The sequence below is a fragment of the Manis javanica genome, chromosome 3 (genome assembly GCF_040802235.1).
Source record: "Manis javanica isolate MJ-LG chromosome 3, MJ_LKY, whole genome shotgun sequence".
Classification (NCBI taxonomy): Eukaryota; Metazoa; Chordata; class Mammalia; order Pholidota; family Manidae; genus Manis; species Manis javanica.
In genome coordinates, this window is record NC_133158.1 from 30153907 (window position 1) to 30298085 (window position 144179).

At 40.4% G+C, this 144179-nt stretch overlaps 2 protein-coding genes across 25 annotated transcripts in view; one reads left to right on the forward strand and one right to left on the reverse strand.

Annotated features, from left to right (window-relative positions):
* Positions 1–522: 522 nt before the first annotated feature.
* SETD5 (SET domain containing 5) lies at positions 523–75542 on the forward strand. Of its 23 annotated transcripts, XM_073230969.1 has the most exons (29): positions 526–845; positions 17264–17385; positions 26299–26710; positions 27865–27924; positions 30705–30891; positions 31677–31901; positions 35141–35333; positions 35614–35719; positions 36049–36257; positions 36594–36652; positions 37167–37345; positions 38284–38322; positions 41671–41913; positions 42467–42615; positions 43005–43122; positions 43824–43933; positions 44777–45026; positions 45400–45486; positions 46176–46433; positions 47120–47440; positions 47847–48089; positions 55489–55618; positions 62882–63126; positions 66123–66179; positions 68086–68556; positions 70831–71129; positions 71846–71979; positions 72460–72548; positions 72913–75541. In XM_073230969.1, exons 7-29 carry the CDS (start codon positions 35242–35244, stop codon positions 73504–73506), a joined length of 4482 nt encoding a protein of 1493 aa, XP_073087070.1. In that variant the 5' UTR covers positions 526–845; positions 17264–17385; positions 26299–26710; positions 27865–27924; positions 30705–30891; positions 31677–31901; positions 35141–35241; the 3' UTR covers positions 73507–75541. The 23 variants fall into 23 exon arrangements, with proteins under 23 accessions (XP_073087072.1, XP_017499519.3, XP_073087073.1 ...); XM_073230982.1 differs by lacking the exon at positions 35141–35333; XM_073230983.1 differs by lacking the exon at positions 35141–35333 and having other exon boundaries at positions 36106–36257.
* A 21406-nt stretch (positions 75543–96948) lies between these two features.
* LHFPL4 (LHFPL tetraspan subfamily member 4) overlaps positions 96949–144179 on the reverse strand; it is an 86559-nt gene continuing 39328 nt past the window's right edge. Inside the window, exons 1-4 of one of the 2 annotated variants that reach the window (XM_037000250.2) lie at positions 128210–128370; positions 126847–127335; positions 103585–103821; positions 96949–100517 (exon numbers count right to left, since the gene is read on the reverse strand). In XM_037000250.2, coding sequence (XP_036856145.1) covers positions 100417–100517; positions 103585–103821; positions 126847–127252 — 744 coding nt within the window. In that variant the 5' untranslated portion in view covers positions 127253–127335; positions 128210–128370 and the 3' untranslated portion in view covers positions 96949–100416. Of the gene's footprint in view, positions 100518–103584; positions 103822–126846; positions 127336–128209; positions 128371–144179 lie in introns of those variants that run through there. The other variant, XM_037000251.2, reaches the window with a different exon arrangement.

Here is a 144179-nt window from a genome sequence, read left to right on the forward strand (position 1 = left end):
GCCTATCAGTGATGAGAGGCGAGCCGGAAGCGATCGTCCCTCTGCAGGAGTAATGGCTCTGTCCAGATTCGAGTCTTTTCCGCTTTCTCCCTCCTCCGTTTGTCGCAGGGCGGGCTATATGCCCGCTTGCCTCTAACCACCTCTCCTCTCTCCCCTCTCCAGCGTAACAAACGTTATATTCCCGACTCCCCGCGGGAGAAGACGACCCCCGGCTACCGGTCAGACGAACGTAACCACCCACCCCCAATCCACCGGGCCTCCCCCCTCCCACAGCTCCGTTCCCCTACCTAGCCGAGGCTCTCTGAGGAGCTGGAGCCCCAGAGTACAGTCTCTTCTCCAAGCGGCCCCGGCGGCTTCCTCTGATTGGCGGCGAGCTGGCCAATGGATGCGGGGTGGTGGGCGGAGAGACCAATGGCGCGGCGGGAGGAGGCGTGTCCCGGGTGCCCCTGGCGCCGGCGCTGGGAATCCCCGTGCGGTCAGTGGCGTTTCCGCTCGGGCAGCGGGCTGAGTGAGCTGCCGCTGCCGCCGCCGCCGCCGCCGCCGCCGCCGCCGCCGCCGGGGGAGGGGCGGCCGCCGCCCGCCTGCGCTGAGAGACTCACGCAGCCCCAGTCCCGCCAGTCCGCCAACACTGTAGTGCCGGCCCCCGCCCTCCTTCCCTGGCCCTTCCCCCTCCCCGCCTTTGGCTCGCTCCGCCTTTCTGTCCCCCACCCCCACCCCACGGGCACGGGCCATTCCCGGCCAGGAAACGCCGTGGCGCCGCGTTGGGCCTAACTCGAGTCCTGCTGCCTCCCGGGAGTGCCGTGCGCCGCAGCCCGGGCCCAGGCCCCGGCAGCGCCTGGGACAAGGTAAGGGTCCGACAGAAAAGAGAGACCTACGCTCACGATCGGGCCCCGCGGGAGGAAAGGGTCACCTCCTCCGTCTCCCCGAGCTTGCTCTTTGGACGTGGGCCTGGCCCTTCCCAGGCTCTTAACAGGAGGATGCTGCCCCTTCCCATCCCCTTCGTCAACCCCCGCACACCATTGCACCCCTCTTTCCCAGGGAGAGAGGCTCCTTCCGTAATCTGATCGACCCCACTACCCTTTTCATGTCTTTCCTGGGTCAGGACGCTTCCCCTCCCCCACGCCTCTTCACCCCTTTTCCTGGGAACTACCTACTCCACGTTTACCTTTTAGTTGAAGATAGGCCTCTCGCCCTTCCTCTTAAAATACACAGGCATACTTTTTTCACCCCTATCCCTCACCCCACCCGTTCGCGCGGCCTTGTGACAACTCTGATCGCTCTGGGGGCCTCAATCTCCCCACCATGATGTTGGACGCCTTCCCTGTCGTCCTCGGGTCCCCATCTCAGATGATTGCGTCCTTTCCCACACTGAAGACCTTCCCTTCGCCACCCCCACCTCGCATTCCTGGGCTTTCAGTGGCGTATGCCCCAGTGTCTCAGAGATGGCCCCATTGAATTTGTAGGGTTCGAGCTTGGAGTTGAGCCAGATTGTGTCGTTTTCCCTGTTTTTGGGCGTGGAGACGAATCGTTAGAGAACGTCTTTAAAGGCAGGAAAATTTACCCTTTACGAATTCCCTTTCCCTCTGCGTGGAAGCTAGGGATGCGACGTGAATGGCGGTGAGAAAAAGACCTCGTTTTTAAGTAGGTGAATCGCGTGAGAGCGAAAGTTGAACTGTTGGGAAAACCCCTTCTGTGCTAATTTATTCTGTGGAGCTCCTTTGCCTGTCTCACTTCTGAAGAATAACTGGTCTTTCCCTCGGAGACTGATGCTGCAGCCAGCTCTGCTGGTCTGGGTCAGGGGTGCGTGTATGACCTGCATTTTCTGCTTTCTCATGTTACTTGTGCAATGTGTTCACCAGTAACTCATTTCTTGTCCAGAGCTCTGTGTTCCATTGGGCTTTGTTTTTACTTTAGTTCATTTTTCCAGTTTTCGTCCTCCTCATAGTGACGAAAGAATCCCCAGGTTCTTTACTAATTTCCTTCATCATTTGACAAACAAGTTGCTTTTAAATGACATATTTGTGACCAAGGTCATATTTCCTTTTTTTATTGAGCAGATGTTACATAGCTGTACTTTCGATTGGGGAGGATCCAACTGAGCTGAGTATTACGAGCTTTTCAGGAGGATGTGTGTGTACCCCCATTTGGGAAAATTTCTTAATGGTTAATTTTATGTCATTAATGTTTCTAGGTAACGCTGAGAGAAGTTATAAATGATAATTTTAGATGTGTGGAATCTGAGCTAGGACTAAAGCAGAGAATATTCATATAATCTTAGGTTTCTGGACCCCTTGAAGGACACGGGAAATTTTTTTTCACTGGATTTCTTCCAGTTTTCTCAGGAGAATCGTTTTTTTCTATAGCTAAAAATTCTGGCCTGTTACGGGTTTAGAGACTTCATGGTTTACCCAGCTGTCATTATGTGTAGAAAAATTAATTATGTCCTTTGATAGGACATTGCACAAAGCTGTCGCTAGCTATAAATTTAAATTTGACTGTAAAGAGAGTGTTTGGAAAATTAGCCTTTTAAAGACTAAAGCTTAATCTTCACTCTTAAATTGCTGGCTTAATTAAGATAGATGTTTGGAATTTATCTGGTAAATGTTCATTTTTCTAACAAAGGCCTTAGTTTAAAACTAAAAAGGTGATTTTAGGATTGTTTCCAAAAGCATAATTCTAACCTTTCTGGCATGGAGCTCTGGTCCAAAAAAAAAAAAGTGTGTGTAAGGAGTGGGGGTGGGGTAAGAAGGTTGTTCCTTTGGGTTGGATCTCAGGGTTGAGTATACAAGGCAGCAGCAGCTGCTGGCTCTGGAGCTCTGGTTGCTACGTGAGAAGCTTGAGTAGTGCTGGCTGCTGTCTCCAGGGAAGGACAGCAGTGCAGCGTCCATTAATGCTGTGGGCTGCAGGGAGCTGTACTCAGGCTATGGCTGCTTCAGGACTAAGGAGAAACCTTGCTTTCTTGGGAATTTTTGTTGCTGAGCTGGTTGGCATTTTATTAGTGGGGAGATGATACTTAGCAATTTATAACCTTCTACCCACTTATGGATATCAGCTTCTGGAAACTGGATTAGACTTTTTTCTTTTTTGTATTGTTTTTGTTTTTGTTTCTGTTTTTTAGCAGATTTTTGGTTTTTATCTAGAGATTGCTGCTCATATAGGACTGAAAGTGCCATCAGAGTTAAATTTTCAATCTAATTAAGACCAAACTAATAAAAATGTAAGGATCTTCCTGAAACTAGAATGTGAAAAATACCAGTTCTTTTTTCTGGATGTTTTCCTGCCCCTCTTTAATCGTTGAATCAATTTTGATATTTTGTTGTTTGTGTCTCCTTAGTTGTTAGACCATATTTAACCTTACTGAATAGATGTTTTACTGTTTTACTAAACATTTTACTAAATTTGGAATTTTAAACTCTAAAAAGAACTGCCCTTTGAAATGACTTCTAAATATAAATCTCAGAAGTCTTCTCTTAATTTGTTTCAGTCTTTCCCCAGATTAGATTATTTCTTTGTAATTTGACCTACAAAATTGATGCATTATATATGTGTTGGGTATCATATTCCAAGATCACAAGGATGTGTGTTTGGCTCTGATCCATCTGAAACACAGGGCAGACCAGAAGGAATATTCAGGAATCAGGTAAGTCTCTAGTGTTCAGGATACTTGAGAAGACAGCCTCCGAGCCCCTAGTGTGGTCCCCCCTCCCTCACAGCTCCTGCACAGTAGGAAGATCTCTGATTAAGCAGAACAGTTTGTTGAGTTTGAAGCACTTGGAGAAACCCCCACCCAAATATACACCATCAATTATACAATACATAACAGATGTCCATGTGTTGTTCACTCCCCCCCACCCCCTGCAAGACTCTTGCATCTTTTTTTTTTCCCCTCAGAAGTTTGATATGTTCAGTTTTGTATGAATGTATATTAAAATGCCACAATCATCTATAATGTGTAGTATGACTGGCATTTGTGGCAGGGAACCAAAAAGAATGGAAACTAGTTTTGTCATTCACAAATGTGGTTTGCATTGTCTCTCAGTGATACAAACAGATTCATGAAACAGAACCTTTAATGGATATAGTTTAAGTGGTTCTAATTCTTATTACTAGTGCACAGACAAATGACATGTCAGATAATATGTTTTCACCCATACTAGCTGTTGAGCATTGTAGATATACATGTCTTTTAGTTTAACTGATAATACGAAAGTTACCTTAAAAATAATTGCTTTTTCTCTTGTATTTCCTGTTGTTTGGAATCCATTGTGATATTGATGTGATCATTTTCTGAAAGTTAATGGAGGCCCTTTTCATAGGGTATATTTGACCAGTGTGCTTGAAATTTTTTATTCTTCTGATACCGTTTTGTGTCCAGGAACTTAAATAATTTCTGAACTTACTCTGGCCTTTCAGGAGACTGCCTATTTCGTTTTTTGCCTTTGGACAGGAAGCTAATGTAATACAAAAGGCAGTTTACCTTATCTTCCAATTGAAATAACTTCCTGAAACATTAGGCCATAGTTGTGACAGTCCATGATTATTGGATACATCTTATCAATGAGAAATTGGATGATGAATAGAATGAAAATTTTTCTTAACTACTAATGGTGATTTGTCAGTTTAATTTGAAACTAAAAGGTCTAGTAGTGGTGAATTTTAGTTATAAAAATTATTTCAGGTATTGAAAACTAAAACTACTTTGATAGGGATATTTTGTTTAAGAAAACTTATTTTGACTCTGAAAAATGTGAGACAATGTATATTTAGTAGTACAACTGGCGGTTATATTTAATTTGATTGAAAACATCCTTTTAGAGGCACTCCTTAGAAAGTTAAGTGGTGTGAGTGTAATGTTCCAATCTGAGACAGTGACTGGTTACCATTCCCTGCTGCCCCAAATTCCAAAATGAATGGTGAAATGGCATTTTTAACCATTTCCTTGCTGCTCTGATTTCTTTTGTGGTAGAGATTCAGGGAAATTCACATAAAAGGTAGAGAGAATGTCATTTACTTCAGTTGTACATATTTTGTTAAATCAGTTTTGAGTCTTAAAAAAATTTTCCTGTTGTATACCTAATTCTGAATTAAGTAAAAGATACCCAGTAACTTGATGGGAGTAACCCATCACTTCAAGAGTTCTCATTCTGACAAAATGTATCAAACTTTTGACACTTTATGAAGGGAACTCTGAAATATAAGAAAGGAACAATGAAGCTAAATCCAGTCTACTTTTATAAGAGGCCTCACTGATCAAAGAATTTGTAGTCCCATCCTGCCTCATTCAGTTTTTCCATCATACTGATTTTGTTTGCTGAATACCTCAGGCAGAGACATAAGAGTCACATCTATCTTTGATATTAAGACAGAGAGAAGGAATTTTTTGCTTATTGGAATATCAGTATTTTTAAAACACTAAGATGATTGGCCAGTTTGGCTTGACATAGATGGCTGTTGATTCGGTCTGACTGCTTTCTCTCACTTGCTGCTCTCATGTCTTCTTTGTAGTATGAGAACTCTTAGACTTTTGATGGCGAATTGAAGTAGTAAGAATCATATTCTTATCCTTGTTAGTTATATATGTACACCCAAAGCTGAAAACACTCCTTGGCCTATGTTATGAATGACAAAAAAAAGCAGTGGATATATTTGTTTCTATCTGGAGAAATCATGTTTTTGATGTGCTACCTAATTGAGGAAAAATGCCAAATTCCTTGCTACTCTGAAAAATAGATGGAACCGTGGGAGGAGCCTGAGACCTCTGCAGCAGCCTTTGGTCTGAGTAGAAAAGGAAGATTTTTGTTTCAAATTGCCAGCTGCTTATGTCAGACTGACTCCCTTATTATGCCTCTAGTTGGCCTGTCAATATGGCCAAACAGCTAGATAAGAGCGGGGCAGGACAAAGGGCTCTTTGCACAGCAGGGAGGCAACGTTGGTGGGGGAGGGGCAGGAGGTAGGAAAGGCTGGAGGAGGAGGGTCTTTTCCCTGAGAGATTATTCAGTTTGGCATGCAATTAAAGAAATCATTTGTAGTTCCCACTCAAGCATTCAGTTAGTGCCAACCATATATACTGTTCATCCCAAATTTAGTACATCTTTGAATATCTGGTAAGGATGCATCACCTCCTGCTCCAAAGAAAAAGAAAAATCTAAAGCTTTGTATAGGTTGAAAGAAAATAAATCCCATGCCTTCCACCCTCCTAAATATAACTCACTCCCTGAGTAAACCAGTTCTAGAGCATGTGACAGTGGAATTCTCATTAAGAAATGGAAAAGAGTAGTCTATCTGAATAAAACTTTTAGATTTCAGTACTCGTATTGTCTTTGGGATTAGACCAGAATGGGTAGAATAATTTGTTTCCCTTTGTGAAATAGTTCCAGATTGTTAGCTCCAATTTTATTTATATCAGTAACAAGGAGAGCACACTTGAGCATTTATGTGTTGTGTTGTCATATAAAATTTTAACTGAAGAAGGGCTACTTATTTCAGTTTCATCCCTACTTCCTGGAGAACCTGATATTCCTAGGAAATTACTCCTCCCCCCACCTCTTAGGTTAGGCTGAACCTTAACTTGAGATATTTGTGATTCGCACCTAGCTGAGAGTGATGTGGTTGCATCTGGCTTATTGGAATTAATATGAATCATAGAGTTGGTAGAGATCTGTAGGTTATCTGGCCCTTGGGCAAAATCATGATGAAATATTTCAAAGTTTGGGCCCTTGTGGAAGTTTTCATTAAAATGTTAAAGGGATCAGTGTCCTAACTTCTTTTTAGTTACTTTCAAAATAAATGCCAGACAATACATGTGTCACCTATTTTTTAAGAAATATATTAAAGAATTGCATTCACAGACAAATTAGCAATTATTTGGATTGCAAAGAGTCCTCCTTTATAAAGGAGCATATGCTGAGGTTCTTTTAAATGCTTAATATATTCTAAGAATATGATTTTTAGAAATAATTGCTTTGAACTCATTTTTTTCCAAGATTACATCTGTTGCTTGAATGAGATACCACCTGTATTGCACCATTATTAAACTAGCCTTAAAGTTTTCCTTTCCGTCCAAACTGCAGGAGCCAGTGAAGGGAACTAGAATGATAGTTTTTGCTCATGGATTCACAGCTTGTTAGCAAAGAAGAGATGTTTAAATTAATAGAGTAACTAAAAAGATACCTTTAATGTACATTGTAGTATTAGGCAAACTTGACCAAGTTTTGTCATTTCCCTCTGTAAAAAAAAGATAAATGTGTTACATATTTTTTTATGTGTAACAGTCTTGGCAATAAAGATATAATAGTTTGACCTAAAAAGGGAAATTGAGAGGCAGAGTCTTCTTGCCATTAGTTAGAAGGTTTTTTTATCAGTAAAATAGCAACATTAACTTGAAATGTAGTGGGCTATACTTTATATTACTAGAGAAATTTAGGGTAGTCTTTTCTCCTCTTTATAATTCTTCACGTGGATTACTTCCATAGATTTGTCCGACTAAAGTAGGAACCAGGTAGTCCAAACCCTGGACTCCATTCCAGTTTTCTCTACACATACTAAGATGCACGTTGCTACCTGTAAGGCAGACATCCTTTTTGCACACATGTTGACACACACACTTCACTTACCAGATAATTAGAAATCTCTTCATCGTGGCTTCTCCTGCTCCTATTAGCTGCATCTTGCCACAGGCCCTAAAAAAATTTTCTGACAGAGATGGTGGGGTAAGGGGGACACATTTTGATCCCTCCCAAAGGTTTCAATAACTGCTTTGGCTCCCCAAACAGCTGATCTCATTTTCAGTAAGATCCAGCCAGCAGTAGGCTAGAGAGGAGGTGAAACATGGCACTGTACCTCTTGGCTGTACAGCTGTTCCACCTTATTTTCTGCTATTATTATCCCACAACGCCTCTCCCCAGCAAAAAAAAAAAAAAAAAAAAAAACTAGGACAAAGGGGGAAAACTGCATGTGCTAATGGTTAGGTTGTTTGTTTATATGTACTTACATACAAAGGTAATTTGTCTTATCAGAAGTCAGTAGTTAAAGACATTTTATAACTGAAGAATCTTTCATTTTTCTTTCTTGACAAACCATTTCAGATTCTTAGCCTTCATAGGGGAAAAAAAAGTTTTTAAGCATATTTAATTTTCACTGGCTGTTCACACAATCATTATTTTCACCAGATGCTACCATGAGTGTTACTAGCTTGAAAAAAGGGAGAATCTCTTCTTCAATAGGTAATATTTGCAGTTTGTATTGGGAATTACTAATCTGTGTAACTCAGCTTTATGACTAAAATAACCTTTAAAAATTAGACTTTCTATATGTTTACCTCTTTATCTTAGTGGAAATTAATTTTTCAAATATAAATTTTTTATTCTTCAGCGTTCTTCAAGCTGCATGTTTTCATGCCTTCTTTTTCCCACAGCACCACACACACACCCTGCCAAGAAATTTTATTTTTGCTGCCTTTATTATTGTCTTCTGGTGCTGAGATTTTTCTCTTCCCCATTCCTGAAATGTGAAGACTCAAATAAAACCTAGTAATCTAACAAGGTGTGTGCACTGCCAAGTATATGTATACTAAGAGGATTATTGCATAATTCTTAGAAATTATGATCTGGTTAGGATGTTCCAGTATCATGTTAGCATATTTAATAATTTTGACACGTTAATTTGTTTCACTGGATGTCCAGATGGATGTCACTGTTTTGTGTTTGCACCCATTGTTTGTCATTCTGTATGAGGGTGGTATTTTCCTTTTTTCTCCCTCTCCATGGTTTTTTATTCCTGCCCTGTTACGATCTTTGGTCTGTGTTGAAAAATTCTATTTCCTTCTACCAACCTCTGTGCATGCCACGACAAATACAGTTTGTACTCACAGCTCTGTGAAGGAGAATGATCTGTAGTTAATAATCAACTGTTTGGGCATTCTTGGTATCTAAGGAAGGTTTATGAGGAAGAACCTGGAAGGACCTGTTAGCAATTAGACTACCTCTGCATTTATGTTAAGTTCTGCTTTATTAACGTTAGATGGTTGAGAGTTGACTTGTTTTAAACAAGAAACCAGGCAGAAAGGGAAGAATCAGTTGTAAATAGTTACTTTAAAAATAAATGTTTACTATAATAACATTTGGGATAGAATCTAAAGAGCACTTAAAAAATTTATTTCTAAATACAGAAGAGTTTAACCTGCTAAAATAAAGAGGAAGCCTTTTGAGGCAGTATTATTGATTGCAGGCTGAATGTAGCATTAGATTGTTTCATGAATACATAAATTTTTGTTTACTCAGTATCTATGGTACAAGCCACCATAGCCATGCAAGTTAAATATCTTTTATGTTCACAGCCTGAAAATATTAGGTAGGATGACTTTAAAAAAAATAAGTAACAGGTTTGAAGAAAATACAGAAGCAAGTCCAACTTTTGAAGTCCCTTTTTAATTGTTTTTGTAATTGTTAGAGAAATTTAGTTATTTGGCAGTTAGAATTTTAATGTCCTAACTTAATAATAGAAAGTTAAGAGTAGGTTGACATGTCACTGCACATTTTAGGGTGAAACTAAAATTGTGCCAAACTGTTAAGTATTTTCATATTTAGACTACTCTTATTGAAAAGAGTACCCAATATTTTAAAACCTATGAAAAGGCATAAACTTTTATAGATTCAATAGATAGTCACCTTATTGGTGGTACATTATATAAGCAATACTAAAACCAATTATTTACTAAAAATCAAAAATATGAAAGTTATGCTAACATCATATATATGGAGCTCTGAAGTTACTGTATAGCTATACCACTTGGAACAAGTAGATAATAATAATGTTAACCCCAAGGCTTTTTACTTTGGAGCATGGTCTGGTTAGATGTTTTTACCTCACTCTTCCTTAACCCCTAGGCCTTTAAGATTTAAAATATTACTAGGAATAAGGTATCCATTCATAAATTGAGTAGGAGTTGGACTAGGCCATGTGTGGAGGCCCATGGGAAGACATGGATTTTTAGAGAAGCAAGGCTCTAAGTATAACTATCCTCTCCTAGTTTATCATGAATGGTTGGTGTGACGAGGAATGGCTGGAAGTTTGCATAGTACACTGAGCAATAAGAGAAGTAGATAAATTCCGCTCTATGAAATAACTATGTCAGGTAAGAGAGATGAAAGTTTTTTTTGTGTGTGTAGAATACATTTGTTTTTCTGAACTCTAATATTAGTGTTTCTATGGAAAACAGTTACCCAAAGGATTGAGTTGAGTATCTTTTATAAAAATTATTTTTAAAAATAATTTTTTATGGCCAGAGTGACCACGTTTTAGTTCCCCTGAGACAGTCCTGGTTTATGCCTACTGCATAATTAGTCATAGTACCCCTTTCACTCTCGAAAATACTCCAATTTGGACCATAAATTATATATTTGCCCTAATTATAGAGGGCTGGAATTTCTCATTACTATATAGCAACCTGGTTCTTTTATACAGCTCCTTGGATTGACCTCTCGACTAGGATTTATCTGCTGGCCCCTCTGAACACCTACCTCCACATGAGCTGGGCTTACAGTGCCTTTTTCCTTTCCTTCCAGTTGGTGGTGAGGGAAGTGAAAGATACAGATTTGATTGTCAATTTTTATTAGGAAAAATTTCAAATACAATAGAGGAAGTAGAAAATGGGCTCTGCTTGGATTCTATTTAAACCATTCCATTTGATCAGTGTGTTGATAAGTTTGAGACTTTATAAGTTATAGGTTCTCTTTTTTCCCATTAGGTAAAGTTCTCTCTGAATTTTGGAGGTTACATCTCCATGGTGTTATTTAACATACTCTGCTATTACATGACCCCCCACACACCCATATTTCATGTAAACTAGTGATTAGATGAATTGCAAGAATATTTTATGAGTACTGTGCACTTCCATTAAGAGTTACATAATATTTACCTGTCTATGTGATGTTAGGTAGTGGTTGATATTCATTGCCTAGATCAGCCATTCTTAAACTTTACTCTTAAAAATTGAAGGCTCTTAAAAAAAAAGAGCTTTAGTTTGTGTGGGTTATATTAAGATTTACCGGATTAGAAATTAAAACAAAATTTGTGGATTTTCTGTAAATAGATGACAAATAAAAGAATTATTTATTAACTAATTTAAAAATAACAGTAGCAACCTGCTAATATAATGTGGTTTTTATGAAGACAACTATATTTCCAGTTTTTTAAAAACAGTGTCATTGTTTCACATGTTTGCAGATCTCTTATATCTGACTTAATGGAAGACAACTTTTCTCATAGCTGCTTCTGTATTTAATTGTTGTGATAAATTGTTTTGGTTGAGGACTGTGAAGGGTATCTGGCCCCATAAGATACACAGTTGAAAGGGAAAAGACCTCACATACCCCCTGGAAGAATTTCAGGAACTTCAGAAGTTCTCAAACTACACTCTGAGAACAACAGGTCTATATCCACTATGTCCTGTATGGTTATGAAGTGATGATATTTTATCACTACATTTATTTTCTATAATACACCCCTCATTTATTATTTGGTCACCCTAAGATACAGTTTGAATACAAAAGACAAGATGAGTGCTTGGTTTTTCTCCTTACCAGTTTTCAAAATAATAGGTTGGTAACCTAGCAACCTCCAAAAGTGATCAATAAAAAGGTATTATTGTGTACTGATGATTTTAAAACATGTCTGATGTGTCCCTTTCAGTTATTATTTTTTACATTCAAATTGTTGCCCATTTGACTTTTGGCTACTAAGTACTTTTCCTCATTCTCAATAATTTTCTGGTTTTTTTTTTTTTTTAATTGATTCCTTGCTTTCTAGTATGGCAAGATGTTCCAGGATCATTATCATTTCCCGCCCCAAGCCTGGAATTAATTCATTTCTGCAAAGCACTGATTTCTTGTGGTTAGAAATGGTTCTTACAGACCATGGTTTGAGTGCTAGGAGTGTTCATTGCTCTTGGGTTAGTCTCTAGACCTTTTCAGTGGATACAACTAAAAAATGGTTTCTTTTCTACCCTTTCTTTCATTTCTTTTTTTAAATATCAGTCATTGGTATCTGATAACTTACGTTTCAAATTCAGTATTACATGACATTTACATAAATTTGATCTTCTTTTCCCCACGCCCAGAATCCCTTTTTCCACTAACACTGATGTAATTATACTCTTTGCATTGACCCACAGTATACACGTAACAGTTTTAAAATGGCAGAACAATATGATTACTGGAAAGTGAGTTTGTTTTTGCCCTTAGAATCTATCCTGCTAAGGACATAGAGTCAAATAGCAATGTTTTAAAATCATTGAAACAGTTCTTTATGGGGGCATGCCACCAGCATGAAACACAGTAAGGTTAATTTGTTTCACTTTTAGACTTTTCCGAGATGACTTTTTCTTTTATAATTACATAAAATATGAATACTAAGTGAAATTTACAAGTTTTCATATAGTCAGAGAAACCTAGCTTCTATGTCCCTATATGTCTTCTGTCCCTGTACGTAAGACTTGGCAGATTCTTCATGAATATTTAAAGTGGTGCTTTGTCATAATATTTCTATCTAAACACAAGAAACATTTAAGTCAATTTACTAAAACTATCTGCTTACAGATTTTTCAGTAAGTAATAAGTATTTTAGGTCATGGAAAAAGGACATGAACTTTTCTGTTCTTCTAGAAATCAGAATTTCTTGCCTTAATATAAACAGTCAAGACAAGAACCTTCCTATCTCTGGTAAAAATATCCTCAAGGTTCATCCATGTTGTCAAAATGGCAAGCTTTCCTCTTCGTTTTTTTAATGGCTGAGTAATACTCCATTGTAGGTAAATAGATACCACATTTTCTTAATCCATTCTTCCTTCCACAGACATTGCTTCTATACCTTGGCTGTTAGGATGCTGCAACAGACATGGGAGTATAGATATCTCTAGTGATTTCATTTTCTTTAGATATATACCCAGAAGTAGGATTACTAAACCATTTGGTAGTTCTGTTTTTAATATCTTGAGGAACTTCCATAATGACTGTACTAGTTTATATTCCCACCAACAGTGTAGAAGGGGTCCCTTTATTCCATATCTTCACCAACATTTGCTGTCTCTTGTACCTTTTGCAATAACCATCCTAACAGACATAAGGTGATATGTCATTGTGGTTTTGGTTTGCATTTCCCTCATGATTAGTGATGTTGAGCACCCTTTCAAGGACCTGTTGGCTATTTTTATGTCTTTGGGAAAATGTTTGGTCAGGTTCCTTTACCCATTTTTAGTATTGTCTTTTTGTTTGTTTGCTATAGAGTTGCCTGAGTTCCTTATATTTTTTGTGTGTGTTAACCCCTTATTGAGTATGTGGTTTACACGTATTTTCTCCTGTTCTATAGGCTGCCTTCTCATTTTATTGATTATTTCCTTTATTGTGCAAAAGCTCTTCAGTTTGATGGAATCCCACGTGTTTATGTTCGCTTTTGTTGCCTTTGCTTTTTGTGTTAAATCCAAGAAATAGTCACCAAGATTGTCAAGGAGCTTAATTGCGTATGTTTTGTTCTCAGAGTTTTATGGTTTCACATCTTGCATTCAAGTCTTCAATCCATTTTGAGTTGATTTTTGTATATGGTGTAAGATAGTCCAGTTTCATTCTTTGCATGTGGCTATTTACCATTTATTGAAGAGACTGTTCTTTCTTAGCACTCTTGTTGAAAATTGACTGTATATGCATGGATTTATTTCTTGGCTCTCTAGTCCATTTCATTGATCTGTGTGCTTGTTTTTATGACAGTACCATACTGTTTTGACTGCTATAGCTTTGTGATACTGTTGGAAATCAGAAAATGTGATGCTCCAGCTTTGTTGTTATTTCTCAAGATTGCCTTGGCTATTCAGGATTTTTTGTGGTTGCATACAAGGAATTCTAGGATTTTTTTTTCTATTTCTGAAAAATGCCGTTGGGAATTTGATAGGGAGTACATTGACTCTGTAGATCACTTGGAGTAGAATGCACATTTTAACAATATTCTCCCAGTCCATGAGCATAGAGTATTTTTCCATTCATTTGTGTCTTCAGTGTCTTTCATTAATGTTTTATAGTTTTCAGTATACTTCCTTGGTTGAATTATTCATAAATTTGTTTTCTGGATTTTTTTGTTGTTGTTGGATGCTATGGTAAATGGGATTGTTTTTTCTCAATTTCTTTTCCAATAGTCTGATGTTAGTGTAAAAAGTACAGCTGACTTTTATATGTTCAGTTTTCCTGAACTTTGGCTGAATTTTACTCTAACAGTTTTTTGGTGGAATCTGTAGTTTTCTAGGTATAATACTATGTCATAAGCAAACAATTTTCCTTCTTTCTGATTTGGATGCCTTTTCTTTTTCTTACCTAGTTGCTCTGGTTAGGACTTAGAGTATATTTTTTAATAAGAATGGTCAGAGTTGTCCTCTTTGTCTTGTTACTGATCTTAAAAGCTTTCAGCTTTCCACCATTGACTTTATTACTTGTGGGTTTGTCATATATAGCCTTCATTATCTTGAGATACACTCCATCTATACCTACTTTGTTAAGAGTTTTTATCATGAAAGGATATTGAATCTTGTCATGCTTTTTCTGCATCTGTTGAGGTGTTCCTGTCATTTTCCTTTATTTTGTTAATGTGGTATAACATTTACTGAATTTTGTAGTTGAACCATCCCTGCATCCCAGAAATAAGTCCCACTCAATCAAGGTGTATGCTGCTTTTAATGCACTGTTGAATTCAGTATGTTAACATTTTGTTAGGATTTTTGCATCTATATTCATCATGAATTTTGGCCTGTAGCCCTTCCTTGTATTGTTCTTGTCTGGCTTTAGTATCAGGATAATGCCAGTCTTATGAAAGGAGCTTGGGAGTGTTCCTTCCTCCTCAATTTTTTTGAAAGTTTTTTTTTTTTTAAACATTTAAGTATTAGAGCGTGACTTAGGAGCACTAAAATGAATTCAGATTGACTGACAGTATTTTAGGTATAGAAATGGGAGTTCTAAGATTAGGAGGCCAAAACAGTGGGCTGAAGTTATCTTTCCCCTTTCCCTCAAAGCAAAACAGAACTAAGATTCACACATTTTGTTTTTTAAAAGAATCTGTCTTTTAGAGATGCATGCTGAAATGTTTATGGATGCATGCTGAAATATGGTGGATATGTTGGTGGTGTTTGCTTTCGAATGGAGGAGAGGTAATAGATGAAACAAGATTGACTATGAGCTCGTAATTGTTGAAATAATGAGTAAATGAAGTTCGTAATAAAGATTTACTTTTATACATGTTTGAAATTTTTCACAATACAAAATTTTAAAGTTTAAAATAAAAGTATAGACTTAACTGCTGTGGATCTTATTAAAGCCAGCTCACAAACATGTGTTTCCATCTCTCTGCGTTGATGCTACTTGCCCTTTGAGCCCACTTCCTCTTGTGACTATCACATGATGTTTTCAATAAGTGGAAAAATGGGGTGGCTACATAGGTATGTAATGAATTTATATTAAAAGGAAGTTTTAGTTTTTTAAAAAAGTCTATATAGACTCTGGAAAGCATTCCTGACAGGAGGATTGAGGAAGCAAATGGGTAAATTAACAGTATGTTCATTATACAATATACTTCATTTTATGAGATGGTTGAATTTCTGAAAAGGTATCTTATAAATATTGGATCAGTGCCAAACATGATTGCTCTAAGAAATTTAATAAGATATTTGACTAAGGTTATTCTGTGACTATTGGCAAATCTTATGTGTTAGTAGACTTGGCAAGTTACTAAAAAGATAAAAACTGTAGATTCCTCTGCTCCACTTCATATTATTGCATTGGAAGCAGGGAAGTGGTTTCTGTTTGCCTTATGACCTCTTGTTTACTTCTCTGATATTGTAACCCTACGTATAAAAAGTGAGTGTCTGCAATATGCCAGTTATCTTGATAGGTTTCCTTATGAATGTTATCTCACCTGATTCTCAAAATAGTTCTATGGGGTAGTTTACAAATGAACAAACTGAAATCAGAGTGAACACAGAACTAGTAATAAGGTAAGTCCATATGAGTGAGTCCAGCATCTTTTCATTATGCCGTATCACCTGTCTTTTTTAAGGAGCCATTCACTTCCACCAATATAATTTGCCCTTTCCTTCCCTCCTGACTTTGGGTATTGCAACCCATTTGTAGTTTTGACCTTTTTTTCTTCAGGAGTCTTTTGCCTGAAATTGGATAGGGCTTTTGGATCTGGGATAGAGAAAGGAAATGGATGGTTTTTTATTGGGCACTGTCCCGTACTACAGCAATTGTAACTCCGGCTTCCTTGGTTAAAAAAAAAAGTAGTAGGCCTCTCCGATCACCCATACCTTACCATTCAGTCAGTGATGGCTTCCATTATCCCACTGTGGTTGCACCTCAGGAAAGTTTAGGGTATAGAACAGAGGTTGTGAATCCCTAGAATTTTTATCTGAATTTTCGTCTCTGTGTTTTGCTGAGGAAAGGTTCATAGTCTTTATTGGATTCTCGTGGAAATGTATGATCACGCTTCAGAAAGGTTAAGAACTACAGGTACCCTAGGATTTGGTTCCTAAGAGAGCAAGATAGTAGACTGAGTTGATTCTTCTTCAGCCTGAAAAGGTAGCCCACCTGTGACTTACTGGGCCAACCAGCAAACCACTGCAGAGCCCATCTATGAATGTATATGTTTTCTTGTGAAGAAATGATCTGTGAATTCAGTTTTTATTTTTGAATATCCAAATAATTTTGCTACTGGAGATTGAAACCTACCTAGTTTTACTTTCATGAGCTTGGCCTAGATGCACAATGAAGCTGTGCTTGGTAAACTCAGTGATTTTTTTTTCCAAAGAAAAATACATTTTAAAAAGGAAATGAAAAAAGGGATGTATTAAGAACAGGTCTGGAAGTCAGATGTCTTCTTAAAGGAATTTATATTTTGATAGAATAAGGAATGGTGACAAAAGCTCCCAAACATTTGTCTTTAAAACTTACTTCGGCTTATAGCCAAATATTAACAGGCTGCATTTCATAGTAGTAGACTGATAGGTACTCTCAAGGAAGAGATTAGGCAAATACTGTCTCCTTTGAGTAGTTCACCAAAGCAAGATTGGTAGGAATTCGTGTAAGTATGTATGCTCAAATAATAGCTAAGAAATACTAAGTTTTAAATCTGCTAGAAAAATGGTAACAAGTTAATTAAAGCCAGGATCAGTTTTTGTATTGATACTACAGCAGATGGACTGCCTAATGGGTTTCCTTCTTGCTTTCTTATACAGATGGAGGAAGAGTTGGGATTTAAAACATGAAACGCAGTATTGAATCTTAGTGGATTCTTAAGAAATCCTAAATCCATTGAAGAGCCATCGGTCGGTCGTGTGATTTTTGCTTGTAGCACTCGGTGAGCGTGAGGGCGTCATTGCTTTAATGGGGCTCCTTGGTGGTTAGCCCCAGGGGGTGGGGGGGTTACCTTTTTAGGCAGGGATCTTTTCTCCTTTTTTGTCACCCTTAGTAAGTAACTGGTATATTTACCAGGGAATAAATTGTTTAGCCTTCTCATGGCTAAGTAAATAATGGTCCTTAAGGACATAAAATGAAAGGGTCTTGTGTGGAAATGTTGTCAATTCTCCATAATTATTAGTCTTGGACAGTGGTATTTTGTGGGCCAGAAGCCCCAGTTGCAAAGGATCTAATAATGGGTTACCAAATTCATAGGTTTTTGGGGTTTTTTTACTATATTTTCCTAATAACAAATAAAATTTTTGTACCTTTTTGAGGCTACAAGTCCGAGAGCAAGGTGTCAGTAGGCTTGGTTTCTTCTGAGGCCTCCCTCCTTGGTTTGCAGATGGCTCTTGCTACTCTTCACATGTATATCCCAGGCACATCCATGGTGTCTCTGTGTGTCCAAATTGCCTCTTACAAGAACACTGGTTATAATTGGGTAACAGCCTCTTCTTTTTTAAATTGAGGTATAATTTATATATAACATTATTTAGTTTCAGGTGTACAGCATAATGATTTGATGTTTGCTTACACTGCAAAATGATCACTACAATAAGTTGTGAAAATCGGCACTTTACATAGACAAAAAAAATTTTTTTCCTGTGATGAGAACTTCTAAGATCTACTCTCTTAGCAACTTTCTTTTTTTATTAAGGTATCACTGATATACACTCTTATATTAAGGTTTCACATGAAAAACAATGTGGTTACTACATTCACCCATATTATCAAGTCCCCCCTATACCCCATTGAAGTCACTGTCTGTCAGTGTAATAAGATGCCACAGAGTCAGTACTTGTCTTCTCTGTGCTACAGTGTCTTCACCGTGACCCCCCCATACCATGTGTGCCAATCATAATACCTCTCAATCCCCTTCTCCCTCCCTCCCTCCCCACCCACCCGTCTCCATCTCTCCCCTTTGGTAACCACTAGTCCCTTCTTGGAGTCTGTGAGTCTGTTGCTGTTTTGTTCCTTCAGTTTTGCTTCGTTGTTAATACTCCACAAATGAGAGAAATCATTTGGTACTTGTCTTTCTCCACCCAGCTTATTTCACTGAACATAATACCCTCTGGCTCCATCCATGTTGTTGCAAATGGTAGGATTTGTTTTCTTCTTATGGCTGAATAGTATTCCATTGTGTATATGTATCACATCTTTATCCATTCAGCTACTGATGGACACTTAGGTTGCTTCCACATCTTGGCTATTATAAATAGTGCTGTGATAAACATAGGGGTACATATGTCTTTTTGAATCTGAGATCTTGTTTCCTTTGGGTAAATTCCTAGGAGTGGAATTCCTGGGTCAAATGGTATTTCAATTTTTAGTTTTTTGAGGGACCTCCGTATTGCTTTCCACAATGGTTGAACTAGTTAACATTCCCACCAGCAGTGTAGGAGGGTTCCCCTTTCTCCGCATCCTTACCAGCATTTGTTGTTCCTTGTCTTTTCCATATTGGCCATCCAACTGGTGCAAGGTGATATCTCATTATGGTTTTAATTTGCATTTCCCTGATAATTAGCAAGGAGGAGCATCTTTTCATGTGCCGGTTGGCCATTTGAATTTCTTTTTTGGAGAAGTGTCTGTTCATATCCTCCTCCCATTTTTTAATTGGGTTATTTGTCTTAGCAACTTTCAAATATGCAGTATAGTATTATTACCTTCAGTCAGTGATGTACATTTCATCCCCATCACTTATAACTGGAAGTTTCTACCTTTTGACCCCTTTCACCCACTTTCTCCCAACCCCCACAATTTTTGCACTTCTAAAATGTATCCTCTTGCCCAAAAATTGAAATTCACTACTCTAAAGTTATTAGTAGTGGTCAACTAGAGATTTGTCAAAATCTGGGGTGTAAGACTTAGAAAAATAATAATGTGTCTTGGTTTTTATATTGGTTACCAAGTACTAGAAAAGGGAATAGATGCAGTATTCAAAAACCGAAGTGCTCAGCATTTAGAAGTACTTTACCCAGGAAAAAATAAGTTTGTAAATAGAAGATGCTTTAACAAAAAGGGAAAATAGCACATAAATCCTAAGATACGTTGTATTTCACTCCATATTTGGTGCTAGAATTCTGGACTTTGCTTAGGGTCAAACTCTAATATGACAGGAAAATTGACAGAGATGAATAAAGGAGACAATAAAATGACTGGGAAAATTTAGCATGATATGTCATCATGATTATATTTTGCTTAAGAGTTAGAGCAGTTTGCTGATTATATTCATTATCTAAAAAGTACTGTTTTGTCAGTGTCCTGGGGCTAATTTATTTTAAGTATTAATGAATGAATGAGAGTTTTGGCTCAAATAGAGCTAAGATGTTTACCGAAATTGGATCAAAGATGAGCATCTGTGTAAAGGTTTTAAAATAATTTTTCATATTATATCCAGGGAAAATTTTTATGATCCATAATGTTTTTCTGATGTTTTGCATGATGGGAACTCTTGAAATTCCTGGGTCTCAAACAAACCACTTGCTAATTGGTCTGGAGATGTTCATCCTCTTGGGCTTGTAGGGAAATAATGCACTTATCATTCCAAAGATTTCATTTTACTCAGTTACCTACTGTATGAGTAAATACAGGCTAATTTTTTCTTAGGCAAAACAATGTATATCAGTGTTCCTTTGAGTTGATCTTTGTCTTCCATAACTGTTACTTTTTAAATTACAAAATATTCTGAGTTTAATTTTATTGTTAATTGTTATCAATACAGCTTATGATGAGTAGTTTGGTAATTGAATGTGTAGTGGTGTATGTTTTGCCTTGGACCTGTTTTCCACTAACTGGACCTTAAGATGTGTGTGTTTTATGCTTCAGATAAGAGTCATCCATACACATCCCAAATGTTTTCATTCTGAGAACTGCTCTCTAAAATAAGAACAGCTAGTCGTTACCTCAGTATGAGCCATTGTTTGTGAGATTATCTTTATTAAGTCTTTATCTTAAATACACACATTAATAGAATGCCACACCTACTTTGGGGTTTTTCTGTTGCTTTTTCTCCCATTTTTATTTATTGGCATATAACATATATAGGAATGCTATGTTATAGCTGTGAGTCACGTGTATATTTGCAGTTAGCTTTGCTATAAGGAGAAATATGCATTCCCAAGAACACAAGTGTTATTATCAACAAGCTCATTTTTAAAAAGTTGTTTACAGCAATTTTTTTTCTTAAGAAAAAATGATGAGGATGTATTTAATAGCCACAATTATAAGACCTAAACATTACTCAGCAAATCTATCAGTTGACAGATTACATTAAGCTCTATGTCTATCTTACCTTTACCAAAGAGCAGTGGCCTTTCTTTCCCTATTACCATCATCAGTCATTATAAGCAGACTCCTCTCTCCACTTAGCAGGTGTGATATATACAGCTGATATTTCTGATATTTGCTGTATATTAATCCTGTGGAAGAGGAAAAGTTCAGAGAAAATAAGATTGGTCATGAGTTGTTGATTGTTGGTTAAAGCTGGGTAAGGTCCATGAGTTGCTTACAAGATTTTCTGTGGTTTTGTATGTGTTTGGAATTTTTCATAAGGTTTTTTAAAAGATGCAAAACATAGCATATCAAACAGGATAAATAGTGTGAACAAAATTTTGAAGAAGAAACAGATTAATAGCTAGTTAACAAAGAAGATCTTATTTCACTCAGGCAAAGGTATTTGAATAAGCATTGGGGAGCCGTGATAGATTCCTACTAGTGGAAGGAATGGTAATGATCAAAGTTATGCTCTAGAAGGTTTTAACATCATTGAAGATTGAAGAGTAGATTGGAAGCTTGAGAACCCAGAAGTAGAGAGACCAGTTGATTGCTATAGTGCAACCTTGAAATCATAAGCAGGTGAGGGGTGTTGGTAAATGGATAGATGAGAGTCTGTGGAATATTTCAAAGGAGAAAAAATAGCTCTGCATCCAGGCTGTCAGCCAGGTGAAAAAGTACAGTGCCAGCACAGTGAAAAGTAGAGGTGTTTTGCCTCATATGTCCAGAGCTTAGATTTGGACCATGTGGGGTATCTTGTGTTATAAGACAATATACCAAATGAATTTGTAGCTACAGTACAAATAGAGTCTATATTTTGGATCTATCTTCTAGTAAATCAGTATTGACAACCTTCTTATAGTTTCAAACTTCCTTCTCTTTCTAAGAGTAGCTAAAAATGAAGGCATTATATTTTATATACCAGGGCAGAACTGCTAGAACAACATTTTGATAACCTGTTTGAAACCAAATAGCTCAAATCTTCTAGATTACTTGAATTTTTCAGCCAGAGCCCTACAGATACCAGCCAGATTACAGATGGCTAGCATACTTTGTTTTTCATTACTGAAAGGGGAAATTCAGAGCATGATGCATTCTATTAAAAGAATTAAAAGTTATCTCATGGGACAACTATAAGAAAATACTTTGGTTCTGAAAGAGTCCTTTATCTAGGTTTTATTTTGAAAATCCTAGCCCAAATTTAGTGAAATTAGATCTCCTACCTCATGTATGAGAATTTTAGAGGATAGTATATTGCATCCAATCAGTGTTAAAAATAAGTCACAAATGGTTGAGAGTTACAGTTAACTTTCATTTTAGGGTTTTCTTTTAGAATGTAGAGAGTCTTAAGTAAAATAAGAATTGAAATTATTTTAAACCTTTTGAGAAAATGTAGCCTTTCCACTGTGTTTTTGAGAGTGTAAAATGGTTTTTAGCTTTCTGGATGGTGGTTTAGAATCACTAATAAATATGCCCATGCCATTCTAGCAGTTTCATTTCTAGGAATGTGTCCTAAAGAAATGCTTGTGCACGTATATAAAAAAAAAAAGACATAGGTACACAACTGTTCAGTGCAGCATTGCATATATTATGGAAAATTAGCAGCAATCTAAACATCCTCCTGCAGAGGACTGACTTAAATTATAGTAGATCTATGATAGAATACTATGCTATCATTTAAAAGGAAGAAGAGGAATGTGATTTGTACATATTCATACAGAAAGATGTCCAAAACTCATTGCTAATGAACAAAACAGATTACAGAACAGTATAATTATCACCTTTGTCTTTGGAGTATCTTTGGGAAGTGAAATTGTGTGAGAATTTCACTTCTTTTTATCCTTTTGAAGTGTTTGCATATTTTTATGAGCATTTATTGTTTTCATAAGAAGTTAAAAATAAAGGTACGGCTGTTGGTCAGGGAGGGCAACCCTGTTGTGCATATGAGAATTATTAAGTTTTAAATCCCTTTATTGCCATATACTTAGCTCTCTTCTGCCAAATAATTGCAGCACAAGTATGGTCAGGTTCTGTTCTGTCTTTGGAGGGTTCTTGCTCCCCATTGCCCTTCACTTTAATAGAACTTGCTGAGACCAGTTGATAAACAGTTTAAGAGATTTATAAAACAATCTTTCTTAAAAGACTCCTCTGTGTCTCTGGTAAACTATGGAGTGGTTTAGTGGTTTTTTCTTTGAAGGGAGGATGTTGATTTCTCTTCGGAATAACTCATTAACTGTAGAGACACACTTAAAAAAATTTTTTTTTTCCTCCATGGCTCTGAAAATGTGGCACTTGGCACACAGGCAAACCTAAAGAGTTTCCAAATTGCCTACCTTCTACTTTAGATAAGAGAAACACCTTAAAGTAGCACTAAATATAGTTTTTATGCATAGTACTTACTCAAATCATACTTACTGAATGAATGGGGAAAAATTGGCATATCTAGATCCCAAGAGAGCCAGGAATTTTAATCTGAACTTGTTTGTCTGACATAGCACCAGTAGAAATTGGTGCTTAACAATAATAATAAATTTGTTTTAACTTAGATGTTGCTATCTAAAGTAAGTAGTAGTTACTTTAATAAATAAAAGCTATACATTAAAATCTTGATTTTCCTTCTGAACTCTACCACTGTGTGTATGATTTCTTAGGGTAGCTCTTTCTTCCTCTGTCAAGTAATACCTTAGACTGTAAACTTAAAACTCCTTAATTTTTTATCAACTGGAGAAATATTGCCTAAACTTCTGAAAGTACAGTGTATTAATGCCTCATAACTGTGCATGATCCATTTCTTCTGGAGTAGGGAAATGTTCCCATTTCAGGATTTGAAAATGAAAAAGGTCTGGAGCAGAGCAAACAAACCAAGAGGCCTGAGAGGCTCTTTTCCCGTGTAGTGTGTTATGATGGCTCTAAGGCACGCTCTGAAACTCCAAACACAGTAAGCCAGAACCTTCAGACAGTGTTGAGAATGTAGCTCTTTATATATAAGAGGAAAATCAAACTTCTTCCAGGCTATCATCATCTGAATTTAATACTTATGAGCCCAAAATTTCTCAATTCTTGTTAAGGATAGAAAGAGCCTCAGCATCCTTGCATAGGTAAAATACCTGTTTCGTTGTTTCCTTTTCTTAAGTGTCAATTTAAGATTGTAATTTAGTTTTTTTAATATCAGCATGTACTCTTACCTGCCTCCACTCCCCCTCCAAGTACAACTACATATGTCTTGTCCTCTATCATATTGCTATTATTGAAATCTTTCATAGGGAAAGGAATTCTTAATATGGACTAAAATAGGATTTTTTTTAAATTGGGCTTTAATTACCTCCTTTTCTAGTGAATTTAGAGCTTTTATAGACACTGGTTTATTGTGCCAAGCCCAACAGCCCCTAGAGGGAGTATAAATTAAGGCAAAGGAACCAAGGAATAAACAAGTGTTGCTGGAGAAGAGGTGGGAGAAAAGGAAAACTTTATCTTAGCTCTAAATTTCTAAGTCATGATATTTCTTTAGTCTCTCTTAATTGTTTACCCCAGTATTTCTCTTCTCCTCTCTTTTCAGCCTTAAACTTTTCCTATATTAACTTACTTCAGGTTGTAAGCCTAACTTACAACTTACACTGTCCCAATTACATGAACTTTTCACTCAATTTCTGAGCACTTTCTCTTTTGAGTTCATCTCTTATTTTCCAGTAATTCTCATTTCTTCTAATGCTTACCACTTATCTACATTTTTTTCTTCATGTTTCCCACATACCCTCTTCTCACATTGTCTACTGTAGCATAATTGAAATACATACTGTTGGAGAAGGGTGAAAATAATTCTTAGCCACATTTAGGTTATTCATAGCAGCTCCTCTTCTCACATATATTTAAAGGTTCTATAGAGCTGTTTAAACTCATTTGCTGCACCCTTATGCACCTATGAGTCAGCAAAACAAGTACGATTCTTTCTATTGTACAGATGAGGAAACAGACTTAAAGACATTGCATTATCCAGTGCCAGGATTCATAGGAATTTGGAGCAGGAAGTAAAGATTTTACATGGAGGAATTTAAGGTTTATCTATAAAAAGTGGTATTTTTCTGAGACCACCAAACTAATTAAGTTGTAGGCTAGACCTCAAATTTCCTAACTCCTCATAATACAGTACTTTTTCCTAGCACTGTTTTTCAGTTGAGTTGGAGATGTAAGATAAGCATATGATGGCAACGGCCTCATCAGTCCTCAAACAAGTTGGTCATGTAGATAAAATAAATATCATGTAGATGTATTTGCATTTTGAACGGTTTAAAAATTAAGTTGAGGGTACTCATACAAAAAATCCTTATAATATTTATCATCTCCCCTTTTTACTGTTTTGTAAAGTCATTAAAAAGAGGTTCAGAAATTGAATGTTAAAATTAATGACTTTTTTTTAACTCTTACTGAAATGTTGCTGATTTTTTTCTCCTTAACTGAGCTAAATTTATTCATTTATTAAAACTATTAAAGATTTTTTTTTTGTTTCAGAGCTATTCTGTATTTCTGTTAATTTTCATTATTTAATAGTTTAAATAGAGGGATGGTAGACACTGGGCTGAATATATTGATTTCATTGTATATCTTAGATGCCTTCTTTTTAGTGAATCCCAGTTTAAGGGTTATGCTCTCTAAAGGAAGAAATTTGGTTAATTGTGGCTCTGGCTAGTTGGAACTTAGAGAACTGAGGTTTGTTGTATGCAGGCTCTTTTATTTAGTAAGTGACTGGGGGTCCTAATAATATAATAGTGCTGTGGTAACAACCTGATATCAAAGCTCTGAAAAAGAAACCAGGCCTAGGAGATGAGGAATATAGGGGGGATTTTTAAATTGATAATATTTTAAGTTAGAATCTCAAATAGTCATTTGGGGCTAATAGGATGAAAGTAATCATTAACCCTCTTAAAAGATACTGTTGCCCTTGAGAAAAGTGGGCATTGCAAATTGTGATGATACTACTCAACCTAGCTTTTATGGCAGCCTAAACAAGAAGAGATTTTTCTCTTTTCTCTAATACATGCCTGCTTTTAACATGTTTTCACCTAATTCCAAACGTATCTATAAAACACAAGTTTTTGGCCCTGAATTATTTGTCCTTACTTTGAAATCTCGTAATTGAACCTTAGATTCCAGAGAGGTTCTCATACTTAAAGAAGCCAATACCTCCCAAAACATTCTCATACGAGAGTAAAACAAAGTAGGTGTAAAACTTCAGTGTACATACCCAGCTGTGATTATGCTTGGACAATTATATTAATAACAGTAAAAATGCTCTTTAGTGTTTTGTTTAAAATTTAATGATGACTGGTAGATACTGCAAAGCCAAAGGAATTAGAAGAAAGGGACGTTTTGGGGAAATAGCTTGTTCATATTTATCTAAATATATATTCACTTACATGTTTTGTCAGAAAACAAAATTGAGGAAGAAATTTGGTTTTCTGATGGTTTGAAGAGAGAGTTGCGCGATTTGCTCCTTGGCTGAGTTGCTGTCTGCATAGGCTGTTAACAATTGTTTCTCTGGCAGCAGATCTTGCTCATCAGGATTGCATCATTTCTGGGAGAATGGCCAAGGTCCACAGCCTCCGTACAAAGACTGTCTGAAGCATACGAGGTTTGTTCTCTCTCTGAAGCGGCACTCCTCTTCCTGCCAGTACTCTTCACAGGATTACTGAAGCAGACTTGTTCTGAATTTCTTTCATTGGATTGGTTGTTTATTGGACTCTGGTCTTCCAGCTGCTTCCGGCTCACCTGGCTGATGCAATTTCTTTTTCTGAAATCTCTGTTGGAATTGTTTTGAAAACACTTGTCTGTCTTCTCTGAGAGTGACCGGGCATATCACACAGGTCTTGTGCTTTCAGCAAGTCATACAGAGAAGAGACTGTCAGAATGACAAGTATAGAGACTGTTGATCATTTCTGAACCCAATTAGAAAGACACGGGTAATTATAAACATTTCTAGCATGTTCTGTTTAACCTTTTCCCTAAAAACTGTATGTAAATCATGACTTCCTAGAGCATTCAGCACTGAGAGCTGGGCTGGTTCTGCTTCTGAGTCCAAGAACTTAACTGGTGTTCCTGTGGATTCCAGAGGATGTGAAAATGACGCTCTGACGCCTTCTTCTTCCTCTGCTGTGTACTCATACTTAACTTCTCCATTTCCTCTTGTCCTTTCTTTTCTTTGATGTTTGTTGTTGCTAAAAGTGCCTACTTCTTCCTCAGCTTATTTTTTTATTCAGTTTACTGTTACCTTCATACCTTTTATTTTTATAATTCCAAGTATGCTCTTTAAAAATTCTCTCTAAAGAGTGTAGCTTATCTCCAATTAATAAATTATAAATTTATAAAGTACATTTCTTCTCTGTGCTTGGTAGCTGAAATCCCATGAATAGCTCCCTCCACCTATGTGGTAGGTCAGCATTTCAGATGTCAATGTCTCATTCTGGTTCATACTAAATTTGGCTTTTCCCTCCACAATTCCTGGATTGTCACCTATTTTGCTTTCTGTTTTGGAGGGCAAAAAGTTTGCTAAGGCTTGTTTTCCACTTTTCCATTATGGAGTTAACCACAAATAGAATTGACTCCCTTTTGTCACTCACTTTTCTATAGTACCTAGAAGAGGATAGATGGGTTGGTGGAAGTGTGGGAAGAGAGGCATAATAGGAACTTGTACTTTAATAAGTGATAGTCCTCTGACTGAGGAGTAGATTTGACATTTAATTAAAGAAAAGCCTCAATTTGGGAAGGGATCAGTGGAGAAGAGAAGCATCTCCTAAGAGAGATAAAAAGAAGGAATCCCTTGAAAAAGGAGAGAGAATTCTAATTGGAAGGAAGGAGAAGGATCACCCAGTAACATATTAAGTATTTATCACTTCTTGAGTCAAATAAAGGTCATTTCCTTTTCCAACTTTTATTTAGGTTCTGGCTTTACAGGAAAATGGGATATAGAGGTTAAAGGACAAAAATACAGTACTAGATGGAACACAGGATGGTAAACAAGGCAGTATACAAAAATGAAACAGTTACCATTAAAACATTCTGTGTGTCCATCAGTGTTACTACTATCTATTCTAATTGGTATCTCAACTTTTTCTAGGTCTTCAGAGCTACTGGCAGATAATTTTGGGGGACTTCATATTCAGAGGTCTATAAAAAGGTGACTGAGCCAAATCCTTTGTTTTAGTTTTTATATTTTAATGAATACTAAAAATCATTTATTGAGATAATGGTGACAATAATTCATTCAGCAAATACTTCTCAAACACCCTCTGTGTGCTAGGCAGTATTCTGGAAATTGGGACTATAGCAGAGGATAAAACACAAAAATCCCTGAACTCATAATTTATATTCAGGTAGTAAGAGGCAGACAAATCAACAAGTAAAAGATATCTTAATTGTTCTACATAGAGACACAGTTAATTCTTATCACTGTCTCTAGGACACATCTCCAAATTATGTGATAAATTAATAACTGCTGTAACTACTAACTTGTTAAACTATACTAGAGTCTACTGTTTGGCTTATTAAACTAATTATAGTAAGAAAATATTGCATGTATATGATCTGTTAAAAGTTCTTCAGTTAATATATTTCATAGCTAAATTTTGCACAGTGATATTTAGGGAAGGAACTAGTCTCAGGGTTATATGAGAAATTTGGTTCTGTCATTTTTTGAATTAAGAAGCCCCAGTATTATCCAGAACAAGATGGCTGAGTTAACCTGTGATAGGGGCCTTTATGAGCAGAGTGGAGGGGCCCTGTTAAACTAGACAAAAGGAAATGGAAGAAATTTCATGAAAGAAATTCATAATTAACTGCCTACTGTTTCTTGAAGTTATCAACTATTCATATTAGCTGGATTGGAATTTCAATAAGGAATGTATTAATCATTTATTCATTACAGAGATAATATCTGAAGTAATTTTTCCATCTTTTCCTTTTAGTACATTTTTTAAAAATTATTCAGAAAAATAATATCAGTTTAGGTTTGTAAGTTGTCTTTTATATATAAGTCTACAGTTTTTTATGGGCATATAATTAATAGTAATGTCTATGACAAAGGATTTTTAATGGTGTGGAGTAACTCTTGTCTTACTGAAAGTAAAACATGATTCAGATTCTGGTATTGATCGGGCAGTGTGATCATTATCAGACTGTGTTCTGATTATCAAGCCAAGCAGTTTCTAGGCTTTTTTGTTTGTTTCTTTTCTTTTAAGTTGAATTACCCAGTGATAAAATTCAAGAAAGAGTTGTAACCAGTAATCTCCAATATTTATTCCCTTTTGAGCTTATTTGATAAGTGTTCTCTCTTCTGTCATTTATGGATTTTATTTCAGTTTCTGAGAGGCTTGTATAAGTCTTTAGGTATATTGTTAGGGAAAGGAAACATGTAAGATGAGCCCAAAGGCAGAAAGTTTTATTAGTTATTTACTACTTTAAGAGGCTGTGAGGAAGCAGCAGATAGGAAGATTTGCCCTTTTCATTTCAGTCCTAAGTCTAGCATTATGTCACCTCCAGCTAAGCAGAAATGGGTGTATTGCCACACCCAGATTTGAAGTCAAGAGTCCTAGATCCATTGGTGACATCCAGCTCTTCTGAAGTAGAAGTGCCAGAGAGAACTGCTTAGCTTGTAGCTTAACCTTCTAAAATGATGACACAAAGGAGTAATACTATCTTTATGCATTCTAAAAAATCTTTGCCTGGTGCACTGTTCACAATTGGTTTTCTTTAACCCACGTTAGTTTGGTTCATATATCAAAATATGATTTAAGCGTCTCAGATCTACCATTTGAAATTTGCATTAATCCCCTGGATTGACTTAATATCATACACCTTTCATTCCATTTTATTTCTTAATATAAATAATCATTTGACTTTTCTACTGTCTTATTTGTCTTACCATGAATCAGTGTTTCAGTCATGGCTCTTCTTATAGTCTTTTTTGCAAAAATCTTTATTAACCTGGGTCTTTAACATTCACACTGACTTTCTTCCCTTCAGCAAAATGCTTCTTGTTTCATCATTTTAATGTTTTTTAACATTAATGTAAAACCACTACTGTAAAATCATACAAGTATACTTTTTCCCCTTTGAAGCATACCTCCGAACCTCTTAATTTACTTTTTGCTTTTTACATTTCAGTAATTTGTGATCTTTTCTGTCCCCAAATTCAGTGGCTGTGGTCACCAATAGAAGATATCCCCATAATTTCCATAGAAAATTTTCTAATGTTTATCATGAAACTGTATTCTTTGTGGTTTATATTTTTATGCATGCCTAGCAGTGGGTATTACCTCACAAAACACTTGATAAGATAATAGCCTCTTCTCCCAAAATTATAGCTAAAATAAAATGGTGTAAAAGAAGGAAAAGTGTTCTATGACAAAAGAAGGCGGTAAGCAGCAGCTGAATCCTATCAAATAAAAACAAATTGATCTCTTGAATATAATTTGGAAGAAGTCACATTATTGGGTGCCAATAAAATTACATTTACTTGTAACCCAGAGTTTTAAAAAGTTTAAATGAAGGTCTTAAATTGTTAAAGAATTTAATTAAAGTGTGGTATTTCTATTACCCATCATAAACTTTAACTTGTTAGGTAGGTCCTAGGCTGCCAGAACATTTTGTTTGATGAGCGACTGTAGAGTGGAGGAGATGTGCTTTTAGTGTGAGCTGGACAATTACTTTCTTTTTATCTGAAAAGAAACAAAAAATTTTTTAATAGAAATGGAAAGCATACCTTTTGTTACCTTACTTTGTGGAACATGATCGCAGTAAGGAGTACACAGTAACATGAGATAATGTGTAAATGCCTTGCTGTACTTGATTTGTATTTCTCCCTTAAAAGCCTTGTTCAAAAATGGACAAATATTCAGTAGCATTTAGGATAAATTTAAAGAACTATCTGGTTACTAGTATTTTCCTTTTCTGTGGCAGGATTCCTCATGTCCATAATATGTTGGTTGAGGCTCTGCAGCTCACCCCCACTCTCAGAGTGGCCAGTCTCCATTAATTGGACCCCGTGATTTCCACTTTCTGCTGTGTTGGACGTCATGAGCATTGCAATCCCTCTGGGAGTCACCACACCAGATACATCCTACTCAGATATGGCTGCTGGATCAGAGTAAGTGCCACTTCCTAGGTAGTAGGTGTATTACCAGTTTGTGTGGAGACAGTTTTCTTATGGGCCTCTAAACCCTAGCCTAGCCCACTGTAAATTATTCTAGACCTTTCCCTTTCCCCCATAGAAGTTAGAGGGGAAAAAAATTAGAAAGGGGAGGAAAAGAATTTGGGGGATGGGGTTTCTGAGTAAATCATGGAATTAAATTTGCAAAGTAGTGATTACATTTTCTTTTGTTTTGATGGGTGGGGAAGATTGAAATAAAGTAGGTGTCACTACCTGCTTCTATGGAGTTAATGATTATTCTCGTGGATGGAGATAAGGAGTTCTCTCCAACTGATTTTCCTTGAAGGCCTCTTCCTATGTACTTCTCATTTCCTAGAGTAAAGGGGCTGAAACTTTATATGGGCCATGATCTTCTGTTAGAGCTTCTGACATTGGGGGTAGAAAATGTGGAAAGCCGTGTCATCTGTTTTTTTATAATATTTATTGCCTAGAAAGAGGACCTTCAGAATCAGTGGTACCAAACTTTTTTTTCAGCTAAGAGCAGCTTTAGGAATTCAGAATTTGTCGAAAAGCCCAATCCCTAAAATAGACTCTCAGTTCTTGAAGAATTTAAATACCAAATGGCAATGAAGGTAGGCCTTCATTATAAAACTTTATATATTATAGTTGAAAAAATTTTAGCCTTTTGTATCCCTCTTTTAAGTTGTCCAAGATTCCCCCTGCTCACAGATTCCCCCTCTTGTCCTTTTACCTCCCTTGTACCCAATCTTCCTTGCTTACAGAAAGGAAGTGGAAGCCCCCTACCTTTCAAGACGAAGTGGCACTACACCAGGATGTGAAAGTCCAGCGAAAGAGACCCAAGGGGCCTAGGGGGCAGCACACCCCCAGAAGCCAAGTGTATTCCAGGCAGTACCAGGGATTAGGGTCTGGGCTGGAAAAATCCTGGTGTTTTGAATATGTTCAGGTCCAGTTCAGACTCTTGATCCCACAGCCACTTCTTGAGTGAGGTGGGTGTTGCTCTAATTCCCCTGTTTCTCTTGCCATTTGCACAGTCCCTGGGGATTCTTCCCCCTTCAGCAAAGCAAAACAACTGTACCAGAACTCTGGGTTCAACTGCATCCCTGATTAATAGTGGTTTTCTTCCTTGAAATTGGGACTGTTAGTAAAGAGCATGTACATTTCTTCACAAAAGCCATCTAGGATAATTGAACTGTTCACTGACTTCCTTAAAGAGGAAGACGAAATGAAGCTACCCTGAGAAGCAGTATATTCTGTTATGGGGTATCTAGAATTAAAAGCAGTTTTTGGCTTTATTCCCTATAAAAAGGAGGGCTGGGGGTGGGTAAGGGTGGATTGTGTTCCTTCCAGGGCTTTTTTCCTATTTTGTTTTATTTTTATTTTTTCGCATGCCTAAGAGATACAGTTATGCCAACACCTGAGAATTCTGATGTCACAACTTTTTCCCAAATAAAGTGCTTAGAAATTTCCTTGCATTATTAGTAGGTAACCTGGTTGTATACTGTTATTGAACTTTTATAAAATCAACCACTAGCCATATGGATTGACTAACAAACTACATAGGTAGACAACATTAACGTTTGTGAGAAAATGTCAACGGAGAGATGAAATCAGTGAGTTTGGCATTGAGAGATAAGAAAAAGACTTAAAGCAATTATTCTTAAAACTGGTGTTTTTCCAAGGTACAAAGATGACTGTCTATAAATGTCACTAAGGAGTTCAGAAGTAATTGCAGAAACAAAAAATACTTCTGGCTTAAAAATTTGACAACAGTGTTTCTATTCCTGAATCCTTTCCATCCATAATCTCCAGACAGAGTTCTGATACTGTGGTTATAACTAATTACACAGTTAATCATTTAGTATTTCTACAAAGCAAGGGAATGTCAACAGTTAGCTTAGTACCATTCTGTTAAATTACTGATAATACTTGTTAATGCTTTACCATGCACATTCTACTATTCTGGGTACTTTTAAGATTAAACCTGGTGTGAAGGGCAACATTTTCAACTAAGAGACCTAGACCTTAGCTCATAGGATTTTAAATCTGATGGCAGTTATATGCATTATGCACTTTTTATGTATTGTAGGAAAATCTCTACATGTAACAACAGAAGCAAAGATTTCTCTGATTTTACAATCCTGCTATAAATGAATTTTAGACATTTTCTAAGATGTAGCATTAGAGCAGCAGGTTGCTTATTATACTTAAAACACAATCAGTGGAGTATATCTGTTGCAAACATGGCTTCTGTGTCTGTGCCCATTCTGTCATAGCACTTCAAACATAGAAGAAAGGCTGTAGTTACATTTGCATAATGGTTGGCTAATAAAGAATCCAAACACTAAATTTTAATTATTTTTATAGTAAATGTCTGCGTTTTAAAATACAGGTAAGAGCTGATTTATATGTCAAGGAATATCCTAGGATATCCTATAGTTACCTGTCAACGTGTAACTATATAGTAACCACCAGTATGAAAATTGCAAAGTTTCCTCATCAAAAGATACAAGCTTAACTTTTTAACATTTGGCATGCATGGCAATATATTAAATTGAGAAAGTATTGTGCAGTGGGATGGCCTTTTAACCTCCACTATATACATTTTATTTTTATTCCTTAGACTTGCACGTGAAGTGCATAAGTTCATATTTACCCAGTTTGGAGATGGGTAAGATACAACCAACATAGCTCCATCTCCATGGCCATCTTTTATTTCATGCCACTTTGCTTTTTCCTGTCCCACCCCCCAAAAAAAATCCATCTCTAATAAAACTGCCATGTTTCACCCCATGTGTTCAGTAGTATAAAATCTCTTATGTAAAATAAAGTACAGTTCTTTGGAATACTGTTTGCCTAGTAAATTAATGTTGTGGAAAGTTACTACTTTCTCTTAACTGCCCATCATAGAAACTAAATTTTACCTTCATTGTATTAATGCTTGTTTGCGTTTGGTTTCATTTAGGAATCCCCACCTGTTTCCTAATACTCAGCTGATTGCCTCTCAGTGAGCCATGTTCAGATCACCTTTTCCTCAAGAATACTGACATGCATTCTTGACGTATCCCTCCCCAGTTCCCATCTTGCAGACACTCCTAAATAATAAAATGCATGCACTTAACTAACAGAATACTTTGCTATGTCTGAAGTTCTTCACCTAGAAATTACCTTTGCTGTTATTAATAAGGTCCTTCTCACAGGTTTGGAGCATATAACTAGGTGAGTTGGATACGTATCTCAGAATTCTCTTTTATTCCTCACTTGTCAGCTGACATTGCACCACATTGAACTGCATACTTTATTCCTGCCAAGTATGGTAAATATTATATATTTCTAAGCAGGAAAAGTGTTTATTACTTGAAGCAAACTGTGTATTATTTAATTCCCTTAAAGACCCTTTGATCTCCAAGGCTAGGTTATACATGTCCTAGGAATTTCTGATTTGTGAATCTCTGTTCTGGTTAACTTAAATGAAAGATAATCCATTATTCAGTTCAGCAAAGTCACACCATTGCATCCCTAATTCTCTTACAAAATTCCCCAAAACCTAGCCAGGTAGCAATCAGAGTTGAAGGTCTTTTTTCCCAGAAACTTGAGTATTAACCTTTGCCACCTATGCCCTGTTATCAAGTAAAGGCTTATGTTAAATTTCTAAATTTCTCTTCTACTCAGTGAGGGTACAAAAAGATTCTAAACCAAGCTCCTCACTAAGCCTGGTTACTATAATGTCTCACATAATTTTCTTTAAAAGTAGACTATTATCCTGGTTTCCAAACCAATTAGGCATAGGGGAAAGAGCATGGGCTTTGGAAACACATTATTTCAGATCCTGGCTCTGTCAGTACATGACCTTGGCGAAGTCATGTAGTCTCACCACCTCAGCTACCCCTTCTGTAAAAATGTGCTATTTGCCATGTTTAGTAGTTGTAGAGTAAATTAATTGATATATATAAAGAGCCTAGCAAGTAGGGAGCGATTCCAAATGGTAACCATTACTGCTTTTGTTACTTGTCACTAGACTAACATAATTTCTGAGTACAGTTTTCATTATTTTGAAGTTCTGTAGTATTACCATGCAGCTGTTAAATAATTGTGTCCTTGATATGCTTGCATGTCATTGGTGGATGAGAAATTACTACTCTAATATTTGAAAGATGTTTGGGGGTTCATCAAGATGAGAGGTATGATAAATATAAGATGCCATTGTTTTTACCTGTACTTTCTTCAGGGTATCCTGTCTTGGTAGTGAATGGAAGAGGGCCTGGTCCCTGGGGCAGTGCAGAAGGCACTTTCATCATCTCACTCACTGCAAATGTCATGTGAGGTTTCATGGAAGTATTAAGAGATCCAATTAAGAAGAATAGTTCTGAGTCTAACCCAGCCCAGAGTGGCTTCTCTAGGGGAAACTCCCTGCTCAGCTGGTACGTTTGTGTTTGTCATTAGGGACACCTTGTATCCCAGGTGCCTGCCTTGAGACATCTGCCTATACTGGCTTCATGTACACACAAACCCACATTTAATAACACCTGACTGTTATTTATAGGCTTAGTTATGTTAATCAGATTGTTTCACTGAGTTCTTTCTCTTACTCTAGTGGCTGGTGGTTGTGGAAAGAGGCGGGGTTAGAATGGGAAGTTAAGTCTTAGTTTAAGGGAAGATTAGGTGTTATGCTATCATGCATTGCTTTTCGCCTTTGTGCAGCCCTGAATCTGTGGAGGCTAGTCCAGCAGTTAATGAGAAGAGCGTGTATTCCACTCATAATTATGGGACCACTCAGAGGCATGGGTGTCGAGGACTGCCTTATGCTGTGAGTATGCATTTGTTTCTCTCCAGAGCAGTGGTCTTCCTGGAGTGTAACCCATTCTTATACATTGTGACTTTCTTGAAATGTTTATATGCAGCATGATGAAGTTGCCCCTTTTGCACTTCCCTGCCTCCAGCGGACGTCTAGCTCTGCATCATTGTTCTTGTTTTTATGTCCCAGTTGACCTTGGCATTTTGTTTTCTCACTTTCCTGGTTGAAGCCAAAAAACAAAGGGTACTACTACTTTCTTCTTTCTTTCCATATGTACCATACTTTAGGGGAGAGAGGGGCCAGTGTTTGGACACTGTTGATTTAAAAAATCTTATTTTCAGGATCATAATTACGGAGCCCCTCCTCCTCCGACACCTCCTGCTTCTCCCCCTGTCCAGACGATCATCCCTCGTTCTGACCTGAATGGCCTGCCGTCGCCCGTGGAGGGACGCTGTGGAGACAGCCCGAACTCTGAAGGAGAGACTGTTCCTACCTGGTGTCCTTGTGGTCTTTCTCAGGATGGCTTCCTTCTCAACTGTGACAAGTGCAGGTAAGATCAGGTTCCATCTAAATTCAAGCTTGGGTTGCTGGGATTAGGGTTTCTTCTCAGTAGGGAAAAGCTCAAAGTATTCTTTCTTGTGTTTGTTAATGTAGATGATTCCTTAGTGCTCCTTGGCTCGAATTCTCTGCACTAGGTGAGAATTGCTGACAACAAGGAATGAGAGATTGATGTTAAAGCTATTGAATTTGATATGAAATTTAATGTCCTGGAAACATTTGGTAGGTGGGAGGAAAGGGGTAGTATATGCAGAGACACTTCTCCCATGTGCAACGATATGCTGCATGCTGTTGGAAGGACTACTTTAAGTTTATTTTCCCTCTTTAGGGGAATGAGCAGGGGGAAGGTTATTAGACTTCATCGGCGGAAGCAGGACAACATATCAGGTAAGCAGAAAATGGGTTAGGCCTGTATTTTGACATATAAATTTTTGTGACTTAAATATTCATCTCAAGAACCCTTCCTGTTAAGTTCCCATGGTCCCAGCTCTTGTGGAAACAGATAGAAGTCTTCTCAAGACCACTGTATAATTCTCTTGCAAATTAAATGTATCCAGAAACAACATTTTAGCCCTTGTAGCTATTAAAATACTCCTGTAAGCACAAAAAGAAACCCAGGTCCTTTTTCTGTGTTACACATTGAGGCAGTGGAGCTTGGGGACCGAATACAGGGAAGAAATATATATGATTCCGAACAGGGTTTATATGCTTAATGTCAATAATACAGGAAAAATACTGTTTTCATATGGAAGGATGGGTATTTTTTGTTGTTCTACAGTTGATAGAGTTAATAGTAGAAACAGTGACTTCCTGAACATGGGGTAGATCTAAAAATAAGTTGCTCTTACTGTACTTTCAAGGTTGTTTGTACAAAGCGAACTATGAAGTAACCTCTTTTCAGGTGGAGACAGCAGTGCAACAGAAAGCTGGGATGAGGAGCTTTCTCCTTCCACTGTGTTGTATACAGCAACACAGCACACACCTACAAGCATCACTTTAACTGTTAGAAGAACCAAACCCAAGAAGCGGAAAAAGAGTCCAGAAAAGGGTCGTGCAGCACCAAAGACGAAGAAAATCAAGGTAAGGCAGGTAGAAGTTTCTTCGTAAAAATGTCTGAAATAGTGCAAATTTTGGACCAAGACTGCACTGAAATTCTTCTAAGAAGTTTGATCCAGATGTTTGAAGGGCCAGTTTTGCTCTGCTTGTCAAAAATTGAATAATCTGTGTTACCAGCATGTAGCCCAACCTCTCTTCTGCCGCTCCATGCCATCACAGCTGGCACGGTGTCTTCCATTCCAGTCCCCATCCCATCCCAGGTATGAAGTCCCGGCCCCACCTGCTGCCGCTCATATGTGCTGCAGCCTCCAGTCTAGCCTTGCACTGTCCTTACAGTAGCTCCCCTCCTCCTCAGCCCCAAAGCTCAGTGTGAAATTCTTATCCTGATACATGCCCCCCTCATGTCATTCGGTTGTGTTTTCCTTGTTTGAAAAAAAAATCAAGAAACATCTCTTGAAAGGTCTATAGGCTTCCTCAGTTTCATGGTCACTTTCCTATTCTCAACAAAAATATCTCCAGGAGAAACCTCTTCTGTTTTGTGTTCTTTCTTCCCCATCGTGGCAACTTTGTTGCTCTTAGGTTACTTGCCCACCCCTTGTTAAGGGGATTGGTCTTTGTTTTCCTTCTTAATTTGAAAACTGGTAAATCTGCAACGTTACTTAACATTTTTATTTCTTTTTTCTTTGAGTGTCAGGGATGGATATAGGATTTAAGTGATGCATGCTCTTCCCTGTTTATTACCTAGTTCCACAATGGAAAGAATTAGAATTAGCCTCAGAGTTCACTGGCCTTGAGCTTCCCCTATTCTTGATAATAGTGTGGGGGATTCCATTGTATTTGTTACCGAGGGAAAAGGGGACAGACTAGAGCACTAGCTCTTGACTTAGTTTTAGTCTCAGGTATAACTGTCATTCTTGGTACCAAGTTTTGTTTTGTTCTACTTGTTTTCCTCTTTGGGATAGGCATTTCGAGAGGGATCCCGGAAGTCCTTGCGGATGAAGGTAAGGGGTATTCTTCCCTGATGCTGTGTTTTACTTCACTGTGATCTTGCATTTTGGTCAGCTTCTTTCCTGACATTGATGGTCTGGGAATCTTGGAGTCTGCTTTTCGTTAGTTTGAAATTGTTGCCATTCAGTTTTCGTAGAGCCTTTCTCCAAAGTAGATTTTCTTGGCCATTTTCTGAAATAATTTCCCTTTCTGTAATCCTTCATTTACTGTTTTTATATTGGTTGCTTTTCTGGGGGGATACAACATTTTGCCAAACAAAGTGAGGCTGATGTGTTCTGTCATTGTGATTGGCTCCACCTCAGGACAGGTTTTTTCTGGTGATACAGGTTTTCTTGTGTACACACCCTACACCATGTGGTTTTTAATCACCAGTTGAAAGGATAAATTTCATCAGTAAGAAAATAGTAGTATTGATAGGAATTACTCTTACTAGAACTACTTTTGAACTGTTTTCTCCTGGCATGTCTGTTCGGTATAGAGGACTCAGCTATGTTAGTGTGTTTCCTTTCTTTAGTTGTCAAAAATTTTGGAGAGTGGTTGGAGAATAGAGCAATTATATGTAATAGTTTTAAAGGCCTTTTAGGTACTGAATGATAAAACAGTGTTTGCCCAAAGAAGATTTGATTTTACTGTCCATTACCTTCCTTTACTTATGTATATATAGAAGGACAGCATACCTCCCAAACTGTTACTCATGGCTTCAAAGCATTTAATTAGAATTAAGATCTAGTTTAATTCTGTGAGTATTCATATCTCTAAATATGTAAATTATACAAAAGCAGGATCTTTCCTGTTGACAGTTATATAGCATAAACATTAAAGTCTTTTAGTGAAGATAAGCTTTTTTTAGGATTTAGAGAGAGAGAAAGCATGGATATGACTAATGTTATCCAAGGTCACAGGTAACACTCTAAAATTTGAAGGCCTTGCCTTGCATATACCTATAAATAGACTTGTACAAATGGAAGAGGAGTTAGTGCCCAAAAGCATCGGGTCCTGGAATATCTTGGAATACAATTATATTATTATTTCTTTGCTGTGTCTATCACTTGAAAGGAGCCATGCTTGCTTTAACTATCCATTTGTTTTTGTTTCATTTACTTAGAGGGACCCTTAAATAGACTTACGGGGCAGACACAACCCTGATCCCAGCTGGTAAACCCTTTTCTCTTTTATCAGCTTGCCTCCAGAGGTTCAAAACCTCTGAAAGCTGTTGACTAGCTGTCCCAGAAAACTACATGTGAACTTCAAATATTGCTGTCAATGTTGAGATACTGACACATAACCCCATACACATGTTAAAATTTAGACAATAAAAACACTAATCAGTTTATTTTGATTCTTACATCATAATTCTAAGTTGAGTTACAAAGTTTGTACTCAGAATTAGTTATTAGTAAGAACACCAAAGATCTGGGTAAGAGCCATAAGAATGGGAAAAATTTGTGTTTTGGATTTTTAATCCCTAAGTGAAGAGCTCCCCTACTGAAACTACTGGAAACCAAGGTTTCTCAGCCTTAATACTGTTGACAGTTTGAACCAGGTAATTCTTTGTTGGGAGGGAGACTGTTGTTTGTATAGTAGGCTATTCAGGCACATCCCTGGCATCTGCCCACTAAGAGCTAGTAACACACACATGCAGGTGTGATAAAAATGACTTCAGTTGTTACCAAATGTCTCCTGGGGGTAAAATCACCTCTGAGAACTACTCTGAACCTGCTGAGATGGGGTCTCCAGTACCCAGAAGAATGGGATACCAAAGTAGATGGAGTTGTATTAGTGAAAAACAGCTAATGCTGTGGCAGAGGCTGCCAGTATAAATTAGGTTTAACAGATTATAAGTTTAATGGTCACGCTGTCTGCTTAAACCTGGGAATACTCTTTGGGTACCCCTAATCCCCAGTCTTACAAGCCCCCGTAAGTCTCAGGTTTTGTACTTTCCTAATGCTCCGCTGCTGCTGACACCTCAAGCAGGTGATACTCCGTTCTCAGTGTGTTGCCCTTATGTGTTTCTTAGATCCCTTTGTGTATTGTTCAGTCTTTTGGACTCTACTGAGAACACAGTGGTGTTAGTTTTTTCCTTCCATTTCCCCATTCCTGGGGGAAAGGATGGAAGACAACAATGAAACAAGAACAGTGACACAAAAATGAAAGAAAGCAATTGTTGTAATAGGTATAAATGTTCTCTGAATCATTCACAGAAAGTATGTTTAATTTTCTTACGCCTTTTTTTGCAAGTATAGTGTGGACATGGATTTGGTGCTGTTGTTTTTTCCTTCTGGTCATCACTAGGGTGGCATCATCACTGTTGGTGTTTGTTTTGTTTTCTGATGACATCTTAAGTCTTGAACACTTGGAAGAGAATGTGTCAGACTTAAGCTGTGTCTCTGTAGCTCAAGCACATATAAAACTGTTGAGGATGATGTTGAGATAAAATAATCTTTTCTCAGTTCTGTCAACATAAAGGGCAGATTTTTTCCTAACGACTTGTAGCCATGTACCTCTCAGCAGGTTCCTATGTTCCACCTACTCACCCTCCTCCCCGACCTCACCTCTTCAGAGTGTAGCTGTTTAAACTGTCAAAAATAGAGTGCTAGAAAGATACCCTCCAAATGATCATTTTTTTCTATGGGAGGTGAGATTATGACTTATATTTTTATTTGGGTCACACATATTTTAATGAATATGTATCAATTGTATATGAAAATAATAAGTCACAGAAAAACAAAAACATTCTCCTGGAGAGTAGTAAAACAATACCATTTTGGGGCAGCATGCTAACACAGATGTATTGGAATTTAAGTTATGTGATATTTTGAGGTATCTCTATTCATTTTTATGAAGATTTTCTCACGAACTTCATTCATTCTTCTGATAAAACTAATTTTTACGATTTAAAGATGGTCACAAAATCATGGGATAGGACGGGATAGAATTATGACCTTGATTAATTTCTCACTTTATAAATGAGGAAACTGAGCTTTTCTAAGAAGTTAGAGTGAGGATTTAATAATGTGGGTAACTGGTGAACCACTGTGTTGTATATATCATCAACTCTACTTCAATAAAAAGAAAGAAATTATTGAAGGCCTCCCTATCATCAACTGTACTTCAATAAAAAGAAAGGAATTATTGAAGGCCTCACAGTTCACTGGTAATGAAACCATGATAGAAGCCAGATCCCCTGACTCCCAGGCCATTACTCTTTATGCCACACAAACTGCCAAGTGAAAACAAATTTTCTGTGGAAATACAGCCTGTTTGCCCACCTACCAGCCCTCCATCCCACCCCATTTTTATGCATGGACTCTCCTAACCTATGTAACCTTTGTTTTCTACAGAATTCTCCTTCTGAAGCACAGAATTTAGATGAGAATACAACTGAGGGATGGGAAAATCGGATAAGACTATGGACTGATCAGTATGAAGAAGCTTTCACTAATCAGTACAGTGCAGATGTACAGAACGCCCTTGAACAACATCTACATTCTAGCAAGGAATTTGTGGGCAAACCAGCAATTTTAGACACTATAAATAAGACTGAATTGGCCTGTAATAATACAGTTATTGGTTCCCAAATGCAGGTAAGGATTAAAGGGTTACACTCTCTAAGTAAGTAGTTGAGATTGTTAGAACCCAGGAAAAGGACATATATTGGAATTATCACTTCTTTCAAATGTACAGGACCTTAGAATAACAAATTAGCCACCTCTTGAGCATCTTTTACCAAAAGTGACTGGAAAACTACATGGATACGTATTTCTAAACTATCTTTATTGATTAAAAATAGATAAATTAGGAAATTTTATGTACCCTCAGCAGGAAATAGTAATAAAAGGCTAAGCTTGTTCTTTCTCATTTTTACATCAGAGTGAGCTACTAAAATCTTAATCATTTACTTTTCTTTGATCTTTTCTTGCCTTTTGGTGGGGATAGTGACAGGTTCATTAGATGGAGCCTATTTTCTAGAAATACTGAGCTTTTAACAAATTGAAATTTTTCTGATCATTGAACTAAATACCATATAAATAAAACCTAAAAAATATTGGCCTTTTCTTTAACTAGGGAATATCTTTAGTGTCTGTCTGCTCTGCTGCTTTTGCTGTTGTGTAAAGTCAGTACTCTGGTTTTCTTCAGTTACAGTTGGGAAGAGTCACTCGCGTTCAGAAGCACCGGAAGATCCTGAGGGCTGCAAGAGATTTGGCTTTGGACACTCTTATAATAGAGTATCGAGGGAAAGTCATGTTACGACAGCAGTTTGAGGTCAATGGGCATTTCTTCAAAAAGTAAGAATATTATTCTTTGAGCAGTGAGGGCTAAAGTGGGCCTGGCTGAGCAGTATGGCTCTAAAAACCATTCTTGTTGATAGGATGCTCTTAGGGAAAAGATTATAGCTCAGATAAGCTCACTCTTGTCTGTTATTTGTAGAGAAGTACAAATAAGTCTGCAAATTATTTATTGTATAAAGTGGTAATGACTCCTTTCCAAGCCAAGCATTCCTTGCTTTGTGCATGCTCTTTAATCAAAAGCAGACAAGCATGTGATGTTTTCCAAGTTTAGACATTACAAAGGACTGCTGCTTCTTCTGTCAGCATATGCTTCATATTTGAAGTGAAATCATGGGGTGGCCTTTTTTTTGTGTTGAGAATTACAGAAATTTTAATTATATCCCTAGACCATACCCCTTTGTGCTCTTCTACTCCAAATTCAATGGTGTAGAGATGTGTGTGGATGCACGTACTTTCGGTAATGATGCTCGGTTCATCAGAAGATCTTGTACACCAAATGCAGAGGTAAGATTTTTATAGCAACTTCTCTTTGCATGGACCCACCAAAGGACAAGTCTACTGAAGAAGCAGTCTGAAAACTTCACCTAGATTAAGTCTGTAGGTAATGGTTATAATCATTCATTGTAAGAGACCAGAAACAAAAGTAATGATGCATTTATTCTGGCAGGATGGGGACAAGAAATAGAAAAAAGCACTTAGCATTTGCTAAAGAGAATAAGTTAGACTGGATAAAAAGTCAGTGTTGTTATATTAAAGAAATTGCCAGATGATGTCATTGGGCCCAAACTAAGCTATATGGTTGCGGTTTTTTAGAATTTAGGTAAGAGTGTTGCAGGAGATTTAGACATTTCTAGAATTCATTACTAAGTAAATAGTGCAACCACATCAAGTTCAGCAAAAAAGTCAACAGAGCTTTTGTTACAGGCTAAGGAATTTTATTCTCTGGTGTGACTGAAAACAGCTTTAACATGTAGAACAGTGATCTTACTTACCCTTATTTTTAACATCTAGAGGTTTCTCCATTTCAAGAAGTATCATAAGTTTTTAAACAATTACTATCTGATTGTTTTACATGAAATGATAGAGTTAAATAACAGACTACAATAACTCTTAAGTGGGGAAATTATTTGAGTAGAAGGTTTCTTTCATCTTACTGAGAATTCCTGGTCTTTGTAAGTCATCAACCATAAGCCTTGTTCACACAGGTGCGACACATGATTGCAGATGGGATGATTCACCTGTGTATCTATGCAGTGTCTGCCATCACCAAGGATGCTGAGGTCACCATAGCATTTGATTATGAGTACAGTAACTGGTAAGACCGCCAAATCTTTCCTTATGCAAATGCATTTTAAACTATTGTGTCAAATCTTCCTTGCCATTTTTTTTTTCTTTTACATAATCTTTTCATGAGTCATTCATTTTCTGTCTAGAATTCGTGAAGAGAAGGACAGATTTAGGGTGTTTTTTAAGAAAAAGGTATATAATATGATGAGACTGCTCACCAGTATCCTAGCCAAGGGTGTTTTGGCTTATGCCTCTATAGCAAGAATAGCAAAAAGGGTGTGTATGAGACACTGCTAGAAATTGTGGTAGCATCTGTTATGCATGTAGCACATATGCCAGGGCCATATAGAATGAGAATTTAAAGATTCACACAATCCACTCAAACCGTGTCATCAAGCTGTATATGACCATGAAGAAAAACAGCAATGGCAAGTCATAGATGCATATATGATGGGTTTTGTAAGAGATGCTTTTCCTCCCTTGGTCCTTTTAGGCAAAAAGCTCATGCTGTAAATTGATGTTTAACACAGATACAAGAAGAAAAGGTATTAATAAGTAGGGAATCCAGTAGTGAGGGACATGGTCAAGGCAGATGCAAGATATCACTGACTCACTGCCCACTAACGGGCGTAAATACAGTTGTAGTGGGACTTTCTTCCCTTTCCATTGACCATATGTAAGAAGGAAAAGTTGAGAAATACAGAATATAGAAAAATACTCACAGGACTCTTTGATATCTCTGCTTAATTTATTTGAAGACAGTACCAGAGGAAGTTACTAATGTTATTAATGTTTCAAGACAATGAATGGATCATATGACTGATTTTCAAGGGTACTAAGACAGGCACTTTTGGTTGTTTCTTTGGAGCAGTAATTATAAAGTGGACTGCGCATGTCACAAGGGGAACCGGAATTGCCCCATACAGAAAAGAAATCCCAATGCTGCAGAACCGCCACTCCCACCACCACCAAGCCTGCCCACTGTTGGAGCAGAGACGAGGCGTAGAAAAGCGCGACGGAAAGAGCTAGAGATGGAGCTGCAGAATGAGGCCCCAGAAGAGGATAACAACCAGCAGCCAGAACAAGTTCCTGAGAAAGTTACTGTAGCCAGCGACCACGAGGTAATCTCCCTGGTTAGAGGATGTTGCTGTGGTGCTGGGTGTCCCCAAATAAAGAGGATCCCAGGTTGCCACATGTTTTATGTAAGGAATATGTGATGACACATAATGCCCTTCATATCAAGGTGGGTGTGCATTCATTCATATACATAAATTTTTTTTACAATGTCAAGAACATCCTTTCAGCTACTTCCCAGGTTTCTGTCCAGAGAATGGGGCTTATTCACCTTTGTTTACCATGTGATTCCACATTAATAACACTATAAAGCACAAGAAATTGTTGCTAGGGAGTGTAAGCTACAAAAAAAAAAAACAAAAAGACTGCATTTTTCCCTAGAGCTTAAGTGTACAGCTGAATATTGCCTCTGTCTTAAAGGAAATAGACAATCCAGAAGAAAAAGCAGCAGAAGAGGAGAAAGAAGAAGTTGCAGATGACCAGGAGAACTCAGTTCACAGCCGGAGGGTGGGTATCTGCTGACACCCTGTTGTTACTGCTGCCTGCAGCACGTGAACCCCTTCTCTTTTGAGTGTGTATCATCCATTTCTTTGACAAGATTCTGTACCGTCACCTGCAGGGGATGATTTGGGCTTTTTGTATAAGCTAGATTTCATTATTTTTTTTTATTTCTTCCCACCCACAATACAGTAGTTGTTGAGTCATTGTTATCTGATGATGGTCTTGAGAGGTTTCAAAACAAAATGTCTGTTGGGGCTACTTGCTCTGACTTAGTGACTTTCTAATTTTGGCATTTAAAAAAAGATCCTTTCATCATATGAATTTCAAGTCCACTTTTTTGCTGAAACTAGCCATGTTTAGTTCTATCCCTGAGAAGAGGTTCAATAAAATGTACTTGGTTACTTTTGAATACTGAAAGCATAGAGAAAAATTGGTTTTAATGGCTATTTTTTTATATTGAAAAGTTTAAAAAGAGCCAACCTTTTTTGAAAAGTTCAGGTTTGGCTTTGCCTTCCTTTACAGTTCTTCACAACATATAAAGTGAAAACTTAATTTTTTTAGTTTTTACTTAATGTTCTCCAACATGTATGTCATCTTACTGGTAGTTCTATAAATGTTTATAAATTTCCATTAATAGTACTGCTTAAAAGCTGTTCCTTCCTGCTTCCTTCTATGCTAATGCTATTTCTTTCTAGACCCGGGAGGATAGGAAGGTGGAAGCCATTATGCATGCTTTTGAAAACTTGGAGAAAAGAAGGAAGCGGCGGGATCAGCCCTTGGAACAAAGCAACTCTGATGTAGAGATTACCACCACCACCTCAGAGACTCCTGTTGGAGAAGAGACAAAAACTGAAGCCCCTGTATCTGAGGTTGGCAATGCTCCTTCAAACGTTGCCATTCCTAGCACCCCACAGACTGTTGGAGTGAACACCCGGAGGTCCTCCCAAGCTGGGGTAAGAAATGAAAAGACTTCAGGCCCTAAACATCCTTCCTTTTGCTGTTGTGACTTACCTGTGTTTTTGGAATGATAAAATCAGCGTTTCCAGCTTTGCCTCATAATTGCAATAAATAAGGCCATTTACATCAGCTCATTTGTGAGATTCAGGGAGACAGAATTTGAGTGACACTTTCAGACTAGAGTGGAACTTCATATTGTTTCTGCCAGATAAACTCTTGGTGCATTCATAAAAATTACCAGATTTCCCTTTTTGCTCTTTTATAAAGCACAATTATACACTTGATTTTTCATAGGATTCTCAGGATAAAGTCATCTTTTACTCTACCCCAGTAATGAATTCTAAGCCTTAAGCTAAAACATTAGTATCTGGGTAAAAAAAGAGAAAGGGAAGAGTTACCTTCCCTGCCAAGCACCCTAAAACTACCTTCAGCTTACTTTGACCTGTTTAGAAATACTTATTAGAAAAAGAATTAGCTAACCCGGGCATCTACCTATAGTCTCTTAGCTGATTTAAATACATACATTTTTATAAGGATTACGTTTGAAATTAGTATTAATGTTTCTAAGCACTCCCTGTTTTCACCAGTAAACATTCATAATGCTTAAAGTGAATAGGAAACTGGATAGAAGGTTTGCTGATAAGATATTTCTGGTAAGCATTTCACTCTGCTATGCTTGTAGGATGTTGCTGCAGAAAAAACAGTCCCCAAACCACCTCCAGCAAAGCCTTCTAGGCCCCGACCGAAGAGTAGAATTTCTCGGTACCGGACCAGTTCAGCCCAAAGACTGAAGCGTCAGAAGCAGGCCATTGCCCAACAGGCAGAGTTGGCACAAGCTGCCTTGGAAGAGGGAGGAAATAACAATACAGTTACTCCTACTGAAGCTGGAAATATAGACAGTTCTGGAGAAAATAGGCAGTTAACAGGGTCTGACCCAACTGTGGTAACAGTTACTGGACCCCACGTCAGTCGTGCTGTGTCTAAATACCCCAAAACCAAAAAGGTAAGTCATGAATACATCTTCCTAAGACTTCTCTGGCAAGGTCCGTATCTTCGTAAAGTGAGAGGACCTGTGATCCCCAGGATAAACAGATCATCTAAGTATTAGACAAAAGTTTTAGATAAAATGCTCTAACACAGGGGATCAGAGCCATCCTACTGCCTTTCTTTTGTTCCTGTAATTTTTAGGCAGAGCTTAACTTGCTGAAAGCTGGAATTAGTCCTTCCTTAGAGGTCATAGAGAGGGTGAAGGAAGATAGCCTTGCATTCTGAACAGCCAGTTCATACTCTCTGTAGCTACTGTATCTACCTCTGTCCTAGTTCCTAGATGAAGTTTATCTTTGTGAGCTACACTGCTGCCTCTGGCCTCCACATTCCAGCATTGACTAAAGATCTCTCTTTTACCTTAGTATCTAGTTACAGAATGGCTGAACGACAAAGCAGAGAAGCAAGAATGCCCTGTTGAGTGTCCTTTACGTATCACCACAGACCCAACTGTACTGGCAACAACCCTGAACATGTTACCCGGTCTCATCCATTCCCCATTAATTTGCACCACCCCCAAACACTACATTCGCTTTGGTTCACCCTTTATTCCCGAGAGACGTCGAAGGCCCCTCCTGCCTGATGGCACCTTCAGCTCCTGTAAAAAGGTACTTGTTTTTTTCTTTAACCTAGAGTGCCTGTAACCATGACTACCTAATGCATTCTCTAGATAGCCACTCTATGCCCATGTGAGTTTGTAATGGGTTATTGTTCATGAATACTAATGCATCGGGTCAGTGGGACTAAGGTAGGCCAATAACTGCATTTTGGGTGCTCAATTTGTGAGAATTCCTTGTTGCCTTTTCTGAGAGCCCTGGAGGTTACTGAGTCGAGAGCATACAGCAGTTGATGATTGGGCAGGGAGGGTTGTTTTGTGCGTGCTTTTGTGGTGTTGGTCACCTTGTCCATTTGTGTTTACTGTGTGAGATTGGGCCCCAGGTACTCTAGAGCACTGCTGCGTAAGTGAAAAATGTTCGGATTGTGTTTTGAATTTATTCCATCACTATTAATTATTTGAATGAAAGGAAAGGAAAAGTCCTTTTATAATTGGTATAATTCTGTTGCTTGATCAAATGGCAAGTTGGACTGTTTATTCCCTAGTGAATATAAAATATACTATAAAAATTCTCCCTCTCACCCCCACCCCGCCAGTGTTTTTGGATCCGCTGGCCAGTAGTGTTTGATAGTTGTTTGGAATGCTCTTTCTTAATTCCCAAAAACCCTGCATATTTTCCATGGGTGTCTCTCAGGAATAGATCACTCTCTCAGACCTATAATGTCATTTTTGTGTTTCTAGATGTGTCGGGCGCCCTTTCATTTGGCTTCCTTTGAGGTAGAGTCTGTTCCCTGGAACACCCTTTTCTCTTATCTTCAGATCTGGATTCAGGCTGCCTTCCTCAGTGTCTGCTGTTGCCCTTCTCCACGGGCATCACGTGCACGAGGATGCTGCAGATAGATTATTTGATGTGATGAAGTCTTCAACTCCAGGCAGGTCTTCCCTGACTCCTCCAAATTTAAAGCTCTTCTCTTTCCCCAAAGAGCAGAAATTATTTCTTGGTGGGGAGGCGGTCGTGAAAGATAAACCAAAGTTGTGTGGGATAGGGAGGGGGCACCAGATCTGTGCCCAAAGGAGAGGCATTGCCACTAGATGAGCAGCACACACTGAAGAAAGTCTTCTCCTAATCACACATCTTACCCAAGTATTTGAGTCGCTTACTGGTTTATATGGGGGAAATGCCCAAGTAGAAGAACTCCTAAAGAAAAATTTGACCGTGAGATCTTTGCCAAAAGGGTTGGTAGATAATAATGCAATAACACGAATAACTTTTCAGTGTCAGAAATAAAAGCAATGACAACTCCTTTAAAAAAAAAAAAAGACATTAGAAATTTGCCCAAGTGGTAAAGGAGGGTTGGGTTCCTGGGAATACTTTCTTATACTAAGTTGCTTATCTTGAATCTTAGACATTATCTGACAAGGAAAAAAAAACTTGCTTGCATTTAATGAGCAGTATGGTTAACCTTACTAACATAATAATTGGAAAGTTGTATTAACTCTGGTGTGGCATGCAAAATGAGTCTTCCTATTACATTTAGTTCATTCCCTCACTTAAAAGGAACAACTCAAAATCTCCTTTTTTTTTTGTATCATTTATGTACAATTACATGAGGAACATTATGTTTACTAGAGTCCCCCGCATCACCAAGTCCCCCCACATATCCCATTACAGTCACTGTCCATCAGCGTAGTAAGACGCTATAGAATCACTGCTTGTCTTCTCTGTACAACTCAAAATCTTAACTGCAGTTTCAGAGTATTGTTTAACAATTACAGATGGTACAGGTATGTAGTTTGGAGAAGCAAGTCAAGTGATGCTTCATAGATCTATGAAAGAAACTTTGTCCTTTTGTACTGTTTTTGGCTGAACACAGTGCTAGACTTCTAAGGATGGTAACTGTTGAAGCATCTTATCAAGCCACATAGTTGAATCTCTTATTTTGGTACAGATGAATAGCAAAGTCTGAATTGTAAATAGAATGGACTACCTCTTAAAGTGCCACCTTCATCATTCTGATGCTGGGTTACTATCTTTATGTTCCCATCTTGCTTTTCCAACTAGCAGAGTCCTGTGAAAACCAAAAACATGTATATGAATATAACTTCAAGTCTGATAGCAAATCCATATCTTTTGAGTTTTTTATACCTAGTAATGGTTTAGAACTTCTGTCTATACTTCATCTTTTTATCTCCACTAGCAACAGACAGAAATCCCATTTAGCTGATATATTCTCCAAATGTATCTGTCCATCCTTAGTCTTGTTTTATATAGGCTCCGCTCAGGCACTTTTATCTATATGTGTCTGTAGGGAGGGTTCAGGGTATGTATGCTGAAATACCATAGTAAAATTATCTTACTTAAATTGGGTCTTTTAACGTTGTTTAGGTTTAGGTCTGAATTGTTTAAGTTTCAAGCACAGCCTTAATATTTGCTGTTAAAATATAAAGATTATACTGTTAAACAAAAATGTGGCATTTTGGGGAGTAAAATTAATGCAGTTGGACCTTTATCTACAAATTGAACTCAGCTTTATCCTGGGTGGGGATGGAAAAGAGTTCTCTTTAGATTCGCTAAAAGTATCTAGTTCAAGACCTAAGAACATTTCCATGAAAACAAAATTGTAATAAATTTCTGAAAATCCCTCAGATAAGAGTATATGTAAAACATGAGAAAAACCATCCTCCATGAGATTAGTTAGAACAGTGTGTATTTTTAATACGCCTGTTTCATATCTGATTAAAGGAGGAAAAGGCCTCATAAGTTAAAAATTGTGTGAAGTCGCATATGCATAGTTGCCTCTAGATTCTTAGAATGTTTGACAGAACATTTTATGATCCCCATGGAATTTTCAAATTAAATTGCTTCATAGTTCTTAGGAAGCATGTTATGGAATATCTTTTATTGGGTCTTACTTTGTATTTTAGACCAGAAACATTTGTAAGTGGATCACGAGCCTTTCAGTAGTATCCCTCCCATTCTCTGTAAATCTTCTATAACTTACCTTCTAGACCGTAGGGCATTTGGTGACCCAGATTTTTTTTTTATTAAGGTATCATTGATATACACTCTTATAAAGGTTTTACAAGAAAAACAATGTGGTTATTACATTCACCCTTATTATCGAGTTCCCTCTCCATACCCCATTGCAGTCACAGTCCATCAGTGTAGTAAGATGCCACAGAGTCCCTATTTGTCTTCTCTGAACGATACTGTCTTTTCTGTGACCCTCCCCACACCATGTGCACCAATCATGATACCCCTCAATCCATTTCTTCCCTCCTCACCCGTTCCCCCCCCACCCCTCCCCTTTGGTAACCACTAGTCCCTTCTTAGACTTAGAGTGTGTGAGTCTGCTGCTATTTTGTTCCTTCAGTTTTGCTTCATTCTTATACTCCACAAATGAGGGAAATCACTTGGTGTTTGTCTCTCTCTGCCTAATTTATTTCACTGAGCATAATACCCTCTAGCTCCATCCATGTTGTTGCAAATGGTAGGATTTGTTTTCTTCTTATGGCTGAATAATATTCCATTTTGTATATGTACCACATCTTCTTTATCCATTTATCTACTGATGGACACTTAGGTTGCTTCCATATCTTGGCTATTGTAAATAGTGCTGCAGTAAACATAGGGTTGCATATGTCTTTTCAAATCTGAGAAGTTGTTTTCTTTGGATAAATTCGTAGGAATGGAATTCCTGGGTCAAATGGTATTCCTAGTTTTAGTTTTTTGAGGAGCCTCCATATTGCTTTCCACAATGGTTGAACTAGTTTACATTCCGACCAGCAGTGTAGGAGGGTTCCCCTTTCTCCGCATCCTTGCCAGCATTTGTTGTTCCTAGTCTTTTCTATGTTGGCCATCCTAACTGGTGTGAGGTGATAATTCATTGTGGTTTTACTTTGCATTTCCCTGATAATTAGCAATGAGGAGCATCTTTTCATGTGCCTGTTGGCCATTTGAATTTCTATTTTGGAGAAGTGTCTGTTCATATCCTCCTCCCATTTTTTAATTGGGTTATTTGCTTTTTGGGTGTTGACGCGTGTGAATTCTTTATGTATTTTGGATGTTAACCCCTTCTTGTATATGCTTTTACAAATATATTCCACCATACTGTAGGATGCCTTTTTGTTCTGCCGATGGTGTCCTTTGCTGTATAGAAGCTTTTAAACTTGATGTAGTCCCGTTTGTTCATTTTTTATTTTGTTTCCCTTGCTTGAGATGCATTCAGGAAAAAGCTGCTCATGTTTATATTCAAGAGATTTTTGCCTATGTTCTAAGAGTTTTATGGTTTCATGACTTATATTCATGTCTTTGATCCATTTCGAGTTTACTTTTGTGTGTAGGGTCAATAATCCAGTTTCATTCTCTCACAAGTAGCTATCCAATTCTGCCAACACCAGTTGTTGAAGAGGCTATTTCCCCATTGTATGTCCATTGTATGCTCCTTTATCGTATATTAATTGACCATATATGCTTGGGTTTATATCTGGGCTCCCTAGTCTGTTCCATTGGTCTATGGGTCTGTCCTTGTGCCAGTACCAAATTGTCTTGATTACTGTAGCTTTTTAGTAGAGCTTGAAATTGGGGAGCATAATCCCCCCACCCCCTGCCCACTTTATTCTTCCTTTTTGCAGGATTACTTTTGCTATTTGGGGTCTTTTGTGCTTCCATATGAATTTTAGAACTATTTGCTCTAGTTCGTTGAAGAATACCATCAGTATTTTGATAGGGATTGCATTGAATCTATAGATTGCTTTAGGCAGGATGGCCATTTTGGCAATATTAATTCTTCCTATACATGAGCATGGGATGTGTTTCCATTTATTGGTATCTTCTTTAATTTCTCTCATGAGTGTCTTGTCGTTTTCAAAGTGTAGGTCTTTCACTTCCTTGGTTAGGTTTATTCCTAGGTATTTTATTCTTTTTGATGCAATTGTGAATGGAATTGTTTTCCTGATTTCTCTTTTTGCTAGTTCATCATTAGCATATAGGAATGCAAAAGATTTCTGTGTATTAATTTTGTATCCTGCAACTTCACTGAGTTCAGATATTAGATCTAGTAGTTTTGGAGTGGATTCTTTAGGGTTTTTTTAATGTACAATATCATGTCATCTGCAAAAAGGGACAGTTTAACTTCTTCCTTGCCAGTCTGAATGCCTTTTCTTTCTTTGTGTTGTCTGATTGGTGTCCCAGATTTCTTAGAAAGCCATCCTGACTTGAAAGTGAAACACTGCTTTGCACTGGTATTTCACTGTATACACCATACAGTTGGTGATCTTTTTATCTCTATGCATAGCAGTGAAAGTAATTGGAATATGTGCCTAGTACTGTGCTGCAAGCTTTCTTCACGTACATTTTTTCACTTAGCCTTCACAATAACCCCATGAATTTGGGATCATTGGCCTCATTTTACAGATCCAGAAGGTTTGGCTCAAATGGGTACAGTAGCTTGCCTAGAATTAGGCAGCAAGTAAGAGACACAGCCAGATTTCATCCCCGATCTTTGGACCCCAAAATCTAAATTACTTCTTTATTCTCTCCATAGTAATGAGACCCTTTACAACACTTCCCTTGCTGATCTCTGAGCTGCCTAAGAAACTCTTAAATACAGAGTTTCAGAGAAGGAAGAAACGTTCTTTTGACCTTAATAACTGTAGCTGGAACTTGGTGGGGTGAGGGGAGGGGCAAGGGTGTCTAAGATATTTTCCTTAGGGGTGATTGGAACTTGTTAGATATAAGTAAATATTCATGTTCCTTTTTTATGGGCCCTAATATATTGTGTAGATATACAATAGGGCCAGGAGAAATGGATTTGATTGTGTTTGCTGTGTTTGACCTTATAGCTAACCATAGCAGCATCTTATTCCTAGAATGCCCCTGTCCTGGTTTTATTTTCCCTTTTTGTAGTCATCAGATCCAGAATGTAAATTATTTTATGGTTGCATCTACTTGACACTGGAAATAAAAGAAATTAACTGGAGGAAAGCACAGTGACCCCAAATGAGTCCTGTCATCTGCTCTGAAAAGAAAACTTTGTACTAAAGGTATCTGTAACCAAAGGATTTTTCACTCATTTTGTCCTCCTAGGCCTAATTTTCCCCGTCTCTACAATGAGTGCTTTGAACAAATTGACCTCGGTGGTCTCTTCTAAGTTGTAAGAAGCTTGGTTCTGATGGTTCTTTTTTACATAAATATTCTGTGTGTAAGAGAGTTTATTCTTGGTTTTGTTTTGGCTTTTCAGAGACCTGGACATATGCTGAAATGTCAATGTGTTTCAATTGACTGTTGAGATCTCTTTTTTATATACTTATTCACTCTTACTTCCTCATGTTTACAATTTTACTTTTGCTTTCGTTTGGCAGACTACAATGCCATTTACATGATACAGAATTTTTTTTGGTGAAATTTTCCTCACCATATTTCCTAAGAAATGACTATTTCCTTAAGTTTTTAAGAGGGTAATCTACTGGAATTGCTCTCTTTGGTGAAGAGAATATTTACTTACCTGTAATACTTGTTCTCTAAAGGTGTAAAATTATAATCACCTTTGCTCTTCCTGTTCGGGGGAGGGTCTGACTCAGAAATTGATGTTTATCAAAATTCGATCTGTCTTATGTCAGGGCAGGAGAACCACAGAGTGGTGAGCAACCTACAACTGTGTATCTTAAGAGAACACAATTACAGGTAAGAAATTTTCTCTCTTCCACAGGATGCATAATCTTACTATTCTAATCTTTGCAGGATTACTTTCTGATTTAAATTTATCTCTCATCATTTTAGATTCCAATATTCACTACAGAAAATGTGATGGATTAGAGAGCTCTTTTTGACTTTTCCCCCTTTCTGATTTCTGCAGGTCATTCATTCTGGTGATTTGCATTATACATGCATAATTTTAACTAAAGTACTTGTTAGAGAGGAAAACCTCACAGGATATTCCATCTGAGAATAGACCTTTTGAAAGTATTTTGGTACCTATAATGAAGAGCTGTTTATTCTCATCCAAAGTCTTCCTGTGAATTCTTTCTATTACATCTTCATATGTCCCCAGCACAGGGCAGAAAACTCTTGAGATATCTTTTATTCTTCTTCTAGCTTATTTTATGTGTTAGTTTTATCCTATATGATCAGAGTCTCTCTTAAATAAATGTTAAGATTTCTTCCTTATCTCTCTCCATTTACTCTGTTCTAAGGAGTATGTAATCATTTCTTAGTGGTTTGTGTTTTTTGGATGGGATTCAGAGTTTCTCAGTTTTGCCTGATAGGAATTGAGATGGGCAATACTCTAATATGCTGAAACTCGAGATCAAAAAATACTTGACTGGAACTGAATGAATGTGTTGGATTGCATCTCTCAACAGTTATGTTAATTACCTGGTCAGTGCATTTAAAATAGCTATACTAATAGTTTTAAATGATTACTAATAATTCCCTGCTTTTCCTATTATAGCGCTGGATAAAGCAAGCCTTGGAAGAAGGGATGACTCAAACATCATCTGTACCCCAAGAGACTAGAACTCAGCACCTATACCAAAGTAATGAGAATAGTAACTCTTCTAGTATCTGCAAAGACAATGCAGGTATGTGTCTCAGACCTTTCTGAATACATGTACAGTGATGATTTTAGGTCCACATAAAAAATTGAATATGAGTACTTAAAAATTCTGATACAAAAAAGAAATAGCATTGTTCTCTAAATAGTTACTTTGCATCTGTCTTTACAGAGGAAGAGAGAGATCTCAAGTCAGGGATCACTTTTCGCAGGACGACAAAGAAGGAACTAGACAGTGTACAGATAACAGCAAAAATGGTTATAAAAAGGTTAGATACATTTAAAGTAGTAAGTTTAGGAAATCTATATCCATATTTATAATGGGAAATACTCAAGAAAGTTGTGGAACACTATTCAGGAAATAAAATCATAAGTGATTGAGTTGGGTGGGGCTTAGTTGAAGGGGCAGGGGATGAATGAAATGAGTGACAAATTATTATGGATTGGTTGTTTTTCAAATGGGCTGGCACAGTTAGTATAAGATATTTTTTTAGAAAGATTTGGCCTTAAATGCAACCTAAAGTCCTTATGTGTTTTTAAGGTAGAGGGTCATCAAAAGTCATGTGGTCCATTGGTTTTCACAGTGACTCTTGGAGGGGTTTTAATTGAATTGCAATTGAAAGCTCTGGTGTATGAGGTTGTGATAACAGCGTAACTGATTTGGGGACAGTCTGAACCAAAGTGTCTTCTGCCAATATTGGCTTAATTGAAAAGTTCTCTTGTTGACAGTAACAATGGAGATAACTGTTAAATCACTATGTTGTGCACTTAAACCAATATAATATTATATATCGACTATACTTCAGTTTAAAAGAAAATTTCTCTGTGATTTCCACAAGTTTATCTCCAAATCAATTTTGTGAATATAACCAAAACAAAGTACCAAAATTAATTAGATGCTAAAGGTTGTGTTAAGGCGGCAACAGCTAACATGATACTTCTTCAGATTTTCATATAAACCACTTCATTGTTTTTCATTGACTTACTGAGTAAATAAGATTGTGAGTTAGATTAGATAGATAGATAGATAGATAGATAGATAGATAGATAGATAGATAGATAGATAGATAGATAGATTTGTACTAGGAATATCTGCTTTATATTAAAACTAAAATCTATTTGGAAAAACACAGGCTACTAAAAGTAATATTTTTCAAATTATTGACTTAGTTTATTCTTCTCTGGATTGGATTATATCTTATAAGTTATCACATGTGTTACCTAGGATAATACAATCTCTGTATAGAACATCTGGAAAATAAATGATACCATGACAGTGATGAATACATGTACAAAATGATGATTTTAGGTCCACATAAAAAATACTTAAAATATTTTCCTCTCTTCTTCATCAAAGATTAAGGAGATTTACTAAAACTAGCTTAATGTAAAATGCTGGTACCAGATTTCCATCAATATTATCAATTGATTGACAGCTTTTACAGTATAGTGAGAATATAACTTAACTGAGATCTTCTATCTGGTATACACACATCCACACATTTGTGTTATGTGTGGTGTGTATGTTATGTGTGTATGTGGTTGAAATTGGGAAAAGAATGTTGTATAGCATTTCGTGTCCTGACTGACAAAGACTCAAAAGCGAAAGCACCTGTGTTACTACGGGCCCTGGTTGGAATGGAAGTAGGCCTGGTAGTCACCAGCCTTTATTGAGCTTCGGCTCATCTCTAGCAGTGAAAAGTATTCAAAGGACACACCTTGCCCATAAGGAGCAGCATCCACAGAAGGAAAATACCTAATTAAGACCCAGCAGTAGTCAAATCAGCAACTTAGTGTAAATCCTGAGGAATTATTTTTGTTAATTTAGTTTTGTTTTTTTAAGGAGATGTTAAGAAAGAGAGCCAGATGGTATAGTTGAAAGAATCCAGCAGACTGGTGTTTGAAAAACTAGCTCTACCCTTTACTAACTACATGATAATTGAGCAAGTTACTAAACATCTATATGAGCCTCATCTGTAAAATGGGAATAGTAATAACCTACTTTATAGAGCTGAAATAAGATTAAATTAATGTGTGTAAAGTGCAGTACACTTCTGGACCCATAATAGGGATTATTAATGTCCTTACTGTATACAAAATGCTCACTCTTATTGAGCATTTATGGAACATTTATTGAAATTAGTCAGATACTAGGATACGTGAAAGATTCTAAGCTCCTAAAAGCTAAAAATTAAAAAATGGTATTACTCTTCTGGTGGGAAGGGCATAATACTCATTACTAGTAAATGATGTAAATATAGACCTAGGAGAACCTGAATAATCTACTGAAAAACTTATAAGAGTTCAGTAAAACCACTGGATAGAAGGTACTTAATGCGAAGACTAATAGCATTATGTACCAAGAAAATGAATAAAGAAAATGTTTCATTCCCAAACTTAACAAACTAAGAAATAACTTAAACTGTTATTAAAAATTACAGTGGGGGGATGTAGAGCAAATCATTACTGTGAAATATTTTTAAAGTCTTGAGGAAATGAAGAGATATTCCATATTTTTTAATGGAAAGGATAAATATTCTCTCTCTGGTTTCCTCTTCCTATGGTATGATATCTAAAATGATTTTAATGATCTTGAACTTCATTTTTAAAAAAGAGAAAGAGAGAAGAACTAAAAAATTTGAAGAGTAATGATGAAGTATTTTCCCTGAAAGTATAAAAGTAGCTTCCAGTATGAAGCTGGAAGCTAGTAATCAAATTAATATAGTGCTGGTACAAGAATGGATTTATATATGGAACAGAATACCCAGAAACAAGCCTTTCATAAATGAAAGATTTGGTAAATTATTCTGGAGTTTTTACTTGGGAGACTGAAAAGAATTAGATCCTTGCCAAAGTAAATTCTAGGCACTTTCAAATATTTTTTTAAAGAAATCAAACTTGAGTAAACAATATTTCTGCATTTATATTATCTGAATTAAATAGAGGACGAATACATTGGGAGAAAAGATTTGCAATAAAAATGATAGGAGTAATAGCCCTATTTGCAGTTCGGTGAGGTCTATCATATGCATTACAATAGTCATACTCCTTAACCTAATAGTTGTTCTGGGTATCTGTTCTGCAGAAATAGGTGTAGATCAAAAATTTTATACAAGGTGTTAGTCATAGAATCAGTAATAATTGCAACAATATATAGCATAAAAACAATCTAGATTCCAACCAGTAAAGGACATGTCTACATACTTTTTTTCTTCTCTTTTTTTGTTGAAGTATTGTTGGTATACAATCTTCTATTGGTTTCAAATATACAACACAGTGGTCCAACAGAGCTCACGTTATTAAATCCTCACCCCCACTAGTGCAGTTACTATCTGTCAACACAGAAAGATGTTGTAGAATCAGTAATTATATTTACCACACTATACTACTGTTACTGTATGTGTACATACTTCTAATGTAACACTACACAGTATCATTAAAATTTTTACTCATCATTAATTTTATCAAACTAAGCCCTCCCTCCCAAAATAAAACATCACATCACTGCTTTTGAAATAGATTTTAGTGATCTGGATCTTCAATCTGTAAGAATATTAAAAAATTTCTCCTAGGAATTATAAGGGTGGTTCAGTATTTTAAAATTATTCATCTAATTAACTTATTGTCAGGCCAAGTGGAGGACGGGTCATAGTAATAGCACAGTAAATGTGAATTAAGGATAAATCAAATAAAATAACATGCTGTTTTTTTTCCCTAACATCTATCTGAAAATTATGCTTCATGGTGAAAATAGTTACATTAAACCTTAAAATGTATTAGCAAATTATTCCACTATTGCCATTATTATTTAATAATGTCTAGAATTGTTAGTCAAAGTGATTCCCTGCCAAAAAAAAAAAAAAATCCATGAGATAAAAGTACTGGCAAAAAGAATGTATATGTTACTGTGTACAAAGAAGATGCTTATCTGGAAAAGCCAAGAGAATTAACTGAAACACTGACACAGATCAGTAGGGTAACTGGGTACAAAAATTTTATATAAACTTTTTTTGTATATTAACAATAACATTTAAATAATATAAAGGGAGAAATAACATCAGTTCACAATGGTAACAAAAAATACAGGACACTGGAGTGTAGACCTACTAAAAATGTGATGAATCTGTGTTAAGAGATAGAAAGAAATGAAAGCATGAGCAGCTGAAAGATTGTGCTATGGTGCTACTCGTGAATTTAATTCAACCCAAATCAAAATTCTAACTTTTGTTTTTGGTATTATCTGCATGGTTGATGGATGGCTGCTATAGTTCATTGACATGAACAAGTATGCCAGATAGCCAGAATATTTTGGAAAGCTGAAGTAGACTAACTGGAATTGCCCAAACAATTTTACTGAAACTTATGTCAGTATTGATGCCATTTGCACAGCAAGTATACAGAGTAACATTCAGAACTAAATCCAGTATATGTAAGAATCTCTTAGGATAAATTGTCATTTCAAATCGATGGAAAAATTATAGATACTCTAATTTTAAAAGATATTGGAAGAATGTGTGAGCCATTTGGCATGTGAAAAGGATAGATCATTGCTACTTTATTCTTAAGTATATTCTATTTGAGTGAAATTTTTAAATTAAATAAAGAAATGAAGGGAAAGTAGGCCAGTATTTTTATAGTCTTGGGGTAGGGTGGCAAAGACATTGATGATGTCAGAAGCAGAAAATAAAGGAAAAGATTGAAATATTTGACTAAATAAAAGTGCAAAAATTGTATAGCCAAAAGGGACTATTAAAAATTTTAAAGGCAGATAGCAAACTGGGAAAATATAATTTGTAACATTTTTGACAAATGGTCAACATCCTTATTATTTCAAGAGCCCTTACAAATGACAAACAAGATCAGCACCCCAGTAGAATGCAGGCTGAAGGATGTGAGCAGATGGTTCACATAATAACAAGTATAAAGCTAGTGAGCCTATGGAAATACTCTTTTGGCTTAAAAGTCCTAAGTCTAGTCAACTGTCCTGAAAAGTAAACAAGTGCAGAAACATGTAAGAGCAAGGTTACTGGTTATTGAGGTGTGTTTATAATAGTAAAACAATTGAAAAACACTTAAATTGGTTAAATTCTGGTAGTATCAATGTCACATAGCAATTAAAAACTAAATTGTAGGTTTCTGTTCATTGTCATGCAAAGTTTTTCTGAGTCAGAGTGGTAGGTTGTTTATTCAGCAGTGTGATTGAGAGAAGAGCCAGTAAGGCTGTGTCAAGAAAGACGTCTGGATGAAAACACACCAAGATTTCAGCGCATTAGTATGTGGGTATGATTTCAGGTTACCTGTATGTTTATACCTGTATGTTTAAATATTTACATGTATGTTTGTCTATATAATCTTGGAAATTATTTGAGTAAAGGAAAAAAAACCATGAAAGATGGATAGACTTAACCACATAAAATTTGAAAGCTCTGTATGGCAAAACGAAAAAGAAGAAAAATGGAGGCTTGAAAAAATGTCTTATAAATGTAGTGCTACGGATAAGTAAAAGTAAGCAATTGACTACTGGCCCAAAAACTTCATAAGGTCAGGCATCAGGTCTGTTTTGTTGAATATGTCATAACAAGTACCCAGGAAACAGTTTAAATGAATGACCTGTAAGTTGATTTTGGGGTGGAGAGCCCATCGGTACTTTCTAACTTTCATACAGGGAGGGATCTTCATCACTTACATAAAGCCTTTGGTAGTTACAGTGTTGGACCTAGCAGTATAGTGTCTTTTAAAAAATTTGCTTTTTACGACTTTGAAATATGTAATAGGTATCCTAAATATAAGTCATGAATTACATTTTGTTTGTATTTTTATACCTCAGCACGTTTCAAAATGAGAAAAGAAAAGAAAGAAAGATTAGTATCTGAAACAAAAGGATTATACGAAATACATATCCTAACTTGGAAAATAAAAAATTCTCAGATATCTGAAAGGAAAATAAGCATCTCCAGTGTTTTTGTATTTAGTCTTCCCTCTCCATTTTAGCATCTACTACCCTAGTTCAGTGCCTCATAACTCTTTCTGTTAAGTATTCCATTATCTCCAAATGATTTCCCAGTGTCCCAGTTGCTGTCACAGTCACCTTCCTGAAGCATAGCTCTAATGCTGATCTGATGTCCCAAAACTTCCTCGAAGGCCTGGGATAAATATTCCTCCTTCCACCAAGCCTTGGGGATATAATTTAACCTAGTGATTAAGAACATTAATGGGAACCTAGTCTTTATTACCAACTGTTTGTCTGTCTGCACATCAGATTTCTCATCTTTAAAATGGGGATGATAATAACTGCTGGATTTACAGAGTTCAGTTTAAATCTGATAATTCACATGAAGTATATAGTATGGTGCCTGGTATAGTACACGCTTAAAGCATAATTATTTTTTACTAACACATAGCATATGCTCTCTGTTGAGGTTCTTAAACTTATATTAAACATTATGTATATGTTTTTCTTAACAAATTCATAAACCCCTTTCAATGGAATATTTGATGACCATTTCCCCCCACATACCTAGGTCAGTGGTTTTTTCCATATAGTGGGTATTAAGTAAATAAGTATCCTGTGCTAAAAATGAAAAGAAGTCGACTTTTCCTCATAGAAATTGGGGTAGGTACTTTGGCCTTAAGTGGTCACTAAAACACATAGCGTATTAACTTCCTTTTTAAGTGGACCTAAGCATAGAAAGTAGGATACCCTGACCAGAAAAAGTATCAGCTTAGTTTTTGAAAATGATTGAGAGAAGTTTTTGTAGAAATCGTTTCACACGTTGAAGCGATTAAAAGGAGGGGCTAGATATGAATCAGGTAATCAAGTGTAACTCTTTACTGCTAAAATAACATTCTAGAAAGAGCTTTTGAAAAATGGCAAAAAATATGTTAGAGAAGATAAAAGGGATAATGGAGCTAGCATTCCAAAAGCTTGAGCTGGTGACATGGCAGTTAAGTGTAGAGTGACGTTAACAGTGTGGCACAGATTTGAGATTTTTGGAAACTAAATGTAAAAAAATAAATTTGTATTTTCCACTGGAAGATAATAAATCAGCCTCAGGGATCAGTCATTAGAAGTGTCAGATATATCTGGTGATTCTCTTGGAGAAAGAGAGTTTTGAGCATTACTTTAAGTGTGACAGAGTTTCTTTGGGTTTTGGGGGTGATTGCAGAGATCACAGTGGGATGAGGCAGAAGAGAAGTTAAGAGCCATTGTGGGCTAGAGATTAATGGCTTTAATACAGAGCCTCCCTTTAAGCCATCCTTCAACCTCTCATCCAAGCTTTGTGTTTCACAGACTTGTTGAGCCCATTAAAGAAATGGAAGTCTCGATACCTGATGGAGCAGAATGTCACCAAGCTGTTGCAGCCTCTTTCTCCAGTCACACCACCCCCTCCCAATCCAGGCTCCAAGAGCCCCCAGCTGACCACACCTGGCCCATCTCACCTAGAAGAGGAATGTCGAAATGGATACAGCCTCATGTTCTCACCAATCACGTCTCTTGCTACTGCTAGTCGCTGCAATACTCCTCTGCAGTTTGAGGTGATTTGAGTTTGGTTCTTGGGAGTGCTGAATATGAAAATCATCATTTGTACCTCCTCATTTCAAATACTATCAGACCAAATGTTTTGTTTTGTTTTTAACCATGTTCCTTGCCCGTCACAGCAAGAGAATGGGAAACCTCAGGGTCAGTGTGACCTATTACCTGGTAGCCTCTCATCTTGGCAGTTCCCATACTTCCCAAAATAGGAATAGTGCTACCACAGATGACATTCATCCATCTTTTTGCATGCAAGTCCATCAGTCTCTATAACTTTGGGTAGTATGCATGCTAGAGCTCCATCTTACTTTACTGTTTACCTTGGTTAACATAGGCTTCTAGCTGCCTAGTGATCATTAGTGACACTGGCCTGAGAACTCTGCTTATACTGATGGATTGTGCCTCCATTTCTAGGCCTTTAAATCAGTGAAGTGTCTCATCTGTTGTTTTGTAGTTTTGTTGTAGCCTGTGAACAGAGATGCAGAAAGCATTGGGGTATGGTTTATGGTAAATGAGGGGTTATTTCCTATTCCTGATTACTTTCCCTTCTTGTTAGTGTTGGGAATGAGGAAAAAGAGGCTAGCAACATGCATTTTATAACAAATTTATTATATCACTCTCTGGAGTAGTTAGAAATGTGTATCTCAACTATTTGAAAAAGTCAATTCTTAATCACTTTGATATTCAGCTGTGGGTGCCAGCAGGTTTACTGAGTAGAATCCATATGTATAAAAAGACTCATCTATTGCATGTTGCTTTAATTTGTAATTAAACAGACACTATCTCTTCCTCCTCCTCAGAGAAATTTGTTCTGATCACCATACATACTCAGCTCTGCTTCTAGCATGCACTTGTCTAGATGTGTTCTTTGATAAAGGTGAATGTTCTAACCAATGCCATATTCCCTGTTCACCTTTTATGAGAGCATAGAGATTAAAAATATCTGGACTTTTAAAATGGCTAACTCAGAAACAGGTAGCAAGCAGCTTTGAAAGCAAGAGGCAGCTATGTACTATATCCAAGCTAGATCATATTAACTTAATTTTGGAGGAGACTTCTTTGAGGGGCTGGGGGCAGGGTGGACCTTCCTGGTTTCATTTGATTTCTAGGGAAGTTACTCTACCAAATTCCCTGTGGCATGCTTTTTAATCAGATAGTAAAGCAGCTGATTCAGGCCTTACTACCTACTCGGTCTAATTGCAACTGACATAGCAATTAGAGTTTAATAGTAAAATTTCATGAGAGGATATTCTCTCTGGAGGGTAGTAGGTTATAGGAATAGGATTTCATACTATGTCAGTGCAGGTTGTGTCATGATTTAAGGTGAACTTATAGAAACTAGATGGTAAGTTGCCTTCCAGAACAGCCAAGTTTAGCACTCAGTGCATTTTCTAATCTTGTATTTTGATAAGTGAATCACTATGCAAATGTTAGTTTTTTATTTTTTAAAAACATCAAAGCTCATTTTAGTGAGGCATACATAGTAAAGCCTCATGTTAGAATACCAAGAGGAAAAGAAAATATTATAAAATATTGATAGCCCTTCTCTTCAAAAAATCCAGTGCATGTTTCCACTATTTTAATTTTATGATTTATCTAAGGAAATTTAGCCTTTCTCATCAATAACAAAACATACTTTACCATCCTAACCACCTTACCACCATTCCAATTGCCACATTCTTTCGTATCTTCTAGTATAGGGAGGTAAGGAACCTTATTTCCATCCAAGACTAAAACACAGAGGAAAATATCAAGAAAGGTGTCACAAGTAAAATGAGATTGGTTGGAGGAGAATATTTTTGAAAGGAAAAATAAGAAAACATAGGAGAAAAGTAAGGAATTCCTTCAATGCTAAGGGAAGGAGTTGAGGGGACATGTAATGGAAGAGAACAAGATCCTGAGGAGGGGAGGCAAGCATCATGGGCCCCTCCCTCCCAGGGATAACCCTTCCCTCCTCTTCCTGCCTTGAAATGCACGGCCCACTATCCATTTCACACACACTACACACCCCAGATGCAGTGACCAGCCAGCACCCAGCTCTCCTGCAGTGACCCCATTTCCCTGACTGTGGGAAACATCCGCGCCCCACGTCTCCCTACCCCGACCCCAGGCACAGTGGTCTAGGGTCTGCACCATCAGGAACCCTCCCCTTACCTTAGCCCTTGAGCTGAATCCTGGTCCCAGCTCCCACCATCACTCTCCACTTTTCACTGTTCCAATCTTCTATCAGAGAAAGTGCCCATTTCCTGTCGACACGGGAGTGCAGCCTCAAGTGACGGCCCCAAGGGGTGCACTGTTGAGGATGCAGAGACGTGAAGTGTGGGCATCTGCTTTTTCTTCTCTCTCCTAAAAGTACAGTGAACTTTAACGTCAGAGAATGTTGCTAGGCATGGTCAGATCCAAGTACATTATGCCAAGGACTGTGTAGCCTGTGAGCTAGAGAATCCCTCAACCCTGTCTCCTGTGACTGCCATTCAGGAGCTGGCCATCTGCCCAGCCCCAACAGCACCCCAGCATGCTGAGCAGTTGCCCTGACAACAGAGGCAGGCCTGAGCCACATAAGAGAATGAGGAAATAACGATGTTCAGAAAAGGGTGCAGGGTGAAGGGAAAAGGTTCCCCTAAGAAGAAATAAATAGGGGTTGGGTGCTTGGCAAAAACAAATACTGTAAGTTGCTAAACTCTCTCCTGACTTACTCTAAAATGTCACCAGTCTCTTTCCTGTTACCTGCTTGAGATGTTTACTTACAGCATGAAACATAACCCGTTATCCTAAATGCTTTCAAAGACACCTGGAAGCATTTTAACAAGACATTCTGTCCATTGAGATGAACTCTGCAGTTGAACATTTCCCCCTGTGCATTCTTATCCCTCCCCACCGCCCCCCAAAAAAGTTGTGGCTAACCATCTATGCTTGCTTATACTTTATTTTTTTGTTTGTTTTGTTTTGCTTCTTAACTTCGAGTAGATGAATAACAAGATGCTTTTCCCTCCTCTAGAACATATCCTCCCCTGAGAGTTCCCCTGCGAATAGGCCTGAGTCCCTGTCACCCGAGGTAGTTATCACACCATCTCAATCACACTTGGAGGCTGAGAGTGAGTGTGCATGAGTGTGTTGGGAGGGCTGGGGGATCTGAGTGAATGGGGTGATGGGCTGGAGGGTGGCCAGTCGGTCACTGTAAGTTGGATGAGTCATCCCATGAGTGGCTGTGATTATTCAGAACTCGCAATGTAGATGGAGGAAAATGAAGTCACTGTGTGCATGTGGTGGGTTTGTTTCTGTTGTGTGGGGGAGGGGGTGGCTGAGGACTTCTTAAGAACAGAGGTCAAGTTTAAAAGAAGCTGAAGATGTGATAGGACCTTTGTTAAAGTCTTAGAAATAGGGTGTGTTTGTTAAATAAGGAAAGTTGAATCATAAGTTGGCAGGAGCTGTCTTTTGATACTATCTTGGGCTGTTACAGGAGCAGCTCATATCGGAGAAGTTAGGCAGTGATTTATGCCTTGCTCAGCTCTGTTTAGCTGGATATTTGGGGCTTTGGTTGCTAGATTGAGCAGCTTCTTTAGGAAAGGAGGTTCTTGCTTCTCAGCTTTCTACGTTCTCTTTACAGCTCCTTAGTGGATACGCAAGGAACTAAGTCCACCTGTGGCTTCTGTGGCACAGGCTTCCTTCCATTCTGCAGTGATTCAGATACAGTTGCCATACAAGTGGTGTCTCCTAGGATGGCTACTGAGTGCTTTTGTCAGAAACCCTAATGCTGTGGAGATGATGCACTTCAGATTTTAGGGCTAGAATTTCTTAACAGTTAAGATTGAGATGGTATAGTAATGATTAACTCCATGAGTCCACATACAGCCTTTTTCATTTGGAAGAGAAAGTTAGAGTGTCTTATCTTTCAGAAGTTAAGTAAACTGTTAATGTTCACCCCACCCCCTCCCAATAAAAAATGAGTGCTACACTCTGTGACATTTGACCAAATTCTGACTTGGCAGGATTTTATAGATCAGTGGAAAACAGAAGGGTTGTATTCTAGTGTACCAGATGTTTTCTGAATGTGTTTTATCCTGTCTTGTAAGGAAAGTATAAAGCTCTCCTTAGCTGCTCAAGATTCTTAGAGTATAATTTGGAGACTGACATCATATGGTATCTGGGTTTCTGGTACCATTCTTTCTAGATAGCTAGTAATAGTTGATCTAGGGTTGGAAAACCTTTGTGTTGAGAGGTAATGGTAACCAAACAGTAGGCGGTGAGTTTATTTTTGGTACATTTCAGATGCTCTGCAGTTGATGGGCTTTAGTGGTCTTGTGGTATGTTGATATATATTAAAAGATTAGGAAAGAAGAATTGAGTGACCAGAACGTTTTATGAGAAATATACCTACTTACTAGTAAAAGTGAGTGAAGTACTGGTTGGTCGATGTCTTTAACTAGTACAGTCTCCTTTACTTAACCAGTAACTTAAATACTTGACTTTCCCTCTACTTTCTGCTTTCTTTCACCTTTTCCCCTCCTCCCACCTTCCATCATTAATTCAGAAAGGCATAACACCAGAAGCCAGTTATCGTAAGACTGCAGTCTCATCTCTGTAGCGCGTACACGGGGCTCAGGTAATCCCTGGTTATCCTGCCAGTCCTTTGATGTTGTGCAGGGTGACTCAGCAAACCTGATGAAAGGCTAAGCAGGCAAAATAGTCACATTTGGCCAGTTACCTAATTTGGATTTTCCCAGTATTCTCACCCAGAAAGACTAAAGCAGTTTGGGAAAGGCTGGAATTCTTTAGTAATCTGGCCTGTAGGCATCATGGCTCCATGGGACCTTACAGGTGTTAACGGCTTTCTCTCTTCTACTTCTATCCCTCTTATCTTTCCTTGTTCACCTGCACCCCTCTCACCTCCCTCCTTTCTCCCCTTCTGACTTTTTCCTTCCTCCCCTACCCCATGTCTCCATTGGTTTGTATTCTTGCAGCTTTGTCACCGAAAAGACCTGGACTTGACAAAAGTCGGCTACCTTGACTCCAACACTAACAGCTGTGCTGACAGACCTTCCCTGATGAACTCGGGTCATTCCGACCTGGCTCCTCACGCCTCCACTGGGCCCACCTCTGAGACTGGCTTTCCGAGCAGGAGTGGAGATGGACATCAGGCTCTTGTGAGAAACTCAGACCAGGCATTTCGGACAGAGTTTAACTTGATGTATGCCTACTCCCCATTGAACGCTATGCCTCGAGCAGATGGCTTATATCGAGGGTCACCCCTAGTAGGGGATAGGAAGCCTTTACATTTGGATGGGGGATATTGTTCTCCTGCAGAAGGGTTTCCCAGCAGATATGAACATGGTTTTATGAAAGACCTCTCTCGTGGATCTTTGTCACCTGGTGGCGAAAGGTCTTGTGAAGGAGTTCCATCTGCCCCCCAGAACCCACCACAGAGGAAAAAGGTGAGTGTCTCACGACGCATAGGTCTGTTTGAATTAACTAAACAGTTCAGTAGATATTGACTGAGTTACCACTGTGTTCAGCACTGTTCTAGTGTAAGGGAAATAAAAGTAAGTAAGACATGGTCTCTGCCCTGTCCACTGAAAGACACTCTTTTATGTTTTTAGACAATTAGTTGAGTGTTGTAAGTATTCAGCAAGTTTAAAAGCCCACCATAACGTGTGTGCCATACACGTGCTCGGCAATTCAAAGGATAGAGCAATGAAAAGGAATAACGCCAGCTACTTGTAGTACTTGGCACGTCCCACATTCTAGGCACAATTAAGCTCTGATGCATTTAATCCTCACAATACTTATGTAAAAGGGGTAATTTCCCAGTTTGCAGATGAGGAAACTAAGGCAAGTTTAGTAACTTGCCCATGACCACACAGCTAGTAAATGGAAAAGCCAGGGCGCTACCCAGGTCTGCCTGAATCAAGATTGCGTGCTCTTAATGCCACCATGCTCTATTGTCTCCTAGGTTCTGCCCTAATGACCCTTATAGCAAGTGAGCCTGAGCTTAGCAGATAACTGTCTTAATAAGTAATTAGTTGCAGTGGTAAGGGATGCTCCAGGGGAACTGTTCACAAGTGGTGAGAACATGTTAGCAGGGGAAGTCTGCCCAGTCAGGTATGCAGAGGGCACATGGAGAACCAGCAAGAGGCTCGTAACCACTTTGAGGGACAGTGGAGGAAGAGGTGACAGGTCACTGATTTAAATGATCTCAGAAGTACAAATCAGCAAACAAGGATGAGGACGTTACAGAAAAGGGAGCAGAAAAGTAATTGTCAGACATTCCATTGGGTGGGCAGAAATGTGATTGCAGAGAGCTGAATTTTGCTGTGTTATCATATGAAAAAGATGAGGAGAGCCAGGAAGAGAATATAGAGAGAGATGAGCAGGGCGAGGCCATAAGGATCTGGCTAACACATCGGGATTTGACTTGTAAGTAATGCCTGCTCTAGAAGTTACAAAGCCAAAGATAATGCTTTTGTGTCAGTGGTTTTCAACTAGGAGCATTTGGAAAGGCACAGGAATATTTTGGACTATTGCAGCAACTTCCCTTCATTGGGCCAGGCTAGATGTGCTAAATGTTTGTTTGCATTACACTGAAGTACATCATCAAAAAACTCCTCTCCAAGATTGTGTATAGAAAGTGCATACACAAAACTGTATTACTTTACCTTTTTGTTATATTTTACATTTAGGCCGAAAAGAAGATTCCTAAGGGCATGGAGGAAGGAAACACTGTGAAATAATGTAGACTCAAATAGCAGTGGGTTTAGAAGACTATTCCATGAAAAGTATTGACTGTCAGGAACAAAAATGGAAACAGTCTTTGGTTTTCTGGTTTTATTTATTACGTACAAAAAAGTTTTTTCAGAAATATTGTTGAGCATTTGCTGTCAGCCAGGTTCTATGCTCGGTGTTAAAGATAAAAACCCAATTAAACTGTCTTTGCTGTCATGGAACACACAAGTTAGTGGGGGACAAGCAGATGTAGTAGTGGTCAGCTGACGTAAGTGCAGTGCACTGCACCAGCATAGGGGCGGCTATGAGGCGGGCCAGGGAAGAGGGCTTCTCTTGTAGTCCAAAAAGAATGAGGCCACATGACCGACAAGGTGGGGAGATATTTCCAAGTATAGGTTTTCTTGAGCTAGCTTGCTAAAAATATAAAATCATTTTCTTTGTCCTTTTACACTAGTTTCCCTGAATATAAGACAGAAACTAATAAATCCCTGTGCGTACCTTGAAACATTGAACACATTTACTCCTGAAGCATTGGCTTTTTCTTTTATCTTTCTCTCTCTGTTTTAATGACTTGAGGGGTTCCTAGGGAAGTGAGGAAGAGTCAGAATCACCAGGGAGGTTTTTTCAAACTACACAAGACTCCCAGCTCTCCACCCTCCCTTTGCTAAGTGCCGCCGTTGTTGTGGATAACTGAGAACAGTCTGCTCTTACTGGGTCACTGACTGTAATCTCTCAGATATTTCTGAAGGCAAAATATAAGGTTGGGGTCTGTTGGTGAACATCACTTTTCACAATGTCATCTCCAGTATATTCTCTTACCAATTTCTGGCTGATTTAAGTACATTGCTGTGCTCAGATCGCTCACCTGAAAGAAGCCGCCAGTGTTGGTGCATGCTGAGCTTGCTGGTAGTCCTCATCTTCTCTCCCCATTGTCAGGGATCAATTAGCGATATCTAGCTGGAATCCTGTTTTTGTTTCCCTCCTAGGTGTCCCTGCTGGAGTACCGCAAACGGAAACAGGAAGCCAAGGAGAATTCTGCCGGTGGGGGAGGTGACTCTTCACAGAGCAAAAGCAAGTCTGCTGGAGCTGGGCAGGGCGGCAGTAACTCACTTTCTGACACTGGAGCCCATGGTGTGCAGGGATCCTCAGCCCGAACCCCCTCTTCCCCTCACAAAAAATTCTCCCCATCTCATTCCTCTCTGTCCCATTTGGAGGCAGTAAGCCCATCAGATTCCAGAGGCACTTCTTCTCACTGCAGACCTCAAGAGAGTATCAGCAGTAGATGGTAAGTTTGTATTTGATGCTTTAAATTATTAAATTTAAGAGGGAAGTATACATCTAGTACCATGCCCAGTTTTACCTAAAATGTATGGAAACACTTACCTGAGGTCAGCCAACAGTGTCGTGTATCCTGTTCAGCTGATTCACTAGGATCAGCCACAATCCCCCAGCCTTACAGAAGCAAAGAATTGTTACTGAGCCTTCCTTCAGAACAACACTTTGGACAGCATATAGTTATGGACACAGATGAGCTATTTTTATATGCTGGGCACTAACACTGCCTCTTCAGTTTCTCATTTCATATGAAAGGTAAGTAAGGAGTTCAACTTGGGTCCACTTAAATCTACAACAGATGTGTCAGTTCCACACAGCTAGTATATACAGAAAGAAGACATATTCTGAGAGGACCTGTGTGGTCTAAGCTAGTATGTGCCAGGCACGAGACATCACAGAAGAGAAAATTCAACATTTCAAAATGGTTGTTAAAAAGGGTAGGCATCTTTAGGTCCACTTCTTCCTTGATTGCTTTCTCTTTAAAAATGTTTTTTCTTCTGTGCCTAGTATAGTGTGAGGCAGAGAAAAACACCTTGTTTTTAAGTGGGTCCTGAAAACAATAATGTTTAAGAGGGTGTTTTAAGAGCCCTTGTTGGAGCTTCATATGTTCCTGCCTCTTATCTCTAAAGCCCTGTGACATAAACTTGCACACTGTTGCCTTCACAGGATGGTTCCTACATCAGTAGAACGACTCCGAGAAGGAGGGAGCATCCCCAAGGTCCTCCGAAGCAGTGTGAGGGTGGCCCAAAAAGGAGAGCCTTCTCCCACATGGGAGAGCAACATCACAGAAAAAGACTCAGGTGAGCCCATGGCCTTCTGCTGCCCCCCCGGGTTCAGGGACACGTGAGGCACGCCCCACACCCTTTGCACCGAATGCTGGGCTAAGGTGAGTCTGTTCCATAGGCAGTCAGGCTCCACTGTGTGCGAGGTTCCGACCCAGTCTTGCTTCCACACATGGGGGCTGTAGCATTCTTCAGACGTAGCACTGTTGCCTTCTGTCTGCTCTTTTTCCCCAAGGATACCTTTCTGTAACTCATCTCTCCAAAGACCTGAAATCCACCTTGATGAAGGATGAAGAGAAAAGGAGACAAGAATTAGATGAGGCATTAAAACATAGCCCATAATTAACTGCTCCTTTTGCCTTTATGGCGTGCTGTACTCACCTGATTTGTCAAAAAGAGAACAGCATGGGCTGGTGACAGCATTGGTGATTGGAATGAACAAAGGCTATTTTGCATTTTTTTTCTAAGAAGCCAAGTTGATTTTGTATTGCCTTCCAGACCCTGTGGATGGAGAAGGCGCAGAGACACTGAGCTCAGCACTCTCTAAAGGAGCCGCCGTTTACAGCCCCTCCAGATACAGCTACCAGGTGAGATGAGAGGGTGCTCATCTCTGGGTGTGGGGGGTGTGCTGGGTTCCCAGTGTCTGTGATCCTGGCCGTCCTTTGCAGTTGAGATGCTTTCTTTGCATACAGTTTCAGCAGCTTGGAGATAAGTCGTCACCTGCTCACCACCTTCAGGTAATAAAGAGTCATGCCAGAAAAAATAAAGTGACCACAGAGACAGCCACGCACTGTCTTAGGTGCCCTAAAAAGGACAAGTGTTCGTGAAGGTGAAGGAGGAGGAGCGGCGGCAGCAGGAGAAAGAAAGCGGGGCGTCCCAGGTGCTCACAGCCTAATGGCTTAAATAGGGACTTGCTCACCTCCTGATGCTTCTCCTCCCAACTCTTTCTAGCTCCTGCAGTGTGACAGTCCGCGGACAGAACCACAAAGCCTCCTCCAGCAGAGTTCCTCCCCTTTCAGAGGGCATCCCACCCAGTCTCCAGGGTACAGTTACCGAACTGCCGCACTGAGACCTGGAAACCCCCCCTCCCACGGTTCTTCAGAGTCCTCCCTCTCTTCCGCGTCCTACTCCAGCCCCGCCCCTGCATCCACAGACTCGGCCCCGTTCACAGGGACCCCAGGGTATTACAGCAGCCAGCCGCACTCTGGAAGCAGCGCCGGGGGCAGTCTCCCACGGAGGAGCTGCGCCGCCAGCCCTGCCCCACAGGGCCCCTCAGACTCCCCGACCTCAGACTCGGTTTCCCAGTCCAGCACAGGAACTCTGAGTTCCACCTCCTTTCCTCAGAACTCTAGGTCGTCGTTGCCATCAGACTTACGGACTATCAGTCTGCCCAGCGCTGGGCAGTCAGCTGCCTACCAGGCCTCCAGGGTATCTGCGGTTTCCAATTCTCAGCACTACCCACACCGCGGGAGTGGGGCCGTGCACCAGTACCGACTCCAGCCACTGCAAGGGTCGGGAGTCAAGACTCAGACGGGACTTTCCTAGGGCTTCTGGATTTGGGCAAATAGAACTGAATGAGCCCATAGCTGCTTCCTTCCAGCTGCCTCTGGAACCCAGGCCGAGCATATTGCTGGGGAAGAGGGTACAAGGTGCCAGAGGTTTGGGTCTGGTCAACAAGAAACAAGACTTGTGGTCGCGACTGGCTCTGGCCTTGGAGATAGATGTAAATCTTGTCTGAAGCAGAGACTATAAAGAAGTTTCTCCCTGCTGTTAAGGGTACATTGTTGACAAGCAAATGGTGTTTTGGTTAGTAACGGTTCTAAGTGCAATGAGTTGTGTTGAAGCCTCCGTCTCCCATCCTTGCTGTAGCCTGTAGTCACTTGTGCAGTGAGGACATCTTTTTAAGCACCCTCCTCTCCCCCCAAAAAAGTTTTCTTTCCAAAGGAAAAAGTGAAAACAGCCAATCTCAAAGCCCCAAGCCATCTGAGTAGTAGTAGGGTTTTACGCACTTAAGGTAAAGGTAGGTATATAAATGTTCGCCCTAAGACAACCATTCCAAAAGCAGCTCTCTGGCCAGGATGTGTCCAACAAGAATACTTCCTGCCTTTGTCTTAAAATCACTGAGAAGTAGGCAGGGAGAGAAGCTTGGCATGTGCTCTGACTGAGGGGTACATGGCTCTCGGAGAAAGAGCTCATGGTCAACTCTTGATTATTCAGGAGCAGATTTCCCTAGTCAGTGTCTGAGCCCCAGCTGTCACCATCCCGCTGCCCCAGCCCAAGCTGTATCACAGCTCAGCAGCCCGTAAAGCAGGTAGGCAAAGAAAGAGGAATGAGAAGTGAGATGGGCCAATTGCATTGCTACTTGTCAGCCGTTGGCAATAAATCTGATTAGGAAGGATCCCAAATGGTATGGGAATCCATGGAACTTTTATTTTTTCTACTCCCAATTAATCAGGAGTTGACGATCCATGAGTAGGACCGCCTCCGTGATTGGGGAGCATGCACTCGTGACTGCAGGGTAAGAGTGGAAGATGCGTGTGTGGAGTGGCACCGACAGGACTGTGATTGTGTGTGGGCATGGCCCACATTTCTTTGGGGGATGCTTATTTGCAAGTGGCCCAGGTGACAGTTACAAAGCCACCCACACACCTCCCAGTGTTCTGGATGAGAGACGAGAGCAGACTGGCTTCTCCCCATCAGTGCATTGTGCCTGTTGTACACCCCTGGAGGAGCCCTGGAGCCAGCCCAGGTGGGGTACACAATCTTTTTAAATTCCATACGGTTGCCAGCTTCTTTCTTTCACTTGTTTACTGTAATATCCAGTGTGTTTTTATTTATCGAATTTTGTATTCAGTTATAACCACGGTAGGGGTAGCGAATATATGACAGGTGTAATCCCTGGTGCTGCAGTGGACCTACTTCTTTTATTTTGGACAAGATAATACTGTGAGTCTCCCCCCTTCCTTCCCTCCAGTTTGTTTTTTCTCCCCTTCCCCCAGTCTCTCGCATCTCCTTCCTTTCTACCCTCTCGTACAACTACCATATGCACAGTCTTCTCTCTTTTGTGACTGTTACAAAATTTCACTTTTTCAAAATTGAAATCAGGTGTTTGCTCAAATGAGGGGAGATTTTTTTTTTTTTAATGCTGAGACTTCAGCAAAATACTTTTCTTTTTTTGTTGTTTCCCCCACAAACCCATCAGTCTGGGAGAGCGTTGGGAGTGGAAATCATGTTGCCTGGGATGCTGGTTTCTTTGTATATTATATAAAACGTATGTAAATGTCTCTCCATTTGGGCTGGGGTTTGCATTCTCCCTTGGCTATCAACCAAGAGGAGAGGCCAGCGGGCAGGCAGCCCTCACCCTGCCTGGCACGTGCAGAGACCCCAGCCACTCTGTGTGGGCAGGGTGCTGTCAAGACCAGACCTCTGGGGGGGTGGGGGGAGGGAACTCTTGGAAGGGAAGAAGTATCACTTCTTTCTCAAGTGGAGTGTTTACACCTTGCTGTAACATTTGAACTTTCACAAGAGATGTAATAATTTTGATAATAAAATTCTTAACCATAATAATCATAAAGTTGAGATTTTCTTTCTCCAGTTTTGTGACCTTGCCTCATTTTCCTAATGCTCTCCTAACTGAAGAGGACAAGATGGACCCACGTTTAGTAGGAGAACGTGCTCTTGGTAGAGTTGTTTTGGCCATAACAGGGCCAAGAATGCAGACTGATCTTTCTCCAGCCTTTTATGATTAAGGTCAGGCCAGTGTTCGGGCCAGTCTGCAGCAATGGAATGGAACATTGCAAATGGACTTGAACCAGGCTGATATCTTGACCTTGGCATCATCCTTGCAGCAGTTACTTATTGGTATTCTGCTTTTCTGTTCAGAAACAATACCAGGCACTCTGTTTCATGGTGGGTTTTTGCTGATTAAAATGGGGGATAGAGGCAGGCAGGTGAGGTCTCTGCTCTTAATAGAGTTTATATTCTACAACTATACCAGTCTATAAATAGCCATTACCATGTTATGCTTCACAAACAGATACATGACTATGAAGGTTGAAGAGGCCACTCTAGATTGATTGGTCACCGAAGGCCTCAGGAGTTTACATTTAAGCTGAGACCTCAGTGATACGGATGCAGTCATGGGACAAAGTGAATAAAGATAACTGGGAAGTTAGAAGGTGGAGAGTTCCTGAGGAAGAAAAAAGGTTTGATTAGGATACAATGAAAGACCAGGGCAGGACATAGCAGATACCCAATAAGATAGGGGTCAGATCACAGTCAGATTATGTACAGCAGAGGCAGTAAACTTCCTGTAAAGGGCCAGATAGTATGTATTTAGGCTTTGCAAGCCATAGGGTCTCTGTCACAACTATTCAACTCTGACATTGCAGTACAAAAACTTGCATAGGCGGTTTGACCTGCAAGCTATAGTTTTCTGGGCCGTAAGGTAGAGTTTTGAGGGTGGCTTAATTTCAAGAACCTAGTTTTTAAGGAAAATAGGAAAGTCATCAGGTTTTAAGCAGAGAAGTGACATGGTCTAAATGTACAGTTTGTTGATTGGTCAGTTTTTAAGAATTACTCTGGTTGTTATCCTGGGAGATAGGAGCCAGGAAACCAGTTTGGAAGCTACAGCAGTTATTCAGGCAAACAGCAATTATTCAGGCAAGCAGCAATAAAATTGCAGCTTCTATTAAGATGATAGTAACAGGGATAAGGAGAAATAGTTGGAATCAGTATATGTTTTACAAGGGAAACAGCAGTGCTTGCAGTATTTTGCTCTAACATTTGTTGGACAAATATTTACTGAGACATGGTAGGCTGCATTTTCCTAATTAAGCACATAAGGGATTCAGAGGTGGATAAGATGCTATCCATTTCTTTAAGGAGCATAGAAGCCAGTTGGAGACAATAAAAAATTATTGTTGTCTCAGAAGACCTTTCCAAAATGTCCATAGGAAACTTCTAGTAGCCACAACCAAATTCCGCCTGGGATAAGAGGAAAATAGATGGATGGTCCTCTTCAGAATGCATTTTCATATACAGTGTCTTGTTGAGTCTCATTAGTCTGTGGTGAAAGCAAGCCAGATGCTAGAATTTAAAGATGAGAAATTAAGGCCTAGTGTAGTGTTCCAACTCCATCATAGTAGGGCTTCTGAATGAATAAGCTCATCTGATTTTTGCCAGGATTGCCAGGTTTACTAAATATTTACTGTATGCTAGGCTGTGTGTAAGGTGCTCACAATATGAAGGTAAACCCACTACCTCTGTTTTCATGTACCTGTGCTATTTACTAAGTACTTTGTTTTTTATATGCTGTAACAAAGAGGCTGAACAGTGTTAAAAGAAGCAAACTAGGGAGAGGAGCCAAGATGGCGGCATGAGTAGGGCAGCGGAAATCTCCCAAAACCATATATATTTTTGAAAATACAACAAATACAACTATTCCTAAAAGAAAAACCAGAAGATACAGCACAACAGCCAGTTCACAGCTACATTTGCAAGAACCGAGCACCTCACGAAGGGGGTAAGATATGAGCCACGGCCCAGCGGGACCCAAGCACCCCTCACCCCAGCTCCTGGTGGGAGGAGAGGAGTCGGAGCGGGGAGGGAGAGGGAGCCCAGGACTGCTAAACACCCAGCCCTAGTCATCCGCACCAGAGCACAGACACAGTGCATGGTGTGCTGGATACTAGGGAAACAGAACAGTAAAACCTGTGAGCAAGACCCCACAGCCGGTGCCCCTGGGACAAAAGAAAAGCGAGTGCTTTTTGAAAGTCTTAGAGGGACAGGGGCCTCACAGCTGGAGGGAAGCGTCCTGGCACACTCAGCTCAGCAGCTGGGAATCCCAGGGAACTCCGGGCACCCTAACCCCCTGGGTGGCAGCAAGGTTCTGAGGCTCCTCACAGCGATAAACAGCCTCCTGTCCATTACCCCTCCGGAGCAGCCCTGCCATAGCAGGGGAGGAGCCTGAGAGGAGCCACGCCCACAGCAGCCTCCCAAAACCTCCACAGCCGCCCAGACCAGACTCAGAGGCCCCGTCGGCGTGCAGCTGCCTAGCACAAGCCGCTAGGGGTCGCCGTTCTCCCAGGAGAGGAAGGCAACCAGCAAGTGGGAAGGTTCTCCCAGCTGACACAGGTGCCAACTGCCCACGACTACCTCTATCACCATGAAAAGGCAGAAGAATTTGATCCAGACAAGAATATCCCAGACAACCCCCGAGAAGGAACCTGAGAAGATAGATTTAACCAATCTTCCTGAAAAAGAATTCAAAATAAAGGTCATAACCATGCTGATAGAGCTGCAGAGAAAATTGCAGGAGCTAACGGATAAAGTTGGGAGGGAGAATACAGAAATAAAACAATTTCTTGATGGACTTAAGAGTAGACTGGATGACGTGCAAGAGGCCATTCATGGAATAGAAATCAGAGAACAGGAACACAAAGAAACTGAGGCAGAGAGAAAAAAGGATCTCCAGGAATGTAAGAATATTAAGAGAACTGTATGACAAACCCAAACGGAACAATATCCGCATTATAGGGGTACCAGAAGAAGAAGAGAGAGGAAAAGGGATAGAAAGTGTCTTTGAAGAAATAATTGCTGAAAACTTCCCCAAACTGGGGGAAGAAATAGTCTCTCAGACCACGGAAGCCCACAGAACTCCCAACAGAAGGGACCCAAGGAGGACACAACCAAGACACATAATAATTAAAATGGCAAAGATCAAGGACAAGGACAGAGTATTAAAGGCAGCCGGAGAGAGAAAAATGGTCACCTACGAAGGAAAACCCATCAGGCTATCATCAGACTTCTCAAGAGAATCCTTACAGGCCAGAAGAGAATGGTATGCTATATTTAATGCAATGAAACAGAAGGGCCTTGAACCAAGGATACTGTATCCAGCACGATTATCATTTAAATATGAAGGAGGGATTAAACAATTCCCAGACAAGCAAAAGTTGAGGGAATTTGCCTCCCACAAACTACCTCTACAGGGTATCTTAGAGGGACTGCTCTAGATGGGAGCACTCCTAAAAAGAACACAGAACAAAACACCCAACATATGAAGAAGGGAGGAGGAGGAATAAGAAGGGAGAGAAATAAAGAATCATCAGACAGTGTTTGTAATAGCTCAATAAGCGAGTTAAGTTAGACAGTAAGATAGTAAAGAAGCTAACCTTGAACCTTTGGTAACCACGAATCTAAAGCCTGCAATGGCATTAACTACATATCTTTCAATAATCACCCTAAATGTAAATGGACTGAATGCACCAATCAAAAGACACAGAGTAATAGCATGGATAAAAAGGCAAGACCTATGTGCTGCTTACAAGAGACTCACCTCAAACCCAAAGACATACACAGACTAAAAGTCAAGGGATGGAAAAAGATATGTCATGCAAACAACGGAGAAAAATCAGGTGTTGCAGTACTAGTATCAGACGAAATAGACTTCAAAACAAAGAAAGTAACAAGAGATAAAGGACATTACATAATGATAAAGGGGTCAGTCCAACAAGAGGATATAACCATTATAAATATATATGCACCCAATACAGGAGCACCAACATATGTGAAACAAATACTAACACAATTAAAGGAGGAAATAGAATGCAATGCATTCATTTTGGGAGATGTTAACACACCACTCACTCCAAAGGACAGATCCACCAGACAGAAAATAAGTAAGGACACAGAGGCACTGAACAACACACTAGAACAGATGGACCTAATAGACATCTACAGAACTCTACATCCAAAAGCAGCAGGATACACATTCTTCTCAAGTGCACATGGAACATTATCCAGAATAGACCACATACTAAGCCACAAAAAGAGCCTCAGTAAATTCAAAAAGATTGAAGTCTTAACAACCAACTTCTCAGTCTACAAAGGTATAAAACTAGAAATAAATTGTACAAAGAAAGCAAAAAGGCTCACAGACACATAGAGGCTTAACAACATGCTTCTAAATAATCAATGGATCAATGACCAAATTAAAATAAAAATCAAGCAATATATGGAAACAAATGACAACAACAACACAAAACCCCAACTTCTGTGGGACGCAGCAAAAGCAGTCTTAAGAGGAAAGTGTATAACAATCCAGGCATATTTAAAGAAGGAAGAACAATACCAAATGAATAGTCTAACATCACAATTATCAAAATTGGAAAAAGAAGAAGAAATGAGGCCTAAGGTCAGCAAGAAGGAGTGCCATAATAAAGATGAGAGAAGAAATAATTAAATTGAGAAGAATAAAACAATAGAAAAAAAATCAATGAAACCAAGAGCTGGTTCTTTGAGAAAATAAACAAAATAGATAAGCCTCTAGCCAGCCTAATTAAGAGAAAAAGAGAATCAACACACATCAACAGAATCAGAAATGAGAAAGGAAAAATCAAAACAGACCACACAGAAATACAAACCTGTTGGGAGCCGGGGCTATGTCCCTTCCCCCACGTCTGAACGCAGCATGGGAAAGCACAAGCTTGAGAGCAACCGGTGCAGTCCTTGGAAGTTATCTGCTCACAAAAACATATCTTGTCCTTGAAGATGAGCCAAGACTCCTCACTCTGAAAATAGGGAGACCTTGAGGATGTGTGAAAACACCTCCCCGCCAGCGCCACCTAAGGTCCAATTATCTCCGGACCCACCCCTTACTTGCTACTTGTATAAATTGAGCCTGTAAACAATAAACTTCGCCAGCTTGATAGGACATCCTGTCTTGCTGGTCATTCTTTGTGTCTCTTGCTTGTCTCATTTCTGCAGGCATCTCCGGCACACTCCACATTCGTCCCGCGGGCCGGGACACAAACCTATATGCTAACAAGCTGGAAAACCTAGAAGATAAGGACAACTTCCTAGAAAAATACAACCTTCCAAGACTGACCCAGAAAGAAACAGAAAATCTAAACAGACCAATTACCAGCAACAAAATTGAAACGGTAAACAAAAAACTACCCAAGAACAAAACCCCCAGGCCAGATGGATTTACCTCCAAATTTTATCAGACATACAGAGAAGACATAATAAACATTCTCCTTAAGGTTTTCCAAAAAATAGAAGAGGAGGGAATACTCCCAAACTCATTCTATGAAGCCAACATCACCCTAATACCAAAACCAGGCAAAGACCCCACCAAAAAAGAAAACTACCAACCAATATCCCTGATGAACGTAGATGCAAAAGTACTCAACAAAATATTAGCAAACCGAATTCAAAAATACATCAAAAGGATCATACACCATGACCAAGTGGGATTCATCCCAGGGATGCAAGGATGGTACAACATTCGAAAATCCATCAACATCATCCACCACATCAACAAAGAGAAGGACAAAAACCACATGATCAGCTCCATAGATACTGAAAAAGCATTTGACAAAATTCAACATCCATTCATGATAAAAACTCTCAACAAAATGGGTATAGAGGGCAAGTACCTCAACATAATAAAGGCCATATATGATAAACCCACAGCCAACATCATACTGGACAGTGAGAGGCTGAAAGCCTTTCCTCTGAGATCGGGAACAAGACAGGGATGCCCACTCTCCCACTGTTATTCAACATAGTACTGGAGGTCCTAGCCATGGCAATTAGACAAAACAAAGAAATACAAGGAATCCAGATTGGTAAAGAAGAAGTCAAACTGTCACTATTTGCAGATGACATGATGTTGAACATAAGAAACCCTAAAGACTCCACTCCAAAACTACTAGATCTAATATCTGAATTCAGCAAAGTTGCATGATACAAAATTAACACACAGAAATATGTGGCTTTCCTATACACTAACAATGAACTAATAGAAAGAGAAATCAGGAAAACAATTTCATTCACAATAGCATCAAAAAGAATAAAATACCTAGGAATAAACCTAACCAAGGAAGTGAAAGACCTATACCCTGAAAACTATAAGACACTCTTAAGAGAAATAAAAGAGGTCACTAACAAATAGAAACATCCCATGCTTCTGGCTATGAAGAATTAATATTGTCAAAATGGTCATCCTGCCAAAACAATATACAGATTCCATGCAATCCCTATCAAATTACCAATAGCATTCTTCAATGAACTGGAACAAATAGTTCAAAAATTCATATGGAACCATCAAAGACCCCGAATAGCCAAAGCATTCCTGAGAAGGAAGAATAAAGTGGGGGGGATCTCGCTCCCCAACTTCAAGCTCTACTACAAAGCCACAGCAATCAAGACATTTGGTACTGGCACAAGAACAGACCCACAGACCAATGGAACAGAATAGAGACTCCAAACATTAACCCAAACATATACGGTCAATTAATATATTATAAAGGAGCCATGGACATACAATGCGGAAATGACAGTCTCTTCAACAGATAGTCATGGCAAAACTGGACAGCTACATGTAAGAGAATGAAACTGGATCACTGTCTAACCCCATACACAAAAGTAAATTCAAAATGGATCAAAGACCTGAACATAAGTCGTGAAACCATAAAACTCTTAGAAAAAAACATAGGCAAAAATCTCTTGGACATAAACATGAGTGACCTCTTCTTGAACATATCTCCCTGGGCAAGGGAAACAAAAGCAAAAATGAACAAGTGGGACTATATCAAGCTGAAGCAAAGGACACCATCAATAGAACAAAAAGGTATCCCACAGTATGGGAGAATATATTCATAAATGACAGATCCGATAAACGGTTGACATCCAAAATATATAAAGAGCTCACACACCTCAACAAACAAAAAGCAAATAATCCAATTAAAAAATGGGCAGAGGAGCTGAATAGACAGTTCTCTAAAGAAGAAATTCAGATGGCCAAGAGACACAAAAGATGCTCCAAATCGCTTGTCATCAAAGAAATGCAAAATAAAACCACAATGAGATATCACCTCACACCAGTAAGTATCGCCATCATCCAAAAGACAAACAACAACAAATGTTGGTGAGGTTGTGGAGAAAGGGGAACCCTCCTACACTGCTGGTGGGAATGTAAATTAGTTCAGCCATTGTGGAAAGCAGTATGGAGGTTCCTCAAAAAGCTCAAAATAGAAATACCATTTGACCTAGGAATTCCACTTCTAGGAATTTACCCTAAGAATACAGCAGCCCGGTTTGAGAAAGACAGATGCACCCCTATGTTTATCGCAGCACTATTTACAATAGCCAAGATATGGAAGCAACCTAAGTGTCCATCAGTAGATGAATGGATACAGAAGTGGTACATATACACAATGGAATATTATTCAGCCATAAGAAGAAAACAAATCCTACCATTTGCAACAACATGGATGGAGCTAGAGGGAATTATGCTCGGTGAAATAAGCCAGGTGGAGAAAGACAAGTACCAAATGATTTCACTCATATGTGGAGTATAAGAACAAAGAAAAAACTGAAGGAGCAAAACAGCAGCAGAATCAGAACCCAAGAATGGACTAAGTTACCAAAGGGAAAGGGACTGGGGAGGATAGGTGGGAACAGAGGGATAAGGGTGGGGGGGAGAAAGGGGCCATTAATGTGGGGGGTATGGGGAGGGCTGTGCAACACAGAGATGTAGTGATTTTACAGCATCTTACTATGCTGATGGACAGTGACTGTAATGGGATTTGTGGGGGGGACTTGGTGAAGGGGGGAGTCTAGTAAACATATGTTCCTCATGTAATTGTAGATAAATGATACAAAAAATTTTTTCAAAAAAGCAAGCTAGGACCACGTTACACCTTATGTATGACTTTACAGTTTTCCAGGCTCTTCCATTTATGTCACTGCATTCTCATTCATACTTTCAAATGTGTAAGGTATGTATTATTGCTGTTTTATAATTTTTCTTCAATAAATTTTAGAGGATACACCTTGTCCAGGATTTCTCTTTTCCTAATAGCATATCCAAATTGATAGTCTTGGAAATTTTGCAATTTACCCAGGAAACAGGCAGCTAGAGATGCTGTGAAACTGACTAGAAATCACTTCACTAGCTGGAAAAGTATATGACAACCTTTCCTACCCTAAAACTAGCAGTCTGGCTTTTTTGGCCCTCAGACACTAGTTTGATGGTGCAGGTTCTGCTTAGCAGAGGACACCCTGAAAAAGAAAATGCATGATTGTCCAAATGGAGTTGGCCATTTGCTTTGAAACTACACTGATAATTCATCACCCAGAGCTGAAAAAGCCTCCATAATTTACTGTGAGGTTCAGAAATAAAGGGGGTTGCCAAGGTTCTTAATATACCCTGTGCTGAAGATTGATAAAGGAAACAGCTTGAAGAAAAGCATAATTATTGAAAGAGATGGTGTTCGCCTACAACTTTTATCTGCTTCTACTATAAAACTTAAAACCTGGCAGAGATTTCATTTGGAATATTTCTTAAATCCCCCTAAAAGCACACACACCAGTAATGATAGGAAAAATTTGGGGAACTTTACAGGTAAACGTATCCCCATGAGCCCCTAAAGGAAAAGTAGATGGAAATAAACTACCAAAAGCCACAAAACCTGCTTGGTATCACTTGTTTCAGACGAAGCAACTAGGCATCTGATGGATCTCAGAACTCCAAAATAACAAGTACTCACAAGGCAATTTGAAAACAACAGCCAAAACTGGCAGGGTTTTGCAGTGAGTACAAAGGATGCTTGGTCAGGTCTGAAGGGGCTGGAACAGTCTTGGCCCAAGAAAATTCTAATCCACAAAGCACCCAGGACAAAGCTCCACATTGCAAAGAAACAGAATCCACATTGAGCAAACAATTTTTAAAAAATGGGGGGAGGGAGGATCACATTAAACATTTTGAGTAGAGTACAACTAGGATTGCCCCATTAAATCCAGAGTGTACTGTCCTTGATCACAAAGTTAAGCCTACTCTGCTGGATTTAAACAGCTACCTGCACAGTCCATATTTTAGGATCTTAAAAACAAAAGTACTGTAGAACCTTGAAACCAGAAAGACAAATCATTCCTCCCTTCTAAAGGTGCAGAAAAACTAACTCATAGAACTGTGGGTAACAGAATGGGTCAAAGTTCTGAGAAAACCAGGAGCAGACTAATAACCCCACAGACAAAGCATGCTGCAGACATGCAGATAAACACTTAAAAAATGACAAAAATCTCCAAAACAAGGAATAGAGGGTAACTTTCTAAAATCAGCACAGAAAAGCCATGAAAAACCTAATGATTAACATCATACTTAATGATAGACACTTGCCCACTAAGATCAGGAACCAAGTCCAAGGATGGCCCACTCACCACTCTCACACTGTCCTGGAAGTCCTAGCTAATTCAATAGAACAAGAAAAGGAAACAAAAGGTATACAAATTGTGGAGGATAAAATAAAACTGTTCAAGGGTGTCATGATTGCAGCAAATATGAGATTGCAGCAAATATGAAAGACTCAAAACCCCTCCCCTCAGCAAAAAAACTTGTAGCACTAAGAAATGATTATATAGAAAGGTTGAAGGATACAAACAACATAAAATGTCAGTTGCTTTCCTGTATAGCAACAGCAAACAATTGGAATATAAAAATTAAAACATGATAACATAGATTAGCCCCAAAAATGAAGTAGGTATAAACCTAACAATATGTATAAGATCAAATATGGGGAAAATTACAAAATTCTGATGAAAGAAATCAAACAACTAAATAGAGGGATATTTATTCCATGTCATGGATAGGAAGCCTTAATGTTAGGATGTCAGTTCTCAGCTTAATCTATAGATATGTAATCCCAACCAAAATCCCAGCAAGTTATTTTGTGGGTACCAGCAAACTGATTCTAAATTTATGTGGAGAGGCAAAAGCCCCCAAGAGAGCCAACACAATTGAAAGAAAAGAACCAAGTCAGAGGACTAACACCATCTGAGTTCAAGACTTACTATAAAGATACAGTGGTACTGAAATAAAAATAGACAAATACATCAATGGACTAGAACAAAACACACAGAAATAGGTCCACAGAAGTATATTTGACAAGCATAGCCATCCAGTGGAGAAAAGGTGATCTTTTCAACAAATGGTACTGGACAACTGGGCATTTCCATGCAAAAAAGAAAAACCTAGTCACAGACCCTACACATTTCACGTGTGCATGCATGCACACACACACACACACACACACACACACACACACACACACACACACAATGGACAATGGATCAGGAACCTAATATAAATGCAAAACTTTTAAACAATGTAGGAGAAAATGTAGAAAACCTTAGGTTTGACAGTGACTTTTTAGATACAACACCAAAGCCACCATCCACTAAAGAAATAATTGGTATGCTGGACTTGATTTAAAATTAACTTCTGCTCTTCAAAAGACATTAATTATCAAGAGAAGAAGACAAGCCACAGATCAGAAAATACTTGCAAAAGACATCTGATAAAGGACTGTTAACAAGAACTCTTAAAACTCAACCATAAGAAAACAATGTAAAGCACTCTACAGATTCAGTGAAATCCTCATGAAAAAAATTCTACTGGCATTTTTCAGAAATAGAAAACAAAATCCAAAAATTTGTATGGAACCACAAAACACCCCAGAGAGTCAAAGCAATCTTGAGATAAGCTGAAGGCATCACACTTGTGGTTTCAAACTATATTATAAAGCTAGAGTAATTAAAACAGTATGGTATTGGCATAAAAAACACATATACATCAATGGAACAGAGAGCCCAGAAATAGCCCCATGCATATATGGTCAACTAATTTAGAATAGAGGAACCAAGAATATATATTGGGCAAAGGATTTTCTCTTCAATAAATGGTGTTGGGAAAACTGGACAGTGACATATCAAAGAATGAAGCTGGACCAATATCTTACACAATACACAAAACTTAACATGAATTAAAGGCTTCAAAGTGGACCTGAAACCATAAAATTTGTAGAAGAAAACATAGACAATAAGCATCTTGACATTGGTCTCAGGGACAGTTTTTTGGATCTGACATCAAAACCAAAGACAACAGCAGTGAACATAAACAAGTGCAACTCCATCAAAATGAAAAGCTTCTGCACAGCAAAGGAAACCAACAAAATGAAAAGGCAACCTATGGAATGGAAAGAAATGTTTGCAAATGATTTATCTGATAGTGGGTTAATATCCAAAATACAAAAACAACTGCTACAAGTCAATAGCAAAAACAAATTAAAAAATGGGCAGCAGACCTGAATAGACATTTTCCAAAGAAGACATACACATGGCCAAATGGGCACATGAGAAGATCCTCAACATCACTAACCATCAGAGAAATTAAATCAAAACCACAATGATATACCACCTCACACCAGTCAAAATGGCCAGTATCCAGAAGTCAACACTGTTGGTGAGGATGTAGAGAAAAAAGGAAGCTTTGTGCACTCTTAGCAGAAATGTAAACTGGTGTAGCCACTATGGAAAACAGTATGGAGGTTCCTCAAAAAATTAAAACTACAACTACTAATATGATCAAGCAATTCCACTTCTGGGTATTTACCTGAAGGAAACAAAAACACAACAAAATATATGCACTCTCATGTTCATGGCAGTATTATTTACAGTTGCCAAGAAATAAAAGCAACCAAAGTGTCCGTTGATAGATGAATGGAATGGGGGGGAGTGGAATAAACACTAATCAGACATAAAGAAGGAAATCCTGCCATTTGCAACAATGGATAGACCTTGAGGGCATTATACTAAGTGAAATAAGTAAGAGAAAGACAAATATCATATTCTCACTAATAAGTGGAATTAAAAAAGAAAAACCAAACTCATGGAGGGCAGATTGGTGGTTGTCAGGTGGGACGTTGTCAGAGATGGGAGGACGGGTGAGCAAAATTGGTGAAGGTGATCAAAGGGTCAAACTTGCAGTTAGAATTCCTAGGGATATAATGTACAGCATGGTAACTATAGTTAACAATACTGCATATTGTGTATTTGCAAGTTGCTAAATGAATAACTCTTAAAAGTTCTCATTACAAGAAAAAATGTTTAAATGTGTGGTGGTGGATGTTAACTAGACACTGTGATCATTTCACAAAACATATTGAATCGTACACCTGAAATTAACATAATGTTATACATCCATTATATCAGTTTTTTTAAAACCATTGAGGGGAACAATGTAACAATAGACATACATAGCCTTCATGTTTTAGGTCCAACCTACACTTCTAGCCTTTTTCCCTCTTTAAATCTATTATGTCAGCCAGTGTGACTGTAATTTCCTAAAGGTCAGGATTTTATTGTTCTCCACAAATTCTCAAATAGAGGATGTGCTTAATTCTTTCAGAAATTAATAAAAGAGATATGAGAAGAGAGAACCTTTTGGAGAAATAAAAGGATTTTCCTAATTTTTTAGAAGATGCAATAACATTGAGGTCATAAAGTACAAGTTAAGGAAAATTTCTACCTGAAGAAACTTAGAAAACAGAAATGGCGGTGTGGAAAAGTAATAGTGTTTAATTTACTAATGAAAAGTTTAGCATACCAAAAGGGTTTTTAAAGCCTCTACCTAAAGATATGCATACATTTTAAGGTCCAATGGTAGGCCCCACTGGAAGGTAGAGAGCCTACTAGAGCTCTTCAGTTCAAATAAAAGCTTCAGTTGTAGTTAGCGCAGGATGTGTTCGTATCATATCCTTGGCAAAAAGGGAAAAGAAAACAACCTGTTTAAAAAATGGACAGGAGATCTGAACAGACACTTCATATACTGATGTCAAATAAATATATAAAAATATGCTCTAATTTACATGTCATTAGGGAATTGCAAATTAAAACAAAAATGAGATTCATTACATGGCCAAAGTCCAAAACACTACAATACCAAATGTGATGAGGATGTGGACCAACAGGAACGTTTGTTCATTGCTGGTTGAAATGCAAAATGGCACAGCCACTTTGGAAGATAATTTGGCAGTTTCTTACAAAAGTAAACATACTCTTACAATACAATACAGCAATTATGCTCCTTGATATTTATCCAAAGGAGTTGAAAACATATGTCCACCCAAAAACCTGTACATGGATGCTTACAGCAGTTTTATTGATAATTGCCAAGACTTGGAAGCAACCAAGTTATCCTTCAGTGGGTGAATGAATAAATAAATAGGTGCATCCAGAAGAGGGAATATCCTTTAGTGCTAAAATGAAATGGAGCTACCAAAGCCATGGACAAAACAATAAGGAACATTTAATATATATTACTGGTAGCAAAAGAAGCCAGTCTGAAAAGGCTACATACTGTATGATCCCAATTATATGACATTCTAGAAAATTCAAAACTCTGGAGACAGTAAAAGATCATGGGTTGCCAGGGGGTGGGGGCAGGGAAGAATGGATGTGCAGAGTACAGGATTTTTAGGGTAATGAAATGATTTTGCATGATGCTGTAGTAGCAAATACTTGTCATTACACATTTACCCAAACCCATAAAATGTACAACACTAGGAGTGACCCTTAATGTAAACTATGGACTTTGGGTAAAAATGATGTGTCAATGTAGGTTTGTTCATCATTTGTAAGAAATGTATGACTCTAGTGAGCAGTGTTGATAATGTGGGAAAGCTAGTATGTAGAGCCAGGAAGTGTATGGGAAATCTCTGTACCTTCTGCTCAATTTTGCTGTGAACCCAAAACAGCTCTAAAAAGTGACAAGTATAGAGATCAAGCAAAAAACACAACATGAGTATAATAGGGGTTCTCCAAGACCAAAAAAAAAAAAAGTAAGGGAACAACACAGAGAAAATTATAATTCAAGAAAACTTTCATGAATTATTTTAAAGTACATTGAAAGAGCATATTGCATACTAGCTAATTCAACACGGAATAATCAAAGCAATCTAGTAAAATTGTTGGAGTTTAAAGAAAAGGAAAAGATCTTGGGTACCTAGGCCCCCCAAAAAGTTGCTTATAATGGAAAGACAACAAAACTATATCACTTGTTGCACAGCAACACTTTATGGCAAAAGAAAATGGAATAATGTACTTAAAATACTTAGACTATGAGCTAGGAGTTTCATACTAAGTCAACGGCCTTTCAAGGGTAATAAAGCAAACTCACCATCAGGCAGGAACTCGGGGAATTTTGTTTGTTGACTCTTTCTTAGGAATATGTTAGAAACTGAGCTTCAGACACCCAAATGTCTTGAGAAACATCATAAAAATCTGGTAGTGAGTTAATTATATACAGTTAGCTACATGTACAACTAAGACTAAATGAAGGATACAAGCAGAGAGTGTAATATAAAATGGTCTATGTGACCTAGGCAATATAGATAGGGAGCAACTATAAAAAATGAGCAGAAAAGAGTATGTTTTTGGTGATGATACTGGTGGTAGTGTATCTGAGGCTTTTAATGTGAGATAAAGCAAATGAATTCAGTGTGTTTGAGACCCAGGATTCTCAGTGTAAGGATAAAAGGAGTTAGAGGTGTTAAGATAGATACTAAGCCAAAATCTAGCATGTATCAGTATTAAATTCGTGAGATATTTTAGATTAGACACAATTACATAATTACATATATATATATATATGGAAATTTTGTGTGTCCATGTCTTACCTTTGTCAACTGGAAAGGCTTAGAAACAGGACTTCTTAGAGAAATGGCTGGGTTTGGTCTGAGGGAGGAAATATCCAAGGTCAGCCTGGAACATCCCACCACACCAGAAAGCAAGGACACTATGGATGATATGAGGGTTAGATTTAAAAAGATTCACACCAACCTAAAGAGGCTTCCGATGACCAACAATGGGACATCATAAGCATTAATTAGGTTAATAAATGTAACAGAACCAAGTATATCAAACATGTTTAAATCCATGAATTCATAACATAATAATCATTAACCTCTGAATAGTGTTAGGGAACCAACTCAGTCTTTGAAAAATGGTATAAGGGAGGATTCCAGCATTTCTCTGGCTTTTCCTGTACAAGTTACAAATTGTACTGCTGACTAACTGGATTGTAAATGATGGTATTCCTCTTTATAGATGCGTTCTCACAAATAACTGAAGAGAGAATAATAGAAATAGATCATCACTACTTTGCAACCCCTAGCAACAAAAACAGCTAGACAGGATCTCTCTCTTGATAAAAGCAATTATGAAGCAGTCATTAAATTGTGAAAACTCACACTCAAATCTGAGTAAGATCCAATTACCAATCTGGAAATAGAGGACAGAGGGATTTGTTCAACTACACCACAAGAATGAAGCCAGCAAAATTTCAGCTGTGGAATGCTACATAACAAATGGTCCCATTCCTTCAACAAATTGCAAGGATTGATAAAAAAACGAAGTGGAGAAAGATACCAAAAGTAAAAGGTAACCTATTTTATTTTAAAATGCTCACTTGTGTGAAAAAATTATATATAAAAGTTAGGAAGTAATTACCACAAAAATCAAGACTGTTACTCTTAGGAGGGAAGGAAGGGGATAATGTTGGGGAGCACAGGAAGGGTTTCTGTGGCAGCTAGCAAGGTGCCCTCTTTGGTAGTGGTTAGAAGGGTATTTTACAATAATTCACCTACCTGTACATTTGTTTTACACTGCAGCATGTTTAACAAAACAGCAGAATCTCACAAGACTAGCCACTTTAAACCAGCAGGTAACCCTGCTACCAACTGGCCTGAGTTGATTTGAGCCCAGGGCCTGTATCTGATTTACTTCTGTATTTCTAGGCAGTGCCTCACCAGAATAGGTATTCAATGTTTTGTTGAATGAGTAAAATGCAGCTGAAGAAGCCTCTGATCCACTCAGATTGCATTGCTGCATCTGCTTTGCCACCTAAATGAGCTTTCCAGCACCTCCAGATCTGTTGGGGTGCCAGCAGCCCCCATCGCCCATACTTTTGTCCTTACTAAGTGGACTCGCATGGAGTTCCACACTAGAGCTCTGAGTCCAGCGGGTAACACCAACTTCACATTCACGTGACCCTTCATCATTTGTCAAAATGAGAGTCCTCTGTGTCCTCTGGCTTGCCAGTGCTCTTTTACTCTCTTTCTCTGTCCCATCCTTCTCTCCTGACCTTTCTGCTGTGCTCTCTGGGTGACTCTTTTCTTTGGTGGACAAACCCCCGCATCCGCCATCACGTCTGTCAGCTTGCATCTCAGAACACACCTGCTGTGCAGCCCTGCTAAGTGGAGGCAGTTCTTCGCACATCCTGGTGCACAGAGCTTCTCCCCAAATATTTTCAGATCAGCACACGCTATTCCTCAAACAGAAATTCCTGCTCCGCAGGTCATTTCCCTTTTAGCCCTTTTTGTTGCTCTCATCTTTTAACTTGGCAGCCATTCTCTGATTCTCGGATTCTTGAACAATTTTTTTTTGCAAAAATAAAACATTTAATATTTATAGGCATTTTAACATGTAAAAATGTTACATTAGTATCTGATTTGAAATACAATATTTTTAAGTAATGGGGACTTGAAATGGATATTTCGGAGGTCCTAGATATCTGCAGTTGAGTGTTCTTTTGCTATCTATTTTATTTCACTTTCTTCATCTGTATATCAATAAATGTGTGCTCGTGGGCTGGGAAAACCAGCCCTTGTTGGGCAGTTTTCAGTTCAAGAAGACAAGTGGATCACAGCATTTAATTCTCTCCTAAGACCTCACTAAGATAATGGAAAGGGAATTTTTTTTTTGAGAGGGCATCTCTCATATTTATTGATCAAATGGTTGTTAACAACAATAAAATTCTGTATAGGGGGGTCAATGCTCAATGCACAATCATTAATCCATCTCAAGCCTAATTCTCGTCAGTCTCCAATCTTCTGATACATAGTGAATAAGGTCTTACATGGTGAACAGTACAAGGGCAGTCATTACAGAAACTTTCGGTTTTGATCACACATCATGAACTATAAACAATCAGGTCAAATATGAATATTTGTTTGATTTTTATACTTGATTTATATGTGGATCCACATTTCTCCCTTTATTATTATTATTATTTTTATTTTTAATAAAATGCTGAAGTGGTAGGTAGATGCAAGATAAAGGTAGAAAACATAGTTTAGTGTTGTAAGAGAGCAATTGTAGATGATCAGGTGTGTGCCTGTAGACTATGTGCTAATCCGAGCTAGACAAGGGCAATAAAACATCCACGGATGCAGAAGCTTTCTCTCAAAACGGGGGGGGGGGAGGTGTGAGGTTCTAAGCTTCACCACTGTTGTTCCCCAATTTCTCACCTGATGGCCCCCCTGCAACTGTGCCTGTCTTAGGTTGTTCCTCCCTTGAGGAATCTTACCCGTCTCTGGCTAACTAGTCATCTTCCGGGGCCATACAGGGAAATGTAAAGTTGGTAAGTGAGAGAGAAGCCATATTGTTTGAAAAGGTTAGCTTTTTACTTTGCAGATTTATGCCCTGTGGCTTCTATGCCCAGCACTTGTCTCGAGGTATCTTTACCACCTGGAGGAATTATGATACTCGGTAAATTCGATATGAGGCACGAATTCTATTTAAGGGTTGTAATTAGGAAGGAAGAAGAAAAGCTATAGAGGTAGCATATGGAAGAAAACATGGGAGGATTGATTATTTCTTTGACATATCTTCTTGTAGAGTACCTTAAGCATGTATAGGTTTTAAACTGATAACTACCTTATGCACACATATTAACATAATAGGAATACGGTGACATAAACTAAGCAAATCTATAATTACCAGCCATCTCCAGTGAAGCCAAGAAAACCATTTAGGCACCCTAAGGCATTTGTGAAAATTTGTCTATGATATGATGGATATTGTCCAACTGTACTTGAACAGTCTGAGAGAAATCAGACAAATTAAAACAACCCATTCCTGGGAACTGTTCACATCCCATATGTTCTTTTAACAGTAGATAGTCTATAGTCGTAAGATTTTGGAGCGCTACACCTTGCACCCCTCCCAACTCCTGGTTGAGTTCCAACAGTACAGATCCGGTCAAATTCGTTGTCTCACTGTATGCACATGTCAGCCTAGAGATCTCCCTCCTCATTCCAATGGCAAGTCCAGGAAACGGTGGGGTGGACGAAGCTACAACCGCAGCATCGCCCGGATCCCTGTGGAGGCTTTTTGATGATCATCCCCCGGCATGAGTCCTCCAGAGAGTGCTGATGCCGGAAGCTCCTCCTCATATCGTATCTTAGTTCATTTTCTGAGTAGCCAAGCTAGGCCTTGATCTTCTGCATAAAAACAAACAGACCCTTTGCCCACACTTTGACTTGCCCTCTATACCACTGTGTAGAACTCATTGGAGGTCAGCACACAGGAACTGCTTTTTTTTTCTAATTAATTAATTTTTTTTAATTTTTATTAAGAGAAAGGAATATTATCAGAAAAGAGTACCTCCATAGCTGATCATCTGACACCCTTTAAGTGATCAACATTAAGGATATTTAAAGCATGCTTTAATCTTTGATTTACCAATAGTTTTATCCTATCAAGGAGTAATCCCCCTTTTCTTTCTTTCTTTCTTTTTTTTTTTTTTTTTTTTATTCTTGAACAATTTTAACTCATCTTCTCCACCCCAGTTGCTGCCATTATCCTCTCCTTTTGGGTGGACATCCTGACCAAGGTGCTTCACATCTCAGTCTTCAAGAATTACTCAGTATTCAGGTTAAAAACACTCTGTTTCTAACCACCATCTCCTATCCTTCCAACTCTTTCACTTATGTTTTAGCCCCTCAATTCTTCCATTTTGTCCATCTGTCCCATTCCAGATTCTTCTTTTTCTGTATACATCCTAGATTTCAGGTGGGTCTGAAACACTCTTGCAGGACACTTGGCTTACCTTGCACCTACCCTTCAATCTGAAGTCAGCCTCCTCTGGCCTGCCAGGTCCGTTGGCCCCACCACAAATTCACGTTGTCCACAATCCTTTTATCTGTCCTTCAGCAGCTCCTTGAACTGCAAACCCCCTGCTCATTCCCTTCTCTCCCAGCAGACAGCCTTGTTTCTGCTTCACTGAGATAATGGATGCCACCAGGCAAGAGCTCCCTGAATCTTCCACTTCCTTCTACCCCCCAAAATAGAGGTTTCCTTGACTCTTCCATTAGCCATTCTCTCTTTACACTTTTAGTGGCCATGACCAGTGAACATTCAAAACTTTTCATTTATAAAGTGAGACTCCACATTCTCAAATTCAGTAGTGGCCTCCACATTCCCATATCCAATGGACACACTTTTTAGTCCCTAATTCTCTGCTGCATCTGACCAGCTGACATTCCCCTGGACTTCCAAGCCCTTGGTTCATTGCACCACATGCTCCGGGATCTCCTCATAGCTCTGATGCTTCCATTGGCCTCTCCTTTTAGACATCCATTCCTCTGACCTTTGTATGTTGCTTTTTCCAGTGTTCCTCAGCCCTGTACTCTTTTCACACTCTACAGTCACCTGAGCAAGCTCACCTCTGCTTTGCATTTGAACCATTACCTGTATGTTCATATTTCTGGCCCATATCTTTTTCTTGAGCTCCCAAATCCCTTTCAACTGACTACTGGACAATTCTACCAGGACGTCCCTCGTGCGTCTTAAACCCAGCATGTCTCCAGCTGACCTGAGCATCTTACTCCCCTGCTGTACTGGTAAATCTTTCTTGTCCCCCACTCCAAAAATTTAACCATCCTCCTGGATGCCACTCTCTATCCCTTATCCCCATGATCATTTGGTTACCAAGGGTTCTCAATTCTACTTTCTAAATACAGAATTTCTTAACTCTCTCAGGCCCACTGCCACCAACCACTTTGCTTCAGGCCAGACTTCTGATTTCTCTTTGATAAAAATGGTCTCTCTCTAATTCAGTCCACTAACACTGTTAACTAGAGTGATTTGTCTGAAATGCAAATTGTGTCCCTCTCCTGCTCCCAATCCTTCCATGTTCCCTTATCGCTTTTAAGTGCAAACTCCTGTCCAGAGCCTCTGAGCTTTCTCATCATCTGGCCTTTGCCTATCTCCTCAGACTAATCTCGGGCCCTCCCTGCTCATTAACTGCTGTTCTAGCTTGGCATTACTCAGTTGCTTTTAGTTCTCCACCTGTGCCATTCTGTTTCTTTGGTCTCTCCTCAAGCTGCTTTCTCATTCATGAACGGCTTTCCTGACCCTTACCTGTCAGACTCCTTTTCATCCTACAGTAATGCCCCCTGCTCTACCCACCCCGCCAAAAGCTATGTAAGGTGTCCCTGCTCAGAACTCCAGTAATACCCAGAACCTAGCAAATCTTACATTACTTTTACATGGTCATCTCCCCAACCAGACTGACCCTTATCAAAGGGTCACTGTTTTAGTTTCAGTGCTTAGCCTATACCAGTGCTCAGTGGGTTCAGTGAAGACTCAATTCCTAAGTGCAAAATTTATTATCAACATAGCTGCCATCTAGAGCACATTACGATGTGCTAGACACTGTGAAGCAATTCACATACATTGCCTTATTTGTTCCTTACAGTTTCCCTGAGATCACTATCATTATCCCATTTATTCAACAGGAAATTACAGAGGTGAAGGAACTTATCCAAGGCCACACAGGCAGAAAAGAGTGGAGCCTTTTTTCCGCTAGTCAGTGTCGTAAGCCCAAAGTCAAGCCTCTGCAATCAGGAGTGTGCAAATGACCAGCTGTGCACTTCATGCACTCTTTCCTTTCTCCTTGGTGACAGAACCCCAATTTTATTTGGGGAGGCGATGTGCCCAGTTAACAGACTACATTTAAGATACCTATGCTATGTGACTCAGTCATATGGGATTTCCATAAGTCTCCTTCCAATGAAAGGGAGACCAAGTGACTGGAGCCCCACAACCACCTTGGGCCATAAGGTGTCCTTGAGGATGGAAGCCAGCATTGAAAGTAGCAGTACAGAAAGGCGGGAGCCTGGGTTCCTGGTAACACTGTGGGCCATACTGGTCACGGTCTGGCTACCTCCAGACTTAATGTGATGGGCAAACTAACTTAGAAAGTCACAGTAATAGAGCTCCATTAATAAGCAGCCAAACCTGGTACAAAGGGTCAGGTTGAATCTCATTCCTCTTGATCCCCTGGGGATGGACGCAGAGACGGAGAAGCCAGCATGGGTGATATAAAGTGTTTCTTTATTTGAACATCATTCCACCTGCACTGAAGCTCAAATCCAGCAGCAGCAGAAGGGTCAGGACCAAAATAAATGTTACCAAACTGGACGATGAACAGCAAGGACACATTCAGACAGAACTTACTAAAGGGGTGTAGACAACACCAACTTATCCTAATGACACAGCACAGGCCCGCTGAGGTCTGCTGGTCAGAGCTCTGAGAAGGCCTGTGGCTTCCTTGTTCTCTTCTCAGGAAACTCCAGTCCTACCCCAGAGGCTAGCCCTGAGCCAGGCAGGGCCCTGAAGGAATTTCTTGTGCCAGGAAGATCCCAGCCTCTCCAAAGAGAGGTTCCCTTTCATCAGTTCACACTGGAAGCTGGAGAAGGCTGACTCCTCTGTGCTCTAGCAGGAATCTCAAAAGAAGGCCAAGGAATTTTCCCCACAGCCTTGCCCAGAAGCTCTCAACTTGACTATTCTGGGCCTGAAAAGGACCCTGATTCTACCCATGGTATTCACCCCCTCAGGAAAAGGGTTTTCTTCCAGGGTACTGAGCCCCAAAGAGGAAAGTGTTCACAACCTAGAGACCCAGAAGGACCTGACCACCCAGCAGCCTGAGCCACCTCTAGGCTGTGGCTGCTTTGGCCTATCCTGAAAGAGTCCCAGACCAGGACAGAGAAAACTGAAGCATGCCTTGGTGGGCCACTGAAAGCTCAGTTCCTGTCTGGGGCCAAAAGTCCAAGAGGCAGCCAGGGTGAGGAGAGACCATGTTCTCTGCTCCAGTCTCCTCCTAAAAGTAAAGTCAAGCCACTTGCCTGGGTTCCCTTGCCCCAGAAGAGCCATCTGGGGCTCCGACTGAAGCGTCTGTCCCACCTCTGCTGAAGCCTCACGGACAGGGCTACGGATTGGTCCCCACTGCCATCTCCTTCCTTCCCTGTGTTACACTGGTGGTCCTTCAGCCCACCCAACCCCACGTTCCTAATCCCAAGCTCCTGGGTGTATCCCAGCTGTCCCCTCAATGGGGACAGCGGCTGGCTGGGTGCATGGTGACAAGGACACACTGTCAGGCCACTCCGAATGGATCTCCCTTTCCACTGCTAATGCCCTGATGTGGCAACCTGCTCCCAAAGGGATGGGGCGCTGGCTGCCTGGGCCTCTGGCGGTGGGTTGTAACCTCCACCCAGGCACCAGGGCCTGGTGCCCCCCTTGGGCAGAAGACATCTTTGGGGAATGAGCTGTCCCTCGCACTATGCACAGCAGCTGCTCCCCATTCCTCAGGTCCCATCTCCCTTATCTGCCTCTCCTTCCCCTCCTTTGTCCCCTCATCCCAGTTTGGCCTCTCACGTCCTGCTCTCCAGCTGCTCCTTCTCTGCCCCTTTCCCTCTCCTGTCCAGCACTGGCCCTCCCCACCCAGGGCTCACCCCTGCGGCCCCCACTTCACTCTTCACCTCTCCTCTGTTTCTGCTCCTCCCATGCCTTCCTCTCTGCCCCTCCCTCGCTCCCTCTCCCTCAGTCCTCCCCCCATTCTTCATCACTAGCTCCCAGCCCCACTCCTGCAGCCTTCCAACATGGGGCTTTGGTTCGAATCTTTGAGGAACTCACTTTTGCCCCGTTCCTCTGTCCCTCCCACTCAGCACAGGACCCTGGTATACACCCCACACCATGGAGCTGCAGTGTGGGGCTTGGTGGGAGCAGGTACGATGAGGCATGGTGTGGGGCCAGCGCACTGGGGGGGAGGGTTTGCCAAAGAGAAGGGTTGAGAGGGTGGGTTGGGGGAGGAGGGGTTGGTGTCAGGATTTGGTAAGTTCCAGGTTTCGGGAATCCTATCGGGACCCAGCATCTGATTCCAGTTAGGGTCCAGATGGTGGACTCAGGCAGAGGATTTCTAGGTCTGTCTTGGAGACCCTAACTTTCAGGCCCAAGTCCTGTGGAAATTAACACAGGTTGGCAAATACATGGCACTTGCTGCTTTTCTTCCACCTTTGGCTGAGGCTGACATAATGAAATGGTGAGACACACTGCCCCGCTGAGGCTCAAGGACCTCACGCTCCACAGTGGGCCAGGCAGCCAGTACCCAAGACAGAAGGAGGCACACTAGATGAAGCCCACCTGCTTCCTGAACCTGGGGCTGAAAGGGGCCATCCACACCCCAGGCCAGATGGCTCCCGTCAGGTCCATGAGGCAGTGAGGGGAATTCAGAAATACCTGGAGTCTCCCTCATTTGCTCCCTGCCAAGGGGGACAGAGATGCCCCAAAGTAGGAGGAGGAGGGAGGTGACACCTCATCTGCCCCACACACAAATAATTACACCCACACACATGCACGCTCACACACACACACACACACACACACACACACACACACACACACACGTGCCTCAGCTCCAAGCACTGCCCATTGGACTGCAGACCTGGGCATATCGCAAGGTGAGAGGCCGGCAAGAGGAAGAAGAGGTGGGGACAGGGTTACAAGGCCTGGGGATGGGGACAGGGGGTACCCTGTTCAGAGGTGACCTGCAAGTTCAAGTTATGCAGAAAAGTATCAAAGAGGCAAGACAGTCTCTGCCCTTGGCAGATGCCCAGGGTCAGGGAGTGTGAGAAGGGTAGAGGGGTGATACATCCTCAAACTCCCCACTCACCCCCAACCCCCAGCCCTGACAACAGGGCCAAGACGTCTGTGCTGTACAAAACAGGCCAGGGTCAAGGATCCAGTCACTGGTGAGACCTCCCAACAGGTTGGAGGCCAGGCTAGCCCCAGGCTGAGCAGCTTCCAACCCCAGCTATCATGTCAGGCACCACCAAGACAGGAGTCAGAGTACCTCCTCCTGCTGCTGCCAGAGCCTGTGTGTCGTTTCTAAGACTCTGAGCTGAACAAGGCTCCAGTCAGCAGTTGGCTGGGAGGCCCCGTGCTTTCTCCCTTGGGGCAGCTCAGACTCCTTTGGGAGAGTTGGGAGCAGGCTGGAGTCAGGGTAGAGAGGCTCCGGGGAGGCTGGTGGTGCCTGGCGCTACGTGACAAGGTGATAGAACCACCACTGGCACCCAAAAAAACAAAAGTAGGAAAGAGTCCAGACCACCCTGGGCAGTGTCTTGAATGAGTTTCTGCAGAAGGCAGGGACCAGAGGTGAGGATTCAGCCAGGCAGCTGCCCTCCAAACAGAGGGAGCCTGGGACACCAGAACCACAGTGCCTCCTGCCAGGCTGGAGAGGAGAGAAGCTGCCCAAGGGCCTGGGGGTCCAGCTCCCTTAGGTCAGTTGAGGGAAGAGTAGAGTCAGACCCTCCCTGCGTCCGCAGGCCACCCCCCAAAGGCTGCATCCCGGCTCCAACCTCTTCAAAGCCTGAAGCCCCCAGGCGGGTAGCACGTGCAAAGTCTTCCCTCCGAGCTTGACAGAGGGATGAGAGGGCAGGAAACAGACAGGCTGAGGGAGGTCCATTCCTGGGCTTGTGATCCTGGCCTTCAGGGTCCCTGCGAGTGAGGGACAGGACACGGGAGGACTCCCCATCCGGAGACTTCGCTCCCCGGCCGCAACACAGAGCTTACCGTGGTGCCCACAAAATCTGAGAGAGAGAGAATTGGAGAAAGTCAGACGCTGCCCCTCAGCCATCCCTCAGGGCTAAGCTGGGCAGAGGGCTGGGCTGCGTAGGTTCTGAAATCCTAACCAGGCCTCTGACTAGCTGGACAGCCTTGAACAGACCGTTCCACCTTGCTGAGCCCCAATTTCCTCATCTGTAAAATTGTCATAATAATCTACTTCACGGGGTGATTCTGAGGAGCCAAAAAGACAAACAGATCCAGTCAAGGAATTTTCAGTGTTTGGCATATAGTGAGTGCTGGAAATAAGAGCAATTTCTCTTATTTTTCACTTTTGTTCCAGAGGCCAATGGCTCAGAACTAAATTATGAGGCTCACTCATCTTGAGCTCCCAATGAGAAATGGAGATCCCTGGACGCTGAAGGAGGGCAAACCAGGGCCCTTTTATGCCACTTATAACACTGAGCTGTTAGGGCACTTTGGGGAGGGAGGAGAGGATGCTGTGTGGCCCACCTCACACTAGTCTAGTCCCCAAGCCCCTCAGAAAGGCCAGGCGGCCGTCTTATTCTCCTACTTCTAAAATCTGCCACCAGAGGGCAGCCCCTGACCTCATACCGAGACCACAGAGCCCACCTGGGGCCTTGAGGACAGTCCAGCAGCCTAGGAGGGCCTCGAAAAAGGGGCAAACAGCTGGGAAACTTCGACCTGGGTTCAAATCCAGACTTAGGTGACACTGAGCACATCACCAGAGCTCTTGGGCCTGGGCTTTCTTGTTTGAAGAGCAGCGGCCATGATGCCTTCCTGACAGGGAGTCATGAGGAGTGAGAGCTTTGAGCATGTGCCATGAGCACCTTTACAGGCTTACTCGTTCTTCCTTCCTCACAGGACAGCTCTGGAAGGTGGTACAGTTCCTACCACCTCATGTTACGAAGTGCAGGAAACTGAGACTCCAGGAGATGAGGTCATTTCTTAGCCCAACCTGCTTCCAAATCAGTCTGCCTCCACAGTCCAGGAGTTCCACCACAGGGTGACAGGCCTCCTGCCATATGAGGTAAGAACGCCCACTCCCATTATCCTCATTCTATAGATGAAACTCCCAGAGATGACTGCAATTAGCAGACTGTGCTAAACATAGACCCAGCACATGCTAACAGCTCAGAGGAGGGTATGGCTATAAAAATGACTACTCCCCAGGAATTCCACTCTTGGAATTCACCCAAAGAAAACAAGGTCCCAGTTTCAAAAAGAGATGTGCATCCCTATGTTTATCGCAGCACTATTTACAATAGCCAAGACATGGAAGCAACCTAAGTGTCCGTCAGTAGATGAATGGATAAAGAAGATGTGGTACATATACACAATGGAATATTATTCAGCCATAGGAAGAAAACAGATCCTACCATTTGCAACAACATGGATGGAGCTAGAGGGTATTATGCTCAGTGAAATAAGCCAGGTGGAGAAAGACAAGTACCAAATGATTTCACTCATATGTGGAGTATAAGAACAAAGAAAAAATCTGAAGGAACAAAACAGCAGCAGACTCACAGAACCCAAGAATGGACTAACAGTTACCAAAGGGAAAGGGACTGCGGAGGATGGGTGGGAAGGGAGGGACAAGGGGGAAAAGGGGGCATTACGATTAGCAGACATAATGTAGGGGGAGCACGAGGAGGGATGTGCAACACAGAGAAGACAAGTAGTGATTCTATAGCATCTTACTACTCTGATGGACAGTGACTGTAATGGGGTATGTGGTGGGGACTTGATGATGGGGGGAGTCTAGTAACCATAATATTGCTCATGTAATTGTAGATTAATGATACCAAATTAAAAATTAAATAAAATAAAGAATGCAAAAAAAAAAAAGAAAAGTAGATGTGGTACATGATGTGGTACATATACACAATGGAATATTATTCAGCCATAATAAGAAAATAAATCCTACCATTTGCAACAACATGGATGGAGCTAGAGGGTATTATGCTCAGTGAAATAAGCCAGGCGGAGAAAGACAAGTACCAAATGATTTCACTCATCTGTGGAGTATAACAACAAAGCAAAAACTGAAAGAACAAAACCACAACAGACTAACAGGCTCCAAGAATGGACTAGCAGTTACCAAAGGAAAAGGGGTTGGTGAGGGTGGGTGGGAAGGGAGGGATAAGGGGATTAAGGGGTATTATGACTAGCACACATAAGATGTGGGGGCACAGAGAAGGCAGTATAGCACAGAGAAGACAAGTAGTGACTCTACAGCATCTTACTACACTGATGCACAGTGACTGTAATGGGGTATGTGGGAGGGACTTGGTAATAGGGGGGAATGTAGTAACCACAATGCTGTTCATGTAAAACCTGAGTGTAAGACTATATCAATGATACCTTAATAAAAAAAAACTAAAAAAAAAATGACTACTCCTGTTTCTCATGGCAGAGAGCACACACCTGGACAGGCAGGGCATCTGTCCACTGATGCTGTGCAGCACCCCCTCCACCTTGTTCCAGGGGCAGACAACAAAAAAACACTTACATGAACAAGAAGGCACAAAGATGTTCACTATAGCATTATCAGTAATAGTAAAAATGTGGAAAACTAAGAGCTCCTAAAAGGAGAATGGTTATGAAACTATTGTGCCTTCCTCTTCCATAATGCTAATCACTGGATAAAAAGAGCATGATTATTCTCCAAAAAGTAATAAGTAAAGTTGAGCACAAAACTCAATCTTTGTAGATTAATGATACCAAATATTTGCTTCAGATAATGTCCTATGTTGTGTGAGCATCTAACACCACCGTATATTTAATAAAGGGACATAATGTTTGCAAAGGTTAACAGAAAAGTATTACTCCTGAGGCTCTATCTGGCCTATGTGTACACTTTTTCTTTATTGTATTTTAACATTACTTGACATTCACAAAAGTTTACGTGTAATATACAGTACTAGGTATAACGCCTACTGTAACAAAGATCTGTGGGCATCTGGGTTCTAATGTCAAACTGTTTTCAAGGTGGTCCTATTGCCGAGCCGTTTCCACGTAGAGCCGCGTTTTCACTAGTGCGGCTGCCCCTCCCCACAGGAGTGCGCTAACCTTTGTTCTCCTGTTTGAGCTCCTCCTGCAGCAGGTCTGTTTGCCGGTTCCCCAGCACGAAGGCGAGGAAGGAGAGGATGAGGGCGTTGAGGATGCCGATGATGGCCAGGATGTACGCCCAGCGCACGGAACAGTCCCCCAGGGAGTACTTCCCGGTCTTGGCCCCGCACATGTCCCGGATAGTCTCTGCGTCCCAGCCGTCGGGGAAGATCATGCAGCCCAGCACGAGGCACAGAGCTGGGGGGGGTCGCGGGCCGGGCCCACCGCCGCAGTCACGAAGGGGGAAAGAGGCGGATGATTACTCCCCAGAGCCCGAGGACTACCAGAGACCGACACCTACTATCAGGCTGGGCCCCGTGCTCCCACTCCACCCATCAACCCTGCAGCCTGGTGACGCTTCCTGTGGGTGCCAGAAACCTCTGGGGGCAGAAACATTCCTGAACCAATAATGACTTCTCCCGCCCCCGTCAAATCAACTCCTCCATGAAGCTTTCCTGAAAAAATAAAATAGCAAACCAGGTCACCTCCTTCAGCTCCCTTTAGCATCTTGGCCATGCTTACTTACCCCCTCCCATCCTCACTGTCTTTATTTTTAATTTTGGTCATTCATTCCCCTTTCCTTCAGGATGCTGGACGTTCTCATTCTCACAGCTGAGCACTGCACTCAGAGAACAGATCGGGACGAGAACCGCGGGGCGTGAGCCTAGTTCTTTCACTTAGTGTAGGACTTTGGGAGTGCCGCCTCTTCTGTCTGTGTGGTGGAAACCACAGCACTTACCTCACCGACCGGTTGTGAGGATTTCGTGAAGTAATGCATGGAAGCTGTGCCTGGCTCACTCACTCTACTGGGGGCCTGCTGTGGGCCGGGCACTGGCGGACGGGCGGCAGGGGGCCTTGATGCCAGCCGCATGGAGCTTGCGGTGTGGCAGGTGAGAGGGCCATTGGAGCAAAGTCATTAAGGGGGCTGGGGCTCACATCCTGCCTCAGCTATTGTCTTGATGCATGACCTAGAGCCAGTTCCTTCGAGCCTCGGTTCCCTCATCTATAAAATGGGGATAAGGACGGTATCCAGAAATTCTAACGATTATAAAGGAAGCAGCAAATGTAAAGTGCTTGACAGAGTAAGTCCCAGATAAATGTTAGGTGTTGTTGTCAAAACCAGTCATAACAATAAAAATAAATATCACACAAATAAGGAAACATTGTGGGGGAAGATAGGGGAAGGGGAATGGGTAAGGCCAAGACAATCCCCAAAATAGACCTTTGCTGGTTCCCTTCTGTGTTCAGTGGGCTCTTCCTGGCCCTGAACCTAGTGGGTGGGACCCAAGTCTGAGCCAGTCAGCGCACTGCATTGCTCTGCCAACTCTGATAGCTGTGATAGGCTCAGAGACCCCGTGCCCCACACAGCCAGTCAGAACCAACCATGCTCAGTAAGCCTCTGTGGCTGTGACCTTCTGCCTTGCAGTGCTGGCAGCTGGGTGACCTGTGACCATGTGGCTGGGTGTTGTCCTCTTAGCATCTCACAATCCACCCAGCAACTGGGCTACTCTAAGACTCACAGGTCGCACACCAGACCCACGGGGTACTTAACCTGGGTTTTAGATGACAGCAATGACAAGTGGGGATGGTAGTCAGTCCTTCCCACTGTCCACGAGGCCCACCTAGTCCCCAGGGCAGGTAGAGGCCCTCAGCTTTGCCAGCTCCCTCAGCCATCTACCATCTGATGAGGTGCTCCAAAGGCCCCAGACCGGCCTGCTGGTGTGGTGGCTCCTGTCCTTTCCTAGCATTTGGCCTCTGGCCTTGCCTTCCCACCCCCAGTGCCACCAGGACAGGGCCCCCACTCCCCTAGGCTGTGCTCCTCCTCCTGATGCAGGGCTCCCCCACAGCACCATGATCACACACACACACACACACACACACACACACACACACACACACGCTGGCAGGGGAGGCAGGGCTCCCTCCCCTCTCAGTGCTGCCAGTCCCTTGCTTTAGGGTCAGGAGAGTTCCTGGCAAAGGGAAAGGAAATGCAGAAAGCCCTGGGGGAAAATGAGCCTAGTGTAGTGAGTCAAATAATTCACGTTTGAAGATGCCTGTTAGAAACCCAAAAGGAAAGGAAAGCTCAGGGGAGAATCAGTGCTAGGGATATAAATTTTGGAGCTGTGGGCACACGGATCCCTGGGATCAGACATTATGGAAACTAAAGAGAAGGCCCAGGACTGAGCCCTGGGGTGACCCAGCAGTTACAAGGCAGGAAGAAAAAGAGGAGCTTATGGAGAAGGCTTGACCCATTCATCTCCCCATATATCACTAACACTTCCAAGACCCTCCAGGCCCCTATCAGAAAGGAGAGGATAGTCAACGGCCAGGGACTTGGGAATAGGAGAGAAGCAACAACTCTGCCCTTGGTATCCCCAGGGCCCCTCCCCAGGCAGTGCGCTCCCACCTGCCCCAGGCTCTGAATCTCCAGCCAGAGATAGGGGTTAGGACAGAACCTGTGGAGGGGGCAAACCCACCCAACCCATCTGCTTCCTCTCCTTTCCCGGCTGGAGCATTCCTGTCTCCATGGTAACTGTACCATCCCAAGCTCCCAGCCACACAGCTGAGGCTCCTGTGCGTGGTCCACTCCCCTCTGCAACCCTGAGCTCAGCTCCCAAGGTTTTCTTCCCCAGGCCCTGTGCCTGCACACACTCTCTGCCTCACTACTTACCTGTCTCTGTCTAAGTCACATGTCTCCATTCCTTTCTCTTCATCCTTTTCATCTTTCTTTCTTTGCTTCTGTCTTTTCACGTCCCTCCTCCTTCTCGGGCTGCTCTGCATCATGCTCAAATCTCAGACTCAACCCTCCCTCTTTCCTTTTCCCTTTAATTCTCTCTGCATTTTACATTCCTTTAACACCCCCTCTTCTCTCTTCCTTTTCTCGCTTCTCTTCCTTCTCTATACCGGTCCCCTCTCCCTTTCTGCTCTCTGGCTCTCCCTACATTCTACATATAAATTCTCAATGCCTAATGTGTGCCAGGCACTGTGCAGGGAGCTGGGGACATTGGCAGGCATGGTTTCTGTCCTTGGGAGCAGAGAGGTATGTGTGAAGGAATAAACTGAAGTCAACATGCACAGAATAGTAATACATGCCAAGGAGTGCTTGCAAGGAAAAACTAAGACTGGGACCCAGAATAACAAGGCACTCAGAAAGGGCAGGAGTTGGGCTTCTCTCTTCATCTTCACTCCCTCTCTCTGCCTCCCTTGCTCTGCAATGTTTTAGGTGGTGGCTATGGGGCCCTAGGGGCTTCTCTGGGACTGGAAAACACCCAGAAGTCAAGCAAATGAGGAAAAGCCAATCAGATAGGTTTCCCTGGACCTGGGGGAAGAGAGGAAGAAACCACAAGGGACAGCCCAGCCCAGGGAAATGATAAAGAGGCTCAATCATCGGGAGATGGAGTGACTCCAGGCAGGGCAGGCTTCAGCATCCTCATTTGCTGGATGGGGAAACTGAGGACTTGGGAGTCCATGCTCAAGTCTCTATCAGAAATAATGAGCTGGCTGCTTCAAGGCTCAAGACACAGGTGCAGGGTGCAGTGTGGGGTATGACCTTTCAACCACAGCATTTCTAACTCTTGACCTGATGATTCTCTTTGATGGGGGACTGTCCTCTGTAGTGCAGGATGTTGCACGTCATCCCTGGCCTCTATACCACATGCCAATGGCACCACCATCCCCAGTCACAATAATAAAAAATGCCATTGACAATGGCACCACCATCCCCAGTCACAATAATAAAAAATGCCATTGACAAATGTCCCTGTTAGGGAAGGGGACAAGTGGGAAAAGTTGTTCCTAGTTAAGAACCACTGGTATAGGGCAAGGAGCATGGGATGGGACATCTTTATCCAATTACCCTACAGTCCACTAAGCAGCCAGGATGGGTTGTGACAAAATTAAGATTGACAATATTAGTATTATTAATAATGTGATAATAACGTGAACAAATAGTATTGAATGCTTAATTATGTGTCAGGGTGCTAAGCTCCTGACATTCGTTATCTCATTTAATCCTACAACAAATCTGTGAGGTAGGAAAAAATTATCATCCTCATTTTACAGATGAGGAAAATGAGGTTTAGAGGAACCAAGTATTGTATGTCACACAGCAGGTCAGTGGTGGGATTTGTGTTCAAACCCAGAAGGGTCTTTACTTAATGTTATTCTCTGTGAATAAATTCACCTTCTTAACTTAGAAGCATTTACTTAAAAAAGTAAGCTTTATTCCACTGTCAAAGAACAGGAAACCAGGATCATTAGCCATAAATAGAAGGAAACTATAAATGTAAGTACAATGAAACCAAAACACTATTCTTCTGTTCTAACTAGACACTTTTGCCAGCCAAATGCTGAGCCTGAGAGCTGCTGCTCTTTACTCTTATTGATGTTCAAGACACATCAGCACCAAATTGAGACTTTTTCCTTTAAGCTACAAAACACTGGCCACCTTGTACTGCCTCAAAAGGAAGTTCAATTCCATTCTTTACCATGTGGCTTTCAGCAATGTCTGGGCCTCGGTTTCTGCATCTGTAAAACAGGGGTCATGACATCTGCCCTACTGATTTCATAGAACTTTTGTGAGAATCAAATGACCAGGGAGAAAGGGTGAAGTGAGGGCAGGTTGTGCCAACTCGTGGCACAGTAGAAAAAAATCAGGACAAAAACATCCGGCCTTTTTCCAGATAGTCAAGAAACGTTGACAGTGACTGCCTTGGGAAGAAAATTAACTTAGCTTTTACACACAACCATGACAGAAATCAGTAGTGTACTATAATGTCTGTTCATCCCTCTTCCTTAATATTACAACCCCCAATTTTTAGCTGAGAACTTGACTGTTAAAAATGAAGACTGCATTTTCAACATCCCTTGCAGCTAGATGACTAGGCTGTATGACTAAGTAAAATGCATGCAGATATGTTATGTGTCTTCAAGGAAACAAGTTTATATAAACAGATTTAAAAGGATGCTATAATGTGTGCTCTTTGCTCCCTTTCCTTTCATCCATTTTTCCATCCTGCTTCCTGGAATGCAGATGTGATGGCTAGGGCTCTAGCAGCCATCTTTAACAATGAGGACAAGGGCCTTACCCCAGGAGTGGTAGAACAGAGCTCTGGAAGAAGCTAATGACTTCAGGAGCTACCATAAGAATTCTGGGCATTTGTTTCATATAAGATACTGGAACCTGGGGTCATTAGACCACAATTATTTGGGGCTTTCCTCTCACATACAGTTTAACACAATCCTAATTGATAAAATAGTATGTTATTCCTTTTGAATTTTGTACTATGGTATATGTATTGGGAAGAAAACACTGAACTGTGTGCCCTTGGGCAAGTCTCTTTACCTCTCCGAACCTCAGTTTTGTCAACATAGGAATGGTGATATTTCCTTCTCAGGGATGCAAAGTAGATTGGGTGGTCACCATCACTATGATGGCCTCGTTGTTTGTAGGGCGTCAGGGTGGCATGTGCACTCTGCCTGAAGAACAACACGGTGGTATCCATAAAAGTCATAAATACACTTATCCAACTTGATTAGAAATATATCCTATGGCCAAGTTCATCCAGGTACACAAGGAGTGTATACAGCATGTTCACTGCACCACCATCTGTATAACAAAGGACTGAACTCTTTATTAAAAGGGAATTAATTAAATAAACTAGTTAAATAAATAAATAAATCTATGGTGTATCAGGACCATGGAAACTACAAAGCCATTAAAACAAATGGAGAACAATTATTTATGTCGTCATGGAAACTCTTCTAGATACATCAAGAAATTTAAAAATGGTACAGAAAACTATATGTAGTATGATCTCATCTGTCATTTTTAAAAACAATGTATATACTATAGAATATACTGCAACAAAAGAATGGGAAGCTCTATGAGGACTTACACAGAAAGCTCTCTGAGATGATGTCTGCTGCAAATAGGATTCATAATTTTTAGAAAATCAAACATGTAGTGCTAGTGTTCCCTATGTGCTGGACACTCTTCTACCAATTCTAAGCTTTATGTCTATTAATTTATTGTTATCCACATTTTACAGATGAAGTAACAGGCCCAGAACAGTTAAGTGATGTGGCTACGGTCACACAGCTAGAGATAACAGAACCAGGGGTCAGACCCAGCCTGCCTAGGGCTAGAGCCCATGCTCTGAACCACCTCTCCTCTTAGATATAATAAGCAGATAGGAAAACCATACACTGGCATTATTCCTTTTGTTTCAAAAAGTAGCAGGTAGTCAATACATACAATAAGTTGTTATTCTGCCTTAAAAAAGAAGGAAATTCAGACATACAACATGCATAAACCTTGAGGACATTATGCTCAGTGAAATAAGCTAGTCACTTAGGGAGAAATACTTATTATATGATTCCACTTACATGAGATCCCTAAGAGTCATCAGATTCATAGAGACAGAAAGCAAAATGGGGCTGCCGATGACTAGGAGAGAGGGAATGGGGAGACTGTGTTTAATGGAGACAGAGTTTCAGTTCTGCAAGCTGAAGAAGTTTCAGACATGGATGGTAGGGATGGTTGCACAAGAATGTGAATGCACTTACTGCCACAGAATTGTTACTGTAACCATCAAGACTGGTTGAAATGGTAAATTTTATATTATGTTTATTTTACCACAAGAAAGAAAAAGAGAGACAGAGGGCAGGGGAGAGAAAGAAAAGAAGACAGTACATAGGAGTACACAGAAAATTACATGATATGTTTGCCTAATGGACGTGCATATAAATTCACAGGAAAAAAGATCAGGAAAAGTAGAAATTAAATTTAAAAGAGTGCAAGTATAAGTGATTCCACTCATCTGTAGAGTATAAGAACAAAGAAAAAACTGAAGGAACAAAACAGCAGCAGACTCACAGAACCCAAAAGAAGGCTAACAGTTACCAAAGGGAAAGGGACTGGGGAAGATGGGTGGGAAGGGAGGGATAAGGGGAAAAAAGGGTATTATGATTAGCAGATATAATGTAGCAGGTGGGGGACACGAGGAAGGCGGTATAACACGGAGAGGACAAGTAGTGATTCTACAGCATCTTACTATGTTGATGGACAGTGACTGTAATGGGGTATGTGGGGGGGAGATAATAGGGGGAGTCTAGTAACCATAATGTTGCTCATGTAACTGTACATTAATAATACCAAAATTTAAAAAATTAAATTAAAAAAGAAAAAGTGGTGGCTTCAGAGCAGGGAGAGGGTACAGATTTCAGCTCTTTTGTAATATTTCAGCTATTCAGAGTGAAAGTATTCATATATTATTGAGGAAATTTTTAAAATGTAATTTAATCTTCTGTATCCGTGGATGTTTTGTTGCCCTTGTCTAGCTTGAATTAATACTTAGTCTATAGGCACACACCTGATCATCTACATTTGCCCTCTTACAGCACTAAACTATGTTTTCTACCTTTATCTTGCATCTACCTACTACTTCAGCATTTTATTTTAAAAAATAATAATAATAATAATAATAATAATAATAATAAGGGAGAAATGTGGGATTCACATATAAATCAAGTATAAAAATCAAACAAATATTCATATTTGACCTGATTGTTTATAGTTCATAATGCGTGATCAAAACTGAAAGTTTCTGTGATGACTGCCCTTGCACTGTTCACCATGTAAGAACTTATTCACTATGTAAGAATTTGTTCACCATGTAAGAACTTGTTTATTATGCTTCAGAAGATTGGAGACTGTTGAGAACTGGGCTTGGGGTTGATTAATGATTGTGCATTGAGTCCCCTGTACAGAATTTTATTGCTGTTAACAACCATTTGATCAATAAATATGAGAGATGCCCTCTCAAAAAAAAAATGTAATTTAAGATAATGATTTTTCAAAGAATACACATATATACATAAATAGGCTTGTGTACCTATAAACATTTTGAGAAGGATACAGAAGCAATTAATGATGGATACCTTTGAGACCTGGACTGGTGGGTGGGAAGAAAGAGAGGGAGGAAGGGGGATGCTTACTTTTCATTCAATGCCCTCCTGCACCACTGAAAGTTTCTAACATCTGCATATATTACTTTTATAACAAAAACATCATTATTATATCCAATCCTTTTGCACCTATGTCAGGCCATGAAATCCTCTTAGGCTCTTAAAACATACTTAAGAAACAAACAAAAATAGCTAAGACTGGATCATTGTCTAACCCCATACACAAAAGTAAATTCGAAATGGATCAAAGACCTGAATGTAAGTCATGAAACCATAAAACTCTTAGAAAAAAACATAGGCAAAAATCTCTTGGACATTAACTTGAGCAACTTCTTGATGAACATACCTCCCCGGGCAAGGGAAACAAAAGCAAAAATGAACAAGTGGGACTATATCAAGCTGAAAAGCTTCTGTACAGCAAAGGACACCATCAATAGAACAAAAAGGTACCCTACAGTATGGGAGAATATATTCATAAATGACAGATCCGATAAAGGGTTGACATCCAAAATATATAAAGAGCTCACGCACCTCAACAAACAAAAAGCAAATAATCCAATTAAAAAATGGGCAGAGGAGCTGAACAGACACTTCTCCAAAGAAGAAATTCAGATGGCCAACAGACACATGAAAAGATGCTCCACATTGCTAGTCACCAGAGAAATGAAAATTAAAACCACAATGAGATATCACCTCACACCAGTAAGGATCGCCACCATCCAAAAGACAAACAACAACAAATGTTGGCGAGGTTGTGGCGAAAGGGGAACCCTCCTACACTGCTGGTGGGAATGTAAACTAGTTCAACCATTGTGGAAAGAAGTATGGAGGTTCTTCAAAAAGTTCAAAATAGAAATACCATTTGATCCAGGGATTCCACTTCTAGGAATTTACCCTAAGAATACAGCAGCTCAGTTTGAAAAAGACAGATGCACCCCTATGTTTATAGCAGCACTATTTACAATAGCCAAGACATGGAAGCAACCTAAGTGTCTATCAGTAGATGAATGGATAAAGAAGACGTGGTACATATACACAATGGAATATTATTCATCCATAAGAAGAAAACAAATCCTACCATTTGCAACAACATGGATAGAGCTAGAGGGTAGTATGCTCAATGAAATAAGCCAGGCGGAGAAAGACAAGTACCAAATAATTTCACTCATTTGTGGAGTATAAGAACAAAGAAAAAACTGAAGGAACAAAACAGCAGCAGACTCACAGAACCCAAGAATGGACTAACAGTTACCAAAGGGAAAGGGACTGGGGAGGATGGGTGGGAAGGGAAGGATAAGGGCAGGGAAAAAGAAAGGGGCCATTACGATTAGCATGTATAATGTCGGGGGAGGCACGGGGAGGGTTGTGCAATACAGAGAAGACAAGTAGTGACTCTACAGCATCTTACTACGCTGATGGACAGTGACTGTAATGGGGTTTGTGGGGGGGACTTGGTGAAGGGGGGAGTCTAGTAAACATAATGTTCCTCATGTAATTGTAGATTAATGATACCAAAATAAAAAAATAAAAAATAGGCAAGAAACTAAAGGAGAGTTAAAAGGAAGAACTATACTTGAGTTTGGGGAATAAAACTGGGATGAGACTGGGAAGTGGCAAAAAATTAAAAAAAGAAAATATATGATATACCTAAGGTGTTTGTTTTCTTTAAAGCTTGGGCTATAAATGTGCCTCTAAAATGATGCATTTATGCTTAGCTATTTTAATAGAGTTTCATTATTATATTGTAATACCATCCTCAAGGGACATCTGCTGATGTCCCCTCCATGCCTGACATGCACAGCTGCCACCCATTACTGGGGGTCAGACTAGATATTCCCAGGGCTTTCTGCCCTTGAGCAGATTCCACAGAGGCTTGCTATAGACTGAACTGTATCCCCACAAAATTCATATGTTGAAGCCCAAACCCACAGCCCTGGGGGAGGTGACCCAGGTTAGGTGAGGAAAGATTAGTGCCCTTGTAAGAAAGGAGTCCAGAGCACTTGTTCTCTTTAACCCTGCCATGTGAGCTCATAGTGAGAAGGCTACAAGCCAGGAACAGCACTCTCACCCAAACCTCATTGTGCTATGAAGATAAACAAACTATTATATGCAACAACCCAGAGGCATCTTAGAGTTATAATGTTGAGAAAAACGTGTGATTCCATTAAAATCCAAAAACAGGCAAATCTTATCTACAGGATTAACAGGGGAGTGGCTGCCTTTGCGGGTAGTAACTGGGAGGGGATGTTAGGTTCTTGATCTGGATGGTGTTTGCATAGGCACAGTCTGAGCTGAGGTGTGATAATTTCATACTTTTTTCTAAGCAAGTTATGCTTCAATAAAAGTTGGCTGGAAAAAAAAAGGCTACATACCATTGTATGTAATAACTAAACACTGGAAACAACCTAAATGCCCACTAATAGGTCACTGATTAGAGTCCACCCATGCAGGGGCACACTAGCAATCAGAGGGGAAGAAAGCTCTACATGCTGACGTGCAATGGTGAATGGATATGCTGCTAAGTGAAAGGTGAGGTCCAGAGCAACATGTGCAGTGAAAGGCTAGCATTCTGCAACATGTGGGGTAATAAGGGGTGTGTGTATGTGCGTGCGTGCTTGCATGTACATAAAATGTGTCTGGGGGGATTTCCAAGACACTGATAACCCAGGTTACTTCTAAAGGGGGAGCTGAGTGGCTGGAGGATAGTGGTGGGAAGGACACTTGCAATGACAAGCCTGCTGCATCTTTTGAATTCAGAACCATGTGAGTAAGTTACCTACTGAAACCACCGAAGGTGGATGGGAGTTGACCACTAATGAGTGACTCTTGCCAGAGATTTTCACTCACTTGGAATGAAACAATTAAAGCAAGAAAGAATGGCAAGGCACAAGCCAAATGTAACTCACAGAAATAATGATAATCACAAAAACTTAAAAATAAAAATCTCTAAACCCCTTTTGACTGAGCTTGCCAATTTCTAGGAATTTCTCCTAAGAAAGCACCCATGGATGCTCTAAGATTTAGCTACAAGGATGTCTTATCACACTGTTATTCATGAGAGAGAGAAGAGGAGGAGGAGGAGGAGAAGGAAGGAGGGGGAAAAATAATAAAGGAAAGAAGGAAAGAACTTAATATCCAACAATATGGGAACATAGCTCTTTTATACCATAGAATAGTACTCAGCTATTAAAACCTAATGTATATTTCCTCAACTTACTATTGAGGAAGATTTAAAGATATTGGAAATAGTCATGATCTGTTAGGTTTCAAAAGCCTGTAAAAATTAACATAAAATATAATTTCACTTTGGGAAAAAATACTTACATAGTTACAGTAAATAGTTATATAGAATTTGGCATGCCAGGTGTTAATACTAAGTACTTTACGTACATTAGTTCATTTAATTCCCACAACACTCTGTGGAGTAGGTATTGTTACTATCTCTTTTTACAGATGAGGACATTGAGGTACAAAGAGGTCATCTAAGTTATCCAAGGTCACACAGCTGGTAAACTGCAAAACCAGCTGGTAAGTTTGAACCCAGATGGTCTGGTCCTGGAACCTGCTCATACCCAGTATTCTGTGCTGTTGTGAGTACAGACCAAGCAGTTAAGAATGACTGTTTCTGGGAGAGTGAGATAATGAATGTAATTTTGCTCATCTATATTCTCCAACTTTTCTACAAACAATGATAATTTCACAAAGCAGCAGAAGTCTTAGAAAAGGTGAGATATACTGAGAGGAAGTACAGAATGTGTGATTGGTGCTTGAATCTTCTGTTGAGTCCCTCCCTCAAAGTTTAGGAAAGGACCAGGCTGACCGGGGCTAAGAGGAGCCCAGTGAAGGGTTTGTGTCTGTACTGGGACCACACCTTTCCAAAGGAATGCTTCCCCTAGGGCCCAGGGCACTTGGGGATGTAGGGAGAACTTCTGACAGGGAAACCCACCAGGGGAAGGAGGTTGCCCACATGCCCCTCAGCCAGGTCTGAGCACTGCCCAGATCCTACCCCTCCCTTCACCCCCGGGGCAGGGACTTATTTTACAAGAGAGACTGGGCCTCTCCCAACTATCAACTGAGACTCACTGGATTTGCAGATCCAGGCCCAATCTTAGTTCCTCCATCAGCCTGGGATGCTGAGGATCCTGTGCCTGGGCTCCCCACCCCACATCCAGCACCCAGACACTACAAGGTACCCTGATTCCTTCCTTTCCCTCACCCACTCATTCCCAAGGACAACTGGCCTGACCTCCAAAATATCCAGAATCTGACCTTTTCTCGCCCACTCTACTGTCACCATCTGTCCAAGCTGCTGTGACCTCTGGGATGGATGACCACAGTGGACTCCTAACTAGCTTCTCTGCTGCCACCCCTGCCTCATCATCATCCAGTCTCCACACAGCATCCAGGGTGAACTTTCAAAAGCATTGTACCAGTCCCCTGCTTAGAGCCCTCAAAGAGCTCCCCATTGCACTCAGAGTAAATCCCTGATACTTGGTCCAGGCATAGGAGGCCCCCAGCCTATCTCCACCTTCCCCTCCCAAGCCATTGGGCCTCTTGCTCCCTACCCTCCAGCCACACTGGCCACCCTTCTGTCCCTTGAAACATGTCAAGTTGTCCCACCTGGAGGCCTTTGCACTGAGCATTCTCTCTCCCTGGGACACCTCCTCTAAGCCATTCAGTTCCTGATCTTAAGGAGACTACATTTTAGAAGAGGGCTATTAAGTACACAAATACAACTGACCCATGAAAAGCACTGGATTAGGGGCACCAACGTAGGGGTACCCCCCCACCAAGTAGTTCAGAATTGGAGTATAACTTTTGACTCCCCCAAAACTTAACTACTAATAATCTCCTGCTGACAGGAAGCCTTACCAATTACATAAAAGTCAATCAACAGACATTTTGTATGTTATATATTATATACTGTATTCTTACAATAAAGTAAGCTAGAGAAAAGAAAATGTTTTTTCAAATTGTTGCAAATTTCCAAAAAACTTTACAGTTTTATTTATTTTAAAAAATCTATATATAAGTGGTTCAATGCAGTTCAAACCTGTGTTGTTGAAGGGTTAATTTTAATTGTATCTGGTGTACAGATGCTGTTATGGAGAGACGGGACACCTCGCCTTGTGTGGGAATTATTTGGGAACAGTATTTACTCCCTAGGCCCAGACTGCATGGCTCACTCTGCCATGTTCATCAGAAACCTCCTACTGCTCTCCCACAGCCTGCCCTACTCCTCCAGCTCCGTACCAGGCCCTCCAGGGGCTCATTCCCTCCCCACTCCCTCTCTGGTTCATCCAAGGTAGGTGTCCTTTCTCCAGGCCAACCTTCTCAGTTTCTTGGTTGCTAATTCTAGCAACTACTCTGGCTCCTCTCTCTCTTTCTTTCTCTCTCTCTCTCTCTCTCTCTCTCTCTCTCTCTCTCTCTCTCTCTCTCTCTCTCTCTCTTTCTTCTATTAAGATATCATTGATACACAGTCTTATGCTCAGGTTTCACACGACCACACTGTGGTTACAACACTCCCCCCTATTATCAAGTCCCCACCACATACCCCATTGCAGTCACTGTTCTGGCTCCTCTCTTTACGCCGCCCTTTCTGGCCCCTCCTACACCTGCCTCCTAAAGGTTTGTGTTTCTAGGCTATCTCCTTTCCTCCCTCCACACATTCTCCCTGGGCAATTTCACCCACATCCAGACTGGTACAATGATGCCTCACACCTATGTCTCTAGCTGAGACCTTTCCCCTTGGCTCCAGGCCTGAATATCCAATTGCTTGTTAGGCCTTTTCTCTTGTACATTCACAGGGTCCACAGATTTGACATTGCCCAAACTGACCTGATCTTTCTTCTGCATCTTTGGGAAAGTCACTCCTGAGACCCCATCATCCAAGGAGGAAACCTGAAACACCTGCCTTGTCCTCAGCCACTGCACACCTCCTGGTCTAAACGGATCTCCAGCCTTTCTTCTCTCCCTCCCTCAGCCTCAGCACCCATTACCTGGACCACTGCCACTGACTGCTCCCTTAGATCTCTGCCTCCTAAGCCTCCATCTAGTCTTTTCCATGTGGCAACTTCCCATGTTATCTTTCTAAACCTACATCTGGCCTGGTAACTCCCATGCCTCAAAGTGATTGCCCACCGCCTAGGGATAAGACCCACATTCCAAGGCCCAACTTTCAAAGCTCTCCATAGCCAGGTTATTTTCCAGGCTAATCTCCCATTCTTCCCACTTCTCAACTTCCCTCCCTTGTTCTAACACAGAATGTTGAAGTCAAAGTGTTTTGAGCCCAGTCACACACCAGCTAATAATCACTGCTTACAGTCATTGACAGTTTCCTTTGTGCTTGACGGTTTCCTCTGTGCTAGGGTCTGCACACATATTTACAGTCAATCCTTCAACATGAGGTAGTTACTGTTATCATCCCCCATTTCATTGATGAGGAAACTGAGACTCAGAAATCACATAACCTTCCTAAGGACACTTAGTTGGCAATGCCACACTTGGGATTCAAATTCGGGTTGGCTGACTGCTGAATATGCTGCCTCCAAAGGAGTAAGTGGTAGAGCTAAGACCAAGTATCATCATTCATTCATTCAAAAGCCACTTATTAAGCACCTACTATGTACTAGGCACAGACTCCTGATCCAGGGATATAAGTATGCCATGTGAAAACTGCTTTGGGATTAAACTAAGGTTGACACTGTCTCTTAACATAAAATGGGAATGAAAAGAAAAAGACAAAAATAAGACACTTTCAGAATAAAAACAGCATAGTCCTTGTCCTCTTGACAACTCCAATCCATCCTCACCACCAATAATCAGATCTGATGTGTTTCTCCCTGCTCAAAATATTTCAAGGCCTTTCTGGGTATTACCTTAAACCCAGAAGCCATAAATGAGGGAACTGATAATTTACTTATGGTGAGAAAAAACAAATTTTATCATGGGGTAAGCATCCATAGACAAAATCGAAAGATAAAGACTACAAAACAATATTTTTAACTCTTACAAAGAGCTAACTTTCTAACATATAAAGAGGTGTTACATATGCAAGCGGAAAACTACCATTAACTTGTTGAAAGATGTAAATGAACTGACAGTTCATAGAAAAGAGTATATAAAGGGTGTTTGACCTCATTTATGATAAGGGAAGGGGAAATCACTACTATAAGACAGTATTTTTTACCCATCAGGTTGGCAAATATAAAATATTTGATAACACACTCAGTTGGCAAGAATGTAAGGAAATGGGTATTTTCATACAGCGCTGCTGGGAGTGTAACTTTCTACATCCTCCTTAGAGGAGATTATGGTTGGATCTGTCAAAATTGAAATATATAGAACATTTAATCCAGCAATTCTGCTCTAGGTCTTTATTTTATCCTCTTACTTACATGTATGTCGAATTATTTATATACAATGTTATCCATTGAAATACTGTTAAAGCAAAATATTGCAAACTTAAATATTCATTAAATAAATGATGACACATCTACACAAAAGTATATTATGCAGCTCTTAAGAAAAAAGTAGCTCCTCATATACCAATATGGGACAATCTTCAAGATGTACTGTTGAAGGAAAAAAGGAAGACAAACCAAGTGTTTAGTGTGCCACCCTTTGTGATTGTTTTTAAATATGTCCACAAATTCTTTGATATTCTTCTCTTTAAATGGAGGAGTTGAATTATCCACCCCTTGAATGTGGGCTGGATATAGTAACTCACTTCTAACAAAAGAGTAAGGCAGAAGTGATGGTGTGTAATATCTGAGAATATACTTAAAAGGCAGTATGACAGCGAAGACAATGTTGAAAAAGAAGAACAAAGTTGGCACCCTCACACTTCCTAGTTTGAAAACCCACTACAAAGCAACAGTAATCAGGAGAGTCTGGTACTGGCATAATGATAGACATACAGATCAATGAAATAAAACAGAGAGTACAGAAGTGTACCCATGTATCTAAGGTCAATTGACTTTTGACATGGATATTAAAACTATACAATTGAGAGAATAATATTTTCAATAATGGGGCTGGGACAACTGGACAGCCACACACAAAAGAATGAAGATAGACCCTTACCTTATACCATATAGAAAAATTAACTCAAATAGATTAGAAACCTAAATGTAAGAGCTAAAAATATAAAACTGTTAGATGAAGACAGAGAAGTAAATTTTTGTTATCTTGGGTTTGCAATGGATTTTTAGATAAGACACCAAAGCACAAGTAACAAAAGAAATATAGAAAATTGGACGTTGTACAAATTAGAAACTTTCGCACTTCAAAGAACAAAATCAAGAAAGTGAAAAGACAGTCACAGAATGGAAGAAAATATTTGCAAATCAGGTATCTGATAAAGGACTTGTATCTAAAGTAAATAAAGAAGTCTTATACCTCAATAATAAAAAGAAAAATAACCCACTTAAAAAATGGGCAAAGGATTTGAATAGATATCTCTCCAAAGAGAACACCCAAATAGCCAATGAAAGCACAGAAAAAGATTCTCATCACTAATCATTAGGGAAACGCAAATCAAAACTACAATGAGATACCTTTTCCTACCCAGTAGGATGGCTACAATCAAAAAGTCAGATAATAACAAGTACTGATGAGGATATGAAGAAATAAGGACCCTCAAACACTTTTTTCCAAAGCTGCCACTTTGGAAAACAATCTGGCTGTTCGTGAAAATGTTAAATATAGCGTTGCCATTTGAGCCATCAATTCCATTTCTAAGTATACACCCAAAGGTCAATGAAAACATGTGTCCACACAAAAACTCATTCACAAATGTACAAACATCATTATTCATAATAGCCAAAAGGTCAAAACAATCCAAATTTCCATCAACTGATAAATGAATAAACAAAAGTGGTATATCCATTCAATGGGGTATTATTCAGCCATAAAAAGGAATGAACTATCAATACATGCTACAACACTAATGAACCTAGAAAACATCGTAAGCAAAAGAAACAGACACAAAGACCACACATTATGGGATTCCATTTGTATGGAATGTCAAAGCAGGCTAATATTGAGATACATTAAGTAGATTAGTGGTTGCTTAGATGCTAGGGAGATTGAAGGGAGCAGATTTAGGGTGTGATAGCTAAGGGGCATAAGGTTTCTTCTTGAAGTGATGAAAATATCCTAAAATTGATTGTGCTGATGGTTGCACAACTCTGCGAACGTGCTAAAAAAAAACACTGAATTGTACACTTTATATGGATGCATTACATGGCTTATGAGTTATACCTCAAAAAAGGAGGTATAACTTTTTTCTCTCTCAGATCACTCATTCTGAGGTTTCCTGCCAACTCATGAGTGCACTTAGAAGTGGATCCTTAAGCCCCAGGCAACCTTCACATGTCCACAGCCCCTGCCAATGTCTTGGTTGGAACTTCATGAGATACTATATATCTAAGCTGTTCCCAAATACCTGTGACTTACAGAAACAAAGATAAGAAATGCTTGTTGCTTTAAGCCACTAAATTTTGGGGTAATTTATTACACAGTAATAGATGACATACCATTTATATTAAAAAAACATTGTTTGCATTTGCTTGTATATTGATGGAATTTCTTGGAAAGGAGACTCAAGCAACTCGTACTAGTGGTTGCCTCTGGATGGAGCACTCTGGTCATTGGCAGGTGAAGGTGGGAAGGAGGCTTACATCTGATTGTATACCTTTTTAATTTTGTGACGTGCATTTATTAACTTTTCTAAAAGTAAATAAAAGCATGACAAATTTTAAACAATTAAATAAAAACTTCAACAACCACCTGCTGCCTACAGATAAAGTCTAAACTCTACCATAGCTTAGAAGTTCCCCACAATCCAGCTCCTCTGTCTGAACTCTCACCTCTCCTTACTCTAAGTGCTTATGGTCCCCAAAACACACCAGGCTATTTCCCACCTCCATGCCTTTGATCATCCTGTCTCTGCTGCCTGGTTGCCCTTCTTCCCTCCCATCCTTTAAGACTTAGCTTAAATACTGTTACTTTTTGGAAGACTTCCCTGGCTGTCTTTATAGCCCAGAAGTACCCCTTCATGCCCCCAGGATACACTATGTGTGATTCAGTCATTTCCTGTGTCTACACAGTGTGATGATCTGTTTTCTCTTCTGCCTCTCGCTCACACTACAAGTTCCCTGGGAGCCAGGGCTCTTCTCTTACTCAGGATCCACAGTGCCTGATAACCAGAGGAAGCCATCAGTAAAGGACTGATGTGAGACAGAAAGGAAGGGAATAGGGAGAGAGGAAGGAAGGCAAAAATGCAAGGAAGGGAGAGTTGGCAGAAGAAGGAAAATGAGGAAGGGAAGAAAGAAATCCCCCCACTGTGCTCAGCAGTGTCATACACACAACAAAGACTTACAGGGGAAATAAAATTCCAATCCAAACGTGACACAAACCCCCAAGGAAATGGGAAGGAATGTGGATGCATATTCTATGATATAGGAACATTGCTGCTCTTAGCCCAGAGATCCCCACTGATTCAAGGACACACATTAGGAAGGCTGGATGATGCTCACCTCGGGATCACCAACCAACCCCCTTCTGCTCCCTTCACTCTCTCCAGTGCCCACTCCATGTCCCACATTCTGTTCTCTGCTATGACTCCAGCACCAGGGCACATAGTAGGCACTCAGTATTGAATGAATTGTGGTCAGAATCATCTCCCTTCTGTGGCTAGAGGAGTTCCACTTTGTAATCATGAACTTGTCTCTTCTCTCTAGGATTCAGTCTTTTCACCTGCAAAATGAGGGAGCTGGACCAACTGATTGGAAAGACCCTTTCCAGCTGACAGTTGATGACTTCTCAAAGCCTTCGATCATTCTAGAAAGTCAAACTCTTCCACCTGAGCACTGAGGACTCCTCACAAGCTGCTTTTTATTCAGACTAACAGGATATAACAGAAAAAGAGTGGCCATTTATTTAGGGCTTACTGTACACTAGGGACCATACTCAGCATTTTACACCCATCATTTCTTTCTACCACTTATGAGGAAGTACAATAATAATCCCCATTTTACAGATAGGGAAACTGAGACTCAGGAAGGAAAACCCACTTATCCAAGGCCATGCAGTTGGGAAGTGGCATGGAGGGCATTCTGAGTTTCCAGCCTGAGTCTCTACTCCAGCAGCATCCTCTCTTGGCTAACCTCACCCACAGGTAAACATTGAGTACATAGAGCTTACAGCCATAACTTGTAATTTGTGTATTCATGTCCTGAGTTCCAGTTCAGTGGTAAGAATAGGTTCTAGATTCACTTAGACTTACATTAAGTTTCACCTCCACCTTCTACTTTGTGTGATCTTTGGGCAAGCCACTTTAACAGATAATTAAATGACACAATGAACTGAAGAATGTCTAGCATAGAAGCTGGCCCATTGTGTGTTCTCACTAAACGGAAACAACCAGGGAAACAGTAGCAGGAATATCCCCGAGAAGCCCAGAAACTAACTCCCAAAGGAGCCACCTGGATCTTCCAGCCCCTCTACTTAGCATTCAGCTCTTCTGACAAAACATCCTGCCACTATCCCCATCGTTAATGCCCCTTTAGAAACCCTTCATAAATCCTTGGGCTTTAGAGTCAGACCAAGTTACAGTCTTGGCTGTACCACCTGCCACCTGTGTGGCCTTGAACAAATGGCTCTCTCTTCTTTGAGGCTGTCTTCTCGTGGTACTCCATTAATGGTGCCCCTTCCATAGGATTGTTGTGAGGATTAAATAATAGTATGCAGGTAAATGTTTAGCACATGGTTGAGCATATAGTAAAAGCTCAGAAAATGTTAACCATTTTTGCTGAATAATAATAACAGTAGTAGTACCTTTGAACTGCTAGCTGATTAAAGTCCAAATTCCTTGTCCCAGTATTCAAAGCCTTGCATATTTTGGCCCCATAATTTCTTCCTATCTTCTCCTCCCTCAGCTGCCCTATGTGAATTCACACTAAAGCCAGATGTGGCCTTCTCACTACTATATCTCTGTGCATGGTCTTCCTCTCCACTCAGAAAGCTCTTCCATGTCTCCCACCTGGGAGGTGTGGACCCTCACCTCCCACTCAAGCCTCACTGCCCAACTAAGCTGGCAGCCTCGTCCATTGCCCTGGGTTTCCACAGCCCAGCACATACTGGTGCTCGGACTGTCCAGGGTGAGGCCTCTGTCTGCACCTGTCTTAACTACTACTCCCTTCTTCCAGTAATCACACTTGATTTCCCTTTATGGGAATTGACCTTTCTCTACTATCAGTCCATGTGTTCCTGGGATGGGCATGGAGCTGAGGCCTCAGATTAATTAAGAGGAGGACACTTGACCAAAACTGATCCAAAGAGAATCAGCCTGAGAACTTTTGCTGGAACCATTGAGTCACAGGTGTTCTTTTCCCACAGTTATTGCTAAGCTGAAGCCTTATTTGTCACCTTCAAGAGAGAAGTGGACCTAAAATGAGCCAACACAGAGCAATCAAGAAATGGAGAGAGACCTATTCTTAATGGCATTATTCCAGCATCTGGATCCATCATGTTGCCTAAAGCAAGATACTCTTGATTTTCAAGGTATGTGAAAGTCTACCCTCTTAGCTTATTTTATTTAAGTCAGTTTGAGTTGGAGGTTTGTTACTTGCCTCTAAAAGACTGCTGACCAATAAAGTGACTCAATTAAATGGTATAGTTCCTGAGAGCAGGGATGGCATTTTATAGACCTAAGATCCTTGGGAACAAGGGTGATCCCAGTATTATAGCACCAAGCTTAGGGATGATCACAGAGCAGGTGAGGAATAAACAAAGGAATAAGTATCTCTCTGTATTTTCCCAATGGTCCAGTGCTTTGCACTTAAAGATTCAGAAATACTTGACTAAAAGATCACTTGATCAAGAACCATACAACAGACATTTTAATTCTTATCTGATATAAACAACGTCCTGATAAAGACTGATTTCTCACTTTCTGAATGAAATGACCTTGGTGAAAGAGTTGTTCAAAGAGCCCTACAGGGTTGAAAGAGATACTTTCAATCCACTAATGTAATTGATTAGTTTCCCATTATAAAGATGAGAAAACTGAGATATAAGCTAAAAAGAATTGCTTATCACTGCATGGTGAGTCACAGGTAGAGTCAGCCAGGGCCCCCATCCCATGCTCTGGCCTCTGTTCTGGTGTCACTTTATTAATCAGAGTGAATCAGTCACTTATCCAGAGAACTCAGAAATCCCTAAGCAAAATGGAACTGCTCAAGTCTGCAAACTGTCCCCCTCAGCCTTCAGGGGTAGGGCAATAACACAAGGGAAAGAGCACTGGGCCAGGATTCAAGATGGAGTTTACTCCGTTACTGGCTGTGTGACTTGGGGTAAGACCTTTTCTCTAATCTCTGTCTCCTCTCTCTAAAATGGGGGAGGGGAAGGTGAGATTTGAAGGAACTGATCTCTAAGATCCCTGAAATTCTATAATTCCATGGTATAATTCCATGGGAGTTTTTGGACAGGTCATCAAATCCACAAGATTAAACACACCAGGATTATAGAGAATTGGAAGACCAAGAGGTCTACTACCATTTGCAGACTTTAAATTAAGGTTGACAAATTAGGGATTCCAGCTGAGCATGTATTCTTTCCAGCTTGCCTTTGGAAGAATAGAATGGAAATACATAAAATCACCTTCTAGGTACCACTGAGAGATATGGAGAGATACCCCCCACATCTTACAATTCTTCTTTCTCATCTTCAAAGATCCTAAAATACCCACATATAAGTTGATTTAAGTGAGATTGATTTGAAACAAGCCCATTAGAATGTCTGCATATGAATGAACACTGCCTTCTTCAAAGTAGCACTTTTGGGAGTTTGGGCAGTAATTCCTCTCTGCATCTGTAAAAGTCCTCTTAGCTAAGCAAACCGGCCTCATGATTTTGCCCTCAAATCTTTGCTTTCATCCTAAGTGACAATTCTCAATTTAATCATTCATCATATTTTCTACATGTGGCCAAGTGACCTCCAGCCATCTCCAAAAATCATATTCCTACTTTAAAAGATGGGGGTTCCCCTCAATAATGATGTTCAAGAAAATATACTCCACGCTCCAAAAAGAATTCCCTACAATATTTTTAAAAGTGGAATTATCAGCAAGTGCTATAACACCTCCTCCAGGGGGTCTCTTTTAAAGGGGCCCCGCACTTGTTGAATTGCTCTGAGATGCTTATTTAAAAAACTATTTCTGCTGATGATCATCACATTTTCCCTTCTCTTTCTCATCCCTGGAGGCCTCCGAACTTTCTCCTAGCCTTCACCAACCCTCCTCCCCTATAGCTGCCATGCCCTGGCCTCACTTTCCCCTGGCCAACTCTCTTCCCTGACTGCAATTAAGCAAATGCCCAAGTTGCTGAATCTGCAAAATATGTCTTTGCTCAAAAAGCAGGCGAGGATGGGGGACTCTAATGCATCATGGAAAACTGTTTCAGCTGTTCTCATTCCCCAGGCTCTTCTATGGTTCTCAGGGCAAGATGTCCATCTTAGCCAAACATTTCAGAAGGCCCCAGGACTAATTCCCATTGGACATATTACCAGATCCCTTCCTGCACTGGCTGGGTAGGGATGGAGACCTGCCCTAAACATACTCCTGTTGGCAGGTGCTATCCACCCACATTTCGAACATTGGTTAGACACTATAGACAACCTCTTTCTACCTTTCTTTATCTTATCAATGCACTTTAAAGTTTACAAGGTACTCTTTCATTTGTTCTTGGAATCCCCTCCACTGTTTGGCAGATGAGAAAACTGAGCTTTAGAGAAGTAAAGCAAAACACTCAAGTTGATAATGTTTGCACGTTAAAGGTCAAAGTCAGCTCTCTTTATTCCTCACTTCACCTTTTTTTCAATACAACAGAAACTGTTCACACTAAGAGTAACTCCTCAGTCAGATAATTATTTCCCCTAAGACTGCCAACAGATACTCTCAAGAGACCCTCACAGGATCTAACAGAATGCTAATTCATCAACAAATGCAGTCTGCTCATATCCAGTTACACAGACCCAAAGACCCAGTTCTAAGGCTCTGGCCCCTGTCTCAAGGCGTCTCTCTCTCTCTCTCTAACAGAATCCCCTCCCCAGTGGCTGTTGAGGAACAGCCAAGGAGGTATGTCCTTAAAGGAACAGAATCTAACTCTGACACCTCTAAGAAAGGGTCCTGGAAAGAAGAATATCCCGTCCCTCGCGCCCGCTTTAGGGGTCCCACTCCCACCCCTCCCCTACCTGCCAAGAGCTGCATCCAGGCGCAGATTTTGTAGACGGTGGCCGTGTTGCAGAAGAAGAAAAGCGCAAAGCAGGTGATGCAGCCGAGGATCAGCACCATGGAGAGCAGCACGAAGAAAGCGGCCGCCTTGAAGGCGCCGGACGGGATGGTGCTGAAGTCGGTGAACGAGCCGCGGCACGTGAGCTCGCGGCCCGCCAGCCCGCTGCCCACACAGTAGTGGAAGAGGCCGAAGTAGCCAGGCTTGGGGGTGCTCACGCTGTCGCCCACCCAGTAGGGCTGGATGAAGACCACGACGTTGATGATGGCGAAGCAGATGGTGAAGATGGCCCATAGCACGCCGATGGCCCGCGAGTTCCGCATGTAGTGCTCGTGGTAGAGCTTGGAGGCCTCCTGCGAGGGCAGCATGGTGCCCGGGGGCGGGGCCGGCGGCGGCTGTGGCTGGCGGGGGCCGCCGGCCCGGGACCGACCGCCGGGCTGCTGGGCGGGAGCTGGGGACGCACGCGAGAAGGGGCCCTGAGCCAAGGAACTCTCGAAGGCAGGGCCTGGAGAGCCCTGGGGGCTGGTATTGGAAGAACTAGGAGGGGTTCATGAGAATGCTGGGGTGGTGTCTGGGGGGGACTGGCAAAGATCTCTAATGGAGGGACCTAGGAGGAGGCCATGTGAAAGTTGGGGGGCTGGGATGAGAATACGCGAACTGACAGTGGGGAAGAGACTAGAAAGTGGTCATGGGAGACTTGAGGAGGGGGCTTGAGGGCTGGTACTGGGGAAGTAGGAGGGGAAGCATCAGGAGATGGGATGAAGGCTAGGGAACAGTATTGGAGGATTAGCAAAGTGGCTGAATATAGGGAGCCTGGGAAGGAATTTTGGAGCTGGTATTAGGGGGAAAAGGTCTGGTATTGGGTGTCTACAAAGGGGCTGTAGAGAGGCGGTGGGCGCTTCTATGAGGAAGTAAGAAGGGGCTATAAGGGACTGGAAATGGACTGGGAAGGTGATATGGGGGCTGTGACAGGGAGGGCGAAGCGAAGGCATCAGGATGAGGCTCGAGGGAAGTCGGGGGCTGGGACTGCAGGGTCTGAACACGGGGTAGGGTGTTGGGGGGTCCCTCAGAACACAGGGCTGAGGGGAGCCTCGGACTGGCGGGCCGGGGCTGGGGAGAGAGATTTTCCAGGCCAAAGGAACGAGGGACCAGGGCCAGCAGGCAGCCGGGGCCGCGAGGAGCAGGCGCTAGGCAGGGGCTTTCCCCAGGGCGCTGGGGAGCGGCCGGGCCCAGGTAGGGCCTGGGATTGGGGGGCGGCTGCCCCGCGCCCAGGCCAGACGCACGCGGAGACTGCAGCCACGGGGAGCAGGTGCGGGGAGACCAACCTGGGCCCGGTCCGGGGCAGCGGGTCCGGGACTGGCACGGCCTAGGCGCCGCGGCCCGACGCTCCCAGGAGCGGCTGCCACGGCCCAGGAGGCGGCCTCGGCGCGGCCTCCATCTTGCTCGGGTTCTCCCCGGCGCGCGTCCCCGCGCCGAGGCGCGCTTTCTCGTGCACAGGCGCGGCCCGGCGGAGACGCGCTCCAGCCGCGGGCGTGCGAGGCGGGGCGGGGCGGGGCGGAACGGGGGCGGGGCGGGGCGGAACGGGGGCGGGGCGGGGCGGAACGGGGGCGGGGCGGACCGGGTTCTGGTAGTTAGGAGGAGGGGTAGGCCCGGCCCCGGGGGGCAACGAGCTCCTTCCACAGTAAGGGCTCTCTGACTTGGGAGACCCCGTTTCTTCCAGCCTGAGCTGTGGGACTATGGGTCCCTTCAAAGCCTATGGGAATGGGGGAGGGATCGAATGGGGTATTCTTTGACAGGATTTGACCTAATCTCTTACACCCAAATTACCTCCCCTACAGCCTATCACAGTGCCTCTCCTTGCACCGTTACGCTTCCAGTCCTTTGGGTCTTAGAGGCGTTGAAGGTTCCCAGAGTCTCCTAGGAAACTGTCAACAGCCCTGGGAGAGAAAACCCACTAAGTTGTTTAGCAGCCCACTGCGGTTGAAATGTGTTAGCCTCCAGGACAAGGAGCTGGGCCTGGAGAACGGGACCCAGGGTAAGTATGGGGGACAGGAGAGAAGGAGGCTGGGAACGTATTGGTTTCCCCTCGCTGCACTCTCCCCAGTGCCTGGCATGAAGTGGCCACATCATTACGATGTGTTCAGGAAGAAGTCCAGGTTGGGGATTAAGCCTGAGAACACCCACACTACGAGGGAGCCATTGTGGGTCATTTCTTTTCCTGTTGGAAAATAGCTTTTGGTTTAGGATTTGCCAAGATGATCTGCGTTGGCACCCAGACAAACTCTGTTACGTACTATCTTTGTGACCTTGCACTTGGGCTTGCTGAACCGGTTTTGCCATCTGTAAGGTGGGCAGATTCTGCCTAACTTTACAGATATGTTGGTGGCAACAGTGGGGAGGCAAACGTTGAAAAATAAACCTTTAGTGGGTTCTAAATATTGGACCCCAAACAGAGGTCACGCCGACGAAATTTACATCTTTCCGCAGAAAATACTTATATAAGGCTGCTAACTGTCTTTTTTCCAGGGGGAAAGAGATTGTTCTTTTTTTCTGAGATTATGTACTTCCTGCTTTCTTAGTATCAAAATTCCCTTTTTTATTGGTGGTTATAGTTAATGGCAATGATAGTTAATAGAAGTTTTTTAAATGTCCTTACTTAGCAAAATTAAAAAATAAGCAGTGTTATTTCCATCCCAAATTTTAAAAAAATTATGGGTCCATGAAATGGACACAACAGTTTGGGGACTCAGATCTATGTGAAGTCATCTCACCTGATCACAGAGTGCTCAATAAATTTGATGCTTTCCATTGGTTCCTTGCAGAGGGCATCCTAGCTGTCTCCTGAGAATCCTAAGATCCTGGAATCATGAGCTGCAAGGGGCTGTGGAGAGAATCTCATTCTACACCTTCTCCCACTTAGCAGTTGGAGAACAGAGGCTAAAGATGGGACTTGACTTGTACAAAGAAGTAGATTGATGCTTCTATTAGACTGATCAACCTGATTCATTATCCATGCAGTAAATATGTGATAGGTTCTTGCAATATCTTGCACAGCATTATGCTAGGCTCTGGGAGAAGATGGTGTATAAAATAGATGTGGTTCCTGCCATCCTGCAACTCACAGCTTCACAGGGAGATAGAAGGTGCTGGAGGGAGACAGCATGGAAGTGATCATCTTAAAAGAATTCAGTCTCTCTGTGGATGTTTGGGTACCACTCTCAACAAGTTACTGGAGCCAGAAGCTCCATCATTTCTCCTTACTCTGCCATGAATTACTGCCTTTTTCTCTGTCCTGCTGAGCCCACCTAGACAGTCCAGGAAAAAAAATCACAGAAATCCGCTTACTACTACTCTCTCTGAAGGCAAGAACTCAGAATTCATGCTAAGATGGGCCCTCAGTTCTTCACTGGTTTCTCTATTATAGCTCTGCAGAGCAGAGGCACCTTGTAGAGACCTGCCCCACCACTCATACCCCTTCTGACATCAGTACTTTTTCTTTAAAGAAGCACCATTCCCCCTCACTCTGTCCCTGGGTTTGGTGAAACTCACACTGCCACCGCCACCATACTCTTGTCTAGAGGGGGAAAATGATCAGGCCTGGATAATGAAAATATTCCATTGTTCTAGACACAGCAATTGGTTCCGGAGTTGGGCCCATAGGCCAACCCAAATAATTCAGAATGATGTCAGGTCATTTGTTGCAATATCATTGATATTGATATTGATTCAAACTGGTATCAGGTCATCAGTTTACAAGCAACAGGTATTCTCTTTCTATGGAGTTTGTTGATCTGGAGGAATTGTAAGCTTTAGCCACTGGGGGCCATCTTTGACTCCCCAGGCAGAGAATTTTTCTAAGAATAAAATGAAAACAGAGGGAAGCTAAGAAATGGAGAGAAACAGTCCTGACGACATAGTTTGAGCACCTGGACCCACCCATGTCTGAAGACTCCAGACTGCTTCTGAAGTATTGTTAGGTGAGCCAATAAATTCAGTTTTTGTGTAAGCCACTTTGAGTTGGGTTTTTGTCCCTTGCAACCAAAATAGCCCTAAATAACTTACCTATACCCACCTCCCAAAAGACAGCAGGGCTGGTATACTGGATTATTTATATTATAGAAGAATGCCTGAGTAGGTGAGCTACTCCTAACATATTGGAACCAAAAGACCAGAAATTGAGGCCCAACTCTCCCACTGACTGTGTGACCCAGGATGATGATGCTACTCCTCAGAGCCTTGTTTTCTTCATTTAAAAAAGGGAGAAAAACTATTTCCTTCCCATAGATGTTGTAAGGATTATAAGAGATGATGGATGGAAGAGCTTTGTATGCCATGTATGAAGAGCTTTATAAGGCCATGAAAATGGCCTTATAAATGTAAATAAATGTAATTAAAATTTAATAAGTGGCTTGCCGATAGAGTAGAAATGGCAGTAGTATTGGAAAGGCATTTCCTGAGCTGTAAGTATGGGACAGAATGTCTCCTCACTTTAAAGGCTAACTTTGGAGGAGTTACAGAAAAAAAAAAAAGTTTGAGAACTCTTTACAGGAAGAATTTCTCATTGAGCCTAAGGAGGGGTCAGACCAGAAGGGAACACTCATGGGATCAAGACGGGGACTACAGATTGTAAGGCTAGGATGATGCTGGCCCGGGCACCTAGCTGAAAAGAGAAACCCGCAGGGCACTCCCAGCCAGTGTCCAAGTGAAGAAAGATGTGTAACTTGCCAAATACCCTTATGCCTGAGTTAAGTGTTTAGTTACCTTGAACAGTTAATAACCTCTTACAACATCCTAGGTCCCCTGATCTTTGCTTTACGTGTGCATTGTCTCATTTAATCCATTTAATCTTCACAATAAACCTATGATATAGTGTTATGAGCTGAATCAGATCTCACCCTGCCCCATTCATACATTGAAGTCCTAACTTCTGGTACCTCAGAATGCAACTATATTTGGAGAAAAAGTCTTTAAAGAGGTAATTAAATTAAAATGAGGTGATATGGGTGGGCTTAATCTAATATTGCTGGTGTCCTTTTAAGAAGAGGAGACTAGCATACAAACAACAAAAAGACCAGAGGACAACCATGGAGGACACAGTGTGAAGTTCACAGACAAGCTGAGGGGAGAGGCTCAGAAGAAACCAAACTTGCCAAAACCTTGGTCTTGGACGTCTAGCCTCCACAACTATGAGAAAATTAATTTCCTTTGTTTAAGCCACTCAGTGTGTAGTATTGTATTATGGCAGCCCTAGCAATCTAATACAGGTAGCTATTACCATATGCCCATTTTATAGATGAAGACTCTGAGGTTAAATAACCTGCCCAAAGTCACATCTCTAGCAAGCACAAGAGCTGGCATTTATCCCCAGGTAGCTGGCTCCAGAGCCCACATTCTTAATTACCATGCCATCTAGATCATTCTATAGAGTAGATTCAGTTCTTCTCAACTACCTTTGTTTTCTTTTTATGCCCATATCACTTGGTTATGAACATATGCACTGGTGTCAGACCATCTGGTTTCAGGTCTCATTTCTGAAAATCACTGATGGCTCTCAAGCCTCAGTTTCCCCATCTGTGAAGTAGAATTGTTGATAGTATTTCTCAGAGTTTTCAGGACAGTTGAATGAGATATTGTGCACATACAGTGCTGAGCACTTGGAAAACATTCAAAAGCTACTTGTCATAATTATCACATAGCTAGAAAGTGGGACAGGTACACGTAACCGTTATGTTGAACTGTCCAGAGTTTCTGAGCCCCTACAAAGAGGCATGGAAGCTAAAGAGTCAGACAAATGGGGATTTGTATTCTAACCCTAATACTCAATAGTTGTGTAGGTTTGAGTAAGTTGTTTTAATTCTCTGAATCTCATTTTTATTATCTATAAGATTGAACTAACTCCTTAACCTCACATAGTTTAAATGAGACAAAATATATAAGGTGTTGGTCATACAGTAGATGATCAGTAAATATTAGTAAAGAGGATTTCATCTTTTGTAGGAAGTTAGGTTCTAAAGACAAATGCAATTGGGAGGGAATGGGGTGTAAATTACCCTTTTAAAAATCCCTTAATTATCCATAAAAGGACAATAAGCAAGGTTTCATGAATATCAACCCATTCTATAGTTCTTAGGCATTAACATTTGAGAAAACGGATAGACAAAAGAAAGAAACAAAGTCATTTTCAAACAAAAAGTAAAACATTTCAAATGTTAAGATTTTCAAACCATTCTGCCTTTGAAATATTAATCCTTCAAAACTTAAGGACAGATGGAAAATTCTAAAGGATTCATCTTATTTACCTGCTGAATCTACTCTTATCTATAGTCTCCAAAACATTAACACAGAAAACAGATTGATTTGTGCTTGTGAGGGTTAAAATAAATAGCATAATCACCTCTTAAGAATTCAATCCTTAAACATGTATCAGAAACTGTAATGGAAAATCTGTGGGCTTTGTCTGTCCAGCATTCCTTTTGGTTTTCTGCTGATAATAGTATCCAGCTTCCTGTTCCTTTCTGGGCAGGAGTAGACATGGATCCCAGGACAGCCAATCACACTGTTAGTCAGTGCAGACTTCTATTACAAGATAGCATAGACTGTGCGGCTTAAACATTTCTTTCTCAGTTCTGGAATCTGGGTGTCAGCGTGCTCGGATTCTGGTGAGAGCTCTTCCTCATTTACACATGGCCACCTTCTTGCAGTATCCTCATGCGGCAGAGAGAGAGACACAACTGTAGGCTCTTCCTCTTTTCGCAAGGACACTAATCCCATCATAGAGGCTCCATCCTCAAGACCTCATCTAAACCTAATTATCTCCTAAAGGCCCCACCTCCTAATACCATTTTACTGCAAGTTAGGTTTTCATCATACAAATTTGGGCAGGGACATAGATATGCAGTCCATAACACTGCCCCACGTACTGTCCTTAATAATTTGACCTCAGGATGGGCAACTGAGCCCACCCTGGTCAATGGTGTTCCCTGGGGGAATAGAGGTAGGAGGGCAGAGAGAAAGGCTCCATTTTTCATTCCTTGGATCTTCATTCCTTGGACAGTTTATACTGTAAGGATGCTACGTTTAGGATATAGATGGTCATGTTTACCATCCCATAGAAGAGCCTGAGAAAATAAGTCCAACATGTGCTCAGAAGATGAGTTTAAAGATGGAGAGATTCTTAACACTGTTTAAGACCCTATGGTTAAAGCTATATTTGTCTTTCCATGGTTCTCTTAAATCCCCCCTTTTTGTTTTCAATGGTTTGAATTAGTTGTCTGTCCCATGTTCCTGAAAGAATCCTAGTGAATACCATATCTTTCTCTTCCTCAGTCTCACATTTGCTCTTTCTTTGACTGAGAAGTAAGTCACTCATTCCTTCAACCACTCAGCCAATAATTTTCAGTGGCACCTCATATTTAACAGGCCCTATGCCAGGCAGTGGGGACACAAAGACAGAAAAGACCCAGTTCTTGCCCTTGAGGAGCTGTGTGTAGTGAAAGAATAAGGGAACAGGTGGAATGTAGATAGAATGACAGAGGGTCACTCAGAGATTTTAAGAACCGTGAATCAAGGAATCATTTCAACTTTCAAGTCTTAATACTTAAGAAATACATTTTGTAAGCCTACACCTGTACAGCTGCCATAGATACTGATTCCTCTGAAGGAATTGGGCAAAATAAATTGAGAACCTTCTGGAAAGGATTTACCATTCTAGGTGACATTAAGAACATTCATGATTTGTGGGAAGAGGTCAACATATCAGCAATTCACAGGAGTTTGGAAAAAGTTTATTCCAGTCCTCTTGGATGACTCAGGGGGGATCAAGACTTCAGTGCAGGAAGTAACTGCAGATGTGGTGGAAACCGCAAAAGAACTATAATTAGAAGTAGAGCCTGAAGATGTGACTGAATTGCTGCCATTTCATGATAATAACTTTAAGAGATGAGGTATTGCTTCTTATGGATGAACAAAAAAAGTGGTTTCTTGAGATGGAATCTAATCCTGATGAAGATGTTATAAAGATTGTTGACATTACAATAACAGATTTAGAATATTACATAAACTTAACTGAAAAAGTAGCAGAAGGGTCTGAGAGGATTGTCTCCAATTTTGAAAGAAATTCTATAGCAGGTAAAATGCTATAGAGAAATCATTTTGTGAAAGGAGGAGTCAATCAATGTGGCAAACTTCATTGTCTTATTTTAAGAAATTGCTACAGCCAACCCAACCATCAGCAGCCACCACCCTGATTACTCAGGAGCTGTCCACATCGAGCCAAAACCCTCCACCAGCAAATAGGTTATGGCTCACTGAAAGCTCAGATAATGGTTAGCATTTTTTAGCAGCACAGTATTTTTTAATTAACAGACCTAATGGACTATAGAGTACTGTAAATATAACTTTTATATGCAATGGGAAACCAAAAAGATACATTTGACTTGCTTTATTGCAATGTTCTTTATACCCACAATATCTCCAGTGTATGCCTGCACTTAGTTGGGAAACTAATACAGCATCCCTCTGTCACTTGAGCAATAGGAAACCAAATTCTTATCCCTGCCTAAAGTTCCCCACTCATTAAGTACATTGACAGTATTGTACAACCATCACTATTTCCATCTCCAGAATTTTTTCATCATTCCAAAACAGAAAATCTATACCATTGAACAAAAAATTTCCTAATTCTCCTAGGTCCCCCAGCTCTACTCTACTTTCTGTCTCTATGAATTGGCCTGTTCTAGGTATCTTACCTAAGTGGAACATACAATATTGTCCTTTTGTGTCTGGCTTATTTACTTACCATAATGTTTTCAAGGTTCATCCATGTTGAGCATGTAACAAAATGTCATTCCTTTTTAAGGCTAATATTCTATTGTATGTATATAAGCACATTTTGTTTATCCATTAATCTGTTGATGAACATTTTTGTTGTGTCCTTATTTAGCTATTAGGAATAATGCTGCCATAAACATTGGCATACAAGTATCTTTCTGAGTCCCTGCTTTCAATGTTTTGGGGTATATACCTAGAAGTAGAATGCTAGATCATATGGTAATTCCATGTTTAACTTTTTTTTTATTGAAGTGTCATTGATATACAATCTTATATTGGTTTCAAGTATACAACAGAGTGGTCAACTATTACCCACATTGTTAAATCATCACCCCCACTAGTGCAGTTACTATCTGTCAACATACGAAGGTGTTACAGAATTACTGATTGTATTCTCCATGCTGTACTACTATCCCTGTGACCAGCTTGTATTATGGTTGAGAATTTTTGTGCCCCTTTAACCTCCTCACCCTCCCTCATAGTAAAACCACCAGTCACTACTCAGTGTCTATGAATCTACTGCTATTTTATTCATTTTGCTTTGTTTCATTTTATATTCCATGGATAAGTGAAATGATATGGTATTTGTCTTTCTCTGCTTGGCTTATTTCACTTAGTTAATACCCTCTAGGTGCATCCATGTTGTTGCAAATGGCAGGGTTTCTTTTTTATGGCTGAATAGTATTCCATTGTGTTTATGTACCACATCTTCCTTATCCATTCATTTATTGATGGACACTTAGGTTGCTTCATATCTTGGCTATTGTGAATAATGTGGCAATAAACATAGAAGTGCATAGACCTTTTTGAATTTGGGACTTGGTTTTTTTTTGGGTAAATTCCTAGAAGCAGAATTACTGGGACAAATGGTATTCCTATTTTAGTTTTTGGAGGAACCTCCATATTGCTTTCCACAACAGTTGCACCAATTTACATTCCCACCAACAGTGTAGGAGGGTTCCTATTTCTCTGCACCCTCACCAGCATTTGTTATTTCTTGTCACTTGGATAATGGCCAACCTAACTGGTTTGAGGCGATATATCATTGTGGTTTTAATTTGCATTTCCCTGATGATTTGTGATGTGGAGCATTTTTTCATGTCCCTGTTGGCCATTTGTATTTCTTCTTTAGAGAAGTGTCTGTTCAGGTCCTCCACCCATTTCTTAATTGGGTTACTTGTTTTTTGGGTATTGAGGCATATGAATTCTTTATATATGTTGGATGTTAAACCCTTATCAGATGAGTCATTTATGAATATATTCTCCCATACTATGCCCTTTTGGTCTGCTAATGGTGTTCTTTGCTGTACAAAATCTTTTTACTTTGATGTAGTCCCACTTGCTCTTTTTTTATTTTGTTTCCCTTGCCCAAGGAGATGTGTCCAGGAGAAAGTTGTTCATGCTTAAATTCAAGAGATTTTTGCCTATGTTTTCTTCTAAGAGTTTTATGGTTTCATGACTTACATTCAGGCCTTTGATCCATTTCGAGTTTACTTTTGTGTATGGAGTTAGATGGTAATCCAGTTTCATTCTCTTGCACGTAGCTATTCAGTTTTCCCAACACCAGTTATTGAGGAGGCTCTCTTTTCCCCACTGTGTATTCATGGTTCCTTTAGTATATATTTATTGACCATATATTCATGGGCTTCTATCTGGGCTATTCTGTTCCATTGATCTTTGGATCTGCTCTTGTGCCACTACCATACTGTTTTGATTACTGTAGCTGTAGTAGAGCTTAAAGTCAGACAGCATAACCCCTGCTTTATTCTTCTTTCTCAGGATTGCTTTGGCTATTTGGGGTCTTTTGTGGCTCCATATGAATTTTAGAACTATTTGCTCTAGTTCATTGAAAAATGCAATAGGTATTTTGGTAGGGATTGCATCAAATCTGTAAATTGCTTTGGGCGGGATGGCCAGTATGATAATATTAATTCTTCCTATCCATGTGCACATTTATTTGTGTCTTCTTTAATTCCCTCATGAGTGTCTTATAATTTTCAGAGTATAGGTCTTTCATCTCCTTGGTTAGGTTTATTCCTAGGTATTTTATTATTTTTGATGCAATTGTAAATGGAGTTGTTTTCCTGATTTCTCTTTCTGCTAGTTCATTGTTAATATATAGGAACACAACATATTTATGTGTATTAATTTTGTATCCTACAACTTTACTGAATTCTAATAATTTTTTGGAGGAGTCTTCAGGGTTTTCTACATATAATATCATGTCATCTGCAAATAGTGACAGTTTAACTTCTTCCTTACCAATCTGCATGCCTTTTTTTTTTTGGTATCATTAATCTACAATTACATGACGAACATTATGTTTACTAGACCCCCCTTCACCAAGTCCCCCCCCACATACCCCTTCACAGTCACAGTTCATCAGTGTAGTAAGATGCTGTAAAATCACTACTTGTCTTCTTTGTGTTGTACAGCCTTCCTCATGCCCCCCACACACTATACATGCTAATTGTAATGACCTCTATCTTTTTCCCCATCCTTGTCCCTCCCTTCCCCCACATCCTCCCCAGTTCCTTTCCCTTTGGTAACTGTTAGTCCATTCTTGGGTTCTATGGTTCTGCTGCTGTTTTGTTCCTTCAGTTTTCCTTTGTTCTTATACTCCACATATGAGTGAAATCATTTGGTACTTGTCTTTCTTCATCTGGCTTATTTCACTGAGCATAGTACCCTCTAGCTCCATCCATGTTGTTGAAAATGGTACGATCTGTTTTTTTCTTATGGCTGAGTAATATTCCATTGTGTGTATGTAACACATCTTCTTTATCCATTCATCTACTGATGGACATTTAGGTTGCTTCCATATCTTGGCTATTGTAAATAGTGCTGCAATAAACATAGGGGTGCATCTGTCTTTTTCAAACTGGACTGCTACATTCTTAGGGTAAATTCCTAGAAGTGGAATCCCTGGGTCAAATGGTATTTCTATTTTGAGCATTCTGAGGAACCTCCATACTGTTTTCCACAATGGTTGAACTAATTTACATTCCCACCAGCAGTGTAGGAGGGTTCCCCTTTCTCCACATCCTCGCCAACATTTGTTGTTGTTTGTCTTTTGAATGGTGGTGATCCTTACTGGTGTGAGGTGATATCTCATTGTGGTTTTAATTTGCATTTCTCTGGTGACTAGTGATGCGGACCATCTTTTCATGTGTCTGTTGGCCATCTGAATTTCTTCTTTGGTGAAGTGTCTGTTCAGCTCCTCTGCCCATTTTTTAATTGGATTATTTGCTTTTTGTTTGTTGAGGTGTGTGAGCTCTTTATATGTTTTCAATGTCAGCCCTTTATCAGATCTGTCACTTATGAATATACTCTCCCATACTGAAGGATGCCTTTTTGTTCTATTGATGGTGTCCTTTGCTGTACAGAAGCTTTTTAGCTTGATATAGTTCCACTTATTCATTTTCGCTTTTGTTTCCCTTGCCCGAGGAGATATGTTCATGAAGAAGTTGCACATGTTTATGTCCATGAGATTTTTGCCTATGTTTTTTTCCAAGAGTTTTATGGTTTCATGACTTACATTCAGGTATTTGATCCATTTCGAATTTACTTTCATGTATGGGGTTAGACAGTGATCCAGTTTCATTCTCTTACATGTAGCTGTCCAGTTTTTCCAGCACCATCTATTGAAGAGGCTGTCATTTCGCCATTGTATGTCCATGGCTCCTTTATCATATATTAATTGGCCATATATGTTTGGGTTAATGTTTGGAGTCTCTATTCTGTTCCACTGGTCTGTGGCTCTGTTCTTGTGCCAATACCAAATTGTCTTGATTGCTGTGGCTTTGTAGTAGAGCTTGAAGGTGGGGAGCGAGATCCCCCCCACTTTATTCTTCCTTCTCAGGATTGCTTTGGCTATTCGGGGTCTTTGGTGGTTCCATATGAATTTTTGAACTATTTGCCCCAGTTTATTGAAGAATGCTGTTGGTAGTTTGATAGGGATTGCATCGAATCTGCATATTGCTTTGGGCAGGATGGCCATTTTGACGATATTAATTCTTCCTAGCCATGAGCATGGGATGAGTTTCCATTTGTTAGTGTCCTCTTTAATTTCTCTTAAGAGTGTCTTACAGTTTTCAGGGTATAGGACTTTCACTTCCTTGGTTAGGTTTATTTCTAGGTATTTTATTCTTTTTGATGCAATTGTGAATGGAATTGTTTTCCTGATTTCTCTTTCTATTAGTTCATTGTTGGTGTATAGGAAAGCCACAGATTTCTGTGTGTTAATTTTGTATCATGCAACTTTGCTGAATTCAGATATTAGATCTAGTAGTTTTGGAGTGGAGTCTTTAGGGTTTTTTATGTACAATATCATGTCATCGGCAAATAGTGACAGTTTGACTTCTTCCTTACCAATCTGGATTCCTTGTATTTCTCTGTTTTGTCTAATTGCCATGGCTAGGACCTCCAAGCCTAAGTTGAATAACAGTGGGGAGAGTGGGCATCCCTGTCTTGTTCCCGATCTCAGAGGAAAAGCTTTCAGCCTCTCGCTGTTCAGTATGATGTTAGCTGTGGGTTTATCATATACGGCCTTTATTATGTTGAGGTACTTGCCCTCTATTCCCATTTTGTTGAGAGTTTTTATCATAAATGGATGTTGAATTTTGTCAAATGCTTTTTCAGCATCTATGGAGATGATCATGTGGTTTTTGTCCTTCTCTTTGTTGATGTGGTGGATGATGTTGATGGATTTTCAAATGTTGTACAGTCCTTGCAGCCCTGGGATGAATCCCACTTGGTGATGGTGTATGATCCTTTTGATGTATTTTTGAATTCGGTTTGCTAATATTTTGTTGAGTATTTTTGCATCTACGTTCATCAGGGATATTGGTTGGTAGTTTTCTTTTTTGGTGGGGTCTTTGCCTGGTTTTGGTATCAGGGTGATGTTGGCTTCATAGAATGAGTTTGGAAGTATTCCCTCCTCTTCTATTTTTGGAAAACTTTAAGGAGAATGGGTGTTATGTATTCTCTGTATGTCTGATAAATTTGGAGGTAAATCGATCTGGCCCGGGGGTTTTGTTCCTGGGTAGTTTTTTGATTACCACTTCAATTTCGCTGCTGGTAATTGGTCTGTTTAGATTTTCTGTTTCTTTCTGGGTCAGTCTTGGAAGGTTATATTTTTCTAGGAAGTTGTCCATTTCTCCTAGGTTTTCCAGCTTGTTAGTATATAGGTTTTCATAGTATTCTCTAATAATTCTTTGTATTTCTGTGGGATCCGTCATGATTTTTCCTTTCTCGTTTCTGATTCTATTGATGTGTGTTGACTCTCTTTTTCTCTTAATAAGTCTGGCTAGAGGCTTATCTATTTTGTTTATTTTCTCAAAGAACCAGCTCTTGGTTTCATTGATTTTTTCTATTGTTTTATTCTTCTCAATTTTATTTATTTCTTCTCAGATCTTTATTATGTCCCTCTATCTGCTGACCTTAGGCCTCATTTGTTCTTCTTTTTCCAATTTTGATAATTGTGACATTAGACTATTCATTTGGGATTGTTCTTCCTTCTTTAAATATGCCTGGATTGCTATATACTTTCCTCTTAAGACTGCTTTTGCTGTGTCCCACAGAAGTTGGGGCTATGTGTTGTTGTTGTCATTTGTTTCCATATATTGCTGGATCTCCATTTTAATTTGGTTGTTGATCCATTGATTATTTAGGAGCATGTTGTTAAGGCTCCATGTGTTTGTAAGCCTTTTTGCTTTCTTTGTACAATTTATTTCTAGTTTTATACCTTTGTTATTATATATGCAGCCTGATGATTATTTCTCTCCCTTTTTTATTCCTCCTCCTCCATTCTTCATATGTTGGGTGTTTGTTCTGTGCTCTTTTTAGGAGTGCTCCCATCTAGAGCAGTCCCTCTAAGATACCCTGTAGAGGTGGTGTGTGGGAGGCAAATTCCCTCAACTTTCACTTGTCTGGGACTTGTTTAATCCCTCCTTCATATTTAAATGATAATCATCTGAAAGGTTGGTTGGTAGGATTTCAATCTTTTGGAATTTACTGAGGTTCTTTTTGTGGACTAGTATGTGGTCTATTCTGGAGAATGTTCCATGTGCACTTGAGAAGAATATGTATCCTGTTGCTCTTGGATGCAGAGTTCTGTAGATGTCTATTAGGTCCATCTGTTCTACTGTGTTGTTCAGTGCCTCTGTGTCCTTACTTATTTTCTGTCTGGTGGATCTGTCCTTTTGGAGTGAGTGGTGTGTTAACGTCTCCCAAAATGAACGCATTGCATTCTATTTCCTCCTTTAATTCTGTTAGTATTTGTTTCACATATATTGGTGCTCCTGTATTGGGTGCATATATGTTTATAATGGTTATATACTCTTGTTGGACTGAGCCCTTTATCATTATGTAGTGTCCTTCTTTATCTCTTTTTACTTTCTTTGTTCTGAAGTCTATTTTGTCTGATACTAGTATTGCCACACCTGCTTTTTTCTCCCTATTGTTTGCATGAAATATCTTTTTCCATCCCTTGACTTTTAATCTGTGCATGTCTTTGGGTTTGAGATGAGTCTCTTGAAAGCAGCATATAGATGGGTCTTGCTTTTTTATCCATTCTATTACTCTGTCTTTTGATTGGTGCATTCAGTCCATTTACATTTAGGGTGATTATTGAAAGATATGTACTTATTGCCATTGCAGGCTTTAGATTCGTGGTTACCAAAGGTTCAAGGTTAGCTTCTTTACTACCTTACTGTCTAACTTAACTCACTTATTGAGTTATTATATATGCAGCCTGATGATTATTTCTCTCCCTTTTTTATTCCTCCTCCTCCATTCTTCATATGTTGGGTGTTTTGTTCTGTGCTCTTTTTAGGAGTGCTCCCATCTAGAGCAGTCCCTCTAAGATACCCTGTAGAGGTGGTGTGTGGGAGGCAAATTCCCTCAACTTTCACTTGTCTGGGACTTGTTTAATCCCTCCTTCATATTTAAATGATAATCATGCTGGATACAGTATCCTTGGTTCAAGGCCCTTCTGTTTTCATTGCATTAAGTATACCATGCCATTCTCTTCTGGCCTGTAAGTTTTCTGTTGAGAAGTCTGATGATAGCCTGATGGGTTTTCCTTTGTAGGTGACCTTTTTCTCTCTCTCACTGCCTTTAATACTCTGTTCTTGTCCTTGATCTTTGACATTTTAATTATTATGTGTCTTGGTGTTGTCTTCTTTGGGTCCTTTCTGTTGGGAGTTCTGTGTACTTCTGTAGTCTGAGCAACTATTTTCTCCCCCAGTTTGGGGAAGTTCTCAGCAATTATTTCTTCAAAGACACTTTCTATCCCTTTTTCCTCTCTCTTCTTCTTCTGGTACCCCTATAATGCAGATATTGTTCCTTTTGGATTGGTCACACAGTTCTCTTAATATTGTTTCATTCCTGGAGATCCTTTTATCTCTCTCTGAGACCGCTTCTATGCATTCCTGTTCTCTGGTTTCTATTCCATCAATGGCCTCTTGTATCTTATCCATTCTGCTTATAAATGCTTCCAGAGTTTGTTTCACTTCTGTAATCTCCCTCCAGACGTCATCCCTTAGCTCTTGTATATTTCTCTGCATCTCCGTCAGCATGTTTATGATTTTTATTTTGAATTCTTTTTCAGGAAGACTGGTTAGGTCTATCTCCTTCTCAGGTGTTGACTCTGTGATCTTGGTCTGCCTCAAATTCTGCCTTTTCATGGCGATAGAGATAGTTTGCGGAGCTGGGCAAGTGATGGCTGGGAGAACGTCCCTTCTTGTTGGTTTGTGGCCTTCCTCTCCTGGGAGAACAGTGACCTCTAGTGGCTTGTGCTGGGCAGCTGCGTGCAGATGGGGCCTCTGATCTTGCCCGGCCACTATGCAGTTTAGCTCCGTGTTTGCTGTGTGCATGGCCTGCCTCAGGCTGCTGCTCTGATATGGCGGAGCCACATTGGAGGGGAAACGGCCGGGAGCCTGTTTATCCCCATGAGGGGCCTCCAAGCCACCCTGCTGCACAGGGGGTTAGGGTGCGCAGAGTTCCCTGGGATTCCCAGCTTCTGGGCTAAGTGTCCCAGGATGCTTCTGTCCAGCTGTGGGGTCCCTGTCCCTTTAAGACTTTCAAAAAGCACTCGCTTTTCTTTGTCCACGGGGCGCTGGCTGCGGGGACCCACTCACAGGTCTTACCGTCCTGTTTCCCTAGTTTCCAACACCCCACGCATGCACTGTGTCTGCGCTCCAGTGCAGATGGCTAGGGCTATGTGTTTAGCAGTCTGGCTCCCTCTCCCTCCCTGCTCCAACTCTTCTCCTCCCACCAGGAGCTGGGGTGAGGGGCGCTCAGGTCCTGCCGGGCTGTGGCTTGTATCTTACCCCCTTCGCAAGGCGCTGGGTTCTCGCAGGTGTGGATGTAGTCTGGATGTCCTGTGTCTTCTGGTTTTTTAGGGAGAACTGTATTTGTTGTATTTTCAAAAATATATGTGGTTTTGGGAGATTTCTGCTGCTC

Bases quoted from the DNA above. Each gene is read 5' to 3' on its own strand.
- SETD5 (XM_073230969.1), top strand. From the start codon at position 35,242: ATGGAAGTATTAAGAGATCCAATTAAGAAGAATAGTTCTGAGTCTAAC. The intron at 36,258-36,593 runs GTAAGATCAGGT...TTCCCTCTTTAG, and splicing joins CTCAACTGTGACAAGTGCAG to GGGAATGAGCAGGGGGAAGG. The intron at 42,616-43,004 runs GTAAGAATATTA...TTATATCCCTAG, and splicing joins AATGGGCATTTCTTCAAAAA to ACCATACCCCTTTGTGCTCT.